Consider the following 143,797-nt stretch of genomic DNA (forward strand, 5'->3'; position numbering starts at 1 on the left):
CAGTGTGGAAGGCTCAGACATGGACTTAGGCCTGGGCTTGGATATTTTTATGGTCTAATTGATGATTAAATCGTGAGATTCTCAGGATACCACTGTCTTTGGAGCCCATAGGGATGTATGTTTTTCTGCAGGTTTGTGACACCATTTGATGATTTGTTCCCTCTTGGCTGCCTTTGACACTCAGCTCCTCTGTAAGGTTTCACTGGCCTAGAAAATGACAGGCAGCTTTTGAGCAAGAAAGTTCAGGAGCAGAAATAAATTCTATTTTTAATCCTTCCCCCGATTTTCCGTGGGTGACACAGTTTCTCATGGCATGGCAGTTCCAGGGTGTGGCAGTGTTGCCGAGTGTGCCTTGCAGCTTGTTTTACAGATTTAACCCATTTACATGCTTTCCCTTAATTAGAAATTTCAGGTTTGTGGGGTTATCCTACTATTAATATCTGAATGACACTGATTTATCACAGTGGGTTGGTAACAGAGCTGGAGGATGAGAACATACAAGCTAGGAATTTAAAGAAGTACTTTAAGCATTAACAAAGCTGAGCCTGTGTCAAGTGGTGATAAATTTTCCACTATACCCTCAATCACCTTATTATTAATGTCATCAATCTCTCTGTGAAAAGTGGCTCTGGGCATGCCCATATGACCAAGTGTTCTGCTAAATAATTAATCATTGGGGCACACTGCCAGAGTTTGCTGCTTTCCAATTTAATCTTAGCAACTTACTCATTTGTTTCTTTATTTGGAAACAAAAAGCTTCACAGATAAAAATGAGTCAAATGCACTGATATGTACATGAGGATTATTTAGCATTGAAGCCTCATGTTGCTTGGTCTAGAAATGTTTTTCCATCTTTTAAAGCAACACCCCAAAATTAACAGCTGTGAGAATGCTCACCTCAGGAACACAACCTGTTTTTGCTGCCAGAACCTGCATCCCAGCTGGCTCTACCTGCCCCTTCAGTAGTAGCTCAGCCTTCTCTATGAATGCTCTTAAAATGGCATTCAAAATGCCACACTAAAAGGATATCTTTGGATATAAATTATTACAACAGCAGTTTGAGTCTTTAATTAAACATGGTCATGAATATGAATCCCGTTGTTGAACAGGTAATTGTTTGTAACTAAACCAAAATAAGTTCTAAGCAAACTGTTTAAAAATGTTATCTTTAGTTACAATTAATTTAATTTAGACTAACACTGATACAAAGTTGTAGCATTCATTTAATGAGTCATGAAGACAATTTTGTAATTTTAGAGTAATTAATTTTCACAGTTTTGAAGGCATACACTGAAATTTATTCTGTTGAGAGCATGAGCTTTGTCCCACTCAAGCCCTTTAATGGTTCCTGTTATTTCACATAAGCAGTTTGATTTTACTTTAAACATATGTACTGTCCTGTACTCCTAAATTTTGTGTCCCTCCAAGGATTTTTAGTTAAAGGCTCCCACATCTGTTATATCTGTGGCACTGTGGGGTTTTCCCCCTCTAGCTTCTTCCCAAGAATAGGTGGGCAGCAGCCTGTTCATGAAAGATCAACGCCAACCTTCCACACATATTTACCCATTCATAGACTCTCCTCTTTCAGTGTGCCTCGTGGTTTTGTTTTTATTAATTCCCCCTGGATATTAGCTCGAATTGGCCAAATATAACATTGGCTTGCTGTTCTCTTTCCTGATGAGTCAGTTGACTGTACTTCCCAATCAGTATTTTCATAAGACCACTTGCAATCTTCCCTGCTATTTACCACTTGCTATTCATTCTCTGTTGTTGAACAAAACATATGGCAATGTTTTTTTCTCCTTGACTGCATGCCTGAAACTCTTTAAAAGGGAACGTGAGAATAATTAATGAGCTTCTCCTTCTGGAAATCAAAAAGAACCAAGCCAAACAAGAATTTGTGAATACATGAATGTGGTTAGGAACAGCCATGCATGTTTTCCCAGATACTCCTTCCCTGCCTGAATGCTCTTGGGTGATACAACTACCTCTTTCCTGCCTTTAATTGTGCTGTTGTGCCTTTTAATGAAAATATAAATAAGCTACTATTCAATTTCCTATCATTATGCACAACTTGTGTAGGAAAGGCCAGGGTTCCCCTCAGTCACTAGTGTAGTGTCTTCTGCAGGTTAAATTTCCAATTATAAACATGTTATTCCCTCATTTTATTGGTGACTCTTATGTGTACTATCTATCCCCACATTCTTTGGTTTCCCCATGGAATACTCAGCATGGGCTCATGCAAGAAAAGTGCTAAAGTAACACATGACACCAGTATCTTTCAAAGCCCTGCCCTGTAAAATCCACATTTAAGCAAAAGGTGTGGTAATATCTCTGATATCATAAAAAGCTTTACTTCTGCTGTATGTAAACATCAGAAATGTATGAAGAACTTTGTGAAAATACTGCATAAATGTAGGAATCGTTAAATCAGCATGCTGTTGTTTGTGTATATATGTATAATTTCTTAAACCTTAGGTGTTGTTAAAGTTGAAGGTGCTTTATCACTGTAGGCTGCAGTTATTGTTTCTCTTCTGATGCTGAGCTGAATCAGGAGCCATCAACTCCTCATTTACCCTGAGAACTGTTAGGGATACAGCCAATAGCTGTGTCTATTTGGAATAAATATAGCCAGTTACAAAGTTAGTGTTTGGATTGCAAATGACTGAAAAGTTCAGGCAAACTTAAATTGATGCACCCTGTAATAAAGGTGAGGCTGAAGTACAAAGTTTACAACAAATCTGTATTTGAAGTTAAAGTTTATTTGAAAACTCCTTCTGATAAAACTTGATAGTATTCAGATCCTGTAGTTTAATAAGGATAATATTTAATTTCAAGTCACAGATTCCAAGCATTTCTCAAAGTGAGGCTTTTGACAAGGTGTTTTATGGCTGAGTTGCTGGTGCTAACCCAGAAATAAATAAGAGCAGAGGGTTCAACATGAGATTTGATGCTGAGCAGATGAGCTCTGTGCCGTCCAGTGCTTTATCTCCCATCTTCCTTTACATCAAATAACTTTTGTAGTTTTATCCTGAGCCTTCCTTGCCTTGAAAGAAATGTGAAAGATGGTGTAACACAAATCTAAGACTTTTCCCCATGCTAACGTTCACAACGAATTTATTAACTTTACTCTGTCTGCACCAACATTAGTAAATCTTTTGGCAGAGAACGCCTGAATTCCCTTCTGTTGCACAAATGTCTGCGTTTTTATCTTTCAAAACTGAGTTTCTTCTCCTTCCATGTCAGCTTATCCTTTTTCACTTTTTTCCAGTGAGTGTGCAACTGTTTTCAGTATGTCTCCTACCCATAATTCAGGGAGCATCCCTTTTGCTCAAGCTCATGACCTTTATAGCTCAGGTAACTCCTGTGGATAATGTTCTCCTGCCTTTCAGAACAGTCAGCAGCCATCTCCTGTGTTCCAGTGCTAAACACTTGGAAGTGTTTTTTCCAGTAACTGAGGTGACTGACTTAGTTGGTCTTTGGATTACAAGTATATATCCTGTTAATCTGCTTTTAGCAAGAGCACATTCTCTGCCACTCGAGTAACTCTGCAGATGACTGAAGATGCAAACAGTGTTTCTGCTCTGAAAGGTGGTGTCTGTGAGGGGCAGGAGGAACAGGATCCAGCCACGGGCGGTGGCACCTGCACAGCTCATAACTGGCTCAAGGTAACTCACAGCTGCTGGGCTGTGGCTACGGCAGCGTCCCGGCTCATGCCCCCAGCTCTGCAATCCTGCTCTCCCCTTGCCACGTGCTGTGCCCTCACATCCCTGGGCTGCCGTGCCAGGGGCTTGACCTGCCCCCGCTGAGCCAAACAAACCTAGCCTTGTGACAATGGTGGCTGTCACCGCCGCAGAGCCACCCCGGCACCCGCAGGAACTAAAGCTTTCCCCTGGGCTTTGAAACCTTCTTCACATTGGTTGTTTTTGTTTCGCTGCTCTTTGGCAGGTGCTCGTTTGTTTTGTTTCAGTATTGTATTACACCGGTTAAATGAAAACCTCTAATTCTGCAGGAACATTTGCAGGGCCTGGATGAGGCAATATTGACAAAAGATCCTCAGGAACTGTTAAGGAGGAGCCCAGCCTTGGGCAGCACCGACCAAAACCGTTCCAGGTGAGGCCACCTCTGGTCGAGGGATGCGCCATGAGCGATCTCTGCCAGCAGAGATGCAGCCCAGGAGCCCCTGCAGCAGCTGCCGCGGGTGACTCGCTCCGGTAAACCCTCAGAGCCGGCAAAGCCCGAACAGCGCACTCAGGCCTTGCCGCGGCCCCGGCTCTTACAGCGACCCGCGCCGGGGGCTCCGGGGCACGCTCATGCCGCTGCTGCCGCGGTCGCTCGCTCTGACCGGGACACTTGGCAGAAAGCATTCTTTACCGCGCCGCGGTCAACGGCGGGCCCGGGGCCATGAGGAGGTTCCGTGAGGGGGACACCGGTACCGGCAGCGGCACGGGCCACTCACCGCCGAGCGCGGAACGACGCGCTGCTGACGCGGCCCCGCCCCTCGCCAGCCATTGGCCCCGGCCGCCGGCCCCGCCCCCGGGCGCGGTGACCTGTAGTAACCCCGTTCCGCGGGAGCCCGGCCCCGCGCGCCACCCGGCGCGGGCCAACCAGGAGGCGCCGTGGCGCATACGGAATGAGCGCGCGCGGCGGCAGCGGGCGGCCCGGCCGCGGGTGAGCGCGGGCGCGCACTCGGGCGGTGCGCGGAGCGGGCGGTGCCGCCGCGGCGTCCCCGGGCCGGGGCCGGTGAGTGCGGGGCCGCGGGCCGGGGCGGGCTGCGGGGCCCTGCGCCGCCACGAGCGCGCCCGCCCGGCCGTGCGGTGCCGCGGGGCTCCGCCGGGCGTCCCGCCGCCTCCGCGGGGGCGAGTGCGGCGGCCATCCGGGCCGCGGGGGTGCTGAAGCCGCCCGGCGGGGCCGCCATGGGCCCGGCTGCCGGCGGGGCCGGCGGCTGCGCACCGGCGCCGCCCCCGCGGGAGCGGCGCTCCGGATAATTAGCGAGATAATAGCCGGTAACAGGCGCGGGTTTGCTCTCTGCTCTGCTTTGTGTTCGGGCTCCGGTGTCCGAGGCGGTGGCGGGAGCGCGGCGTGAGGCAGGTGCCTGGTTCCCGGGGGTAGTGACACGCCGTGTGCCTGCCGTGTCCCCGCCGCGGGCTCCGGGACCCACGGCGGCCCCGCGGTCCCGGCGTGCGGCTGGCGGTCGGTGGGCGCGGGTGATGCGAACGCGGCAGGGCCGCGGGAGGAGCGGGCCGGGATTTGCGGTCTCGGCTCAGCTTTGCCTCTCTGTTTGCCGGGGTTGATGCGGGATTTAAGGCTGAGGTGCGTTCCCTTCCAGGACTCGCCTGGGAAGGATAGCACAGGAACACCTTTCACTCGTAGGGACACAGTACGCCTTAAAATACTTCTGCAGATAGTGCCATAAATAGCACGAAGTTCAGTGTTTGGGACTCATACAGAATCTCTGGGAAATGAGAAAACAGTAACCTCCGGAAAAATGAGGGCAGTAACAGAGTAAAAATATTTGTAAGATAGTTTATGACCACTACATTTTTTTACCTTACTGAAGAAACAAGCCCTCCCCCCCTAACATTTAATTATGTACAGTAGCTGGTATGTAATCTTTTATTTGTTGTAAAAGATTACTGCATTTTGTTTTGGAGTATCTATAGTTTATTCTATAGTTTAGCACTTTTTTTGGCCTATAAAATGGGTTTGATAACATGAGACATGAAATTCCTGTATTTGAGTAGCCTTAGTTTTCAAGTGTTGTTATCAGTACAGCATTAATGAAAAAGAGTAATACCAATGATAAAAGATTTTGGTTACTTTAAAAAGTCTGTTAAGGGTAAGGACAGTCATTTTTACTCAAAATAGAAACATTTGAGTTCACATGAAATTTGTTTGGGTTTTTTTTTTGTCTTGTTATTGTTTTAAGCATCGTGTAAAGAACAACATAGAATGAAACCTACAGCCTTAATGTGATTTTTGACTGGTTACATTTTGCTTTTGATAGTCTTTCTCCAGAGTGGATTGCTATCTCATTGTGCAAAAATTCACTGTGGCTTATGATTTTTACTTCCTGGGGCTAAAAAACCAGAAGCATGAAATAATAGATGTGTTATCAGGTCTGTATCCTAAGAGGAAGGTAATCATCTGAGTGCATTCATAAGACTTCGTATTCATTACTGTGTGCAGCACTTCTCATACCATTTCTTCTGTGTTCTTTGAAAAGTTAAGGAAAGACATTTTTAAGCTTGGTAATTCTTCCCTGACCTGTAGATTTATGCCTCAGGAATGGCTGAAACGAAGCATTGTGACTTACAGATCTGTTTTTGTTTGTAGTTGTTCAGTGTGTTTATTATTGTTGGTCCCTAGGAACGGGAGGTAGGTTCAGGTTTAACATTTGTTTGTTCAGTGTTGATGGCTGGCTGACAAACTTCAGTCAGTCTGAGGGAGCTGCTGCTCTGTGTGGTGAAAAATTTTGAAACTCATCATGAAGTCAGTCTGTGGTATGGATCTGGTCCCTTTTGGCTCACTGACTTAGTTCCACAGTAGTCTCTGACCTGCAATAAGCTGGCACTTGGTTCTGAATGTTTGTGCTATCTTCAAGTGTCCTATTCCACTCAAGTAAGGATGCAGGTAATAAGTTCCAGCCTCGGTTTTATTCTTTATATTTCACAGAGGTGGGATGTGTTGAGAGAGCTCTGGCTTACAGCTGTGGACGAGGGGTAGACTCTCCATAGCTGTGCACCTGAGTGCTGTGAGGCTTTGATAACAGCACTATTGATGGCCTAAAAAGAGGTGTGAGGACTGTGGTGTGTAGAATCTGAAGGTTCCCCTCTTCAGAAGTGTTTATGAGTGGTTCCCATCTTCCCTGCTCCATCTCTTTTGCTTGGAGAATCCTGAGTATGTAAGAACACTGAGTAGGGCTTGTTGAGCTGACTGTGCTGGTGTGAGTAATTTCTCACTTTTGACACTTCTCAAAACCCAAGAATGTGGTTTAGCCAGAAACCTCAGAAAATCAGAATGGTGTTAATTGTAAAACTGTGAATCTCTGAAGAACTAGCGGAGTTGTCTTCATGTTTGACTTAAAGCATGGTGTGCTTTTGCTGAACTGGTGAGCATTTAGGCTGCTGTTTTCCCCAGCCCCCATTCAGTGCTGATTGGAGGGCTTTTATTCTTCCTTTCTGTAGACCAGTGAATGGTTTGAGCCATTGAGTCATACTAAAGACCCAATTTTTTTGAATGGATTGTCAAGACTTCTGGAACAAACATAGCACATGGCTCAGGACAAAATTCAAAAGAACTATGCATAAAGTGTTCTTTAAAGGAGATCCAGCTATGGATTAAATTCCCAGAAAGTAGCAGGAAGAATTGAGTCCTGAATTGTTTAGCAGTCTAATTTTCTTTTAAAATACTTGTTCCAGTGGGAGAGTAACTAAACCTGTCCTGACAGCCAACTGCTACTTACTGCCATGGTGGCAAATCCAAAAAATCATGCAGTCTGATGCTGCAGTGTTACTTGGACCTTAAAAACTAGGCTCAGGTGGCCTGAATTCCACTGAAGGCCCTTTTCCCAGTCAATGGAGAATTCTAGGTGCTTCTGAAAAGCAATTCAGAGAATTTACATAAGACACTGAGTGGGGAGCTGCCTGAAAGCCAGCTAATAAGAAATAGGAGGCAGAAGGATTTATGTGGAATTTAGGCCATCTGAATATGGCCCTAAGAGGCGACTTAGTCCTACTAAGTAAGGTGCATTAGCACTAAGAGGACTTGGCTTCAATTTGGATCCGTTTCATCTGCTGCCGATTACTAAGCAAATTTACCATTTAAGCAGCTCCTTAGGGGTGGGTGGGGGCTTCCTGGCTCTGTCCCTGTCAGGAGTGACCCCTGCACCAGCACAGCCTGTTCTGGGGCCAGCCCAGCTGAGAAGGCTCTGGGGCCATGGTGGCCAGTGAGCTGAACACAGCCAGTAGGTCAGGTGGGACAATTATCCCATTCCATTTGGCACTTGTTAGACCCTGTCCAGAATACAGCATCCAGTTGTGCTCCCCTCCCTGGGACGAGGGAAATGTCGATAAACTGGAGTGAGTTCAGGGGACAGCTGCCAAGATTGGTTGGAGTTGTGAGCTTTTGCTTTGTGAGGAGAAGTAGAGGAACTGTGCCTGTTGTTGAGCCTGGAGAAGAAAAGGCTTGGGGGACCTTTCTAGCGCCTGTGTGAAGGGTTTCAAGAGAGTGAAGCCAAGTTCTTCACAGTGGTGCATGGTGGGAAGAGCAGGGACAGCAGTTGTGAATTGAAGTCACAGAGGTCTGTGTCCATAAGGCATTTTCACCCTGAGGTGTGTCAGGTGGTGGGACTTGGTAACCCAGAGAGCTTCTGCAGACTCCTTCTGTGGAAGCTTTCAAAATCCAGCTGGATAAAGCCCTGAGAAAGCAGGTATGATTTCACAGCTGACTCTGCTTTGAGCTTGAACCAGAGTCCCCTGATGTCCTTTTCCACCTGAATTATCCCATGGCTCTATCTAGTGCCTGCCAACAGAGCAGTTGCAGTAGAAGGTTGTGAGCCAGCTTATTTAGAGCTGCATGGTCTGGCAGTGCAGGTTTACATGTCAGGCTTGGAGCAGTATAGCAAGCACTCAAGCCAGTCCTAGGCAGCTCTCAAATGGCAGGACTTTATTTGTTTAATTATGCAGTTAGAGTTGGAAGAACCTGCTCTTCATCCTGAGGGACTGGTCTACATCAGGGATTGCCATGTAGTAAAGCCTGAGGGGCTCTCAGGATTCAGTACTCAGATACAGTTTGGGATCTAATGGTTTTGAGTCTGTTGAAGGAAATCATGTGGACAAGGCTATATCCTAAACACAACTCCTGAATGGCTATTCTAAAATGAGGGGAGAGTGCGACTCTGAAGGAAACTCAAATCTTATTCTGTATTACCTTCTGAATCAATTAGAGAAAAGTTGTCCACAATTTAAAATGGTTGGAATCAACTCAGTTCAAAACTTGCAAGAGTCTTTTACTGATCCCTGGGGAGGAATCCTCACCCACGTGTCCTCTGCTTCCTTAAGTGAGCCTGCAGCTCATGGGAAGTCAAGGTGCTGACTTCAGGTGTCTGTAATCCCCGAGGAGGAGGTAGCAATTTGTCACCACCTGTGCATTGGGACAGTGTCTTTCCCTCAGTGTTCAAGAGCCTTGTTAATTACAAAAATGTGCTAGTTAATTACCATATCTGAAACGGGACAAGCTGGCTTCTCAGTCGGATGAGTTTCCTGAAAAGCAGGGAAGATAAGATTATTGAAGTTACTGGCTTATGGATTTTCACTGTTGATAGTGAAAACAGCAAGAACAAACTGCAAATCTTCTACCATTGCACTATAAAACTGGAAATCTAGTGCTTTGTTTTCTAGAGCTGTGTAAATATCCTTACCTTGAATGCTTGTATCTGTTAGATGAAACCAGTATGAGCCCTGGAAGGGGAAAATGGATAGTGAAGATTAGAAGTGACTTGCTGAAGCAGCAGAGTGGCACTAGTACAGAACTGCCACGTTCAGTCCCCATCTATTTGCTGTGTGACATTCCTGTGTGTAGAACATTCTCTCCTGAGATAACTTCATAAGGATACTGCAAACTGAGTACTATGTAAAAACAATTTTTCTGCATCTTTGGAGGCAAGACTTCTGCCTTTGCCTTACTGCTCTCCAGGACAGGGTGTGGAACATCCCTCATTTTGTTCAGGGTGGCTGCTCAGACATGTGGGAAGCCTTGGCCATCCTCAAGAATGTTTTCCATGGGTGCTGTGCTGCTTGAGCAATTAGTGCAGTGCCATAGATCAATGTGCATGCTGATGTAAGGTCTGTTAATCAGACATACAGTAAAATTTCTACCAACCAAAGTTAAGATGGTATGAGAAGACAGTCTGTGAAGCTGAGTGTGGTCTGCAGTTGTTTCACCAAACCATTATTAAAATCAATGTTTATGAGCTCATTCTGTGAGAACCCATGAAAAACTGGAAAGTGGAGCATCTGTGGTTAACTTAGAATTTAGATGAGTTGGTAATTTGTGTTTGGTAAAGAAGTATCTGTAGTGGGTTTTGAGTGTATGGGTATGGAGAAAGGCAGAAGGGAACAGAAGAATCAGGAGGTGATGGCTTGCAGGAGGATTTAAGTGGGTATGTAGAGAAACATCTGCTTTTTTGTGTCTGCAGATTCTGTCAGGATTTTTGTTTGTGAGTGCTGAAGAGAGGTGGAGACAGCTGTCCCAGGAGTGCTCAGGCAGGGAGCTTGGTGATCTTTGTGGCAAACTGGGTTTGGTCTGTCCCATTATAAGTCCACAAATGACTTGTAAAGCTCTGGTAACAGAACTTTCCAAGCATTTACAGCTGCGGTTTAATTGTCCTGATGAAGTATTGCTGCTCTGTATTGTTCTAGAGAAACTGAATAGAGAAATGCTTTTCCTAATGGTTAACTTTGAGATGCATAGAAAACATTTTCCAATTCTGCAATGCTGACAACTGTGTAGATTTTATTTTTTCACCTTTCTTGAGGGTTCTTGTGGAGATTCTTACCTGCTTTTCTTACAATCTGCACAAAAGGCTTAAAGTGGTAACATCCAGTACTTTCAAGAACAAGGTACAAATCCACTTCCCAGCAGGGCTGTGTGCTCATGTGTGAATGTCCAGGTCACCAAGCCAAGGCTGTTAGTGGGTGTTGGAAGGGGGGGGTGAGGGTTTTTGATCAGGAAAGCTAGGTAAGACAGGCATTCAAAAAAAATTAAATCTTTAATTTACTAATAAAATCAGTTATAGTTAAGAAAAAAATTAGTCTTCTGCCCAAATCCTGTGTTACACAGTCACAAATGCAGTTGTGGCCAGGTCAGCTTGTGAAAGGGCTGACACAGCTGCTACCCTGACTTGTTTTTTTGTGCACCTGTAACATCTTAGATGTATACATCTAAGATAACAGACTCCAAGAGTATGGTGGTTGAAACTGCATATATTTTAATTACATCATTAGCTTAATATTTCATGATTCTTTGGGTTTTTTTTTTTAAAGCAAGATGTATTTCTCTTGTTTGAAATACTAGTGGCTCATGAAACATTGAAATATTTATATTCTTCTTCTAGAAATATTTAATAGTCTATTCTGGACTTCCAGCTTGTCAGATTGCATTAATGTAATGCTGACATCTGTATAAGACAGACAAAATAATTTTTCCTGAGAATATTCACAAAATTCCTACAAATGGTGTTGCTACTGTGGCACCTTTCTTTTGAAAAAGGTCAATGCTTTTGAAAGTTAGCAGTGAAGGCTCTACCCAGCCACGTAGCTCCATTTTGGTCATGTTTACATAATGAGAGTCTAAGGGTGTGTTTGATTTCCCTGAAGAGAAAAACAGGATTCTCTTCTACCCAAACCTCTCTCTACCTACACAGTGTTTGTGTACTGATTCTGAACCACTGACTTGAGTGGTCTCCTGGGAGGATGAGGAGTTCCTTCCTCACCTTCATCCCATTCTGAACATATCTGTGGGCACTGGATATTGTCCTCTGATTGTCACCACCTGTGTTTGTAAGTTTTGTTTTTAAGGGTGACGCATAAGGGCTTGGAGCTGAGAACCACACTTGTGTAATGCTTCTTCTCAGAGAATAAAATGGCTTCTAATTTAATGAGACCTTGTTCCCTGTTTGCTTTGAGTTATGCAATTGTTGAGCATGTTCATGACTGATCCTGCCTTGCTTTGCTTACAAGAGGAAGAGTGATAAAAAGAGAGAAAAGGATATTTGTTCCAGTGTGATGGAGAGAGGTTGTCCTGATACTCTGTTATTTCTAAAGCTAGAAAATAGAATGATGACTCAAATCAGCAGGGTAGACTTCTTTATGCCATGTTTAAATAAATTATAGTGCTGGATTTTGAACAAAAGAGTAATTTTTCTCCAAGCAGTATAGATAAAAAATCTAGATCAAGTAGAACTTTAGGAAAACACTGAATTTGAAGTATTTTCTTTTCCTTGGCTGTTTCTTTATTTTGTAGTACCATAGTCCCCACTGTCCCTGGAACTTTGGAGCAGCCAAGAGAAATAAAAACCATACAAAGCAGTTAGCAGAGAAACAGCCTACTTGTCTTTCTGTAGCTCAGCCTTTTGTGACTTCCCATCAGTCACCCCACAACTTGTTGAATGCAAAATGTGCTGTCTGTCCATAAATAGATGGAGGAGTGAGGCCAAAGCATTAGCAGCCAAAATCATCTTCTCTGGTAGTTTTCCCCAGATTTCATCAAGTACTTGGTTGGTCAATGGTTTGGCCATGGTTTCCAGGCTTTCCAGTTCTTTTGGCAATTTGGTGTTTATGGTGCTATGCTTGTATCCATAGGAATTATTTGTTGAAGTCCCATTTCTACCAATTGTGTGTGCAGCATTTCTGGTGTCTTATAAATTGGTTTGGTTTAGTTGGAGTTTTTTGAAATACGAAGTTAAATAAGTGAAGTAATTTTTTTAGCATTAGGTCCTAAATAATACTAGGAGGGAGGCAGTTTGTGGCCATTGCAGGACAATAGTTGCATTTGGACATATACCCCAAATCTTAAGCAAAGTATTTCTGTTAAACCAGTTTAAGAGTCAGGCTTAGTAATCTGTAAACCTGGGTGTTTAGGATGTGGGGTTTCACAGACACCACTGTAAGCAATCTAAGAAACAGATAACTCTGGTTTTGAGAATAGGTTTATAACCTGTGGCAGAGGTAAAGTTACCAGAAGTGAAAATTACATATTCCCAGAACTTAGTGCAAATTTAATTTCTCTCTTGTATTTGTGCTCAGGAAAAGCTCCATAGGTTGTTTTTTGCATTTATATTGCTGCTGGAGTGAAGCACTGCTTTTGAGATGTCTTGCTTAGTCCTTACAGAGAGATTCAGTCTACAAACTCTGAAACTCCCAATGAATCTTGTGTGAGTATTGGTTTGAGATAAGATTTGCTAGGGTTGTGATTTTTATAAATTGCATTCCTGTTGTTTTTCTGCTGTGTGGCTTGAGGGGGATCTCTTCATTGTACCAAGATGAATGTTGGATAACACAATCTGAACCATGCACATGGGTTAGGAGCAGCAGCCTTGCCTTAATAAGGTGGTGATCCTTTCTGAAGGACTTGTGACTTCCATTGCAGGCCAGAGGAGAGGGGTTGTTCCTGTTCTGGAGTTTGGGGCACTACAGTGGAAAGTGTGGGGTGTGAGAAAAGTAGATATTTTTGTGGGATCTACTTAATTCCATTTATTTTGGTAGTAAATCACTGTAGATGACTGGACACAATGACGATGTTTAAAAAAGATAACAAACGAAATCTAACAAAGCCCCAAGTAATTGGAACCTGAGGATGTATTTATCCTTCAAAAGAGGAAGTGTATTAAAAATGTCACCAGCGAATGTCATTTAGCCTTTCAAATTAAATGGTATAACATCCCACTTTATCACTTTGATAACTTAGATCATGCTGTGGATATCCTTCTTGCTTTGAAATGTATTGTAAAATTCTCTTATTGTATTGTTCATTGATATTTTTCTTGTGAGAAGTTTGCCTAAAGACTTGGGATTTTCACACTTTTTCCTGTGAAGTCTCTATCTTCTGTTTTGCTCTCTCAGATTTGTTTTTTTACCTGAGTATTCATCTACTATTTGTTTTTCAGGAGCTTCTGGTGTAAGGTTATCAAGTCCCTCAAGATTTGAACCAAACTGTGCAGTTCTTTTGATGTTAATTAGTAGCTATAGGTAAGGCAGTTCTGATGAAGCAATTGAATTGTGAAACCTGTAGGGACTTGTAGGCTTGGCTCATCTTCTGTTTGGAGGGAAGGGGAACACAGTCCAAGATGAGAGGGCTGTCTGGACAAGAGCCACCAGGAGTGGTCAGCAGGACTGAGCAGTAACTGGGCAAAGGGGATTCTGGAAGGGGGTTCATGGCCACCCACCCATGCCCACCTACTGAAGTCAGACCCTGACTCCAGTGCAGAGAAGGGCTGGGCATGTGCACTAATGAGCAAGGAGTAGTGAGAGAGATAAGTAGTGAAGAGGGGTTTGAGTACTAGTTAGTGAGAAGGCTGTGTGTTTGTAAAATTGATTCCCTTGGTTTAACTAGTGTCAAGTTTTGCTGACTCTGTGGGGTTTACACCTAGATCCCTACTTTGTGCAAACTAGAATAAAGAAATTAAATATCTCATCTTGGTGTGTGAATTGACACTGCACACCAGGGAATGAGCCAGCATCAGGGTCAAGAGTTATCCCTAACAAAATCCCATCAAATAGAGAAGAAATGTTAAAGAAAGAAGGCAAAGACAACATAAATATACAGGCTTACCAGATTTTGGACCTGGCCAAAGTTAATCGAAAATATAGGATAATGGGTTATAATTTTTACTGTGGCACTACATGAAATCAAATTCATCTAAAAGTAAATAAGAACAATTTTCTGCATGTATAGCTTCTGCTGGAGAAGAAAATCTCAAAGCACCTGTACAGTTAAAAATATGTGGGATTGTTTTGTTAAATTTTTTTTGGTTCTGATCTAATGAATACATGACTAGGATGCAGTACAAACCACATTGAATGTATGGCAGTAGACCATCTATTTTTGTTCTGTTTTCTAAGAAACAAACAAGCCAGAACTGTTCATGCCTTAGCATTTCAGATTTCCCGGAAATTGGAGAGCTGATCTTAGGCTGTGTTTTGTAGTAGAAAACAGCACATGAAGCCCTTCTGGTGAGTCCCTTGGATCGGGATGGAGAGCAGAGTCTGCCTCCCAGTGGAAGCACTTAAGGCAATTGACCTAAACGAGCTGGAAAACGACTGTAGGAATTTGGAGTGATAAGCTGGCGGTGATAACTCGGCTGTTACACCACTTCTTGAGTAGGCAAAGGTTACTGCTGAAGCTTCTGGCTTATTTTTATGCAGACTTTTTTCATACTGTATGTGCCGTGGTGTTGATGTTCTTGTTTATGTACTCTTCCACGTTTAATTTGTGTCTGTGGTTTGAAAATCCAGCAGTATGCTGGGGAAATTGGTGGTTTCATCTCTCTTTAACAGTGAATTGGCAGATACCAAGTTCCTCTGAGGCCGTCTCCACTAGCAAGGTACTTTATCCATTAGTTTGTTTTTTTCTCTGTCACAAACATGAAAACATTTAATTTAGTTAGACATTAAATGCATTTCTTAAATGCTCTAATAATTGCTTGTGAAGAGGAATGGAAGCAGTGTATTGACAGTGTCTGGTAAAGTGCCTGAAATGAGTTAAGACACTTGTTTGCCCTGAAGTGTCATGTATGTAGTGGGAGGGGAAGGAGATGAAAGATGGAGCAGCGCTGGATTGTGTTCTGGCATAGCTGTTACTTTGTTACATGATTTTAAGGATGTGTTTTCAGCAAAATTCTTTCTAGGAAGTGCTTTCAGGTTTGCTGATGAAGTTGTCACATTAGAGCTGTGTTTTATTGTTTTTGTTAATAAAGATGTGTTTGTCAATCCACTAAATATCTAAACTGTCTTGGATAAGTTATAAACCCCCCTTATTTAAGGAAAATAAGTTTTAAAATGTTATAAATAGATAAAATCTAAGATGTTGTTTTACAATGAGGTTTTGCATTTTTAGTTGATTTTATTGGAAGGGTGTTCATGTTGTGGGTCAAGGTAGCTTTAGGAGTGTTTCATTATTGTTCCTGGAGCTTGTTAGTGTTGAACTCCCTTTGATTTAGTTTTATTTTTCACCTGGAACAAGGGTTTAAACTTAAGTTTGTAGCCCATGCAGTCAGACTGTGCGTTGGAGTACCGTGGTTTTTTTGTGGGGGAAATAAATCTGTTTGTCTGTTTTGTTTGTCTGCTTTGTGATGTCACTTTAGCTTTCAGTTTATTGTAAGTGTCACCCTGTTTCGTTAGGAAGCAGAGGAGAAATGTACAAACGTGGGCCCTTGCTGTCCTGCAGTGTGCAGTGATATTGCAGACACTGAGGCTTGGGTGTACCTAAAAGAGGCTGATGTCAAATAGAAGTTTTTAATACCCACTTACCACTAACTTTTTAGAATAACTGGATATGCTAAGGCTCTGTTTCAGAGAAAGCACAGTTCTGTGCCCTCGAGAAGCATCAGTTCCTTCTATCTAGTTTAGTTCTGTGTTTCTGCATTTGTCTCCCTGGTGTCTGCCAACACTAGGTGTGATTTTTTTTTTTCCACTTGATGTAAATTAATCTACTAAGAGGAAAAGGGATCTTTTCTAGATAATAAAACTTCTTCCTTTGTATCAAAGTTTACTTAATACCATAGAGAGTGTCTCTCTAGGGTAGAAGGACTTCTTTGGTTTATGTGATTCCTACCTTTGTAGTATCTTGGTGTTTAACAAGGACATAATCATTTATTAATCCTAATAACATACCTTCTGGCTCTTCCTAAGGAAATAGGTGTATAGTTTTACAAACGTAGCATTGACATGTGAAGGACATAAATTAAACCCCTTTGTATTTATAGGATGTATATTAGCCCATACCCAAAGTTTAAAGGTATTTAAGCTTGTAGCACTTGAAGCCCCCAAGGCTGAGCTCCTGTAGAAGTAAGCAGTGAGATCAGGAGTAGGAGAGCAGCAGGTTAATCCCTGTGCTGTGACTCCCGTGTCACAGGGTGTCCTGCTGTCCCTGTGCTGAGCCTGCTTCATCCACAGCCCAGTGGGATTTCATGTGCAGCTCCCCTGCCAGGCTCCTTCCCTCTCTCTCCTCTCAGGTTTTGCCTTGTCAGTAACTCCTGTCAGTTCATGGTTACTCAGTTTGCCATAGCAGAAGAATAACATCTTTTGTAGTGCTAATTTTCTGTTGATTTAGGTGATTGCAGTGACTCATGGTAGGTTCAAACCGAAGTTGATATAAAGGAAAATCCACCATCCACCCTGAGAAGGAGAGGGTTTAAACTGGATCAACAAGCTAATCTGACTCACTCCTAGGCACACAGGCAGCTGTGTGTTGGTACAATGGAGGGCAAGAGTGGAATTACCTTTTGGAGATGAACAGTCTGTTTTTATTAGCAGCCCAGCGTTAAATCTGCCTGAGCCACGCTGAAATCACAGCCTCGGGCTGCACAGTTCACGCACACCCTTTGCTGCCCCAGCAGTCTGTTAAATCCTACCTGGGAGCTGGTTTGTTCCAGGTCATGGTGCCTGTTCCCTGCTGCTCTGTGTGCCCCCTGGGCTGTTCAGAGCCGCTCTCCTGCAGAGCAGTGCCTGAGGTTCCCTCGGGACTGGAGCTGAGTTGTGGATGTGCTTGTGCTGAAGCCTTGAGTGGGTTGAGTTGTGGAAGCAGGAGTAGGAGTGCTGTGCTGGCTCTGGCCATCTGCCAGCCTTGTGCTCCCTGGCAGAGTGAGGGGAGGCATTTAAAGAGCCTTAGGGTTCACCCAGGCTTGTGCTAGAGGTGGCTCACAGCTGGAGGCTACAGATGATCTCAATAAGGTAGCTCAGAGTTGCCCTACGTGTCCTTTCAGAGAGTGTTCTTCAGTCAATGTCCTGAAGATCTGCTTCCTTTTGAGAGCAGAGACATAATCAATAGCAATTCTGGTCTCCCACCATCCCTCTTTCTGTGTGAGACCACAGCAGTTCACAGAATGTGGAGCAGCAGGGAGGGCAAAGTCCATGAGAGACAGGTTGTCTCCTGTCCAGGACTGGGAGTGAGACATCAGGGACTGCAGCTGATGTGGGAATCAGTTTCATTCTTGTGTGCTTGAAAGAGTTTCAGGAGAACCTCTGGCTGAGTGCTTGCCTGTGTTACAGCCATGCAATCCTCTTCTAGATCTTTCTGTAGCAGAGGCTGTTCCATGCCTGTGACAAGCCCTGTGTGGTGATGTGGAGCTGTTGAGGAAGGTCCTGCTGGGTGTGTTCCCAGTGGATGGGGGCTCCTGGGGGTCAGTGCTGAGCAGTGCTGTTCCTCCCTGTTGAAAGCAGATGTCCTTTGGGACAGAGCCACGGGCCTGTTCCCAGCCTGACTGCAGAGAGGCACTCCTGTTTGTAACAGGGTCCAGATCTGCCTGGAGAAGGGTTTTGGGGATGTTTGGGAGGCTCATGGAAGGTCTCCCTTGTGCTAGAAGTGATGCTGGGACCCAGGTAGTAGCCTGGAAAAGGTAACTGGGAGGGGTCAGAGGCTGGAAAATCGGCAAGCAGGGGACAAGGACAGTGTGTGCACTTGTGTGGAAAGCACAGGGCCTGGGAGAGAGGGGTGTGCCAGGATGGCCTGGAGAGCAGCACAGCTCTCACAGGCAGTGCCAGGGCAGCAGAGCTCAGGGAATGCAGAAGGGTGGTGGGAGGAGAGGCTTGTGGGAAAGTGAAGGGTCAGCTGGGGAGGTGAGGTGTGTCCTTGTGCCCACATTGCTGTTGCTTCCAATTTGGGAGCATGTGCTGAGGACCAGCTCCTCTTCAGGGACCCAAAGCATCCATTTCCAGCATTCAGTAGGGCTTGCTGGGATTTCTATCCTCTCTGTTTCAAGAAATATGTGAAAACACCTGTGCTGTACCTGTGAAGAGCATCTGTTTTCAAACAGAACTGTCCCTTAAACCCATATTGCAAAAGACACCTTCCCCTTAGATAGGTGCATGTTTGGGATTCTCCTGTGCCCTGTTCATTGCCTCAGGCCCTCCTTGCTTCACAGTCCAGGGATTTGCCTTGTGAAGCATTGGCTGTTGTGCACATTTGGTTTGCCTTCTTATTTTTATATAGATGACTGCAAGAGTATTTTTAAATCAGTGATGGGGATTTCTTTCTTTCTGGTCTTTTTTTTTTTTTTTGTAAAAGAAAGGTTTACTTGCTGAGTGCTAGCAAATACTGACAGCTCTTGAGTGAATTCCAGATGTAGTAAAAGCTTGCCTCTTCAGGGTTAGTGTTACTTTTGAAGTCCAGATGTAAACTAATATAGGCTATTTTTTGGTGCAGTTAGAAGTATTAAGGGCTTTGTTACATTGTCGTGAGAACTCCTATTGTTATAGTCTGTAATGAAGAGATTGGGCAGTACATGAAGCTACTCTGTTATTTTGTCTGTTAAAGCCTAACCCAGTGAATAACTTTTTTATCCTTTCAGTGAATGTTAACAAATCAGTTTGGTTTTTTTTTTTGCAAGATTCACTGATAAGAGAAATTTAATATGTATTTCTACTACTATAAATTGTTGACAAAAATGGGGTTTTTTGAAAGAGTGTCTTGGAGCCTCTGGGTTGGAGTGTGTGAAGCCATGGAAGTCAAAAACCAGGGCAGTGAGCACCCTGGGTGATCACCTCAAGCAGCAAATAGTTAATCCACTGAAACTGGAAAAGATTATCTTTAAGAACTGTATAAATAGTAATGTTTGCAGAAAAGCAATAGGTACAAAATGTTTACATTTGCCTATTTTAAATGTGATTTGCTGGCACAGGTTTTCAAGACTTCTTTCTGCAAAGGACAATAAATAATACTTTAATGTATAATAGAGCAAAATCAATAAATACAATGATTACTATTTTATTAAGTCTTTTTATAAAGTGTTCAAGAATATTTTATTACTCAGGCTGAAGTGCATTCTCTGTGTGGGTGGATACACAAAGATAGGTCTGGTTTTTTCCTGCCCCAGATGGTAGAATGGTTCAGTGTACACTGAAAGGCACTGGGGAGTTAGAATTTCTCAGGGAGACAAGTCCCGTGAGCTCCTGAGTTCACCCAAAGCTGCTGCAGCCACCTTGATTGTACAGGACTCAGGTCTGAGCAGTGGCTGTGCTGGGTGTCACATCTGGCTTTGTGTTAACTTGCAGTGGGCCTGGGCTCTCTGAGGTGATACAGTGCAGTATCAGATGAGAAAAAGGTTTTTATTTATTATAAAATACGAGTGAAAAAAATGGAGGATGTGTTTTATAATTGCCATATTTAATGGGAATTTTCCATTTTTAGATTTCATGCAGTTGCCTGTGACAGCTCCTGTTGAGTAAACTGAGACTGGAACATCTTGTATCAGCTCTTGTACCTGTACCTGCCACGATGAGAAGTTGCATAAGGTTCCTTTTTTTCTTGTTAATTCATGCTTTTATTGTCGAGTAATTGTTATAAGCAGGTCAATTAGTAAACACATTCCTTGAAGGATTTTTTTCTTTGTCATCTAACAAAAGTTTTCTTCTGAAACTAAAGGGTATAACAGTATTAGTATAAGTAGTATATCAGGCCAAATCACTGATTATGTATTAAGAAGGATCAGTCCTGAAAAGTACTGGTTTATTTCTCCAGACTCATGAATGAGTGTGCTGGTTGCTGCTTCTTTCTGCTATTGAAAAAGTGTGTCAAACTTAATTTATGGTCTTGCTCTTTCCCATTTGCTGACTACCAGACTAAACATGAATTACATGTAAGTGAACATCTCTTATGCATGTCCAGAGCCCTTTGCTTGAGTGGATTTTTTCTAAGTTATATTCTTGTATGAATTAGCAGCCCTTTCATCCAGGATTTCACCTCCCAGCCTTTCCTGCATCACTAGTCAGAGTCTGAGCACTGAATCCTCAAAAACCCCAGCAGGATTATGTGAAACCAGGATGGACTCATGTTCTGTAAGAACCTGAGTGTTTACAGCTAATCTGCAGACCAAACCACTGAGTTAGAATATTACCACGTCATGTGTTTTTATTTGTCAGTGATTAAGCAGGAGCTACCAAAGAACAAAATTCCAGTGCTGAAAATGCAGTGAACTTTCTCACTGTGCCATAGTCTCATACTTGCAAAAACTGCTTAGGATCATGTCCTCTGCTTTCTGTTCCCTGCCCCAAATGATGGGTTTGCTTACAGTCTTTTTATGGTCAGAGGCAGTCATCTACTTCCAAAATTAAAAAGTACAACATATTGTACTTCAATTACATGCTAAAACCACGTATAGTATTTCACTAAACCTTTCAAAGTTTTGTTTTTGTTGGGTACTATTTTTTTTTAAGGCAGAATATTAAACAGCAAATATTGCTTCCCTTTTACATCTTCCAGATTTGATATAACCTTGAAAATTTCACTAAAACTTCTAATTTTTAGATTAGTTCTGCAGGTCGATTTTTAATGCTGTATTTTCATTTTGAGTTTTAAAAATAGCATACATTTTGAAATAATAATTGTTACAGAGAAGAATGCATGAGCAACCATTGTATCTTAATGTAAACAGTGTTGTTCTTTTACATTGTCATTAAAGTAGTTTTCTTAATGGAGGTTAAATGACCTTTTGTATAAGGAAGAAAAACCAAGACAAAATGTACTGTCATGTTCAGCTGCATTGGTTTTGCTTGCTGTAAAACATAATTGCCTTACATCTAGCACTCCAGCCTGAAGTCAGGGTAGAGTTTTGCTTCTACACTATCATCAAAATGGTTTTTTAATTGAATGTTTAGTCATCCACTTAGCTGACTTTGATGTTCTCCTGGGAATGGCAGTTATAAATCTGTGGGGCACAAAGGCATTTTAAACTGCATCTCCTTTTCTTACCTGGTGTTTTCCTCTTCAACAACATAGCAAACAAATAAACAAAATGATGAGTTAAAATGAAGCTTCTGTTCTTCAGTTACACAGGAAAGAGGGGGAGCCTTTATAGTGCCACCCAGGAACTTGGTGTCATGGCTCAGCTCTCCTTAGAACCATCACCCTACAAAGATCCTGGAGGTCATTCTTCTTATGAAAGGACTGGAATATATTTTTCTTTCTTGTTCCAAAAGGCATTGCACTTTTCCAATGTCCAATTACAATGGTAATTACAATTAGTTACAAGCATGGATTCTCTGTAAATTTCACAGTCTTCAATCCATTGCCAAATTCTTAAGACATTGGCACCTGAGCTCTCTCTCTTGCTAAAGTTTGCTATCTCATAATTATAAGATTTTTTGAAGGAAAAAAATGGACTCTTACTTGGTCTGTAAGACAAAAAACTTCACTTGAAAAAGATAATTCTGAATTGTAAAAACATTACATTTTGAGTGAAAAAAAATTCTTAATTTTTAAAATAAACTGTTTTCAATAGATGACTGGTAATGGCCTCACTTTTGTGAAGGAGTAACTGAAATAGTTAGCAATTTAGGAGATGTACATCAGAGCAGAGTTCTAGAACAGGGTGCTTGCTTTTCTGAGCCAAGGGGCAGTCCAGGACATTTCCCTTTAGTCTGTGCTGTTGGAGTGTTCCTTAGACCCTTCCTTGCAATGCAGCTTTTTATGATATGATGAGCAAAGCACAATTTATGTTTGCAATTCAAAGCAAAGATTTCCAGGTTTGGGGGTTATTATGCAAGGATGAGCCAGAAGAGGAACTTGACATGGCACCTTGGCATGGTTGGCATAGAAATAGTGAAAAAGGTTCCTCTCTCCTTTTGAGGAAAGAATAAAGCTGTTAGGATAACTCACTGCAAACTGAAATAGGAGGCTGCTGTTCTGGAAGGGTTCAGTGCCTCTCTAACCAAGGAAAGTTATGAAACCTAGAGAAAATATTATTTGAACAGCTTTGACTGTGTGTCAGATAGGGAGTTTCTTTGAAGAACAGTTTGCCTAAAGGTATTAAATGAGTTGCTTTAATTTTCATATGTAGCAGTGTTTGGTTAAATTCTGTTTCTACTTTTTAGGCAGAGAGAAGTTCTCCAGCTTTATAAGGAGAAAAAAGATGTTCATCTCCTGAACTGTGCCAGGCGAAATAATAGTACAACATAAAAATTTTGTAAAAATGGCCAAACTCTTGCTGTGTGTACTCTGGATTCAGCTTTTAAACATCTTGTTCTGTGCTGCTATCAACAACAGTATAATTTTTCTGGCCTGCAGTAGCTGATTGGCTGGCTCATGATTATTTTCATTAAGTATCCTTCAGTGGCACCCTAAGAACATAAATCTCTTCAAGAGATTACTGAATTTGCCCTTTAGCCTATTTAAGTTTGTTTTCTATTTGTCATTGCTTTTTGCCTTTGATCTGAAAATTAAAATATATGCACTTCCATTTAATTTTTTAAATATTTTAAATCTTTCCTCCACTGCTGCTTGTTGCAGTGATTTCCTACTGTGAAGAGCTCCTGTGGTTTATTTGAGTTTGTGTCTCAGGGTGCTCTGCAGAACAGACTTTGATGTTGTTTGGTTCCTTCACTGTATCATTGCAGGCAGTTTGTTAACAGTGAGATTACAGCAGCTTGTTAGGGAAAAATATGATCATGAAATGTTTTTGCTTGGAGTTTTAAGAAGTTTTGTGTTTCAGGGAAAGATGGAATGAATCTCATCCTAGAAGTGAAGGATGCTGGGTTGATCCATTCCCAAAAGGACTGCAGATCTAGGATTAATGAAGCAAGGCTTCTTTCCATTGCTACTGAAAGATCTTATATGATTTAAAAATTACTTTTTTCAACTCAAATTTCTGTTTATTAGGGATTTCACAGAGTTAATGGAGGAAAAGTCTAAGAGTGTAAGACATCAGCACAGAGTAATGCATCTCATGAATAAAAATTAATTTAGAATTGTCAAAAGCTGTGCAGCTTATGTATACATTATTATTAGTTGCTTGATTTATGATACTGCTTTTAATAAGTTGTATCAATATGTTTGAAAGGTTAAGTGAATGAAGTGCATTTGTAGTTTATTATGTACAAAACACTGTTTTTCAGCTAGTGGCTCGTGGACTGTTGCAGAAATTCATCTTTAGCCATTATGGCAACCATCCCTGATTTCCATAAGGATTTCAGTTATTTTCTTGATTTACCTTTTTAATCTTTTAGACAAATTGCATAATTTCATGACTCAACAGTAGAATACATTAGAAAGTTGCATCACCATTGCAGTCATTAGATATAGTAAATTATGCTTTTAAAAAAGACAAAGTGAATATCCTGGCATCATTAAGGACTCTGGAAAAAGTTACACATCTCTGCATTGTGCTGTTGCCAGGAATTTGGGGATATTTATAAGCTCTTTTCTGGTATTTAACCAATATTACTTAGCTCATGTTTATTGGTACAAGTGGGCTCATTGGATACTGGTTCTGAGACTGAAATCATAGGACTGATGGGAAGTGCCTAGGAATAAAGCAGCAAAGTTCTGTCACATACACAGCTTTCCTTCTCTCAGGTGGCTGTCCCAGTGTGTCCAGCACTTGGGAAACATTTCAACATCCTTAATAGCTGGGGTTCCCATGTGCAGAGTGACATTGCCTGTGCTCCTAGGGCTTGTTTGTTCACAGTCAGAGGTCATGGGGGTTCCTAGTGAAGGTGCACATGGAGGTGCTCTGATGTTGAAGAGGATCTTTTAAATTGTATAATCACAAAACACTTTCAGATAAATACCTGAGATGCATATGTCATTGTACTGCAGTCTGCTAAAGGGGAGTGGAACAGTTCCACCTCCTGTGTCTGCTTTCATTTTTGTGTGGGGTTTAGACTTCTAACTCCTGCATAAAGACCTACTGGGATATGGATTGTAATATCATGTGTAGAAATACCTTCTGCCAACAGTGATAGTTTACTACTAACACTTTCTTTTTTCTTTTCTCTTTTCAGATCTTTTTGGACCTCTGTCTAGCTGATCCATGTTTCCAAACTGTCTCTTGTAACATTCTCAAGCGGCCAAAATGAAGTTGAAGCATAACATCAACCCTATTCTTTTACAGTTTATAAACTTCATAGTCCTGGTGTACTCCCTTGTAACATACATTCCATGGTACATCCTTTCAGGATCAAAGCAGGCTATAGCAAAAGCCAAGCAGGTTAAAGCCAGGCCTGTGAATAACAAGCCTGGGGGTGCATACAGATCTGTGAACAGTCTGCATTGCTTAGCTTCAGTTTTATATCCTGGGTGTGATACACTCGACAAAGTTTTTAAATATGCTAAAACGAAGTATAAGGACAAAAAACTCTTGGGAACACGCGAAATTCTGAAAGAGGAAGATGAAATCCAGCCATCAGGAAAAGTTTTTAAAAAGGTAAGTCTTTTTGCAGTCTGCCTTCAAGAGTTTTTTTCCAAAGTATGTTTACTTTTTTACACAGCACTTCAAGCCCAGTAAAGCAAAGCTGGGGAAAAAATAAATTTCTCTGCTTAGATTCAGTAGCTGTGAAAAGAAATTAAATTATCTAATTCCCAATCTTTCAATACTTGGCATTTAAGCCAAATCTAAACCTTTTTGCACTCTTGAATAGATATCCTGTTTATGGTTTCAGTCAAAGAAAAAACACAAGTATGTTTTAGGTATTTGTTTTTAATATTCAGCTGGTGATGTAAGTAGTTTTAAAGGTTTCTTTTTTAAGTGAATTTCAAAAAGTCTCCCTTTGTGTTATTCTGAACTGTCATCAGATAAATATACAGAAGTACTAGATGCCAGTACTCAGATGTGCCTTTCCAGCAGCCTTAGTTGTGATTTAAGGATTTGCTGTTCTGTCCAGGGAATTCAGGACTTAAATGAATTTTTTGTTTGTAAAAAGATTGCTTGGATTTGATTGAAGAGTCTTTTTTTCTTTGAGTCTGCTTTAAGGTGAACTACTCTGCTAATCTGTAATCCTGATGTGTGTGGGAGATGTGATTTCAGTGTCTGACAGCAGCTCTGTTGTTTCAAGGGACTGACTTTTTATAGTGTATTATGTTCAAGACTATTGTCATATGCTGCTTTGTATTTGTTCAGACACATTGAAAATTGCACTTCTGCCTGAAGAAGGGCAGAATACTTCAACAGAATGTTCATATTTGTGCATCTCTGTTTGTTAAAGTTCTGCATTTCTGTATTAGAAGTTATTAAATCCACAATAGATAATTTTTAGTTAAGATTAGTTTCTCTGCAGATGGACAAAATTTCTCTTCATGCTGCTAGTTTTGTCTGATAGAGGAGTATATTTAAAATCAAATTTGGTTAATACCACAATATATGGCAAAGTTCAGTTCTGTTAAAATCTTTATACAAACTTTGTTAATGAAACTTGCCCTTAGCTGTGGAGGTAGTTTTGCAGTATGAAGGATGTGTGCTTGATGCACATTTTGCTGCCTCATTATCCTATAAAGAAACAGAAAGTTCATGTTGAACAAAGAATGGTTTCTGAGCACAGATCAGAATTTTGACTGCCCTGTTTTTTACATAAAAAACATGTGCCCTGTTTTTTAATCATAATTTTGAATGTAAGACTTAAGGACTTAGGAGTTTTAGCCTTTTCCTTTATGCAAGCAAAGTGTTGTGAATATTGGAAATCTGAAGGATGTTTGTGTTGATCCACTTAAATTACTTGTTTGTGAGTATTTAGGCTTAGAAATTACCCAAGTTAGGTAATTTTGTCTGAGCTTGACACAAGGGTTCATTGTGGTCAATTGCCATACTTAATCTCCTGTTACTTTGTTCCAAGTTGTGGCATTATCACACTAGACCTTTTAGTTTTCTTTTTTTTTTCCTGATAGGGAGTACATTGTTTTTTAAGGTCTCATGGCATGTGTTAGCAAGTGAGGAAAATCAGAACATTTCACAAGATACCTTGTTGATTCTAAATGTCAGGGTTCTCTTCTTTTGATTTCTTTCATTCCAGGCACCTTTTATTGCCTGGTTCCCTTTAGCACAAAGCCAGCTTGCTGAGGTTTGGTGCAGTCCTTCAAAAAGGTGCACAACAAGTTTAATTCTTATGTATAATGCATGTTATTTCTATACCTTACAGGAGTTGCAATATATTTTTATATTTTATATCTATCTCAAAAAAAAGGTAAAATATTCGGCTTTTGATTATTGGGAAAAGTAAGTCTCCTTGCACTTGCAGCTAAAATTATTTAGAGCTTCTTAACATCTTTAAGATCAGATACTCCATTAATTTCTTGCAAAACAGTGCTATCTCAGATAATCTGTAATTTTAAAAATTTTTATGATAGCGTATTGTTGCAAAAATGTTTGTTTCTGTGCAGATTCCAAAGTAGCAGAAATTCATGGATGTGACTAAAATACAAATACTTGCTAATGCACTTGTTACATTTCATAGTAATTCATAAATGGTTAGTTATTCTATTTCCTTCTATATTGTACTCTGCCATTTCCTTCTCCAATAACATGCATATTAATTTCATAAACCATGCATTTAAGTCAGGATAAAATAATGTTGAAAATACCTCTGAGATTAAGATGTAATTAATTGGAAAAGGGACTTAATTTAACCACAGCAGAAATTTTATAATGCCCAAAAGATGAGCCTCATTATTTTGTGTCATCTTAGTTGTAGGTTATGTCATCAGGTGCTTGCTTTGATCTATGTTGGTATGTGGATTTGGCTTTGTGCGTGTGTTTTTTCATTGGTTTATTTTATGAGGAAATGTCTGTTTGTTTGGGGGGTAGTTTGTTTGTTTGTCTTGCTCAGCTTTATAAAGGGTTGGTATTACTGGGAGCATAATAAATTACTGGGAGCATAATAAATAAGACATAGTGGGGAGAAGAAAACACAGCTTTGTTGGGGAAGGTGATGCATCTAAAGCCTGAGAGACTTGGGTGCAACAGCAAGCACATGGGCAGTTCTGGGAATTCAGAATTTTACTCATTATTGCTGATACTGAAGCTTAAAGTAAAGGTTCTTGCCATGCCAAATCATTGAGCACTGAGAGAGTCACTTAAGATGTTGAAAACCATAGATTGCTATGTATGTGGTATGTTAGGGTGGGGGTTTCAGATATATTTATCTGCATTCCATGTGTTCATGTGAAAAAGGCCAAAAGTGGGCATTTCAAATAACCTCCTTTGTATTATTTTTAATATACTTGTACAGGAAGATGTATTTAATTCATGATCACTGGTTTCCAAATCATGGTCAATATTCTTTAAGTCTTATAAAGTACTTTTAGGAAGACCTTCAAAAGTAACCAAGATCAGGTAGTTTAATGACTCTACATGAGCCTGCAGCTTTATCAAGAAGGTTTTATTTCACTAAAAATTTTAATATGTTTCTAAAATCCAGGCAAAAGAAATGCTAGCTGTGTGTTTAGTCTCTGCTTCTCTGGATTTCCAAATACTAACAGAGTCTGGATAGTTCTGGTGTTTTGTGTGCCACTGTGACTCAGGCTGCAGTGGAATGCTGGAGCACGAGAGGGCAGCGTTCTCCCATGGAATGCTGTGGTTCCAGGGAAAACCCCAGCACTGCAGGTCCTGCTGCCTGCTCTCTGTGGGGCTCTTCCATCTCTGCTCAAACTCACTTCTTGGGCCCTTCTGCCCAAGCTCTTGGACAGTTATTTTCTTTCCATTATTTACCAAGCAGAAATAAGCTCTGAAAGTTAAGTTAAACGTGTGTGAATGTTTAAAGGATTTTGGTGCCTCATGCTAGTCTTATCTGTTGGCAGCAGAAGCAGAATCACAGAATTGTTAGGGTTGGAAGGGACCTCTGCAGATCATCCAGTCCTGCCCAGGCAGGGTCACCCCAAGCAGGTGGCACAGGAACCTGTCCAGGTGGGTTTGGGATGTCTCCAGAGGGAGACTCCACCCCTTCCCTGGGCAGCTGCTCTAGGGCTCTCCACCCTCAATGTCAAGAAGTTGTTCTTTGTGTTAAAGTGGAATTTCTTATGTTTTAGTTCATGGCCATTGCTCCTTGTCCCATCACTAGGAACTTTTGAAAGAGCCTGGCACCATGCTCTTGGCACTCCTTTGAGATTTTTGTATGCATTGATGAGATCTCCTCAGTCTTCTCTTCTCCAGACTAACCAGGCCCAGCTCCTGCAGTCTCTCCTTGCAAGGGAGATGCTCCAGACCCCTCATCATCTTTGTGGCATCCACTGCACTTTCTCCAGTAGCTCCTTGTCTTTCTTGCCTGTACATTGGAAAATGTCAGCAAAAGCTACTGAGGGCAAAGCCAAGAAGGGAAATGGGTTTGGAGACACCCTCCAACATGAGGAGTGTGAGATAAACTGTAACATGCTCTGTGTCCTGCAGAGGAAGCTTGTAGAGAAATGCTGGAGGAAGGAACTTGGAGCCAATTTAGTAATATGTATATATGAGTAGCTGTTATTCACTCATGTGTGTATAATGTAAATGTCATAGGGAGAGAATAGAGAAAAAACACTGGGCATGGGGAAGGAACACTGGAATTGGATGGCAGTAGGAAAGTAAAACTCAAAATTGCTGCATTGAAAAAGGTCTTACCTGTTCTCACATCAGTGTTCTTCAGAAATGTATTTTTATAAAAATAGCTACAGCCAATGGTGCTACACATCCTTAAAAAGGATTTTTCCTTTTTAAGAAAAGAAAGCACCAATGAGTGATCTTTCACTACATATCAACAAGTTTAAGATTAATTATTTAAGAGAATAAAAAAGGGGAAAAAAGCAGAATCACAAGTATTATTTGGAGAGATTAATTTTTGGCCAATTACTGATTTATGTTCCCCAGTTCAGTGAGAGTGGTGGAAATTACTAAAACCTCTTATGGATTGGCAGGCTTACCAGAAACAGTAAAAGAATCTGCTTGTATTTCTTGGCCTAATTATTTGTGAGCAGTTTTCCTGAGGCTGCACTGTAGGCAGACTATAATGAGGGAAAGGGTATTGCCCAAGTCACTGCTATAAATTGTTTTCAGCTGATGAGCTTGTCAAGAAATTCCCCGTCTGCCAAAAATACTGCCTTTGGGAAAAAAAAAAATCCCAAATTGGAATTTAAATTCCAAATTACCAAAATTTGGATGGACAGGAAGAGGTGCAATATTTTTTTTGGAAGCAGTGAGAGTTTTCCACACCAGATATATCCTCGTGTGTTGAAACAAAAAGGGACTCCCAGGTTTTGGGTTTTGAAACAGCCTGTTTGCCACTGAAACAGAGCTTCTGGAAACAAACCAGGAAAAACTGAGCAGATATTTGTGTGAGAAATCTGTATTTTCTGGTAGAATTGCTATATATTGCTGTTGTTGACAAATGTTGTTTGTTGGGCATGTTAAATGATATTTTCCCATAAAGACATTTGTGAAATTCCAAGCAGCTGCACATGTACCTGTTTGCCCTACTAAACAAGTAGCTTAATGAGCAGTATGCAGTGAAGCTGTAGTAGGTACAATGCATTGTTACAACTAATTTTAACTATAAAACAGTTTGGAAAAGTGTCTTGACAAAGGAAATCTACTAAATTTTATTCTTCTATTAGAGTTTGAGAGAGATTTTTAAATATGTTTTATTAAAGAAGCAGATGTGGAAATACAGACTCATTAGAAATGTAGTTACATGTCAAAAATTGTTAGATTTGACAGCCCAAAGTTTGAAATTTAGTTCCTATTGATGAATGAAATCTAGAAAAAAGAATGAAGGAGCTTTTCTAGTTTTTTGTAGTGTTTGCTTGCATTTATTACTAATGCTTTGTAAAGAACCTGTCTGAAATACTTGATTAATAAATTGTTTTCAGAATTGTCAGTGTGCTTATATAAATAGATGGGGAGGATATAATAATTCAAAGCATAGATTTTCAGTATAAAACATCTTCATCTTCACTATATCTACATATGAAAATTTCTAGGTTGGTCTCAAAGAAATACCCTATCAATCAGTAAGGGAATAGTACTGCAAGGTGCAAGTGCACACAGAAACCTGTAAATTCAAATCCAGTTTTACTGTGCACCAGCTTTCCCATATGGAAAAGTGAGATTGCATAATATATTCTACATGACTTCTCAGAACTGAGGTTTGTCAGTCATTTCCTATCCTGTCTTCTGTCCCGCTTTTGTTTAACAGTAAAAAAAAGGCAAAAATATTACTGCTCATCCCCTTGACATTTGTTTCAGAACAAAGGGAAAGGGATTTCACAATTTCTGACTGAGGGCCCGTGGATATACTGCTTTTTGGATTCCAGTTTCCCTTTTCAAGTTTGTTTTTTTTTTTTAATGAATATCTGAGTGTTGTATTTGTGTAGAATTGCTTTCCCTTCTGTGAAAAGAGAAACTGAGGTAGTAACATGCATGGAGATATTGCACTGTGATATGGTATTTATGTTGGAACTTCCACAGGCCCTGTAGCTTTTGGCAAGAAAAAGTGTCATCTTTATCTTGAATAAACTGCAGTTACAATTCAAGCATGTGTTACTCAAACATCTGTGGATTCTTCACATGGGTGAAGGTGTTGTAGGACATGTCTTAAGGATTTTCATTTTCTAAATTGATTTTATTGTTCTTATTAGGTGATCCTTGGCAAGTATACCTGGCTTTCTTATGAAGATGTGTACATTAAAGCTGTTAATTTTGGAAATGGCTTAGCAGTCTTGGGTCAGCAGCCAAAGACTAACATTGCTATCTTCTGTGAGACCAGAGCTGAGTGGATGATTGCAGCCCAGGCCTGCTTTATGTGCAACTACCAGCGTGAGTACCTGTCTTCCCTGAAGGTTTTATGGCTTTCAGCCTCACAATCTGAAAATGAAACTCTTTCTTGCTTTGCTTTATGTACTAAGAAAACTTTATTTAGATTTTATATAGAGCATTAAAGTTTTCAAATTAAAAAATGCTGCGTAATGTGGGAACTGTGCACTTTGTAGCCTTCTGCTTTGGTGACTAGGGAAACCTGTATCTGTTGGCAGATGGGAAGAATGGTTTTGGTAAGTATAGTTTGCTCAATGAATTTGTGAGAGGTTTATTTTCTTTTCATCTCAAATCAGTACAGATTCCCAAGTTTCTGAAAACAAGCAAACAAAAATCACCCATGAATTCATTGACTCAGTTTCAGGAGTTGACGTCAAACCTTCATCTGTGCCTGCAAGTTTTGTTTTATCTGGATATTTTGTCAGTTCTTCAATTTTGATTTTGGTTGGGCCTTTTTTTCTTGGTCAGGAATGTACTGAATGCTGGTTTCAGTGTGCTATAGCTGTTCAAATGTCTGGTTCATCATCACTCCTTAATGTCCTTTACCTAACTAAGCCCAGCCTGGCTGTGTTCTGTGATGCTCTCAGGGGGACACATCTTGTCCCTCAGAGCATGCCAGAAACTGCTGTTCCTCACAGGCTTTGGCCTTTCCCTCCTGTGCTACATTTACGCCTTCAATAAGATGTGGTTGTGAAATCTTCATCCTTGGAGTGCCCTAAAGCCCAGACTGGCCGTGGCTCTGAGCACTCTGCTGCAGTGGATGGTGTGTGATCTTTGCAGGTGCCTTCCCACCCACCTAAATTGGTGATGGTTTTGGTTGGTTCCTCAGTAAGTAAATGCTACTGGCCTTCCAACCAGAGCAGAGAACAGCACAGACTCTTCTCACATAAGATACCTGTGCTGCTTTTAAACTACATGTCTCTGTTCCAGTTCCCTTTTAACACTTTTGGGATCTGTCAGATTCCTAGTGGCTATCCTGGGAATAAAATGCAAGGGCTTGAATAATTTTTTTCCCTCGGAGCTGAAGCACATTTACAAATCCTAGGGGGATTTGTAATTTGAGGGGGGAAATCTGAGCTAGGAGCTGGATGTTGTGAGCAGAATGGTGTGTGTTTTTGGGTTTGCTGGATTAGAGGTTGAAATCCCCTTGCTGCGACGTGCCTCGGCACACACTCTGACGTGGTGTTCAGCAGCTAAGCTGTGTCATCTTCTGTGAACTTGGCTGACTTGTGCTGGCAGATGAGGAGAGAGCTGTGCAGTGTTCACAGGCAGCTTGCAGGACAAATTGGGAGATTCAGATGATGTTGAAACAGTAATAGTGGCAAGACATTGCTAAATGGCTTATGTTAGCGTTTTTCAGTGTGTAGGGTTGGTACCAGCCAGCTGCTGTGGGGGTGTTGGGACATGGTTTCCAAATGTGAGATGTGTTCAGTCTGATGGAGTGGGCCCAGAGCTGGTGTCAACAGAACAGGTTCATCGGCTTTGTACGTAGTGTTGGAGAGAATGCATTTTGCACTACAGAATTAAAATGAGGAAAATGATGTTTGTTATGGATTACTTGCACTAACAAGTTATTTTATAGTTAGAAATACTTGCTTGATTTTAAATGTGTCTTTTTCTGAAGTTCTCTAAGTCTTATATTTGCAGGAGGTGGAGTGGGATTGCTATATCAGAGATAGAAGAAGTAGTACTAGCATGAAAACAGATTTTCTTCCTGAGTACCTTGTCATGTGTGTGAACAGCTCTTCACTAGAGTAGGCAGATAAAACACAAAAGTGCATAGCCAAATGGTGGAATAGGAGAGGTTAGGTTTCATTTTTCAATCATGCTTGAGCAGAAGTGGTTTTGTCAGAAGTAAATTTGGCTGAAGTTTTTAAAGGTGCATTTTGCTTTTTATTCTTGATGTATGATGGGTGCTGAAGTACTTGGTTTAACATTCCAGTTACCTTGAAATAAATTGTAAAAAGTCTGTTTGTTTCTTTAGGGTAAAATTTTGTCTTTTTCCACAAGCTGGCAAATTTAGTGTTGTTAGGGATTTTCTTTTTTCAAGCCTTTGGTCAGATAACAAAGATACACTTGCACTGTTGCATGTATAAAGGTGAATACAAAATAATCCCTTCTCAGTACATTTTCAAGAGAATGAGGAGAGAGAAAACTATCAAAACTTTCAGATTTGCCTGAAAAAGTTTTAGGTGCCAGTGTGCAGAAGGGACAATTTCAGAGATGAATCATTGCTCAGTTTGCTCTCTCCATGACATCAGTGCACCATCATATAAGTGGTCTCTCTTTCCCGTTGGCTCTGTCATATGGCTCTGAGTGTCTTAATGTGCTTATTTGCAGATGAGTAACTAAATACCCCGTGGTTGTTCCTGAGATGCTGCTCTGCCTTCTGGGCGCTTGTTGTCAGCTCAGTTCTGCTCCTTGGCTCGGGGCAGCTGAATTTCTGCTACATGTTTACATAACAGGGGTCACTGCAGTAAGGAGAGAGAGCTCGTGGGAACGAGGAGAGGCACTCTTCTGGACTTTGCTCCCACCAAATTAAAGAAAACACAGTGCATGTGCATTTGCCCTGCAACAGTTCTGAACTATGATGGGCTGTTTTAACAAGAAAAAAATAAGTAGAGGTCAACTATTTACTTTTCTGTGTAAGACTGCTTTTGAGTTGTTTTGGGTTAGTAACTTCTTGGATTTGAAATATTAAAACAAAAACCTTAGAATACAACAGAACTTTATTTCATTTTTAATCTTTGCTGCAGTGATTACAGTCCTAATGTACAGTGGGTTGTCTTATTTTCATAGTTACGTTCTTTAAATATTTAGCTATATACAGACCAAAAAGCAGAAGATATTCAGATACCTGATGTGACAAAACTCCCATCAAGAATACTATAATTATGGATTGTGTTGATTGACCTCAGAGCTTTTATGAGATGTCCTTGTTTAGTGTTGGTTGTGCTTGGAAAATAGATTTTTTTTTCTGCAATACTTCTCTTCAGTTTTTAGCTGCTTTTTTCTTCCTTGGTCTCTTTTGGTCTCTTGTCATTCAATTCCATTGAAAATTCCAGGAAATTTCATATTATCACCTTTAAAATAACATTTAATCATTTTGTAACCTGCTCACTAATGAGCTGACCTTACAAACAGGAAACAATTTTTCTTATAGTCAATTTTCTAAATATTTTCTTTCTTGCTATTCGGTATGATTATCATGATGTCAGTTCAAGGTCTAATGACTGTGATGATTAAACCTTTATTACATTATTTTAAATAGATGGCAGAACAAGCTAGTCACAGATGTGTTTCTGTGTGAGAATTCTCTGCTGATGACACATATTGCCATGCTGTAATAATTTGTTATTAGCAGTCAATTGTAAAAGGTTAGTAACAGAGGATGTGAATTCTGGAAAGAGAAGTCACTTGGATGAAAGCTGTTTCTTTCCTGTGTGCAAGAGGAATATAACACAGTGATTATTAAACTGAGAAGGTTTGCCTATTTTTCAAATGGTAAAAGCAGTGACAGTATGAGAGTAGATCCAGGAGAATTTCATAAGGTGATGTGGTTTTGGGACCTCTAATTAGACCTTGGAAAAGAGTAAACAGTCACATAGAGAATGGTTGTTCATTATTCCTTCTGGGAGTAACTGAAGATCACACTGTATTTAAATTCAGATGTTAAGAGGCTTTTTAAATGCAAAACTGTCCTATCTTTGAGTTGACAAATATTTTTACTGTGTTGCCTAAGTTGGAGTAGATTAATCTCAGTTCTTTTTTGTAAACTACACTTGAAAATGTAACCCAGGGACTGACCATTTGCCCTGTTTTGTGTTTCAGTTGTTACTCTGTACGCCACGCTGGGAGGCCCAGCCATAGTTCACGGGCTCAATGAAACAGAGGTGACCACCATCATTACTAGTAAAGAGCTGATGCAAACAAAATTGAAGGTCAGAAAGCTGTTCTTTGGCTATCTCTTTGCAGTATGTCTGTTCACTATTGTTAAATGGTCTGGTTCCATTGTACAGAGCAATGATTTATTGCCTTTCCATAAGGCAGACACTTTTGGAAGAAGATTTATGTATCTCTGTTCATGTACAGAAAGTGGTAGTTTGCTTTTAGTGGGTTTTAGGCAGCTCACTGACTGGAGAATGAGCAATTTGCAGTATTTCAGAGCTGGAGTGGTGCCTGGAAAAACACCTTTACAAGAAACTGCCGTGGTTTCTGGGTGGATTTAGTGCCTATAAATGTAACAATGGGAAGAGCAGAAAAATGTATAAAGAGCTAACTGTGATCATGCTCCTGGCTTATTATCAGATGTTTTCCCAGCAGAGAATGGTTTTTACATCTAAAGATGGGTGTTTAAAGAGTTAGAGCTGTTTTTCCATGCAGGGGGAGAAAAAGCTCACTAAACATTAGCATAGTCAAAGAACTTTTTTGACTTACTGACCCTGGTGGAATACCCAAGTGGAACAACTAATCTGCATGAGTTTCATCACTGTGTGTTTTGGGGAAACTGGACCTTTCAGTTAAGGAAATTTTTTTAATGAGAAACTGTGCTGCTGTGGAAATTTGAATGAGAATTTCCTAAACTTTAAAAAGAAGTTACTACAATGACAGTATCTATGCCATGCACATTTATTTCAGCTTGCAGTGAGAGAATGTATTTGCTCTGCTATAGGTGATGATCTCTTCTTCCATGAGAACACTGATTAATGTCTTTGAACTCATGTTTTTCTTGAAATGCTTAGCTAGTAATTTTTGATATTTTTGCTAGCTGTTGCTTATTTTAAATAGCGTAATAACCAAGGAGCAGCCTAACAATTATTGTGAGCTCAGTATCAACAATTTTTCTGTGTTCTATGGGAAGGGAAAGTCAATAATGTCTACAAATCACTGCAGTCTTATTTGTGGGGTTCTCATGAAATAAAATACAAATCAGCAAATGTTTGGAGAAGTTTTTGGACTTAAAATTGGAAAGCTTTGAGCTTTGCAGCTACTTGAGCTTGGCAGGTTTATCCTTTAAAATTCTGAGATGTTTTATATTAATGCTTTTTAAAAAGTATACAGCAGATAGCAGGAGGTTTTTGGTTTTTTTAGTTTTTTTTTTTACTTTCTGACATAAAATAATTTTTAATTTCTGAACCTATTTTTCATTTTCACAGGAAATTGTTTCTCAAGTTCCACTACTGCGACACATAATTACAGTGGATGGCAAACCCACAACGTGGTCAGAGTTCCCCAAGGGGGTCATTGTTCACACCATGGCATCTGTGCAAGCCATGGGGGCCAAGGCAGACACTGGTGGGTTCTTCCTCTGCAGACCATCTCTTTTGGTGCCCTAGTTTGACCCTGTTGAGTAAACTTGAAGAAACTGCAGATTTCAAAATTCTGCAGATTTAACCTTTTCTTATGTCCTTTTCCTTTAAATCAAATCCGTGTGGGTTTTTGTTTTGGTTTTTTTCTTTTTGTTTTTTGTTTTATTTTCATTGTGGGTGGTTGGATTTTGGAGTGTAAGTTTGTTTTTTGTTTTTCAACAGAGTAAAAACTTGACTCCACAATCAAGTGTCACAGGTTGAAGGGCAGTTTTTAGGATAAGCAATTAATTCAGGATAGAAACTTAAAAAGCATTCTTATGATCAGACACATTAAAACCAGGTTATTCAGGGCACAGAAGGAAAATCATTGTGTATTTTATAAAAAAAGAAATCAGTAATTTATTGCCATTAAGTTTTGTAAAATTCACAGATAGCAAAATGTAAAATAGTCATTTGAATCTGATAGAACTTGGTCACTTATTACATTTCTGAAAGGATCATTCTGTGTAAATTCATTGAAATCTATTTCTGGTCTATGTAATATTTTTAGAACTCTAATTCAGAATTTTAGTACTTATTTTAATTGTAATATTAAGAAATTTTTATTCTTGGCTCTGAAGGGCTGCCCATCTTGATATTTTAAGGAATTTCAATATATTCAGTAATTGCTTTATTTTATGTTGGATTGTATTTTAAGAGTGGGGGGGTGGTCAGTCCATCTGATTTTGACGTTCAGGGAAATGGCAGATTTGCTCCAAACATCGTGACCTCTCAATTTCTTTGGAAGATGCATTTCCCTATTTGATATACCAGTTTCATGTACTACCAAAGCAGTTTAATACAACGCCAGCAGAAAAATCTTGGCTGTAATTCATTAGCTCCCTGAAATTTTTTAATCTATGTGCTATGTAAAATGGTATTTAATTTTTAAATATCACATACTCTGCACTACAATAAAGAAACATTATCTTTGTCAAGTTAACCATTCATAAACTGTGAAATACTATAATGAATTGTTTATGGTCAAGCATGTCCAATTAATATTAAGTAGATGAGCTATTGCTTATATTTCTTTTCCTCTGTGTTGTTCATTGTGCAGGATAGGCAGGATTCAGTGAGTGGAAAATTATTAAATGTTGCTTTCTTGCTTCTCATTCAGTGTGTGCACTGTGCCTCATGCACTGTGTGGGATGCAGTTTCCTCTGAGTAAGCACAGTAGTTTTTGTATTTTTTTGCTCTCAGCACAAGTATTTAAAAAGCACTTTAATCCAGTTAAAGCTGTTGAACTTCTTTTAAATATTTATGGAGATGGGACCTCAGCAGTGCTTTGCTGCAGGTGTTGCAAATGAGGCAGTGTGTTGTTCCCTGCCAGGGAGCACGTGAGGCACAGGGGGTGGAAGCAGGGCAGTGAACCTTCCCAGGCAGGGATGCTCAGTGGTGCTTTGGACAAGACAAAGCTCTGCCTGTTTTTCTCTCCACTGCAGGAGCAGGGGAAAAATAATAGGAAAACTCTTGTGGTGGATAAGGTCAATCAGTCAAAGTATTGCTCAGCTAGTGCAGAGTTCCAGCTCTTTGTGGAGGCACTTCAGCTTGACCACAATCTTTTTTAAGCAAAAGCAAAATGTAATAGCATGAGACCTGTGGTGCTGTATTGCAGCACTGCTGAAATGTGTCAGTGTGTCAGATCTCCCAGCCTGAGAGGCTCTCCACACATCCTATTTTTTAACAACTTGCAGGAAACAAGCAGCCGTCCAGGCCTGTGCCCTCGGATATCGCAGTGATCATGTACACAAGTGGATCCACAGGAATTCCCAAAGGAGTTATGATCTCCCATTGCAACATAATTGCTGGGATAACTGGAATGGCTGAGAGGATCCCAAATCTGGGGTGGGTACCAACTGTTACTGACCAGCAAGTAAAGAAGTCATGTAGTTGCATTTAATTTTAGATTAATTACTGTGTAAAATATGAACTGTTTTATATTGCTGTGGCTGTACTGTGCACTGACATCTGAGCATCTTCCAGCACTGCACTAAATGACATGATACTACTTCATGTGCTCTTTGTTCTCTCCTCTTTGGTATGTGGGCAAGACCAGGACACAAAAACCTGTGAGGCCACTTGCACTAGAGTGGTTGAAAGCCTCCCTAAGCAGTGCTTGCCTTGGTTAATGTTTAAATCCTGTGGCTTTTTTCTGTGTGGAGCAGTTTTTAATCTCATCCACTCATCCATGAGTTGCCTTTGCAACCATAACACATGGTTAATTGTCTTGGGATGAGTAACCAGAGTAACCATCACCCTTTTTTCATGCCTAAACCTACAGTGTGTAGTATGCAACTTTTGAAACAAAACCCGCGTGATTTGAAATATGCTCTCAAGATCAAAGGCATTTTCTACTTTCTCATTTCTTCAGTAAACTTTGCATGAATTTGGCTTAATGATGCATCTGAGGACTCTGGAGCTGCAGCATAAAGCTATATTTTAAAATAAATTCTTTGCAGGGAAAAGGATATTTATATTGGGTACCTGCCCCTTGCCCATGTTCTGGAGCTGAGTGCTGAGCTTGTGTGTCTGTCTCACGGGTGCCGCATCGGTTACTCTTCCCCTCAGACACTGGCTGACCAGGTATGTTGTAAGTCCTTACAGTAAAGTAAAAAAGAAATTTAAGAAAATCACTTATATCTTTGTAATATTTCTTTAAAAACAGTAAAAAATTTGTTTCTGATGTTAAAGATATTGAATGTGTCTGCTAGTAAACTTGTTCTTCACTTTAGTCTTCTAAAATAAAGAAAGGAAGCAAAGGGGATGTTACTACACTTAAGCCAACTCTAATGGCAGCAGTTCCGGTAAGTAACTGAAGGATGAATGATTTTTTCAAACCTTTTTTAAAATATAATTTATAATTCAATTTTTAGCAACAAAATCAATACCATTACCATTTAAATAGAAAAGGTAGCATCTTTGATGTTAAGCTGCCTTAAAATAATTTTGGTACTTATTTGTATGTTGAAGATAAACAATCATGATACAAGTATCAAACTCTTTCCAAGTTAAGATAGCTAGAGAGATCCAATTCCCATTTTAATTAGTAATTTCTAGTTTGTTATAGTGAAAGAGTGGAATAGAGTTGACAGCTGGGGGTTAACTGCTGCTCCTGCCCAGATTTTGCTTTCCTCCTTTCCATGAACATCTTGCTGTCTCTTAGCAAGGGAAGAGGAGGGAACCTGGGAGTGGAGTTGTCACCTGAAGCTCAATTGAATTTCTAGATTGTGTTTTCTTTTTGCTGGATTTCTGTTTCTTTGAGATAAAGTTCATCTTTTTATGTAACTAGGAAATTATGGATCGAATTTACAAAAATGTCATGAATAAAGTGAATGAAATGACCAGTTTCCAGAGGAATCTATTTATATTGGCCTACAACTACAAAATGGAACAGATTTCCAAAGGTTACACTACCCCACTCTGTGACAGGTAATGTTAACTTCCTTTGTAATGGCACTAAAAAAGTCAAAGTCTTACCACGGGAGCAATATTTGGTTTTCTTGTGTTTTTCTTCATTTTATGAACAAATCTGTACTTGAGTGTAAATTGAAACAATAAATCAGGAGTTTGTGTGATGGATTTAAATACTTACTGATAGAATTTGAGTGTTCTTTAACTTGAAACTGATAGAAAATTTACATTTATTTATTGATTTATACCATTTTGGGGTAAGATGAGAAGTTTATTCCTACAGAAAACCGTAGACTACACATTTTTTCAGAAGGGAGCAATGGTATATATATTCAAATTGGAAAGAACCCACAGGACCATTGAGTCTAACTCTGGGTTTCCATGAGAGTAAAAGATAATGTATTTGCAAAATTTATACAACTTAAAGTATTTTTAGGAGAAAATCGTGCAGCTATACTGCCTCATTAAATCTGTGTTCTCAAACATTTAACCCATCTTCAAACTAGAACCTGGAAACCATCTTAGAAATCTGTGCCTGTATTTCTGAAAACTTCAGTGTGCTCCTTCAAGGCTTTCCTTGGAAGTCATAAAAGTGTATTTGAAGACAGTGGAAACTCAGTTCGGATCCAAGACTAGGTTCTCTATTGCTTTGTTTTGAAGCTCCAAGATGCCCTTTTCCCTTTCAGCCTTATCTTCCGCAAGGTGCGGATGCTGCTGGGCGGGAAGATCCGCGTGCTGCTGTGCGGCGGCGCCCCACTCTCGGCGGCCACGCAGCGCTTCATGAACATCTGCTTCTGCTGCCCTGTGGGGCAGGGCTACGGCCTCACTGAGTCTGCTGGGGCTGGCACCATCACTGAAGGTGGGTGGCAGTGTTGTCCTCAGGGCTGGCACCGTCACTGAAGGTGGGTGGCACCACAGGCCCTTGGGCACCGGCACCCGCGCTCAGCCCTGCACGGCTCAGCCCTGCCTGCCTGTTCCTTTGCTGGCACCACCAACGTCATCAGGGTATCCTGCAGTCAGGTGTTCCCAAAAATGCATCAAACAGTGGCAGTGCTGATTTGGATGCATTGTGCTCAAGCAGGTGACCCACGTGTAAAGTGAGTGGTAGAGCCGCCCATTCTAGCGTGAACGGGATCTCGGCGTTGTTGTACTTACCACATCAACTTAATAATAATTGTCAGATTTTGTTGAGTATATTGAGATGTCAGGAATTAAAATCTTCCTGCACCAGATTTTAATTTCATATAACAGAACCTAATTGCCTTTTAGATTTAGATAAACCTAGTTGCCTTTTAGATACTGAGGGTATCTGTCAATACGGCCATCTACTCTCCTACTGGGATAAGAATTTTGTCTTTGTTCTCTTGATAAATCCGTTGGGTTTTCTTGGAGGTTTGGTTCTGTGAATTAAAGTTTAGAAATAAATAGCAGTTAATTTTCACTGAGGATGCATGGCAATAAAAGTTTGGTTTTTTCTAGCCATCTTTGGTTTTTTGTTTTTCTGAACATGCACTCATTTAAATTCTAGTTTGGGACTACACTACTGGAAGAGTGGGAGCACCTTTGGTCTGTTGTGAAATCAAGTTAATGAACTGGGAAGAAGGTGAGAATTCCTGCTTATGATTTAATTGTAATGTGTTTGTAAGAACTGTGTTTTTCTATTGGGCTTTGCTCTGTAGCAGTAATTACTATTTCTTGGCTGTTTGCATTTTAAATGCTACTTTTGCCTATAAAAGTTTGCTCTTGAGGAGAAGAAGCGTAAAATAAATTCCTCAGTATTTTCAAAACAGGGAAATATCCAGACAGAAGCTATCAATGCAAGTGGCATTTTGACTAGGTAGTATGCATGAAACCTTCAATGTCCATTAAGAAATTATTTTAAAATAATCTTCATAATATTCTTAAAGTCATTAAAATTGGCATGTAGAATAGAGGCTTAATGGATACATTATAAAATACATATAATAAATTTTGAAATGCATTTGGGTGTTTCCTTTCACTGCAGGCTTTTATGTACTGTAGAGTAGAAATACATAATACTTAAGTGTGTTGTGGACTAATGCAAAACCTTATGGATTTTTTATTCTCTAAACTATGAGGCAAAATTATTTGGTTTTATTTGAGCCTGTATGAGGCTGATAAAGCACATTACTTAGTACTGCCAGAAGGATGGCACAAATTTTTGCTTTGGAATATGTTTTCATTCTCATAAACTTAATAAAACTCCCCATCCTTCTAGGTGGATATTACAACACTGATAAACCATATCCTAGAGGTGAGATCCTTATTGGAGGGCAGAATGTGACTGTGGGCTACTACAAAAATGAAGCACGAACCAAACAAGATTTCAGTGTTGATGAAAATGGGCAGAGGTGGCTCCATACTGGAGACATTGGGGAGTTTCATCATGATGGATGTCTAAAAATTATTGGTGAGTTAATAAATTTAAGTGACATGTGTATGTATAGATATTCATATACACACATCTTTCAGGACTGTGAAATACAGTAATGGAAAAAACCTCCATATCTTGTCATGCAATCTCAAGTCTTCCTGTGTATCCCAGGGAAGTTCTGATATGTTAATGTAAACTTGTTTGTGTGCTTTAAAAGCTGAATCTTGGTTCACTTTGAAACAGCCTTAACATTGAGTCCCTAAGTTAGTGAGACTGGGTAGCAATTAGGGAGTTAAATACAAGCTAACTGAGTAAGTAAGCTGCCTTATATTGTATAATTTTGTACTGTTGTGTTCAATAACCTCAAGTAATTTGGGTGTAATTTTTGTTCCTAGTGTTGTTTTTAAAGTAAAAGGTGAACAATTCTCTTTAAATATGGATTTAGCCTGAAATAAATAACATAATGCCACCAAGTGGTGCATATCCTGCCTTATGGTTCTGGGCCAGAGAGCACAAAATGTGTGCTCCTGGCTAACAGTGGCTTTTGCATAGTCCTATTTGTCTTCCATGCACATGATGGTGCTGTCATATAGGAAATGCTGTTCTGAAGGCAGAAAATGCATGGAATTGTAATATCCCTAATTTTGTTGGGACAGACAGACTGATAAATTGCGTTCTAGAAACCTAACATGAAAGGTTTCTGGTACATTCACCAAACATGAATCAGTTTGGATATTTAAATAAGCATTTCAGCAACTGTAAAATCAATGTTTCAGAGTTTTCTATTCTGTAATTAACACTTAATTCCTTTCTTCCTCGATAGATCGCAAAAAGGATCTTGTAAAACTGCAGGCAGGAGAGTATGTTTCTCTTGGCAAAGTGGAAGCAGCTCTGAAGAATCTCCCACTGGTGGATAATATTTGTGCATATGCAAGCAGGTAAGAGCAGCTTATACTTTGTCACTGCTCTGTTCTTTGTCCTCTTGAAACAAATTTTATTGCTGCTCAATGCGTAGAATTTTTTTAATCAGCTAAAAAAAAGGCTTTTACTTATAATACAATGGAATAACTCTCCATCAAAACTAAAAGATCTGAAATCCATTTTTATTTTTCTTTTCTCATTTGTTGTCATCATTTATTAGGAAATACCAATGCTGAGTCTTACATTCCCCCTTCCCCAATCTGAAAAGCAGCTGAGCTCTATTGCATTAATTACAGGCATCACTCAAGCGCTTTGAGATTGTTACCTTTAGAAGCCCTAGGACACCTTGTTCCTTGCTGTGTTTAGTTGTCATTTGTCCTTCAGAGGAAGTACTGTGGTACTTCAGAGGAAGGTGGGAGAAAAAAACACTAATGGCCCAGTAGTTGGCTTGTGAATTAAAGTTACTTTTCTTTATCCCTGCAGTACACCACCTTGAAGCTTGAGAGAAACCACAATCTAAACACTGTGCAAACACACAATAAATGACAATCAAATGTCATTTCTATTTGCTTTATATGTGTACTAATAAATGAGGTGATAAGGGCTCAAACATGTCTTAAGTTTCTATTTCTAGAGTTTCTTAGCTCTTACACATATAAATATACTTCAGGTGGTCTTTGTTTCCTGTTGACATTTGACAATGATGTTTGGAAAGTTATTTTGGAGCTTCTGAATGATCAGAAATATTCTGACTCCCACTGTGTCCCAAAAAGCCCCACTTTACTTTGAAAGAAGCCAGGATAAGCATACCAGAGAATTGCTCAGTGGTAATAAATAAAACAATTAACTTCTGGTTTGTTCACCTGGTTCTCTGTAATTTTGGGGGGTTTGTATAGTCATCTGTATCTGCAGTTTTGACAGTTTTGGATCAGTAGGCTGGCATGCATTGGGCCAGCCAATGCTGAGGAAATTTCCATTCTTTTAAGCTTTATTTGTGGTTTGGACTCACTGCGTGAGTCTCACATTTGCTGGCTTTGACAGCCTGAAGCTGCAGCTGTTCCAAACACCCTCTGTAATCTGTGGAGAAAGAGCTTCCTAAGTGTGATTTCTTCTCTTCCAGGATTGCAGTTCACTATTGGACTTGTGCTACCAAATTTTTGTGTTAATTTTGCCAGGCCAACATAACATTGGAAGCTAAAATACACTTGCCAACCAGACACTTGACTTTGATAGACAATGTCTTGTCTATTACTTAAAAACAGGAAAACCTTTGAGCAATTTTTAAAGGTAATTTACAAGCAAGAGTCCAGACCAAGGACAAACAAGACAAGACATTCCAGATTGGTTTTTCTGTTGCTGCTGTACTTTGTTAATACTGTTACGTGTGTGATGTGGCCTGAGTAGCCACGTGATAGAGTCCCTGAATGATTGTCCATATGCACATTTCATTGTGGCCATGGGCTCACCTCAGCAGTGTGAGCTCAGAGAGGTTTTGTAACAGTGCCTGTGACCTTTCTTGGATCCTGTCTCTCCTTATACTTTGTCTGGGTGATCTTGTATGCAGGAGGAGTCCTTTACTTGTAGCTGTTCTGTCTCCCACATGCAAAAGGACAAGGAGAGCACACTTGTACAAATGGGTTTAATATCTGATTTGACCTTCGATTTTAGGGTGCAAAGCTCCTCTGAACATGGTAGTAGGGAATCAGAATTGTTTGTGTGATATTGCTACTTCAAAAGGTGTATTGACTTCAGACAAAATAAGTGAGATAAGCAATAAAAATATTTGCTGAAAGGAATGGTGATTAGAGCTCTGTCAGGGGAGACTCCTACTGCTTTATCAACACTTCACCCATCCAAGACACACAAAGTGGGTTTCAAGCATCACGTCAGGAAAAGAAGTAGCTCAGTTACCTGAGGAATGAGCAAACATGGCAAAGAACCTGAGGAAGTCCTCAGTAATCTGAAGGAGATAAGGACCAGGCTTTACAGAATAGAAACAGTGGTATCTATGTGTAGTGCCATGAAATATGTTTCTGACCACAGGTCTGAGAGCCATATGTGCATAGAACCATAAGCACAGCAAGGGAATGAGGCTGCCCTAGTGTAGGACTGACATTTTGGCAAAATCTTTCATTGTGAAAGAGATGACTAAGGAGGTCTTGAGGACCAAAGTCTGAAAATTTCCACTGAAAATCACTTCCGAGACAAAGGTACCAAATACAAAGGACCAGCATAAGGAGCAGCAACAGGGCAGTGACTGCTTGAGAGGGAAGATGTGCCTTCAGGATACCTCTCAAGACAAAACAGTGTTTTAGCATTTGAACTGCAACAAGTGAAGATTGAACTTCGTGGCACAGAATGAAAACTACATGTACCAGGACCTGAGAGCTGCAAGGTGTTCTCTCCAAGAAAAAAACAATTGGATGAACCTCTTTGTCCAAAACAAGTACACTTCTACTGAAGGGGCTGAATTTTAGATGAACTGGAAGTTTGATGCTTACCCAGCCAGCTGATTACTTCTGTGTGCTGTTTATCCCTGGAGACACTGGTGATACTGCAGGACATGATCTTGAGCATGTTAAAAGACTAGAGGAGCCAGGAATGGAAGTTACAGAGTCCTTTGTGTCCCAGGTGCCTTCACACACAGTGCATACACAGCATGGAGGCAAAGTTACACGGGTTCAGTGCAGAGTACAGCATGAGTGTGCAGAGGGAAAATGGGGCAGGGGCAAAGGCAGAAGGTGAGATGCAAGCAGTAGTGATTGTGAGGCTAATCTGAAATCATCCTTTAATACATTTTCAGGAAGAGAAAAATGAGAATGGTTTTGAGCTGGCAGGCAAAGCTTGTGATGATGCTGCCAGGGAAGTCTGTGTTTATAAAGGACTCTGGTGCAGTCTTCTCAACTCCTGTCAGATGCCCATTATGATTTCTGCTAGTAAGAAGGGAGAAAATTGCAATGTTCAGTAACCAAAAGCATATTTAGAGGTGGTATTTTAAAATTATCTTGAAAACCTTAAAGGATATAGCACAGTAATCTGCATGCTAGGACTGAGTTTCCATATTTTGTGTTAATGATCTGTCCGATGAGAGCTGAAAAGATTTAATAATTCTGTAGATAGTTAAGATGGGAGGGAACCAAAGCCACAGTGGAGGATAGGATGAGAATTCAGAGCAAGCTTGGCTAGATGGAGATTTGCTTGAAAAGAGCAGTAATTTGAAGGAGAGGAGTTGTAGATTATACTTACAGCTAAACAAACTGCAGAAGTTAAGGGTGAGAACTACCAGCTGGTAGCAATTCTGTAGGAGCTGACATGAGTCCACAAGTGCCATGCTGTTATAAGAAGGTAAAAGGCATAATCAGGTGTATTGCCTACAAAATGCACGATGATCTCTTTGCTCTAACCAGTATTAAGGGGTCTGAGTTCCACACGTAGCCCATCTGAAGAGATGGACTTCATGAAAAGAGTCCAGGAAAAAAATGACAATGTCTGGGCAGAGGCCTGTGATGGTGTGAATTGGGAGGAAAGGGCACTGCTGATGTGTCTAAATAAACCTAAGAAAGGAAGCAAGACTAAAAAGGTGACAAGGAAAATCTGTGAATGAATAAATAGCTTCTGTGGAAAAGAGAGGGACAAGTGACAATTGTGAGGTCAATTTCAAAGAGGAAGAGACAGGAGTTGCCATCAGCAGCAGCTTATCTATGCTATGAGTGAAGAAGTGTTGGCATTAGGGCTTGCTGATGTTTAAGCAAGATGTAGACAAACATCTGTTAGATGTATCTGACCCTGCTTCAGGGCAGGTGAATTGATTAGGAGCTCTTCTGCGATCACTTTCAACTCTGGCTCTGTGATCTGCTTTGTTACAGTGTGTCAAGTTGCTGTCTGAGGTTCTGTGCACGTTTTACCTAAACTTTACACCATCAGAAAAGCTTTGAATACCTATTTCAGAGTGAATTGTGCTTCAGGGCCCAAAGACTTTGAGATCACATCTTTCTATGTTCTGGCTTGTCAGGAGCAGACAAAGAGTGCCAACAGTAGAGTGAGTGTATGGACAATCACTGGAAAGAGAAAGAGAAGTCACTTCCCTTACAGAAGCAGGCATCCTTTGAGATGTGTTGTGCATATGCTCATTCCACAACCTGCTGTCCAACCCCTCTTCACTGCAGTCCTCTACCCCTCTACAGTAACTGGACTCTGCAGTTGAGAGGAATCTGAGGTAGGGAGGCCTCACACCAGGCTCCGTTCCGGGCTGCCAAACATGAGCAGAGGCATCGTGTGGGTGCTGCTTCCCAAAGCTTTGGGCATGAGACACAGTGGAATATGCATATGGACAGCACACCTTGAAGCAATCCAGTTACTGTAAGGTAAGTAGCTTCTCTTTCTACTTACTTTTAAGCAGGCAGAGGTAATTTGTGTGCTATTTCAGGAGGATTATCAGGTGAACAAAAGCCAGCTGTTAAGAGCAATATCTCTGTATGAAGTGTAAAGCCCCCAACTTGAAATGTTATTTTTTGAAGAGTTGTTTACTTTGCCAAATTCATACTAAAGTACATTGTGCTTCTCAGTTTCCATTCTTATGTCATTGGATTTGTTGTGCCAAATCAAAAGGAGCTCGCAGAACTAGCCCGAAAGAAAGGATTTAAAGGAACCTGGGAAGAGATCTGCAACAGTCCTGAGATGGAAAAAGAGGTTCTGAAGGTGCTAGCTGAGGCTGCTGTGGCAGGTGAGTGCCTGGGTAGATGCTATCAATCTTGTGGACTGCAATGTCTGTGAAATAGGTATGCATAGGCTCTAAAATATTTCCTTGGTTGTGTATATTCATTTCTTATGAAGTAAGATTTTCATACAAAAACCCCCAACAACAAAACATTAATTGGGCCAGTCCTTTTGTCACATGCAGCTTCTTTTACTGTCACCCATAGCTGAGGAAAGAATATAAAACCAGTGAAGCTTTACAAGTACAGTTCTCTGTATATATGTGTGTATGTGTGTTCTTTAAGATGTTCTGTAGTATCTTGTTGGCCTTGCTGCTGGTCCAAAACCAGTGTGGGCCAGCTATAGATCCATAATCATTACATATGCATTAGGTATGAGACAGTCTTGCATGCTACATACCAGTGCAGAATTGAAATAAAGCCATGGTGACAGGGGCTCTCCTGGCTTGACCTTGCATCTGAAGGATTTCCAAAACCAAAGCAGCATCTTTGTAGTTAGTAATATTCAGAAGACTTTCCTTGCATTAACTTCTCTAGCCACATTTGAAAACTACTCGGATGCTCTGTACCAGTGTCCACAGTATCACATGGGAGTTTGTAGCTTCTTGGCCTGTTTGTGTGAAGAAATGCCTTGTTTGTCCCAGCCTTCCATCTGCCAGCTCAGGCTGACTCTGCTGAGCTCTGCTCTGGGAGGGGCAGTGAACAGTGCCAGTGCTGCTTGTGATTCTGGCAGTGTGGATTATTCTTCCCCCTCAGTATCTTTTTCATGCTAATTGGCCATACTCTGTCAGGCTGTTCTGGTGCAGAATGAAGCAGTGGCACAGGGATATTTTGTTTGTTCCTTATAATAATTTCTGCCTTGCTTTTGGCCATTTCTGAGCATTTCTGGGCTTTTTTCATAACACTGTCAGTTATGGCCACAGAATGATTTTTTTGAATGATCATCAGGGGTATAGAATTTTCCATACTCATCTCTGGGCACTTTCCTGCAATGGATGTTGCCTACTGTTTTGCAGCATCGTAATGTCCTTCTGTCCCTCTTTGCCCTTTGTCCTCATCCTTTTTACCCTGGATAACTACATGCTTCCAACAATCTCTGCTTGTTAATATTTTCTCCATATTGCTTGTGAATATGTTAAACACCCTCCTGCCATGAGTGGAGTCTCAACACTGCAGCTGCTCTTTCCTTGCCCCACCTCTCTAGTCTGCTTTTCTTCAATGTAAGGAGCACATGGCCAAAGTCATTCTCAGAAGCTGCTGTGATGGGGAACATGTGAAAGTTGTTTTCATTTTTTTGTGTAACATTATTCTAAGCAGAATTAAGTACTTTTAAAATTTGATGAAAGGTAGTATTTGATTCACTGATTTTGATGTTATTTTATATTTGGTTTTGGTTTTCATGTTGGTATCACAGGCTTTACTTCTAAATACTATGGATTTTAGTGATAAACTGCAAAAAAACCCTGAAAACCCAGAACTAGTAATCTAATGTCAAAGGGAGAAAAGGGGGCAGGAAAATCTAAAAATGGCAGGTTGCATGTGATAAATATACATTTGTGTATATTTTTGAAATTCAACTTGAAAGGAGAGTATTTTTTTATCATTGCTATCTGTTGGCTACTTTTCTTAGTTATTTTCTTTTCTTATATCTGAAACCACAGCAGAAATTGTTGCAAATGATAGTGTTTTGTGCTGAAGGTGTAGCATGGAGAGCACTGCTCTCTTTCAGTACAGGGAAGAGCTCCCACATGAACTGAATTCCCTTGATCAATTTAGAGCTATGAGGAAAAAACAAACTCCCCCATTTTTTCTAACCTAAGCAGTATGGATTTTAAGGTTTTCTCTCCAGATGATGAGTACCATGATGCTGATAGAGTTTTCTCAGGCCTTCTGCTGGTCAGAGTGACCCTGAGATGTGTTAGAAAATCTCTTTTCCCAGCCCAGCAGTCCAAGAAGGAGTCAGAACTCTTCTGTTCTCGTTCTCAAGGTTGTTTATTGTTTCTTATCTGTAAAATTCTTTCTCTGGCCTGCTGAGGTCTGTTCAGCAGGTCAGACAGAGGAACACTGGCCGCCCTCAGGGCAGTGTTATCTTTTTATACTAAAAACTATGTATACATTATTTACAGTAACTTCCCAATACCTATCATCTATGTTAGACAGTGAGTTTCTACTTAAACCAATCCAAAAGTGCCACCATCATGGCAGAAGGTGGAGGCCAGGAAGAAGGAGAAAGACTGGACACACCCAGATTCCTTTATCTTGCCTCCTGAACCTCCATTCTAAAAACCCCAAAAATCTATTTTTTGCCCCGTGACAAACTATTATTCTATTTAGACTTTTGTGGCTTGCAGATCCTCATATAAAGTTGGTAATTTTTTCCATGGGTCATAATCAAAGTCACAGGTGCCTTGGGTTCTGTGCCAAGGTCTCTGAGCCCCCTGGCAGGGGTTTGAGCCATCCAGGGCAGCCAGAGGGATGTCCTGAATTCTGACTGCGTTTGTCTTGAGGATATCATTTCCATGCACTGAGGAAGTGCATGGAAGTTAGGGAGCTGCAGAGACACCTGAACAGCTGGGCTTTATTCCAGTATTTCTGTGGAAATGGGACAAACAAGTACTAGCAGATTCTGTCCTTCTGCTTGTGACCCCAGAGGTGGTCAAACCAGCCATGGGGGGGTTGGAGGAGCACTTCTTCATTTGGGTCACGTTTTGTGCTTAACTTCAGGAAAACGGCTCCATTTATTTTAGGTTCTGCATTAAAAATATTTCTTTTGACAGCAAACCTGGAGAAGTTTGAAATCCCAGTGAAGATCCGTTTGAGCCCAGATCCCTGGACGCCAGAGACTGGTCTGGTGACGGACGCGTTCAAGCTGAAGCGCAAGGAGCTGACGGCGTTCTACCAGCCGGACATTGAGCGCATGTACGGCACCAACGTCAAATAAGCCCTGCCCACTGCTGCTCTGCTGAGCTGGGATCAAACAGCAAATACTTGAATTGCCTGTCTCAACCCAACACTTGAGATCAACACACAAAACCACCACTCCTCATTTCCAGCTTAAACTGCTCTTTCTAATGACATCACCACGATGACTGGCGAGTTTAGTAAAATGTTATGGCAGCAAATTTGTGTGTCTCCTTTTCTCCAGTTTTCTCTGCTACCTTGTCAGTCTGTGGATTTTCCCAGGTCTTTTTGGGAAACCACGATTCTGAAGCCTCAAGTTTTTAAACATTTATAAATCCTGTATAATGTTTTATTTGTATCTTTCAAATTTGGGTGTATATAGAGAGAACTTGGCTATATAAGAAATGGTTATACTGGGGGCCTTTTTTTACCTAATTATTTAAAGATAAGAAGGTATTGATGTTGTGACATTATGTACATTGAAAATGCCTGTAACAAGGTAATTGTTGAACAGAGGACCAGGTTATTTGCTGCTGTGCTATTTTTCTGTGTAAATCTGAGGGAGAAAATGTTTGACATTCCAGCTTGTGTAATGCACCTTCAATATGTGCCTAATGGTTACTTTTATTTTTATCTGAAAATGGAAGGATGCTTGTGGCACAGCTCTGCCTCAAGGCAGGTACTCTTGCAGGTGTTAGTTAAAGCTCCTTTAATACAGAAGATGCTATTAACACAGCAGAAGTTAAACCTAGGAATAATCTCTCAGATACAGAAACTCCTTTTTAAAATAGCTCGTGACCATTTCATCCAGAGCTGAATTGTGTAGTGCTAATATGAACTCTCATCATTAATTTCACCTTATACTTTACAAGCTTGACTGTGTCCTTTTAACAGAGGGACTGTAGCAACCTTTGTCTTTTCTCATTAGGTCTGGACATTACAGTGGATTTCCTCTTTTGTTGTTTATTAAGGTTTGGCAAGACCCCTGCCCTAGCTGCAACCCAAATCTTCCTGGGGGGATTTTTAAAGTCATAATGACAGTTATGTTCTCAGCTCACACAGTGCCTAGCTGCCCTTTGTGCCATTAAAAATCTCCCTTTGATTCTCTGTTCTTTTGTGTTGTACTTTTTGCTTTAAAAACAGATATTTGAAGCATTTGTCAGCCAGAGTTATTTATGTTGCTTGGTATGTTACATCTAATTCTTACTTTGGGAAAGAGTCTCAATTTCTGTTTCAATAGAGATTCATGGATATTGTTTGAAAAAATATGGGGGCTCTTTTCATGTTGAGTAAGAGCGTTCAGATTTGTTTCAGATGTGAATTTTATTTTCAAAATATTTCTGGAAAGAATATTCAGGGTTACATGAGAATGTGAAAAGGCATACATCAGTCAACTTGGTGATGAAGCAAATACTAAAATGGTTTTGATTTGGAGATCACTCTCTTGTGTATCATTTACTTGTAGTACTAAAACTCAAGGTCCTGATGCTTACTTAGTGCCCTGCTATGGTAGCACATAGCAATGCTGAAGCTTGGTTTGGGAGAGGGAGTTCCTGCTGATTGTCTTTGAGACATGAGGTTTTGGGAGGTATTTGATGTGCAAATTTCATTTTATAAACCTCTGAAATATTTTTTTTAACCAATGCTCTCCATTGATTATAGAAAGCAGATTCAGAGTTGAAGGTTATTAGGCAGGTTCCCTGATGAAATGATGAGGTGGTTTATGCTAATTATGGATTTCCCCTGCTGCTGCATGACAAAATGTTAACATTTGGTAAATTTTGGTGTAAGTAATCAAATGGAAATAGAAGGAACAAAAAGAAATCAGAACCATATTTTTGAGATTATTGCCTTTAGATATCCAGATCATGAATGAAAACCTTGTAACAAATAGAGATAAGACAAATGTTGAAAAATGACTGAAGAATCCAAATGTGGAAAAATTGCCAAGGCTGTAGGGAAGTGTCACACCATGTATTAGACATTACTAACACTTAAATTTCTATCTGTGCTCCATCAACATGTTCTTAAATAGAACTCAGCACAGACTGTACATTGTTCAAATATTTTTGTGATTTTTAGTGAAAAATAATAAATTGCTCAAGTACTATGTATTATATCACTCGGTGCATTGTGCAGCAGATTTAAGAAAACAAATCTGCTTTTGGTTAAACAAATCTGCAGTTAGTATTTTGTTCTGCTAAGGGTTTAAATCCCCTTTTGAGAAATCACATAAAGAAAACTTTTAAAATAGTTTGGAAATAGTTTTATTTTCTTTTTTCCAATCCAGTCACAAGATGGGGTTGCAGTCTAACTGTGCATTTGATTTTACAGTTCAGGTTTTTTTATGTTTAAAATGGATATGATATATATAGTTTCTCTTTCATTAGGCATTAAGATCCATTGTGGACATTTATTTCTTCTACAGAATGTGAAAACAAAGCAGTTCATTAAGTTTAGTCCCAGTGCTGGAGATGGAGAGACTTTTTAAAAATCTTTGTGATGAGTGTGGGATTTTTTCTTTTGATTTATAGCAGAAGAGAGATTCCACTCCTGCTGGATTGAGAGTACTTCCATGTCCCACTGAGGCCACCTGTGCTGGGGGCTGCGATGGGATGTTCAGTCAAGCTCCAGCTCAGGTGTGGGGCTCCCTCCCCTGCTCCTCTGGGCTGCCAGGTCCTTCTGGCTGCCACTCCTGCATTGCTGAGCACAAGAACAGCTTTGGAGGGATTTGTTCCAGCCCTGCAGAGATGCACTTGCTCGAATCTCCTCCATAATTTTTTTTTGTTTTGTTTTGTTTGTTTTTTGTTGGTCTGTGTCTTCCCATGCCCTGAGTTACAAGAACAAAAGTATAAAAGTACCTGCTGGATGCACTGCAGTGTCCCAGGGGCTGTGGGCAATTGCAGGAGCTGAGAGGTGTTTGGGAGGGGTGCTCTCTGTCACATGGGGGATCTGTAATGGGAAGAGCTGCAAACTTTAAACAATCTGAGTTCAAACTAAGAGAAAGGGGCATATACCTCACCTGAAGGGCCCCCAAAAGAGGGGGATTTTTAACAAAAGTTTTGTAAATAAAAACTTATCAGGTCTCTGAATTGTTGAAAATTGTAACTACTTACTCTCTTGTGAAAAATCCTATGTATTTCATTATTAAAATGGTTGACCAAGAAATTCCAGGGATGCTGTGAATATCCTTTAAATTTCACAATTCTTTAAAATATTTTCAGGACTTTAGGCTATCATTCAATCTAGATGTAAGTGTTCTTTACAGAGCATAGGGTTTCTTGGGTAGGTGAGACATTCAAAAGTTGCATGTCAGAAAAGACAGCGTGAGTTTGCTGCTGCTGCAGGTCTGCCAGAGGCAGGAGCACACCTCAGAGGGGAGCTGTAGCTGAGCGGGGACAGATTCTGCTGGACTGGCAGTGAACAGCAATGTGTGACTGGAGCTGAGAACACAGCAGGTCCCTACATCCCACTGCTTTACAGACAGGATGCAGAGAAGGGTGTGGAATCCAAACCCTGCATTAGGAACACCCTGTAAAGCTGGTAAGTTTATGCAGAAATTGCTATAGGACATAAAACTCCTTTGCAATAACCTTTGTCCTGCTAAAATTCACAACCTTTTTATTCTGTACTAAAACTACATTTAGGTGATGCAATGCAGCATTTTTAATTTTTATTACTGTGGTGTATTAACTACTTTGGACTTGGTATAAAATAGCGTACATCTGTTTCTTTACTGGTAAGAGGAACAATTTTCAACTTGCCTACACCTTGGACCAGGCTGAAACATGAATTGAATGACCAATTGTATATTGTTGTAATGGGTTATTTAATGTAAACTCATTTTCAATGTGATCTTGGTTGTTACTATGAACTGCCTGAACATTGTATACCCTGAGTTATATTGTATGAATTATTTATTTGTAATTGGATATCATGTTTCAAAAATAAAATTAATTTCACAAATTGGGTCCTGTACATCCAGTTTTTCAGTGGTACAGAGTTGATAATATAGAAATGTGTTCATTATTGTCAAGTGTTTCAAATACACGTGACCATTTTGGACTGAATGCAGGAGCAGGAATTACCCAGGTTAGCCTGGATTTTCACTGAAGGAAAAATAATAGTGTTTGGCCAATTTTTATTTGCATATGATCTGCCATTTACCTGCTTTTAAAAGCACTGGCTGTGGGTAATACCTGATGTAAAGCTATAGGCTTATGACTTTTTTTTTTCCTATCCAAGTGTGCTAGGACTTGTATTTAGTGTGTAATTTCCCTTGTGTTGAAGAGTCAGATACTAGATGCTTGCAGTTGGACTTCTTAAGAGATCTTGAGCACTTAAATTTCAGATTTTGGTTGCAAGCTCACAAACCATTGCTGGTGACAGTCCAGCCTGGAGGCATCTCAGCAGAAGCCTCTTTTTCCCTTTTTTGTGTCTCTGTTTACAGGTTCCCCAAATGCCCAGGGTCATTCGTAGTGCTGAAAAAATGTCAAACCCTCCTTGCTGTGTAGCTGATATTTTTGTTTATCCCTTTACCCAGCCATGAGGAGGCTTCAGCTTCCTCTAGATTCAGTTATATCCTTAGTTGTTTATTTTTTTCTTTCAAAAATACCTGGGGGGTTTTAGACTGAAAACTTATTTCACATTATTTTGGATAATGCGATCCACCTTAACTGATTTTTTGGTTTTCTTTTGTTAGACATTTTTAGCTAATAAAATGCTGTTAGGGCTCTTTTTAGTAAAGAGAAATAAACAAGTTCAGAACTATTATAATAGGTATTTATAATAGCAACTACTTTCAGGAAGGATAAGTGTAACCATATCAGAAAATATGTTAATGTAGCCATTAGAAGGGCTACAACATATATACAATAAAATAGAGAGAGAGTGAGAGATCCAAAATAGATACATTAGAAATACAAATAAAAACATTGTAAACCTGAGTTGCTCTTCCTGTCTACGAAGAAATCCAGGGGTGACAGCAGGAAAAGGGAGTACTCAGTTAAAAAGGTGAGTAATTTTTCAAAAAATAATTGTAATACTTTAAAATATTTTTTAAGCCCTGTTGTTATTTCTGTGTGTGTAGGATTTCTCTCTTGGCACTGGAGGTTAAAGGAGAGCCAGGTCTGAGCTCTGCTCAGCAGTGCCTGTCCTGCCTGCTGTGCCAGGGAGCTGCTGGGCAGTGCTGGCCGTGGCCCTGCTGCTCTCTGAGTCCCCTGCCCTCCTGCTCAGGGCTGTGGAAGGGAGCTCTGGCTTTCCCTGGAGTTGGTGTAAAGGGGATTTGTGTGCCCTCAGCAATCCAGGGAGCAGAGGACAGATGTGCCTTTTCTTTGTGCTGGGCAGCCAGTGGGAGAAGAGTTTCTGTTAGGGATGAAAGGTGCCAGTGATAAATGGGAAATGAGGGAATGCTCCCAGGGCAGCCTCTGAGCAGTGGGAGAGCTGGAGCTGAGGGCAGAGCTGGTGGCACTGGGACTGTGTCTGCCCAGGCTGTCCAGCATGGATCCAGCTGTGGGGCTGGACATTTCAGAGAGTGTTGGCAAGTGTTTTCTCTGCTCTAGCTACAATTAAAGTAGTACCTGTGGCTTTTAGCAAGTAGTGTCTCTATGGTTTGAATTCCAGATTTCATTACATGGACTGGCTTCAGCATTTAATTCCTGCTTTATGTGCAAACAAGGCTGGGCTTTAGCCAAGAGACCTCGCACAGGGCTGGCCATCAGGGCACTTCCATCTACAGGTACTCCTGGTGGGCATCCCCAAATGCTGCCTGGTCCCCAGGACAAGGTGGTTGGTAGAAATGCAAACACTGTTTCCCTCTTGGAGCTGGGTGGGTTCAGTTTCCTGGGAGCACATGTACCCAAAAGGATAGAGGAGCCTGTTGTGCATGAAATGTCAAAAAGATGTTTTATATCAGACTTCAGGGGTGCTGAGCCTTGCCAAGTGCAACAGCAGGAAAAGCCAAGTACCTTATTTGAATCCCAGCTCCTGAATTTCCATGTATTCCACTGTACCCTTTCCCACTGCATTACACACTGCATGTGTTTATTTCTTTCTCTGGAACTGCAATGCCTCTATTGGTAGCAAAGTTGGGTAGGTTGGTTGGTTTTTGTTTTGGTAGTTATTTGCAGATAACTGAGAGGCAACTTTATGAATGTAAGAGTTAAACTTCAGTGGAAAATTTATATGGCTTCCCATTGATGTGCAATCACAGCAGTGTTTGGCAATGAGCCAAACTTTACCTTTATTCTTCTGAAATGGTGAGATTTTGATGTAGACCCTTACACTGAGTGAGTTTCCTTATATAAAGTAAATTTACATCGAGTTTCTGCTGCTTTAGGCTCCTAGAGAAGTTAAGGGAGAGAAAGAAGCATCATTTTGAAATATGACATTATTAATAGAAATGAAACTATCACATTCCCATAAAATTATTGTATTTATCTTAATAATGCTGGTCAGATCAAAAAACAGTTCAGTTTTTTGAAATAAGATTTGTATCAGGAATTTTTTAGCAAACTCTATATTTGGTACATTTTCTAGTACCATATTTGCATAGCTGTTTTTAAATCTTAAGCATCTAGCTTAAAAGACTGAAGAATGATTTGGAAAGCATAGGTCCTGTTATGCAGTGTAGTTGGAAGATAGGCTTTGGATGTTTCACAAGCTGTAAGGAAGCTATTTACTGAAACTCATTAAGCATTTTATGTTTCATCAGTTCTCTGGATCTCACACAAATTCACTAGGTATTTCTGCCAGGTTTCTTGGAAATGAGGTGATTTTGCTCAATTTTGTTGCAATTCAGGACTTGGTGTGTTCCAGCTAAAGCAGTGGAACACAATTAGCAGAAGGGCTGGAATGCCAGTGAGCAATGTGGCCTGTTCAGCATCACATCCTCTTCCCTCCCCTGCTTGCCAAAGCTGCAGAAGAGCTGTAAAACAATAGGAGAATAAATAAAGGGAGACTTTTCCAGAGTAATTTCTGTATCAAAATGGGTTGATAAGTTGCTGATTAAGTGCAGCTCCAGTGGGACATGTGCCTGTGCCTCTGCACTCCTAGGCTGACAGGCACAGGCAAACACGGTGTGGGTGACCTGCAACAGGGCAGATTTAGGGCCAGAAGGTTTTGGGTTGTCCCTTCCTGGTGCAGAATGGAGCTTTGGGGGGAGGTGGTTCCTGCTGAACTGTTTGATGTCTCTCCAAGGATGTTATAAGTAAAACGTGCTAAAACTTCTGTCAAAATTTTCTTTCATTTTTATTTGAAGTCTTGATAAACTTCTGAAATATCTCTTTGAAAGTATCTCCCATATGGTTATTCCTCCATGTGTTTAGCAATGGAGGTTTTCTGAGCTTATCTGAGGTTTTCCAGGACTAGCAGGTGGCAGGTCTGGTTGAAGGCAGCATGTTGCTGATGGGAAGTGTGTGTTTTGCAGTAATTTTCCTCATGTTTTCATAAATAGATGAGATTTGGGACTTTCCCCAGAATTTTTCCCAGTGCTACTAAGGGATACTTGTTTTTATCCATTTTTCCATTTCCTTCTATCACTTTTATTTTCTGCCAGTAACTTTTCATTATACCATAGGCTGATCAGATCTTTCTGGTGTGCTTTTTTTCCATAACTGATGGTTTGTCTTTTAAAATTATTTTACAGAATTTACAAAAAGGTGTAGATAAAATGGATTGCTTCCACAGGAGGCATGATGCTCTCTGTAAGTCTTGACTGGCAGAGATTTCTAGATAGGATTTTTTCTGAAATGCTGGAGCAGTGAGGCTGTGCCTGCCAGGTGTCACCTGCAGCAGCCTGTGCTCAGGGTCTGTGCAGGTGAGTACCCACCCTGTCTTTGTGCTCCTGGTGGAAGGGGGAGCTAATTGGGTGGAGAGAAAGAACTCCATTTGAGAAATGCCTGCCATGAAAGCAAAGATTTGCTGTCCTCAGCCTCTGGCTTGAGGAGCTGTGAGCAGTCAGGGTTGCTGGTCTGTAGCAGCCCCAATTCAGTGGGAAATGAAAAACCTCATTTAAAAAAAGGAAGAGAAAAAAAATTACATTATCCTGACACCTTACTTTTTCCGTTAGTCTAAATATTCCACAGTTAAACAAGGTCCTGAATTGCCAGGTGATGTCTGGCTGTTTAACTGGCCACAGGATGCACTCCTGGTGCCAGGATGCTGCCCCTTCACCCCTTTCCATCCCGCTCTGTGCTGGGGGGCACTGGCTGCCCCTCTCCTTTGCTAGACCATGGTCCTGGCCCTTGTGTGCCACAGGAAACACCTGGTCAGTCACCTGAACTGCTGGGCCCTTCCCTGGCTGTGCCACTCCCAGGGCTTGTCCCTCCTGATGGTGGGGGGTGCCCAGGGTGCCAGGCTGTTCCTCAGGGCTCCCTGGACTGTGTGCTGGATGGGCCAGAGCCCAGGAACCTCCCACCTCTTTATGCCAGGAGGGATTCATTTATTTTATTTTATTTTCTCTTTTCTAGCTTTAGCTAGAAAAAGTTTGGATGGGTTTTTAGGGCCCAAACTAATTTGGGACAGTTGAAAGCAGCACTTCAACAATTCCAAGTATTTGAATTATAATTATTTCCATCTGTTTGTCTTTGTTTATTTACTTTTTCAAGAAAGCTCCAGTAGTACTCAGAACAGCTTTATTGTGATAGAAATTTCTAGCCCATTGTGGTTTGAAGAATCCTGTGCTGATTCAGTGCAGCAAAGCCTTGGAAAGTCTCTTTAGGAACACATGCTGACAGCATTTCACATCTTCTTCCCCTCTCAGGGCTGAGATTGCAGCCAACCTCTGGCTTCTTTCAGATTTTTGTTAAAGTGAGACATCTTTAAAGAACTGTGTGGTTCCTTCTCTTCCATGCTCTCTTCTGCCTGTACCTGTGGGAGTCTCTGGCTATTCCCTTGTCTGCCAGAGCTGGAGTGCAGGCAGTGCCATAGGAATGCCATGGAGTGCAGGCAGTGCCATGGAGTGCAGGCAGTGCCATGGGAGTGCTGGGAGTGCCATGGGAGTGCCATGGGAGTGCCATGGAGTGCAGGCAGTGCCATGGAGTGCAGGCAGTGCCATGGGAGTGCTGGGAGTGCCATGGGAGTGCCATGGAGTGCAGGCAGTGCCATGGGGATTGCTGGCAGTGCCATGGGAGTGCCATGGAGTGCAGGCAGTGCCATGGGGATTGCTGGCAGTGCCATGGGAGTGCTGGCAGTGCCATGGATAGTGCTGGCAGTGCCATAGGAGCACTGGGGTGCCATGGAGTGCTGGCAGTGCCATGGATAGCGCTGGCAGTGCCGTGGGTAACACTGGGGTGCCGTGGGTAACACTGGGGTGCCGTGGGTAGCACTGGGGTGCCATGGGTAGCACTGGCAGTGCCATGGTAGTGCTGGCAGTGCCGTGGGTAACACTGACAGTGCCATGGGTAGCACTGGCAGTGCCGTGGGTAACACTGGGGTGCCATGGGTAGCACTGGCAGTGCCATGGTAGTGCTGGCAGTGCCATGGTAGTGCTGGCAGTGCCGTGGGTAACACTGGGGTGCCATGGGTAGCACTGGCAGTGCCATGGGTAGCACTGGGGTGCCATGGGTAGCACTGGCAGTGCGTGCTCTCCTGCCCCGACGCTCTCCCGCAGTTCGGCCCTGGTACAGCGGGGTTGCGGCGGGGCCGGGCAGGGCAGGGCCGCCCGCCCCATGCGGGGCTTGCACAAACCCCGCCGGGCAAACGGAGCCTTGCCTCCCCACAGCAGCCCCTGAACTGAGCTCATTCCTCCTAAACACCGACTTTATACAGTGAAGAACACTGTGGCAACCTTCAGCAGAGGCTGCAGAAAATGATACCCAGCTTCCACTGTCCCCAGTCCTGCTTTGGTTTTCTTCCCAGCTCCCCTTAATAAACAATTAGTATCCTTTCACCCTTTTTAAAAACTTTTTGATTTTGCTGCCAAGACCTTTCTCATAGTTTTCAGAGAGAAATAGCTTTAAAGATTGATGCATCTCAAATGCTTGCATCATCTCCACATCTGGTATCTTACTCCTAATTTATAAATCATTTTTAAATTGGAAGCACGTGTTCACTGCAGTGAAAGACTTTCTGTGTATTAACTGAGTTGACAGAAGTCTTGTCAAAATTTTTTCTAAAGTATATTGAAACTTTAACCCTCTTGATTATCCCTCCACTTCACCTGTTTTATTCTAGAGTTTGTACCTCCAGCTCTCTGCAGGAGTTTCTTGGTGAGAGCAGGCATCACTTCAGGAGGTGTTTACACAGGTGGGGCTGGAGCAGCCTGGCTCCCCTGCAGTGCACCCACCTTAGCCAAGGGTCCCCAGCTGCTGGGGACATCAGCACACAAGTGTCACAGAGCCCCTTGTCACTGCAGCCACTCTGGGGGCAATGCTCCTGCAGCACTGAGGGAATCAGTAACTCAGACCATGTGAGGCTGGATCATTTACTTGAATTTATTTTATTTCCTTGGCTAATGAACTGAAATGTTGGTTTTGGTAGTTTCAAAGAAAAAAAATCTCTACTGTTGCTTCTCTGCTGGTCCATGTGATAGCCTTAAAAGGCAGCTGTGTGAGTATCTTGGGGCACAGTCTGAGTGTGTTCATCCCCCAAAACTGCAGTGTGAGAAAACTCAGCTGACAGAAGGTGTGAAGGATGGCAATAGACATTTATACTATTTAAATATAATTTAAGTAATATTTAAAATGTAATTTTAAATTTTTGTGCTGGTGCTGACTTGTTTTTTGTTTCTGCTTTTTTTTTCAGTCACTAGACCAAAAAACCCCCACAACTTTACAGGAAAATGGTGGGAAATGTTTGCAGCTCCTCAATGACTCAGTTACGACAGCAGTTGCGTGCATGCCTTGGTGATGCAGGATGACTTGGTGAGCAGCAGCGACATTTGTTTTCCTGTGAATTTGGGAATCTCCCACAAGAGCAAAGACCCATGGCTCTGACCTGATTCCCTCACATTTTGGATCAAGAAAAAAGCAATACCTTTCATTATTGTAAAGAATTATCTTCCCAGTCCTATTTTATTTATTTTTGAAAGGATTTTGACTGTCTATTTCACAATAGCAGAGCAGAATAAAAAAATCTTTATCTCTTCTGAATCTATCCTTTGTAGTTTTCCTGCTGTAGGGAGAGGCCTTGACCTCCCTGGAGGTCGTGTTCCTGCTGGGCAATGACCCAGTCGTGTTTTCCTCTCAGTCCTGGAGCCAGTGACGTGTCCAGCGACAGAATGAAGGGTGCGAGTCAGAAATCTCCACTTCTCACACCCAGGTATCATCACAACAACCTCAACAAAATGTGTTGGTTTGGGGTTCTTATCCCTCTTTTATTTGCCTGTATTTTTTTTTCATAGATGTAAGGATTTCTCTGTTTTACCTGTTCTGAAGGCTAATATCAAATTCAGCTGAAATAAGATCTGACACAAACCTACCTGAGGGTAAGAACAGTCTGGTTGCTACAATGGAGTTTGGACATTTATTGCTCTGTTGGCTTCCTGCAGCAGCCTTGGCATTCATCTCCCTGTGCCCCTGCTCCCTTTCTGCGAGGGTAAAGACATGGATTGAGTGTTAGCAGTGCAGAGCCTGGCACACACAGCCCTGCAAACGCGGCACCTGCTCAGGGTCTGCAGCTCTTGCTCAGACTCACATCTATGGAACTGATTTCCCCACTGAGGATTTAGTGTTGCAGAAGCAGCAGCATTTCACAAGTGCTGTGATTGCATCCTAGGAGGAGAGTAGGCTCAAAGATAACAGTTTGTTTCAGTCAGAGCGAAATAATGGGGTGAGATGAGGCTGGCTGGAATTTTTCTGTCTCCCTGCCCTTGTCCATGCTGAGGAGCAGCAGTGCTGGCCAGCCTGTGCAGCAGGGCTTTCCCCAGCCCCAGCCCTGGGATGCTGATCCCAGAAGCTTTGTTCAGGATGAACAGTTCTGCACCTCTGCTCAAATCCTCTGTGCTCTGAACAAAATGGGAAAGCAGCTGAGCAGGGCTGGGGCTGTGCTGTGGGCTTGCAGGGAAGGAGGAGGGACCCAGCTGTGGATGTAAGCAGGGAGAGAGAGCTTGTTAGCACTCGAGGGAGAAACGGGTGGAGGCAGGGCAACCTGTGGTCATGTCTGCTTTTTAAAGTTTAATTGCCCCTGCCAACTCCTAGCAAGTTGTAATTCAAAATTCACAACTCAGATCCCCAGATGATTAAAATAATGGATTTAGGATTTTATTTTTCTGGTTTCCTGGTTATCTGAGGCATGTAAAAGCCATGGGCTAAACTTAACTTGACTGCTTGCAAGAGCAAGAAGCTTTTCTGTTTTCTTACAGCAGCCTTGGATCCTTCTGGAGTGCTTTGAAAGCCCAGGGCAGAAGATTATTAGCTGATGTTAATGGGAGCCAGAAGTGTGAATGGTGTCTTGGCAACAGCTCAGCTGTGTGAGGTGAGTGTCTCAGTGCTGCAAGGTATCTGATTAAATGGGGGCAGGTGATAACACGGTCCTGCTCAGGAGTGCCTGTGAGTCACACAGAGTGAGTTTTGAGCACCCCCAGTTGTGCACAAATTTCCAGGATTAAAAATCCTGGTGCAGAGGAGATTGCTGCTTGCTCGGTTTTCCTTGCCCTGTATCTGCCTCCTGGGGTGGAAGCCTCCACCTTTCATCTTTAGAAAGTAATATGGAGTTCATGTAGATGTGAGGGATCCTCATTTGGTTTTTTTGTTATGTTTAGTCCATATTAATTGACCCCACTTTATTGTTGCAACAGTAGAAATCCAATATGTTTTGTCTGTGATTTATTTTGTGAACAAACTCGTGCAGTTTTGCCCCTTGTTTTTAAAGCTGGATGAGAACCTCTGCTAAGTTTAATCCAACAGAAATGGCCCCAGAAATCTGCACTACCTGTGCGCAGTTGGCTCCATTACAATCCCTTATTAATTAAAACGATGGCATCTGGAATCAGGAGTGTGTCCCCTGCCCCCGGTGGCCTCTCCTGCCGGTGCCATGGCAATCTCATCTCCCTGAGCATCGCTGGTAGCCATGGCAACCCGGGCTGGGGCCGTGCATCTCCCTCCTGCCGGAGCCACTGCCCTCAAGGTGCTGCTGCAGTCCGTGGCACTGGCCTGGCACATGGATTTTTCCATGTGATAATGAACCTCTGTGGCTGTAACTTGACCAGCTCTGAAATGAAGGGTTGAGTAAAATAAGAGAAATTAAATGAAAATGCTAATAAATTAGGGGGCAAAGCCTAGGATCACTTTACTCATAAGGCTTCTAATATCTGTAATTTAGCAAAAGGGCTGCCTTCCTGAGCTCAATTACAGCAAGGCACAGGGCAATTTATTTGAAGTGTCTGAGCACTGGGTACCCAAATTAATGTCTGTGTTTCATTTTCTTTTCTTTCCTTTTTGAGTTTCATCACACCCTGAAATGGGTAATGGGGGGCAGGATACAAAGACATGAGCCAAACACCAAAAAACTAAAAAGCCAACTTTGTGTTTTAGTGGTGATCTAAACTTCCCTACCCTGAGATTTGTGATGAGACAGGATCTATCACAGCTCCCACCTGCTGGAAACCTGTTGTGGTTTGTTGACTACCAAAGAGAGTCCACGTGAGTTGTGTTTGAGGGGGTTCTCATGGCAGAGATGTACCAGGACCAGCAAACACTGACCTGTGGGACCTGGAGGTGGCTGCAGAGGGGCAGATTTGTGGTGTTCTGGGGCACAGAGAAGAGGTGACCAACCCTTGTTGCTGTTGACATCAGTGGGATGTTATGAAGCAATTTGCAGAGTTGAGGTGGTAGGAATCTTTTCTAGAAAAGGATGTAGGTATTAAACCCAAAGGGCAGAGTATGATTCACCTTACAGAAAAACAAACCAACCCAGCAACTTCAGTGAGGAATGATCTCTGTGTGGGTTTGCTGTGTCCTCTGGAACTGAGCAGCTCCCAGGCTGTGCCTGTGCTGGTTGAGTGTCTGTAATAAAAGAGATATTTTCTTTCCTTAAAATGAAGTGTGCTGGGGGTTGTGAGCTTCCTTCTGGGAACATTTGGGATCCTGTGATGCCTCTCAGCTCAGCCCTGCCTCCTGAGAGAGCTGCAGAAGCCAGTGGGGCTGCAGCAGAGGCAGGTCCTGCCTGCTGCTCCTGCAGATAAGGGTTGGGGTACCCTCAGGGATTTCTGACTTGTGCCTCTCTGAGTGACTCTGCAGCTGCTTTTAGTCCTTCTTGTAACTGGAAGAGATTTATTCTGTTTTATTCACCCCCACATCATGCAGGAGTCCAGAACAAGTTGGTTCTGCCCTTGTCATCTCAAACTTGCACCCTGGCACAGCTCATCACTGGCAATCTTGTGCTGTTTGCATTTTAGTTATGGTCTGTAGTAATCTTCAGATCCTGATATTGAAAAAAAAAAAGCCTTTATAATAGACCAAAACATTGATTGGAGTTTATTTTTTTTTCCTTGTTAGTTCTTGGGTTTAGAAAAAAATAATGACATATTTTGATTTGTTGGTTGGTTCAGCAGCAAATCATAAAGCTTAATTGTCAAAACTCCTTAATCCCAAAGAACTGGCTTTTAAATTTTTTTGTGAGGTTTTTTCCCATGGTTCTTTTTTTGCTTATTCTGCTAGCTAATCCTAATGCTGTTAAATCTGCATTCACTCTTTCATTTAAATCTGTTATTTACAAATGGAAATGAATTCAGATTAGTATTTTCTTGGTCTGTGTTCCAATCCTAATAGGATATACTAAGCAACGAGGACCTGAGCAGGGAACCTTCCAGAATAGATGCACTCTGCTTTCAAATGAACAACTATTTAAAATGAGAAATTCTGACTAAACCATGGGTGAACTCTCAGGAAAAGAGGCAGAGTTAGGAGCTGGAAGCACAGACTATGGTTGGAAGCATTCCTGGAATGTCCCCAGTGCTGGTGGTGTGGGGAGCAAGGGGCTGAGCTGCACCCCAGGGAAATCTGGCAGAGAGAGTTCATTTTTGGGGAGAAGGAAGGAACTGCTTTGGGCAGCTCTTTCTTGAAGGGAGGTGTTGGGAAAGCACTTGGAAGCCTGCAGAGCTGTCCCAGCCCAGAGTGCTTCCCAAATGTATGGGGTGAGATTGATATCTCAGGGTCAGAAAAATCTGAGGTATTTAGCTCCAGAAAAACACAGTCCTGCCCCAGCACAAACACAGCCATTTGGTTTGATGTGACACATTGTGTTCACAGCCAGTAATGTCAGAGAAAAGGCACAGAAGGCATGGACAAGTGCAAGGATGTGTACTGAGTGCACATGAGTATTTTTTCAGAGTATTTTAGTGTTATTTAAAATCTTTTTTCTATCTCACTTCCTACCCTCGAAGATAATAGGTTGATTTTAGAGAGCTTTTAAGGAGAGGCTCTGGCAACCTGGTTTTTGAAGGACTGATTGTGAAAATGAGATAACTTGGGAGAAATCAAAGGCAACAAGAGCCACAGAGGGAGAAGGTGGTGGGATGTTTAACTCAGAAGGTGGCAAGCCCAGAAATGAAGGCAAGGACCACATGAGTGCCAGTGTTCAAAGCAATGGCTTCCAGTTTGCATTTCAGTTCACAGTGGAGGATTTTGTGTATGAGAGCAGGCTGTGTCCTCTTGTCCTTGTACTCCACAGAGCACAAAGCTGAGCCGGGGGACACATGGACCCAGCCAAATCCTGTGGGGTGCCTGGAGGGAACAAACCCCTCCTGGGCTTTGGTTGAGCTGGATTGGAGATCAAAACCACACAGAGAGAGTGCTGGGGATATGGATAGGTCCTGTGTGAGAGAGGTTTTGGGGCAGGGAAAGGGAGCAGGCAGCTGGAAAAGTCGGGGAGTTGATGCTTTGAGTGCATCCCATGCCGTGGCAGGAGGAGTTGGGCATGCTGGGGCTGGGTGAGCAAGCAGTGGTTCAGAAAACCAACACAAACCTTCCACAGCCCATGTGGCTGTGAAAATGGGCAGCAGGATGTTAAACACTCATCATTCTTTCAGGAGCCCTGCTGAAGAAAGCAGCTAATGGACTCCTTGCAAGGGGAGCACAGCCCCTGCTGGGCTGAGCCTTTCTGTCTGCCAGGGCACTGCTCCTCTTCCCCAGGTGGGTGATTTATGTCAGCACACCAAGAGCTATATTGCAAATAATGCAGCAGTTATGTTGCTTTCAGGAACTCCTTTAACAGTACAGTTTAAGAATTGACAGGCGCTCCGTGATTCTGGAGCATTGAAATGCTCATGAAGGAGTCAGAAAATGTTGTAAGTTAGGCTACACAAAATTCTTTAGTTATGTGACTCAAAGAAACATTAAAGAAACATTTATTCATTCTATGTGTTTAGATGTAATTTTTTTTGTATTTCCCATCTGCAACAGGAATGATTTTTTTTTTCTTCAAACACACTGCATTTCCAGAGCTTGTTGGGAAAGCACAAGGTCTCCTGTATCTGTGCAGAACTCCCCACTTCCTGTCACTTCCTAGTTTCAAGTGAAATACCAACCTCATATGAAAAGACCACACAAGACCACATGTTGTTTACTTTGGGCTGATCATTCACATGTTACAAGCAGCCAAGAGAGGAAGAGAGAGTTTTCCTCTAAGTTCTAAAAGCACAGTTCCATCAAAACAATGGTTATCTTTGCTTTAAGAAATTTTTTTCATGTCTGCCCACTGAGATATAAAAGATTGCATTTGAAAAATACATTCCCTCTGCATGTTTTTTTATCATTTGTGAGTAAACCACCCTGTCTAGAGTACTAGAGTAGGTATTTTTTTATTGCTAAATTTCTTTTCTTTGGTATAATTTTTTAATAATCCATTTGGGAATTTAGTTTGGATTCCTTTGATCAGCCTTGTTGCACTGTGGATGTGTGCTCTGTCCTGTTTCTGTCCCCCACATGGCACAGGGGCAGCTTGCCATGGCTGCTGTGGGCACAGACCCAGCAGGATAAGGAATGTGGCAGGGATTCCCAGGGGCTGCACACTTGGTTCATTTGATGCCAGTGCAACCCCCTGGGTGTGCCTGATCTGCAGGGGGGCACTCACAGCAATGCTGAGGGAGATGGCAGGAGGGCTTCTCCTTGGGCTTTCCCAGCTCTCTTGCAGCTCCTTCCAAGTGGTTTTCATGCAGGAGGTATGGGAGGGTTCGGGGGGCTCTTACATTAGCCACGGTCCTGGTAGTGGAGGATTAGATTATTCAGACTCCATCACTTGTCCACACAAGGCTGAATCCAGCTTGTGTTAACAGGACTGCTTGTGTTAACTGAAGGAAATGAAGTTTTCCTAACAGTTAAGAAGAAAGAAATGCTGTCCTGTTAGAGCTGGCATGATCCTGCATTGCTCACAGCCCATTCTCTACATTATGCATTCAGGGACCCTTTCCCTGCACTCTCACAGCTGTGGCTATGAGGACTAATACCAAAATACTGAAACACAGGAACAAATCTTAGCCTCAGGTTCAGAAAACACAGTTTAGTGCTTTCCCTCCTTGCCTGGCAGAACCCCTCCCTTTGGAGAGGATGCATGTGCTGTTGCTGCCTCTTTTGTACACCTTCTGTCCTCTCTGCTGTACACCTGGGGCTCATCCTATTGTTGCTCTTTACACCCCAGATTGCTATTTTGCTCCTTTTGTTGTGTTTCCAAAGCAGACTTTTGGAACAAGAATACAAATAGCTGTTCTGAGTATTTTAAAAAGTGAATGCTTTAAAAAGTGAATACAGGCAACAGATGCCAAGATGTAATAGATCAAACTATCTATTGAAGTGCTATCTTGGTTGCTTCAGCTGGAAAGGGACTGCTGTTGAGAACAGCAGTGATGTAATCTAAGCTGTATTTGAAATCCCATGAAGATTCAGGTCAACAGGGTTGAGAGCTGAAATTAATGGATGCTTGCTGTAACAGCTACAGTTAAACGGGGAGATTTCCCAACCAAAACTCAGAGGGAGTGCTACAAACACACATGGTGAGGAGTGCCTGGTGTTGTAGAAAAGTGAATATCAGAGGGAGAGGGCTCAACATCTGGTGCTCATGTGAAAATGAAAAGCTCACAAGCGCCGAAGGTCACAGTGACCTGGGATGTTATCCTGACATGGCTGTGAAACAAGGAAGGGCTGCTTCTTTCTTTGTGAACTCATTTAGTGGGATTGAAAGAAATAACAATGAAAAAAAATGTGGGTTGTTCCTCTAAGGTCTTGCAAGTGCTTTGGCTGTGGCTGGGCTGGATTTGTGCTACTGTGATAGCATTCTCTGTTCCTTTCATCTCTGCCCTGCACTGTTTCTGGGAGAGGAGAGTGAATCTCCCCCTGCATGTGTTTTCTGTCCTTGGGAGGGTGGAAGATCACTGTGACACTCAGGTTGTAGTCTTTACTTTATGGTGTGAGTTCCTAAAAGGGTAGAAGTGTTTTTGTAGTAAATGCCATGATGATCTCCTCTGTTTCCAATCTCTTTTGAATGCTGTGTTTTCAAGAGCAGTGTTAGAACTTGATATGAAGTACCCCTTAGAACTGGCAGGCATTTTAACCTTAGGGCAGGAAAATAGACACAGACCATGCTGGAAGCCAAATCCTGCTGGATTCAGGGAGGGCTCTGGGCATGTCTGAGGAAGAGCTTGCATTGTTAAATGTTGACGTCTTCACCGTTCCTTGATGTATGAAAATTAAACCCACAATGCTGTGGCTTAGTGGGACTAAGCAAGAGCTGTCTCCTTGATTTCAAAGTCTGTGGTTTCCCTCATGATTAAATTTTTGTCTCTTTTTCTTCTCAAATTCTCTGAAGTGTGATCAGCTTTATGAATGGTTACACCTCTGAACGTGGGCAAGTGAACTCACTGCATGTGTGAACCTCGCCCTGTTCATTTCATGGGAGAGGATCCTGCTCCCCTGCTCTCCTTGGCTTCCAAATATCATTGTTTCTAAACAGCTCAATGCAGAATTACCATGCCATGCTGGGCTTCTCCACAGCCCACAGAACTGAGGAGGAGGAAGAGATTACCTAGGGTGAGACACGAGCTTGTCTGAGTGGTGGCAGGTGATGTGTGGCTGCTCCTACTCACGAGGGCAGCAGGGTCCCATTCCCATGCTGGGAACCCATTCTAACAAAGTTTTTCCTGGCATGCTTTCCTATGTGATCTCTGCTTGTGTTTAACTGGACAGCTGGATGTTTATCAGTGCCTCCATAAGCTTTCTACTTATGCTGGGCAAGCAGCTCTTAACTTTTCCAATGGTCTTTACTTTATGACTTATAGTCAGGTGAGGGTTCAAGTTGAGCACTTGAATATTTTCAGTGGTTTTGTCCCCTTTATTTCTTATGCTTAGCAATTATTGGCATTGCTGAATTTCTCTTGTAGTAGAAAGTCTTAAAATTAACAAACAAAAAAAAAAGAAAAAAAGAAAAATCTTAGATCTTCATGCTGCATGCAGAGGAGTTTTTCAAAAGCTATATAAATACTGATACATACCTCCCTATCTAAAATTTTTTTGTTGAAAAGCCTTCACTAATGTGAATCAAAGTGCTGATTCTGAGCAGATTAGGGCTAGAAGCTGTTCAGGGAGAATGAATGGACCTAAATAAGGACCATAGCTGGGAGAGCAAGAACTCTCTTTGCTGAACAGAAAGAATTGTGTGTTTGGGTTTGCCAGTGAATTTCTCCTAAGAACTGCTAATCACATTGAAAGGCTCTTGATTTTTTTTTTTTTTTTTTTGTGGCATCCAGAATTTAGTATTTTGCTTGCTGTTTTGGATCCAAATAGAGCAAATAATGTTGAACACAGTTGAGCTGTACAGAGCAGCTGAATCTACTATTTGACTCCAAAAGCAAAGTAAGCTTTCAGTTCATTTTGTTTTTAAAGGTAGTGCCTCCAACAGATAATTATATTTGGCAGAAGAAAAAGTAAAGGAAAAAGAAAAAAAAAGTATTTTCAAATCAAGCATCACTACACTCACTGTGCCACATCAAAAGGAAAGGGTAGGATAATGTGAAGTATAGGTTTCATTTTATTGCATGGAAAGCTATGTTGATAAAATAACTTTGTAATCTGTCTTAGATACAGGAAACAGAATTGAGGCTGTGATGACTTTGAAATCAGATTCTCGTATTAACCACTGAAAAGTTTGTAATTTTTTAATGTAATTTCTGGTTATTGCTATCATGAGAGTTACCTGTTTGAACTCTTTTCCCAGTCACTCCTAGCTTTCTGAAATTCAGTTTAGAGGTTGAAAAGGAAGGCTTCTCCAAAATTCCAAGACTCTCACAAAGCGTGCCTTACAGTAACTGCTAAATTTAGTCTGAACTGTTATTACAGATATCATTGAAGTTTTCTGTTGCTTGTCATCTCTCAGAATCTGAAACCATTTGCCTTTACAGATCTTTGTGTGCTTGGAGAGCAATTGCACACTCCAGGCTTGGTTTCTGGGAAATCTCTTGCCACTGCTGGAGCTGAGACTGTGAGTGCAGATGGTCACCTGTGAGATGCTGCTAAATCCTGTATTTGCTTCTATTAATTAATTTTTTTTTTGCTACCCTGTGTGCAGAGAAGGCATGAGAAATTTCAGATTTCATGAATATGGATCTGCTATGAAGGTTAAACAAAATTCAAATTAAAGCAAACTAAAGTCTGAAGTTGGAAAGGAGGCTGATGCATGATTCTTCTGGAGTTATATTTGCATGTTTTCCCTAGTGAAGGGTGTAAGGTAACAAGGCAGAGCTCTAGCATTTTACTAAGTTTTTTATAGTTAATAACAGATCAGACCATTACTCCCATTTGCCATCCAGATGGCAACACAGTATATTATGGATGACAGTGAGGAAATTGCCATCTTCCTCTAGAAATTGCTCATGTCAAGTTTATGAAGAATGTCATCTATTTCTGCAGTATGAAAAATAAGGGAGAGTGATGGAAAATGACACTGAACCTGGAGCCATGTGCCAGTGGCTCAAATGCCAGCCCAGCCCTGGTGCCTGTGGCCACAGTGGTTGTTGCCTTTTTGGGTGGTGCTACCATGCTGTGTCTCCCAGCACAAGAAATTTGTAGGTATTATCAGATTAATTGTGCTTAAGTGGCTGAACTGATGAGGCATAGAGGCATTAAGAGCACATAGCAAAGGTCATAAATTTCATCCTGTTATTGCACTTAACAGTGAGGAGGCATGGGGCTTGTGCTGCTTCTGCCCCTCACTGCCTGCTCTGGAGGTGTGTGTACTGCTGCTTTGAACGAGCTTTTATTCCAACACGCTCACAGGCTTCACTGAGCTGCACAGGACTTGAAAGGAGCAGGTGCTGATGTTTGTTTTAGGAGAGGCAGTGCCAGTAACTTTAGGGGGCTTAGGCTCAGGTGCTCAGTGAGGTGTGTGTTTTGCAGCAGGACTCAAAGTCAGTGTGAACATCTCAGAGTGGCACATCCTTAAATGCAAGACCAGATCAGGACCACAAACATCTATCTTATCATTTCTTCCTTTATGGTGTCAAAAGCAGCTCCAACTTTAATTGAAGTAATATGTGTGAGTAAAATATATTGGTTATCTGTTTGATCACCATTGGTTGGTTGTCCTTTGCCAAATGTAGTGTCTGGAAGGTGTAAATCAAAAATAATACTTGCATGGCAAAACTCTCCTTTCCTTTTCCCTCTAGCAGTAAATTATCAAACATTTACTTCCATTAAATGTTCAGGAAGAAAAAAACCCAACTCCTCTGTGCTTCCTGTTTCTCTTTTCTTTTTTTTTCAGATGATAACTCTAAAAAAGCACATACTTGGGTATTCTTTAGAGTGGTCCTGTCAGCAAACACTCATCAAACAGGCTCAGCTTCCCACAGGAGCTGGCCCTTTAACAGTTGTTCGGTGTCTTTATTCTTATTAGCTCACTAACTGGGACAAGAAAGAGAAATGCAGCATCAGAGCACGGACTATGCCCGTAATGAAGGGTTAGGCATATATTTTCCATGGCAGCCTGCAGAGTCATCTGGGTCTCTAAGGAGGTTTCATGTTGTCTTCATAATAGATTCTGTCTTTGTTCAGTTTTCTGACTGTCCTCAAATTTTTATTTGGAGAAAGGGCTCACATTATATGATCCCTTAAGCCATGTTGTGAATTCCTGCCCCGTGGGATGCCTCGAGCCTCAACGTTTGCGTCCTTTGGTGACGGAGGTTGCTGCCACAAAAGGCTCTCTAGGAGACAGGGACCTTGAGAAAAAAAATCTGGCATCAACAACTATGTTGTGACCTTTTCATTGTTGGAGTGCCTGGCTGTTGCTCTGCTTTATTGGCCTGAATGTTTTCCAAAGGGGGAATATGGAAGGTGGTAGCAGCAGCACAAGGATTATTCTTAAATGTTATAGCCTTGTTTGGGACGGGTGCAAAGAAGGTGGAGAGGAACAGGTGAGTGGCAATTGCTGAAAGCATAAGAGATGTGTAGGTGAAATTTAAGGGAAAATTCTCTGGAGTTTGGGGAAAATAATTGGTCTGAAAGGAAGAAAGAAAGAGACATCAAAAACGAAGTAGCTAGCAAGCTTAACTTTAAAATAAATTATTTCAAATTAGGCAAAATTTTTGCTGTGATCAATGGCTTTACAATATAATTTTCAGCAAATATAATTTTGAAACACAAAACTAAAGTTCCAGTTTTTAATTTTGTAGGTCTTGTGTTTAGACAAAAATATAATTTCTACAGAGTACAGCTTGAGAAAGCTGACTGATGGCATCAGTAAGCAAGTGGCATATGTTTTTCAGGTGATAATTCCCCAATGTCTTTCTATCCCTCCTCTTCAAGTCTATAGAAGGCTCAGGAATTCCTTGCAGGCCTTTTTCAAATTAAACTGTTTTTAAGAACCAGGGGCTAACAGATGGAGAAGAGCTGTCATCAACTAGCCAAAGTAAACATAGTTGCAAAGAGTTTTCGTCAATAACTCTGCAGAATTATGCAACCCAGTCATCTTTCAGTTAAACTTTTGGGGAATTGCATAAATCTATGGATGTACCTGAGCAGTATTCCTGTATTCCAGTTGGGTGCTCCAGTTCTTCTTGGTAATTTTGTACAGAGTTTCCCCTACATGAAGAACCCAAGGGTTTGGAGCAAATAAAGGAGTCTGTTTGCACATGCAGGTGCCTACAGAAGAGCTGGTCTGCCCCTGCTCTGCTGGGAGCCCGGGACTGTCTGTGCCCCTGGCTGTGCCTTTGTGTCCAGGTGAGGGGTGACACTGATGACAGGCTTTAGTTGGTTTTGTTCCCAGGATCAAGCAACTTCCAAGAAGGTTTCATGGGCAGAGAGAAAGGATATTTCCTTGTACTGAACCAGTTTTCATTGACTCAACAATGCAAGGCACTTCCTCACAAGTCTGTGAAAGTCCTGCATGAGAAGGTGTTGCTAAAATCTGACATGTTGTCTTTAATTTTTCAACCCCCAAATTTCCAGAGCTGAATGGGGAGAGCAGATATCACATGGAGCTGAGAAAGTTGTGAAGTAAATATTCCCTAAAGTTAGCTAGAAAATCCAGAGACTTGCTCTGGGTTCTGCTTTAGCCTACAGTTGATGTGCTCTTGTTGCCTGCTCGGTAATTTGTCGGGAACAGGGAAGAAGAATTCAGACTTGGCAAGCTGGTGCTGCAGACAGATTTTGTCAGATGAAATCCCAGTAGACGTTAGCCCAACATCAACAGCTCCTGAGCTATCACATGGGAATGCACAGGGAGATAAAACCAACATCCTAAGGGGAGGATCCTCTATTTTAAGGTGCAGAGAGGGCAATCTGGCTAATGTAATTTTTTCCTTTCTTTCTGTAGTCCTTCAGAGAAATGATGGAAAATGCTGGTTCCAAACACAGATGCAATCCTGTCTTTTCTCGAATGCTCAACTGCATCTAAAGTTGTTTAACTTCTCTCTCTTGCCTTTTCTTACATGTGAAGAGAAGTTAATCCTCTCTGCCTTTACCTCAGAGGGATTGTAAGGGCAGAGTTTGGAAAAGAATTTGCTGTCTATGCAAAGAATCCAAAAGTGACTGCAGGGAAAAAAACCCCAGACCTACCGTTGGGAAACTCCAGCACCAGTCCACTGCTTTCTGGAAGTGGAGTGTTCTGTTACATAAACATCCTCGAAGCTTTGCAGAAGGGGTGACATTCACATGTGGGCCCTGACTAATTGGGCTTTGTGTGTGAGGAACGGGGATGGAGAGGATAAGGAAATGAAATCCCCAAGGTGCAAGCTGGGCCTCCTGCTTCCCATGGCCTGGGCTGTTGCTTACGTGTCGGAAGGGGGTCTCAGAGCCTCCTGTGCCACTGAGCTGATGACTGGGAACTCTGTGGGCCCTGCAACCCAGGCTGCACCCAAACTCCCCAGTGGGCTGCGAGGTGTCCTGCTCTGCCCAGCAGCCTGCAGCAGTGGCTCAGAGAGCTTCCCTCTGCCCAGGAACTGCTAAGGTCCCTTTGTGCTTAAATCATCACTAACTCAGTGGCCCTGGCCTTTATTTAGGCATAATATCCTGCACACAGCATTAACTCTTAGCTGCTTCTAGGGAGGCAAAATGCAGCTGCACACTTCAGGAGCTCCAAGTTGCTCCCTGGAGGAGTCTTCACCCTTCCAGTGATGATGTGGAGAATCAAGACCCCACAGTTGCTGCTTTGATGCCCAAAGTTAGGCAGCACCAGCACCCATCCACCCAAAACTCACTCCAGACTCAGGGCCCAGCTCTCCCCAGCCCCTCACCTGGTGGCAAAGTGGAGCTGCAGCGTGAGTTGAAAGTCACCACTTTGTTCTGCACACCCTCTCCAAAGCTTTGCCACTAGTACTGACCAAACAAAATAACTTGTTTCCTCCTCTGTCTCTTTAGAGAAATCTCTGTATAGCAGACATGTAAATAACTTGGTAGTGTCTGATATAAAATTCACATGTATATTTTTCTATATGTTATGACAAACACAGAATAACAATCTGCAGGTTTTCCATTCTGTGTATCAGCTCTCAGGGCAAGAGGTCAGATTTAGCAACTGGGATGTTAAAGGAGCAGATTCACAGGCTGAAAGAGCCAGTGTGGAACTGGTTAGTAAAGAGTAAATTCTGAATTCCCAAGTCTTTTTCTTTTCACAGCTGTTAAGAGTTCAGTGGGTTGAACTGCAATCCTTCAAGTTCATCTGTTGACTCCAACACAAAACTATTATAAACTGTGCCTCTAAAACACGTGATGAAACATTTCTTGAGAGCTATTTATTCCAACTGCAGCAGAGGAAAGTTTTCAGAACACCCAGCATTTGGTAGAGGAAAGGTCTCTTGAGCTTTGCAAAAGGAGGAATTATTTGCATACTGGCGTAAGTTGCTTTTTGATTATTTTTTTTTTCCTGCATCACTGAACAAAATAATACTTCTAACTTTCCCCCACCGTGGAAACATGATCAAGTAGTACAAAACTATATTTAAGTGCCTAGCAGAGAATTTCTATATAGTTTTCTTTTTTTAATCATATGGATTGGGGTTTTATAATTCAGCATTGAATTCAAGATAATTTAATATTATGTGTTTTCTTTCTTTTCATGTTTTCTGTATCTGAATAAGAGTTCATTCACTGACAGTACTAATGCAGAGGTAAAATAGACTGAGAGCTTGAATCAGGTGTGGGGTTTGCAAGCTTACAATTACGAGGAATAAGGAAGAGTTTGGGGTAAACTTTTTCAGGTGTTTCTTTTACACCTTTGCTCTGAAGTTTGATCTTATATATCCATTTACATTCTCCTCTAGGCTTAGCTCTGGTAAAACTCTTTCCATGCTGAAGATGGACCATGCAAATGTGACCCAAGCTATGCTTGATGCTGAATCCCCCAGCACAGAGAAGAACAACAGCAATGAGTATTTTTACATTCTGATTGTCATGTCCTTCTACGGGATCTTCCTGATAGGAATAATGCTTGGCTACATGAAATCCAAAAGAAAAGAGAAGTCATCCCATTTGCTTCTGCTCTACAAAGATGAGGAGAGGGAGTGGGGGGAAGCTGTGAAGCCTCTACCAGCCGTGGCAGGGCTGAGATCCGTGCAGATCCCCATGATGCTGAACATGCTGCAGGAGAGCATGGTGCCCTCCCTGTCCTGTGCCATCTGCTCCATGGAAGGCAGCAGCGTGAGCTCCGAGTCCTCCTCCCCAGATGTGCACTTCACCATCCAGGAGGAAGTGCTGGATTCTGAGCTGGGGGAAGTGTCAGAAACGCCCCTCAACGAGAGCAGCGAGGGCTCTGTGGAAAACCTCCAGAAGAACTCCTAGCACTTGCAGGGCTTCCCTGATCAGCTGCCAAAGTGTGAGTGGAGCTCCCACCAAGAACTCGTGGCACTACTTTTCTGCTCTCCAATGAACTCTGAACAGGTATCTGTGCTCCTGGGCCCAAGGTGTTCCTGAGAGCTGGCAGGACAAGGAAGCAGTGGTACCCAACTTTAAAGTGTGACTTGCACATTATTGGGTTGCTTAATTTTATTTTTTCCATTATTATTTCTTACTATGAAAGCTAAGAACATGGTGAATATATATGTATTTTCTAACGAGGTAATTATTACTGGCATGTCTCTGCATATTTCAGAATTCTGTAAATATCTGGGAAATGTTTGGGGAAGTTACCCTCATGCAATTGCCTGGTTCTTAAAGATGATGGGTAATGCTCATTCACACAAAGCTGTGATGGACTAGAAATATTCTTACTGTGTTTTTCTTATGACAAACCACAGCCAGCAGCACATTTGCTCAATGAGGCCTCAAAAGCTGAAAATTTGTTGATGCTGTACTTGAAGGGAGATTACAGCATGGCTGGAGACTGGCTTTAGGTACAGAAAGATTGAAAGACAAGGCAGAAATACAGAGGCACTGAGTTCCTGTGCAGTTTGTAGAGCCTGGCTCCAGACCCATGACACTTCTCTGTGTCTTTGCTGAAGTTATTCATGCACTGGCTGGGTCAGGTTCACCACCTTCTGCTGCAATCCAGCCTGTGACTGAGTTACTAACAGGAAAGGTAGTTTCATTTTTTGCTTTTGTATTTTTTAAAGATGTGTACCTTTGGTCACTAAAGGCAAAGATCTGTAAGTTAAAGGAGAGGTTAAAAGATCTTTGTTACAGGCTGTAAGATGCAGAAAGGCTCCAACAGATGCTGCTCTGTTACGCCCCCTTCAAAAAGAGGTGGAATTCTGAATGGAATTTAACCTAGCAAGGGTGAATTCCTGGCCCCACTGAAATCAGCAGCTGAGTCAGGGACCAGCACAAGATTTTGTGTTTCTCTGTTGGAGTTAAATTCTCTGTTTGAGGTCGGTAAAATTGTACCCATTTACATCATTAAAGAATCTAGACTTTCTGCTCTATTTAAGCCGGTGTAGGTAAGCATTGTGTTACATCTTTTTTTTAATCAGCTCTCATGTGACACATGCATTTCTATAAAGCTGTTAGTAACTAGTTTTTAAAACCACCACAGACTTCCCCCTCCCCCAGTTTAATGGTACTGTGACATTTTTCAAATGCTCATGAAATTTGTTGCTAAATTATTGCACTTTTACAAGAAGTAAAAATTAATACAAAGAAGAAAATTAATATTTCAATCATACCTTATATTTTATAATAACTTATTACAGTGTTTTGATTAGTTTCGAAGCATGAGGGCTGAAGAGCCTGAGTCTAAAGCATTGCATAGCAAAATATTTGCAAAATGTCTCCACATATTTCCTGCACTAAAATAGCTCTGTGATTTATCCACTGGCATTAGAGCTTGAGAGACAGCTCGAAAAACATGAACGCAGAAGGGCAGAGATGAACTGCAGCCGGAGTGTGCAGTGCTGCTGGCTCCGGGGAGGGCTCAGAGGGTTAATGGATGCAGGATCAGGGATCTCTGTCTGTCTGAGCACAGCAGAACAAAGGCTCCATTGTGCTCCTAAGGGCTGATTGGGGCAGACTGAAGGCAGCGGGAGTTTTTCCATCGGCTTCACTGAACTTTGGATCAGACCATATAAAGCTTTTTGGTAGATTTACTCTAAAAGGGGCTGTTTTAAGTTTGAAAGGAGCCAAATTAAGTTTGGCACTTTGCCTGGAATCACTTGAATCCTGAAACTTTCCAAATGAGACTGACATGTACAAGTTGTCACATTTTCCATTGCTTTCTCCTTCGTCCTTTAGTTTTGGTATAAATGTATTTGTATCTGTAAAAAACTGATGTATATAATTCCTAACATCGAGTTGTATATAATTGTCTCATGTATTTAAAGTTTATTGTTTCTACTGGCACTAATTTTATTTAAATAAAGAAACACATTTCCTGGAAAAGTCTCCATGTTTGTTCACTACGTCAAATAGATTTCCAGTAACGAGACTGGGCACAATTCCTGCAGGATCCTTTTCTTAGCCTCTTTTTGAAATGATTCCTTGAGCTTTGCGGTCCTGCAGCATCATGGGCTGGCTGCAGGGCTGAGCCCGGCGCTCCCCATCCACCTTTGGTCCCTGTTGGCAGCCAGCACGCTCAGGGTGTGAGTGTGTGCCAGCAGGGCCACAGGGATCCCCTTCTGCAAAGGCCTGGGGTGCTGGGGAGGCTGCAAAACTGCTATGGAAACTTGTGTTGCTTATTCAGCCCCTGGAGATGTCTTCATTTTGAGTTTCAGAGTTAGATTTGCAGTGTAGCAAATTGAGTGGGCTAGGGTTGAGGTCATGGACGAGTATCTGACACAGATCTCTGATCCCACTGGATTTCCACTGGCTTTGTCACAAGCTTTGACCCTGGGTCTCACTGCTGCTCTGTCATTCCCAGTATTACAGAGAGAGGAGGTTTTCAGAATCTGCCTCCCTAAGAAAGGTGTAAATGTTTAGAGGCAACTTTGAGCTTCCCTAAATCTGTTGAGCTGTAAGTACAGATTCACCAGCACTGGTTAAGACCTGCATGCATGGGGTAATTTGAGGTTGTTTCAAAAATCAGATTGCTAAAAAGTTACATCTGCTTGCTTTCCCACAAATCAGGCTCCCTATTAAATAATTCTGGGGCCTGGTTACAAGCTCCTGTGGACCTGAAGCTGCCCATGAGCAAGGCTGTGTTTGGCTGCAGCCCTGCCCTGTCCTGGGCCATGCTGGTGTCCTGGGGTCAGTCCCAAACATCTCCCATTTACCCACTGCTGCCTTGGGCTTCAGGGCTTCCATTGCCACCACAATGAATTAAGGAACTTCTGACAGCACTAGAGATAAGGAGGAAAAACAGAACCAAATGTAAATTACAGCTCTGCTGCATGGATTAAAAAGGTAACTTGTTCCAGCAGTTTCTTGTATTTCAGTATTTGCCTTTGTCCTAAGGGGTTTGTCCTTGTCCAAATCAGTATTTTGATGACATCAGGGGGAAAAAATCTATTTTGGCTATAAAAGTTGCCTGTGCAAGTGAATGCAATGATGCCTTGAAGACAGCCCAGTGACCCTAGACTGCCAGGTAACTATTATTCTGAAGTAAAAGAAGTGTTGTTAATCTTCAAAAGCTGCAGACAGAAGGAAAAAAATTGCTCCCATTAATCTTGTTTCAAAATCCTTTTGACTACTAAGGGGTAAAAGGTAATAATATTGTTTTTTTCCAAAATGAATGACATTTTCAGTGTGCCTCAGTAACTGATTAAAGTTAGATTCAGAGCTAATAGATCTTGGCTTGAAGGCCATGATAATTGACTGTAATTTGACTGAATGGAGGTGATTTTTTTTACTAATGCATTCTTCTTTAAAAGAACACAGCAATTAGGCTCCCATTTCTTGGCAGTGCTATACCTCATGCATTTGCTGCAGTAGTTAACACATATCCCCTTGGAGAGAAAAGGAGAAGATGGCCACATGTGGCCTGTGTCCATGGGCTGGCTCCAGGACCTACTGTGAATAAAAATGCTCAGGGGTGCTCAAAGTGGGTGCAGCCCAGAATAGTTGGATGTGCCAGGTGCAGTTGTGGCAAATCTGGACCATGCTCTCCTGTTTGTGTTGACTTACCATGGTCACGTTATAATCTTTTTTAGATCTTGTCCTAGTGGGAAGATGATTTCTTCCTGAGTTAACAGCTGGATCTAAGAGGTAAGAAAGTTGGTAACATTGTTTAGGCTATTGGTTTTCACACACTGATTATATTTACCTCTGTGTATTTGGTTGATTTACTTCTGTATTTTTTCAATTTTCACACATCTGTGCAGGTCCTACTGTGTACAGCCAAAAATAGCTGCACCTTCTTGGTGCATTGACACTTCTGTAACCAGCTCAACCAGGCAAGAAAATGGAAAATAATCAAAAAATCAATGAGCAGCACTTTTTCAAAGTTTAATTTGGTTTGGTTTGGGTAGGGTTTTAGTTTGTGTTAGGCCAGGTTAGACTGAGACTTTTGCCACACAAATAAGTGATTAAAAAAGGATAAAAAAGGCAATTGGATGATGTATTACAGACTGTTCCCAGCTCTATCCCTCAGTAATCTGTTCAACTGCCCGTGCTTCTCTTGATTATCATCTGAACCTTCTTATATTGCTGTCTGTGAAAATATGAGGTGTTTCTGATAGATATGAAAGGCTTGTGAATTTTAGATGAAAGATATGGTATAAAAACAAAACCCATGCCCACTTAGAAACAACAAATTTTTTTGCCCTCCTTAATAATGCTAGATGCAACAGTAGCCACTGGCAACAAATGTTAATTTCTAGTAGTTGGAATTTTCAGCTCATCCCTCCTCAGGAGCTGTGTAACAGGGTTTTGTGCTTGGTTGAGAGCTGGAGAGCAGGGCAGTAGTTCTGGGATATGGGAGAATAAATTCCGTTCCCCCTTCAGCTTGAGGTTCATTGTGGTACTCTGGAAAATTACCTGCTTTGGATAAGACTCCCTTTTATAAACTTTAAAGGAGAGCACACCTTCCCTGCCTAAGGCTGATGTGAAGATAACTACACTGAGAATTTCAGAGTGCTGAGCTCTGATGGAAAGTGAGAAAAGGCAGAAGAGTTGTTTGTCCTTAGAAAAGGAATCAATTAAAGAATTGAAGAATTTCCTCTGGTGTGAACTCCAGCTGTTTAGATGGCGCTATTGTGTGATGCCTCCAAGCCCTGCAGCTTTCCTATGAATGCTGGCCCTGGAGCAGCCTGCTGTGGGGCTGGTCCCCAGCCTAGCCCTCCCTGGGACAGCTGTGTCTCATCCCAGCAATGAAAACATCAGCTAAACACTGCAGGTGAGAGGATGTGACACAGACAAGGGTTTTGAATTCCACCCTAGCCAATGCACAAAAGCTCACTCTTTCCTTCTCCTCAGGAGGAAATATAAACTGTGTACCTCTAAAGATGTACATCCCCCTTCTCCTTCCTCAGGTCAGGACAAACTGATTGAACAAGGTTTCCTGTAAGGAGAAAAGAGGGGAAGAGAAAAACCAATTCTGCTCCCATTTTTCAACAATAGGTATGGAGTGACACAGCAGCACACAGGCTGCCTTGAACACAGCACAGGAGAGCCCCTGTGGTGCCTCTTTCCAGGCCTTAAGTCAAGACCCATCCCATTGTTTTCCCTACAAACACCTGATGCCACAAAAGGACCCATTGCAGCTGCCACTGTGTCAGCGATTGCTCCCCAGCCTGCAAGCCCCGTGCTGCCCCTGCACTGGCAAACAGGGACACACTCCTGGCAGGGCACAGAGCAGGGCTGGCTCTGCTCAAAGCCCAGGCACCACTCAGACATTTCTCCAGGCCTGACTTTCCTCACTCATCACTGCATGAGAGCACTGTGGAAATTCGAGGGGTGTGCATGGAGTGCATACGGGTTAATTTTCATCAGCTGCACAGGATTTCCACCAAAAGGATGCAGTTTACACCAAAAGGATGCTGTTTGCTTTGGTTACAGGGGTAAGCATAATCTAAGAAATTATACTGAGGCCAGTGGGTGATGTGATGGCAGCACCTACCCATGTTTACTGAGAAACAGCTCCTTGTGCCTCCACTGGAGGAAACAGCAGCAAAAGCCCTGTCACATTCTCTTTCTTGTTGTCTATCTGCTCAGTGTTAAGCATAATTAACTTCAGTCATATCTAATTAGCTGCTCTTTGGCCAGGATGTGTATCTCAGATGGATGCTCACTGTAAAGATTTTTTTCTCCTGTATTCATCAAGAATTCAAGAGCAGATTAAAATAATCATGCAGCTCACTTCTGCAGAGAGGTGCAAATGCCTGCTGAAAGGGCTGACCTTCACCATGCTGCAGTGGCAAGTAAAATGCTGCCTTAGAGGAGGCTCCTCAAGGCTTTTGTTGCTTCAAGTGATCTATAGGTACTTTACTTACTGTTTATGTAGGCATTTACACAGTGCATTATGCATTAGTTTCATTATAAAATTCATGAAGAGCATTCAATAGATCCCAGCATTTCTTCTGTCAGTAAAAAGAATTTTTTTCCACAATTTTTCTTCCATGACCTTTAGTTTGTCATGTGAAGTGCTATCATCAGGAACAACAAGAACATTATATTCATGTGGAAAGAAGAGTACAAAACATTCATATAGAATAGACAGTACTTTGGGACTAAAAGTGTCCTGTATAGGAATATTTGTGAGATACATGTGTGCCAGGGAAATATCAGAAACCCAGGAGTTAAGGGTAATAGTAGTAGACTTTTTGAGTCCTTTATTTATTTATGATGTCTAGACAGACAGTGATTTTCCCTCTTTTTCTGTTGAGAGCTGTGTCAGTTTGAACTGAGAGAGTCCAATAATTGTACTTATATCTGTATGTGTGTTCTTGATGTGCCTATTTTTTCTCCCTTTTCTACCATTTTTCTAAAGGACCATAGCACAGGGAAATTATTTTTTCAGGCCTATCCTTGCCTTCTTTTTCTTTACTGCATGAAAGACATAGCTTAAGGCACTTAAGTCAGGTTGAACCTGATTTTTTTCTATTCCTTGGCACTCTTTAATGTTGACTGCTACCATCTCTTTTGAGTAGTGTAGTACGTGCTTTCCTACCAGCTCCACACACTGACATATGGTTACCATCAATTTTATAGGGGCCTGGAAGCACAAGAGATTGTGCTCATTGCTCCTGTTATAAAGTGGGGCACAGAATTTGTAACTTCTGCTGTGGGTCACCAGTTCAAATGCAAATCCAGGACAGGACTGACCAGCCTTGGTGTGGGGACTTGGTGGCTTTTGTGCCACTGGCTCTGTGAGGCTGGTTCCCTCAGCACACTGAAGGAAGCAGTTTGAAGACAAAGAGGAGATATTTATGCTTCATTCTGCACAAGCAGCAGTAGGTCTGTAAACTGGGTGATGGGAGGAGGCTGCTGAAGTCCCTGGCTGGTGGGGAATGGTGGAGCCTTCTCCCCACAACTCCAAGGCATTCCCAGCAGGGGCAGTGATGGTCACTGACACTCCCCAGCTGGTATCTGCTCGCTAAAGCACAGTCCCAGCTGGCACTGCTCACAAAAGGCTCCTGGGCCACGAGGATGGGAGGCAGAGAGGTCAGCAGCCCCTTCCTTACACTGCTAGGGATGTTGGAGGGTGGACCTTCTCACAGATGTTACACTCAAAGCGGCATCAGGGTGTGGTGAGGGGAGGGACAGGTTCCAGGCAGGGTTTGGGGACATAACCCTACGTGCCCCCCAACCCCTGCAAGCCAGGAATTTGTCTCTCAGAAACAATGTCTCTCCCTTTCACGTTGGTTTTTTTTTTCCCTTTTTGTTCCCTCTGGGCTCTGGAAACATGCATTTTATTGCTACACAGCAACTTCCCTGAACTCTATCTGGAAGATTAATGGTTTATTGAAGAACAGGCAGGATTTAGATTGTCATCAAGAGACCCATAAAAGTAAGCATGTAAAAAGTGTTATGGAAACAGAGAGTGGCCCCTTGGAGTTTTCAAGGCTGGAAGCTGGGCTGTACACATGCCCTGCATCTAGCTCCCTCACCCCTTGCTGGGAGCACACGTGGAAGGGCAGTGGGAGTTCATTATTTGTGCTGGAAATGAATGAGTCCCTTGCCACGAAGTTTACTGTAAGTGCACCTTTTCTCATGAGCTGGGTTTTTTCCAGGCTAACCTCTGCTTTGTTGGTGTGCATGTGCATCTTGTACGTCACTGGGAACACATTAATGGCCATCAGGAACATTGCTTTTGGAATCCTCACAGATATCCCCAGTGATCCAATTTGAAGCACTGCCTGGAAAATGATTAACTCCTCTCTTTGGTCTGGAAGGGATTGCAGGATTCTGCTGGGCCACTTCGGGCCACAGCCAGCTCATTCCTGTAGACTCCTCATGCTCCTCCCCGGGGACCTGTGCTTTTAGGGAGTCCTGCACGTAAGCTATTGTTGCATCTGAAGGCCAAACTGTTCCATTCAGTATGGCTTTAGAAAAGGGACTGTGCTACCAAGCCCTAGGGAAAGGCTGGGCTCCAAGTTACCAGCTGAGCCCAGTGGAAACAGCACCCTGTTCTAATGGCAGCTGCAGCCCCCAGCCCTTTTACCCCTCATCTCTTTCACAGGATTCATCACTGGGGATAACTTCTGTGTGTGGAAATAGTGGCTTCATAAGTATGCCAAGCATTGGGAGGTTAACAGTACATGGACAATTACTGCAACCCTGATTACTGAAAGTTGGCTGAAGTTGCCTCTCTGCCTGTGCTGCCATGGGATCTGCATGTTAAAGCCCAGAGAGAGCCAAACAGGGAATGCTGGAGCAGTAAAAACACAGCTGGCTCAGACAATGGGTTCCTTTGGTGGAGGTTTAAAAAAGAAGCTCTGAAGATTTGTTAGGACAGCTCATCCTCACACATATCATCATTTGCTCCATTAGCTTTGATCCAGAAACTTCTCCCAGTACTTCAGTTTCCATGGGCTCCCCTGCCCTTCTCAGCACCATGGGTCACTTTCTGTATACCATAGTAGAAGTAGAATTAAAGTATTAAAATAAATCCTGTTTCTTTAGCTTTCCATATTTCTTCTCAACCCAGTAAAGGTGCAGGTTTGCTCTTGGCTCTTTGCAGCAGTGGGGTTCCCCTATAAATGGCCTCAAAAGAGGCCCCAGATCCTCCAGGTTTCCAGGCATGTCAGTGGGGTCTCCTCACCCTGAATCTGTTGGGGTTTTGGTCCAATTCACACCAGATTTCTCACCTTCAGTCACAGATGTCCCTGAGGACAGGTTAACACACAGCCTGTTTTTGTCCTGCTGTTCATGGATGCTTGTTTTGCATTTCTATGCCCACTGTGCCCTGGATCAGCTGCACAGGAAACAGGCTGCCTGACACAGAGCTCTGACCCTCATGGGGCAAGCTGGGACCTGGGGTGCCCCAACGCCCCCTTCCACCTTCCCTTCAGTCTGTCAGGGATGGATGAAGAAAAATCTTGCAGAGATGGGGCAGACATGAGCTATGGCCACGCAATTGCCTTAACTCAGTGTTTCTGTGCAGCCCTCTGGCTGTTTAGTTTATGTGCATGGAGCAACTGGAAGCTATTGGAAAAATCTCTTGATTGCACTTATTGACTCTCAGAAGAAGCTGTCAGGTGATAAAAGCCTTAAAATGAGGAGGATTCCTGCCTCCAGCAAGGGCAGCAAGTGGCATGCAGCCCAGTGAGGGGCTGCAGAGGGCTTGCAGCCCCACGGATGGGGCATCTCTGGGAGGTCTCTGTGGGGCACAGCCCAAGGCAGGGCCTCTGCAGGTCCATAGCAGCCCCACAGGGATCTCTGAAAGAATTCTGTGAGAATTCCCTGCCCTGGTCCATCAGCACCAGGCTGACCAGAGGAATAACAAACCCTGTGAGCTCCTCCTTAATCACACCTCTCAGGTGCTGCTGCTCACACCTTTATGCTCTTTCATCTCCCAAGGCCTGTGATTAGTCCCCAGCAGCCCTGTCAGGATGCACTTTATGGTTTAATTACACATCCCAGTCTGACTAATGTCCCTGGCTGCTCAGCCTGTCAGGCCCCATTAGCTGAGAGCATCCACGTCCAGCACTGAGCAGGCTGGGGAGAATGTGCCAAGCTTACCCCATGGCTGCCTTGTCTTTGCTGCAGCTTTAACACAAAGGCTCTAACATCTCCTCAGCCTTTGCAGAGCTGCCTTGTGAAGGTACAAAATGATTGGGAAGAGATTCAGGGAACACCTGTTCCTGGTGGCTGTGCCCATGGAGGGGCCAGTGGGACATGAGCAGTCCTTGGTGGTGGTGGTGACCACAGCTGTGGTCTTCATCACAGGAAAATCAGAAAGCATTTCCTCCCCCCAGGCTAAGCTCTGCTCTAGCTGTGCCTTGTTGATATTTGTGAAACCTCTAATTAGCTGCCCTTTCATTTTGCTTTGTATCTGAGGTTGATACTGTGTCATCCTCTTTTCTCAGGAGTTTTAATATTTCCAGTGACTTATGAAAAGGGTAACTCTGTCAGGCATTTTGTGACCTTTAACTTGGGAGAATGTCATTCTTCAGGATGACTGTGGCCATTTTGTCTGCTGTGTTCCTCACAGTGATAACTTTGTGGTGATGGTCACTCTAGAAAACCAGACTGCAGATTTTAAAGTGTGGACTAAAGAATCCCATAGGGAATTCCTTTCTATCCAAGCTGTATATAAAGAAAATCTTGTTTGTTGTCTAATGTCTATAGTGAGGGACCTCAAATGAGCCAACTGGCCTGCAAAGTCAGAAGGAAAAAAATCTGGTGAATAGTAAGTTTGTTGGGAAAATGGTATTTAGGTCATCCCAAAACTATTTATGAATTCAGGTCAAATTTTCTGAGTAGTTCCTCCTGGGATTTAATTTTTTTTTCTGGGAGTGGATTAATTTTTCCTTTTCACTAAACTCAGGGGTTAATGCATTTGCCAGAAACTGGGAATCCCTCATACAGTTTCAGTCCATGCTTGGGTGGAGCTGGGTAATCCATTCCCACTGAATTACCAGCACTTTTGAGTATGTTAGGAAGAAAGGGCCGTACACCCACAGTATGTCCCACTGAACCTGTGTCCCTACAGTATAAAATATGTATTCCCTGAGTCAGAGAGAAGGAAATGACAAATACTCCCTAGCATGGTGGTTAGTGAATATGGAGAGGCAAGAATATATTGAATTTCTGCTATATAATCTGCTCTGACTGTAACTGGTATAAAATTGTACAAGAACACAAAGATGAGATTTGTTTATCCTGTAGCTTGGCAGCCATAGTGCTCCCATAAGAGATGTGGATTCTCTCAGGGAATAGGTAGAAGTCAGTCTGGCTCCATTGCTCCTTAGATTTAATCAGGGAATTAAATATCCTATCATTTCCTTTGCTGTTTAAGAAGCAAATACTTTGTTGAAACAACTGTGTTTCAAGTAAAAGACATGTTGATTTAGTTTTTGGTTTGGAAACATCAGCTTACTTAAATTTGTAAATAATCTTTTTGACTAAAAGCAGTTATTCACATGATTCTGTCAAATGGGGGCTCATTTGCAGCTGCTAAATGAGGGGATACAAACCAAGCAACTCAACTGAGAGCTTGCAGGCTGGGAGAAGAGATGTGGTAAACAGAGAGCTGAGACAAAGTAATCTGGGCTGTGGTTTGGGGGTCATGAGTCAGGCAGGCAATGGATGATAGGAAGCTCTTTGCTAACTGTGTTCATACCTAAAAACAATCTGAAAGCAATAACTGGATCCCACTATCTGCTTCGGGGTGCTTGTTAAAGGGCTGCCAGCTACAACTGACTCTCATAGTGCAAGCATAAGGGAAATATGCAGCTCATGAGACAGAAAGGACCATCCGACCTCTTTTCTCCTCAGTCTGTCCTAAGCATGGAAGAAAAAGTGGAGCTCGGCTGACATTTATTTCTCTGAGAAGAAACCAGCCTGTCTTTAAATTGCTCTTTGGTTTTTTCCATCTGATTTTATAAATGACATGTTGTTTTACTGCACCCTTAACTGGAAACAGACCTTAGATTTTGATGAGAATATATATGTCCTGTCTTTTTCTTAGCACCTGATAGTACTGGGGAAGGTGCAGTGGGCAGAATGTCAGGGGTAAAATCCTACAGAAAACAAACCCATAAGCACAGGCTTTTGGATCAGTTCAGGATGAATCACAATATTCTCTGCTCATTTCCTTATACACCTGTTTTCAGTGGAAAAAATAAAATTCCATTCAGAGTCAGGAAGGATGAAAATACTTGGCATAACCTATAAGAAAGCTTGAATTTCAGCTGCATCTCTACAGTTGTTTCCAGTTAGCTGATGGGGCAGCTAACAGTGGTGCAGTAACATCTCTGTGTTGGTGCCTTTCTCCCCCAACCTCCCTGATCCATGCAGCCAACAGCTGAACACGTGGCAGGGGTTGCAGAGACTGAAGAGAGCCTTCACAAGCAGATTTGAGGAGGATTTGCATTCCTCCAGGGTGTGGCTGCACAATATCATAGTGGGGAAGGAGAGCAGCCCCGAGTGGGGTGTGAAGCAAACAGGACCATGGTGGGCCATGGAGCAGCTCACTGACACACTCAGGTGGGCCAGAGCTCATCAGTTGGGTATTTGGCACATGACTGTCCTTGGGGAAAGCACCAAGCAGTTTTAGCCTTGGTGGAAGTAGCAGGGGCCTAATCATTCCCTGTGTGCCTGAATTCTCTGCAGGAATTGGTATTTGGTGCTTGCTGCCTCAGATTTGCTGCAGGTTAATGCTCAGCCATTGAGCTCTAATTCCTGTGTTTATTAAGGATGTGCTGATATTTGAAGGGAAATGTGTAATATTCTGGGTTTGCATCTGTAATTGAATGCACAGCTTTCCTTGGTTGCTGGTTGACAGAGAATGCAGGAGCCAGCACAATCAGCAGTTCCAGGATTTATCTCTAAACAAATATCTACAAGAGAAAAGCAGCAGTGCAGCAGCTTGCACTGGATATAATTCTCATCAATTCAGTGAGTAAGCACTCAGGATTTGTCTTATGACCTGCCAGACCAAGCACAGTCTCCAGTCCCCCAGCACGCAGAGGTACCAAAGCTCACTAAATGCATTCACCTGCTAGCACTCTGAGGCAAATATTCCTGTCTCAATAAAAGTACAGACCCTGTTGGACAAGCCATGCACAGCTGCATCACAAAGACTGCACAAAATTTCTTTATTCTTTTTTAATTCAAGAGAAGCCTAGAATAACAAGATAGTCAAAGGAGAAATTTTATGAGCTTGATCTCAGCAGAAGAGTTTGGCTGAAGCACATGGCTCAGAGACCATATCAAAAGGTGACATCCTTTACTTTTTTCCTCTAGGGGCCACAGCTGCTTTTGTCCTTCCAGGATCCTGGGACTGCCCAGTGCAGCCCTGGCTGGGCCCACCAGTCCTTGCACAGCTCTGGGCAGGCTGTGGGTGCTGGGCTCAGGTCCTGGGGCAGCCCAGGCCAGCTGGGGGCTTGTCCTTGCAGTGTGCTCTAGGACTGCTGTGCCAAACCCAGGCTGCAAAGGAGATCTGGGCCATGGAGGCAGGGGTGGGTGAGGCCAATCAGGGTAATTAAGCTTATTAGTGCCCTCAGGTGTGGTGATTGGGATGGGGCTGTGGGAGCCTCATCCCCAGTGGGCACAGCTGTGAGCAGCAGGTGAGCAGCACTGACAGCAATGAGCCATGGAGTGCCCAGGGGCACTGCCCAACCACCAAAGGGAGCAGAGGGCACACAGGTGCAGGGCATCAACAGGAGGGGATAAAAGGCTGGGCTCAAGAACAAGGAGGGCAGTTGCTTGCAGCCTTCTGGAGTGACCTGATGTTTCTCTGTGTGGGCAGACACTTGAAGCCTTCTGATGAGGTATGCTGCTGCTCTAGGTGGGTTGAAGCTTTCTGAAGTTGTATGGTGGCTATCTCAACTGTGACATGTGCTGTGACACCCAGAACTTTGAGCTCCTTTCCTACAGCTCTCTTCTTTGCTCTCTGAAGGTGGAAAGTAGGAAGTTGTTACTTTAAGTACTGCCTCTGTGCCTGGCAAGTGTGTTTTTGATTCTTTCCTCTAGCTCACATTTGTGATTTTTCAAAAATAATTTTATTTTATGTGACCTGGAATATCTTTTGTAGTAAGAAAGCTGTCAGGCTTTTCTGGTGGAGGGATTTGTAAGTAGGGTGAGATCTGTTGTGGCACCTTAGCATGTAATGACTGATCTTTGTGGGACAAGAGCTTTTCCAATTCATAGTCCTATTCAGTCTTAGGGAAGTTTGTCTGTAGGTGCCTTTGACATAGCAGGAAAATGTGTTCTCCATCTTGTGAGCTGCTCAGAGGGAGTTAAAGGGCTCACCCTGGTAGCTTGTTAAAGGTGAGTCAGGTCTAGGAGACCATGGAGCTTCAATTCTGCTGGCTTGCCTGGGGTGGCTGGGAAGTTTCTGGTGCTTTGCATGGCAGTGAGCTCTTTGTGCTGCACAGCCAGGGTTGTAAAGCTGAGCTGAGAGAGCATGTTGGAGTGCTGTGCTCCTCCTTAGTCCCACAGTCTTGCTGGGTGACCCAGGAGCAGTGTGTGGGTGGGCTCTGTGCTGTGACTCCCCAGCTGTGCCCAGCTCACAGAGGATGTGTGCACATGGATCAGAGCCTGCTGTTTCTGCAGCAGGAGCTCACAGTTCTGAGCTCTGGAACTCACTTCTTCAGTCCTTGCTTTGGCTAAAACCTCCCATGCTCATGGTGGTGTGCTCACATTTCTGAGCTTTGCTCCAGCTGTAGTGCCACTGAACTGTGGAAGAGCAAGGAGATGGAGCTCCAGGAGAAGCAGTTTTCTTAATCAAGTCATTAACAGCCTTCTGCAAACCCCAAAAAGTTTGGTGATGTCACAGCTCCTGTCTGAAAACTTATGGGTTGACTCTGCTGTTCACAGTTCTCAAGCTTATCCCAAGGTCCCAAATGAATCCTTTGGATTTTCATTTCCTGTTAAACCAACCCTACTGACCATTTCTGTTCCATTGGCCTTGTCTCATTGCCACCCCAAACCAGTTTTATCACAGCACAGGCACCATCACCCTGCTCCACAGCTGCACTGGGCTAGGTCCAGCTTTCAGAAACTGAAGATGAACCTAAATGTGGAGGATTTTTTTGTGATTTGGTTCCCTTTTATGTTGTGGGTTTATTTTTCTTGCAAAGCCAGAAAGGTGTGCAAACTCAATGATAAGAGTTCCCTTTCACTGACAGGCCCTGCTATCATCACTAAACCTGGGCAGAAGATTTGTGGGTATACATTTCAAAACTCTCTTTAAAAGGCAATTAAATGCTCTAAGAAGAGGAGTCAGTGACAGATGCCCCAGGATTTCAGTTATATCATTTATATACCTATTTCTACACACATGTGCTCACCCCTCTGTGTGTGTATGGCCCTGTGGTGCAAGAACAGAACCTCTGACAGCAGGGAAGGTTACACCAAAGAGCAGACAGGGTGAGCTGAGCACCAGGGTGGCAATTCCAGAGTGCTGCTTTGTTCTTTCATGTGGAGCATCATCATCTGTGAGAGCATTGGCTCTGTCCCAGAACATGAGTTTCTTGAGTCCTATTCCCTGGCTTTGGGAGGGATTAGAGGCAAAAGTCTTCTGGAGCCCAATGAGCAGAGAACCCTGAGGCTGACAAACTGAAGGTGGAAAGAAATGCATGTTTTTGTTTTTATCTGTTCCTTGGAAGCTATAGAGTATAATAATGGGTCCTTCCTGTTGCATTTCTTCCCAGTCATGACTTTGTCTCATGGCAGCAGCTGCCACCTGGAATTTGAGGGAAAAGTTGCAAAGAACAGTTATCAGCAGTGGATTGGGCTTTGGGCAGTGCTTTTATAAGAGGTATGGGACAAGTTGCCTGGGAAAAAAAACCTGCCAAAGGTTTTTTATATTAAGAATAAAATAATAATAAAGTAATTATTACCTGGGGATCTGTCTGTGAAAAGTGATGTGAAGGCAAGCACTAATCTCAGAATCTAATAAATTACTGACAGAAGAGGCTCCAAAAAATGCAAAAAATTCTCAAAGCCATTTTTTAAATAATAAATTATGAAAATGGCAAATTCTGCTCAAAGTTCATATTATCTTGCTTTCCATTTGTTGCTCATGTTGCCCTGGAGCAGTCTGTGGAGGTGAAAGGAGTTCTCTGTGCTGCCCTCAGCTCTGAGAGAGCATGGTGCCACCCCACGAGTCCCTGCAGGCAGGGCTGCTGCTGTTCCATGCAGGTGTAAGCTGCCATCAAAGTGTGCTAGATGTGATTCTGTCAATTATCTGCTGCTGTTGTCACCTCCCTGTTCCCTGAACCTTTCTGTGTAATGGCAGCACAGCCCTGCTTGGCATGTTTTCCTCTCTGAAGTGGGAGCTGCCATCAGGACTTTGCAGTCTGGGAGCTACTCATCCTATGCAGGTCTTGGTTCTCCACCTGAATTCAGAGTTTTCTCTCATTTTTGGGCACAATCCCACTTTCCTAGAGGCACATTGCCTGTATTTATTCTTGTAATCACAGCTTTGTTAGGGTTTGAAATTATCAAACTGACCACTGTGTCTCTTGCTGCCAAAGGTGCTGAGCAACATGTCAGGATGCTGAGAGAATGTTGTGTGCAAGCCTTATCCTGTGCTCCCCTGATTTTATTCCTCTCTGTAAGCATCCATTCCAGGGTATTCTTGGAGATACTGTGCTAGATGGCTTTTCTGGTAACAGCCTGATATTATCATCTTCCTAAGCTTTACACACATACCTTACCTAGGGGGAAAATAGCTACTTACACAGAAAAAGCTTGTTAAAATATTTACAAAATTTTAACAAGATATTGCATTACTGATGTTGTAAGCTGCTCAAATGTCTTGGATGATCATAGTGTGATAATCACACTTAGACTTTAAAGGGATTATAATCTGCTAATGCAGTTTATATCCTTTTATTCTGCAAATAATATTTTTTATCCTTTTATTCTGCAAAAGTTGAAAGAGATATTTATTCTCCCTGTTGTACAGCTAAAGTAAGCAGAATTTGGTAGTTGAAAGCCTTGAGCTGATATGCATGGAAACACAGAATGATAGCATTTGGTGTCACTCTCAGAGAGGCTGCAGGTTCAGCAGATGGGAGGCAGTAAAATTGTATCTCCATGAGAAAAAGTAGTTTGTGCACACACTGCTCAGATCAGCCAGAGGCTTGCAAGCTGTTACTGGCTTTGTAAATGAATAATTCTGTCAGGAAACCATGACTTCCAAACAGTTTGGCCTTTCACAGTTTTACAGAAAGGCAGGTGCCACCAAACACAGGTGATGGGGAGAAAAGAATCTGGACCCACCTGCAGTGGAAGCAGCTTGTGACACTGCTGGAATTTAGCCCTCTGGCAGGTCTGTGGATAAGGGGTTTTTAGACAGAGACCTTAGAGGTGGGAAGAGTATTGTTCAAATTAAGAGCTGATTTTAGGTAACCTTCATAATATAAGCAAGCTGAAACTGTTAAGTTCCTTTCTATCCACTTGCTTGTGGTTCCCTGTGATGAGCCACTTTCAGAAAAGGGTCAGGTCTGAGAAATGCAAGGCATTAGGGGTAGCTGAAACTGACTGCCCTCAGTGTGAGTGAAATAATTGTTTAAAAATGAAGGAGGATTGCTTGGGTTTGTGTGTCACCTGCGTAGGCAAATAAAGGGCTTGGGTATCTGTCTTTGCTATAAAGGAAGTTTATATCACTGCAGTCAAAACCTTCAGGTCTACTTAAGGACAGAATTTAAAGAATTTTGACTACACAAAGGCTCTGAAATTGCTGTTCTGGTTATTTTTAGAAAGTTTTGGCTTTCTCATATCACCATAGCAATGAGTGCTGCTAAGGTCTGCCCTTGGGCACAACTTTCATGCGTCTGGATCTGTTTCCAAGTGCTTGCTGGGTCTGGCACCTCTGCAAACCACAGGATGCTGAGGCAGGCTCTGTGTGAGCCCCTGAGGAGGCTCTCAGGTGAGCATGGTCTGCATTTAGGTGTCCATGAGCTCTCCAAACTCCAGGTACCTCTAACAGTTCATTCTTCTGTGGGCATAAATGGTGCCAAGCAAGGAGAATGCACTGACTGTGTGCTGTGTAAGCACAAGGCAGGATTGGGGAAGGGCTCCTCAGAGTGGTGCATTTACTAACAGTGACCTAAGGCTTATGTGTAGGTCCCTGGTGGGCTGGTTTAACACTTCTAAACCTGCCCCAAAGCCAGTGTATGTGAAATTGCTGTGCTCACGTGCAGCAGTCCTGAAGAATTCCGTTTGCTGAGGTGGCTCCAATGGTTCCATGCTCTCCAAAGACCAAGACTGCCTGTTCTTTGTGGTGGGCTCACTGTGCATGAGGAGCAGAGCAGGCACTTCACACATCCAGGGCTCCCTGGGGCACGCTGCCCTTGCTGCACACACAGTGAAAGGACCTTGCTGGCTTGTCAGGGACTTTGCTGTGGGTGCCCCTCATGCTGTTAAGATGTCTCCAGAGTTCTCTATAAATAAGTGGTATTGAGAGACCAGACCTGTTAAATGTAAGGATAATGCTGAGAGAGCAACTCTCCTCCTGTTGCCTGGTGCTTTGCTTTCTCCAGTGCCAGGGAACACTGACGTGCATTTTCTTCAGTCCTATCAGATCTTCTAAATGGATTTCTAATCTTAAAACTCCAGTTTAATCCCAAAGCACTCTGAATTTGAATTCCAGTCTGTTAAACCGACAAGGCTTCTACCATTTCTTCTTCTTCTCTGACTGCAAAATCCTTCAGTTCATTTTATTCTTAATAATGACCCACGTGGCCTAATCAGGCAGTCCCAGAGTAGAGACTGTGTACATATAAACTCTATAACCTTCCAACCTCTGTGTCCTGAGACAAAGCTGCACCTGCTGTATTTTATGGCTAGAATTTCAAGGTTCTTGTGGCTCATACCTATATGACTTTCTTAGCTGAGCATACAGCCTGAGCAAAACCAACTCAAAAGCCCCAGTAGCTTTATCTTTCAGAGTGGATAAGAACAAAGTGCTAAATGTGTGCAGAGGCAATGCTATCTTATGTCATTGGATCTGTCATGTGGATGCTGCTTTTAGGATTGTTAATTCCTGCTGCCTTTTATTGTTGAAATGTCTCTGCAAATGTGTTTTCCTTTCTTTATTCCATTGTATTATGACTCAGAGACTTGTTTAAATATCTAAAGAAAACATATACATCACCTAATTCAATCAAGACTGGATTGTGGATATTTAATTGCCTTTTCTGTAAACAATTCAACAGGAATTGAGTACACTAACATATTTGAAGGTCTGAGTATTAGTGCAAATGAAAAGAGCTGTGATGTGATTTTTTTTTTTTTTTTTTTGGAAATGGAAAGATATTTGAAGTTTTCCCTCACTTGCTCAGTTCCTGACCTGACCCCCAGTTTCCCAAGGAAGGGACAGGGATGTGCATTGCACGTGTTATGGGAATGCACATCACTGAAGCAATGACCTGACCACCCCTTCAGAGCCAGCTGGTCCCTGCAGAGCTGTAAGGTGGCAGCTCTTCATGTTGTGATGCTCAGAGTCAAATTTGAGCCTCCAGGTCAGGGATGTGAGAAGGACCAAGCCCGGTTGGGTTGTTGCACTCTGTACTCCCATTGTTGTGTTTCTGTCCCTGCTGCTGGAGGAGAGGGATTTGGCTTGCAGGTGGGGTGTTGGCTGAGTTGCTTTAACTCTGGGTTTTTTGAAAATTCCTACAAAGCAATTTATTTGGGGCTCTAGGTGTTAGAAACCCACTGGGAAAAGACAGTGGGAGTGTATGAATTCAGGTAGCAATGGTGCTCCTTCAGCAGAAGCAATGTAGATAGAAACTGCATCAGGCTGAGGATGGTAAACACTTCTAGCACATGCACATGCCTGATAGCATGGGATATTCAGTGATATTCATGTTCAAAGGATCTTATTTCTTCTCATGAACTGTCTGGTTTCCTTTCCCTTGGAGCTCTTGGTGTTCTCTGTCTGAAAAGATGATGTGGGTAAGATCAAATTCAACCTGACAAAATAAGTCAGAGGATGTGAAATCCTCCTTTTTTCCAGTCTCTCCTTTGAGCAAACAAATGCCATTTCACTCAAGAGAAAAGTTGTTCTCAACAAGGGTTCAGACTTTTAGATTTAGTGAAATTATGTGATTTCCTACATATGGAGATAGTCTGGGGGTTTGTTTGTGTGGGGATTTACATTTTGCTTTTCTGCTTGTGATCCTTAAGGTGATATATTAAGAGGGAATTATTCAGTGTTGGAAATTCATTCTTTTCTGCCCTTCCTGTCACCTTCCTCTAAAGCACTGGGCATCACAGTCATGGGGGCAGGCAGAGGGGCAGGCCTTGAAAGGGTTTTGCTTTGTGCTGCAGGGATCCCATGATGTCAGGAGAACAAGGATGTCGATTAAGGGATGAGTCCCATTTGTCTTTTTGGCTTCTAGATAATGAAGTATGGTTTGTTAGCTAGGCTGTCCTTCTTGGTTTTGTCATAGTCTCATGCAAATACAGAGCTGAGGGCCATGCCTGTCTAGCAGAGGTGTGAGAGCTGCCAGAGTAACTCAGGCATCAGTTTTAGTGAAGGTCCAAAACATCAGCTAAATGGCAGCAACAGCTCCAAGCTGGAGTGTGAAACTGGAGCATCTTTTGGGAAAACAGGAGCTGTGACAGGAACACTTCATGAGACTCTGCAATAAGCACAGTTGTTCTGTTTGGGCTGGTTCTTTCTAACCAAAACTTACAACTAAGCTAAAGAAACAATCTTGGGATGTGGTTATAAGCAGGAGGAACTCGAATGTGAAGTAGTGGAAAGAATGAGGCCAAAGAAAAGAAGGGTGCATGTGCAAAGAGCTCAATTTATTATTTCTTTCCTTTTCTCAAATAACCTTCATTATATAACCTTAAGAAACTTTGCTTTCATATTGGAAGACTTACATACATAAGCTTAAACCTGAAAGCATGTGGTTTTTGGCTTTGCTAGCAATCTTTTACAAAACAACAAGGGCCCTGAGGACAAAGCACTTTGTTGTTTGCTTATCTTTGGAAGGTATTCATTCAGTCTTGGCATTCTGTACTTTCCCTAGCCTCAACTAATTTGATTCTAGGAGGTATTGCTTACAGCTTAATGTAATGTTTAGTCTTCAGGCTTTTATAGCACACTTTTATAGAACCAGCAAAAAGTTCTGCCAGTCAGCTTGGAAATTTCCTGTGGTGAGTTATAAATGACGTCAACATTAATGTTGGTGTGGGTGAAGGTGAGGGTCTCTGACTCTTTCCAAATTTGGCATTTACACTTCTAAGGTAAATACTGTGTTCTAATTGCAGAATACATCATTGTGGCACGGAGCCTTTTCTGTAGGGCAGTATCCACCCTTACATGTGTGTGTGCTGGTGGGACTTGGTCTAGCTGACTTGAACTATTTCTCAGAGAGGTATTGTGGTGTCAGAAGTTCTTGTAACAAATCCATAAAAATGGGTAGTAACAAATATTCAAAGCTGAGCAGTGTAGCCTGGGTGTTCTGAAGGTAGTCAAACAGAACTTACTGAGCTGCTAACTGTGGTGCATAATATATGAGTTAAATTAGCTTTGGTGCCAAAGGAATAGCAGATGGAAAATTGATGCTGATTCTTAAGGGAATCTGGCAAGATTAATTTGGGTAAGGATGACTTTCTACAGGAGAAAACTATGAAGCAATTATAATAAACAATAGAATTAGTAGTCATATAGACATGCTGAAGAGGAGAGATTTGCACAAAAAAGCCATGCCTCACATCTATGATATTTTTGTGAGGTCTCAATGATTAAGGAGCTAATTCTCCATCTGGCTTATGTTAGAGTACTAGGACTTCTTAAAAACCCTAACCAAACAAAAACATAAACCCAAAACAAGCAAAAAACCCAAACCACACACCCGAAGCTCTTCACAGAGATTGAGTTAGGACTAAAGCACTAGTTCTAGTTTCCCATGGTGGTTGGCAATAATATAAAAGGCAGAAAAATAAAATTAGGAGAAATAAGAGAGAGAGCATCTTCATAGTGTTGTGGGTTGTTTTTTGATTTTTTTTTTTGTCTCACTTAGTCTGTGCAGTTTAGAACTTCTCAGAGTGTTCAGAAGTTTCTGTGAAGATGTAGGAAATGGTGGCATTCCTTTAACTTGGAAGATATGCTGTGAGGTAGAGGGTGGGAAAGGCAGCCCATGGCAGTTTATAAACTCAGAGATAGGAAAAGGTGGCCAGTGAAGGCATATTCAATATTTCTCATGACACAGGGTCTATGAGGACATAATGAAATAACCAGCTGACAAGTTTAAGACAAACAAAACCCCCCTTACTTTTTTTTCCATAGAAACATAATTAAATGGTGGCATGCCTGGCCACAGGATGTTTTGAAAGCCAAATGTTTCAAACCATTATGACACAAATCAATGGAAGAAAAAAATTCCATCCAAGGCTCCTGAACAGCAGATACAGTCTCTGGCTGAGGAAGTTCAGAGCTGGGAGGATACACTTGGGAAATAATACTGTGTACTTGTGCTGCTTTCTCTAGGCATCCCAGCTGCTCTGGGGGAGAGCAGCAGATTAGAGGGATCTTTGACCTGACCCTGAATGTGTAGTGCTGCTGGGGATTCTCCCTGGTATATTCCAAGGAAGCCAGTGTCCTCCTGCAGCTCTCTGCCCTGTGAAAGTCTGGCTGCTGTAGGTGTACAGAAAGCCAAGCCAATAAAAGCCATTTCCAGTGTCCTCTGCCAGCCCTCCTCACAAAGAAGGCAGCTCATCTCACCTCCTGGTTTGCTAATACAGTGAATAAACTAAGCTTGGTGGGGTTTCTGCTAATCCTGCAGCATGCTTTATGCTGCCAGATGAATTTTCCATTCTTGTATCCCCAACCAGCAGATTCTCTGAGACATATATCCAATGTGTGAGGCCCAGCACAGCAAACTTGCTAAAATTTTACCATAAAATTAAAGTAATAACTGAATGGTATGTGAGATATTTCAGTTGTTGATGCTGCTGCTGTTTTATCCACTGTCATTTAAAAGGAGGATTTTTGAGGGTGGGTTTGATTTGTTTTGGTGGAGGGGGGCTGTTTGTTTGGTGGGTTATTGGTTTTTTTAAACAGGTTTTTAACACCCATGTTTCTGAAACAGCTGAAAGAAGTTTTCTCAGAATTTTCAGAAAAAAAATCCACTTTGATATCTAAAAATGGGAAATTCAGAAAAAAAAATGTTTGAACAGGCTTAAGCATGAGTGAACATAGGAATTTTGCAATCTCTATATGGTAGTGGTGTTTTTATGCATTTGACAGCAGCAGGCAACACAGAGGGGACTCCTGAGAGTCCAATACTTTTCCTGTTTTCATACACATTAGTGATGATCAACTGTGCAGATTCATTGAAGCAGGTGACTATTAGACTGCTTTTTATCCTCACTTTTGAGGAAATTAGGTTTTATTTCCTGTGTGCTATTCCTAAAAAGCCCTAAAAATATTCAAATATTCAGCTTCAAACTAAAAGAATCCAAGCCACTAATTGGGTCCCATATGGAAAATGTTTAAGTTGGTAGCTTAACATTCATCTGTGCTCTGGTTAGACACTTGGTGAGCAGCTGTGGAAGTAAAAACAGATGAGTAATTGGATCTGCCATCTTTAGAAAGAGAATTCAATACATGGCTTTAATTTTCTGTACATTTTGAATGCTCAGCATGGTGTTGCTGGGAGCACAGCAAAGGAGTGAGCAGGTTCAATGAGTGTGCTGGCTGTGCCACCCTCCCAGGCTGGGGCAGCCCTCCCAGGAGCCCTTGGATCCATTCCTTGGAATTGGGTTGAGGAAATCTGCAGTACTGCTGGCCTTTATGAAGTTCCCCTGGCCAAATACCCCTTGTTCCTGCTGAGTGATATTCTCTGGAAAAGGAATATCCCTTTGTCTGTGTGGACTGGCTCAGTTTGTGACTGTGCCTTCAGACTGCAGCTTTCAGCTGATCTTCCTGCAAAGGGAGCCTGGCTGCACCACCAGCACAGAAATTATCTGAGTTAGCACTGAAAGGCTCTGCTTGCTGAGCTCCAACTGAAATTACCAATCTCAGTTTTCTTTTGGAAGCAAAACAAACCCTAGAAGTTTCTACTTTGTATAGCTTTTGCTTATACAGCATCTCTGAGAGAGATTTCCTCTCCAATTATTTGACAAAGAATGATGCTTATTTAAAAGAATATCTAAATTACAGGTTGTTTTCCTTAGCAAGGTGAAACTTAGCAAACTTCTCCTGTACCTTGAGACATGGTTTACATACAAAGTGTGCTTTGAGAGGAAAATGGACATCTTCTCCTTTCTTCTGTCCATCTTCCCACTGCATGTTGAAGGTGAAGGGAAAAGATAGTTGTGTTGTTTGTTTGTCAGGCAGTTCTATTTTGTATTTGTCTCAAATTCAAGAGCTGCAGCTCCTGGTGTGTTGGTGCTGCTGTTTTGTGGGATTTTCCCCCCACTTTTGGCTGAGTAAAAGGCACAGCAAGTACCTTCTGCAAAGGGTGTGAGTGGTGACTGATGTGTAATCCCACTTTGCCAGTAGTGAGCATGGTGGTGAAGGAGAGCTGGCTGTAACCAGCTTTGGACAGAAGATAAACCTGTGCCAAAGAGCTGGCAAAAGGCCTCTGTTACTTTGGTGTTTGCAGACTAGGTTAAATGGAATCTAACAAAAGGATTCACTTGAGAGGCTCTGGTGCCTTTTGACTTCTCTATTTGTGGTGTGGAAAAGTGATGCTTTACAGAAAGCCATGAGAAGAGGAGCTGCCTGTCACCCAGGAGTTGCTGTACCTGCATGGATGAGGTGGGGTTTGCTGAGAGACTTGGGAGAAGAAAGGAGTTGGCTGCAAGCACCTGAGATTTTGCTCAAATTTCTGAGCACTGAGCTCCTGTATGAGAGAGGGTGGGAATGAAGCTGTGATAGTCTCTGAGGACCATAATAAACCTGATTTTCTCTGCTGAGTTTGGTGGTGATCCAATGGCTGTCTTGGGGCTGGGAGGAGTTGCATGGATTGGGGCTCCTCCAAGTGGGATTTGGTGAGGCTGGGCTGTGATGTGGCTCGGGGCAGTTGCCTGTGGACAGCTGGAAATCCTGCTGCCAAGTTATTTGAGGAAAGCTCTCTACTGTGTTTTTCCAAAATTAAGACTGCGTTCCCTTTCCCCTACTTAGTATTTTCTTGTTTGTTTCTTGTCCAAAGATGCTTATAAATTAGAAATACTGAGCTTTCAGGAAACCAGAGCTTTTGTGGGCTGTGCTCCTGTGAGTTCTAAGATTTTCTGGGGGAGTTCTGTTTTTATGTTTCTTTGTTTTGTTTTGGGTTTTTTTTAGTTTTGTTTTGCTTGGTATCATGCACTGCTTTGTTTATTTACACCAAAATGTTCCAGGAGTTGGTTTGTTTGGTGCAAACTGGTGCACAGTGCCTGCTTTTGGCACTGTGCTCTGTGAGGTGCAATTTGTGCATGAAAGATGGAGATCTCTGATGAAATGCACTGCTTTCTATATTGCAGAGAACCTCTCTGAAAGTCTTTTTCTATATGCATAAAGACATCTATTCCTTTACCTCCCTCATGAAAATAAATAAAATCTGAGTCCTGGTGAAGTCAACAGTACACCCACCAAAACAACACCAACAAAAAAAAACTTTAAAAACCAAAACAACACCCCCCCTGTCATTTTTTAGGTGATCCTTTCCTCAGCATGCTCTCCAATTCCTTTTCTAATTCTTCTGTTTTCTTTTTCAGATAGATAGCGACCAGTAAAAGAAAATATTTAATTAAACGTATTGTGTAACATCTGAACAATGGGTTTTGACTAGAACGCATTTTCTTACCTCTTCATGTCAAAATAATTTGTATCACTAGATTGGGTATTTTTAGCAACTTTCTGACAATTTATCTGCTATTTTAGGTGTAACCTGCAGCAATATTTGGGTAATAGATGTGAATACTAATGGCAAAATCAGATCATCACCACACAGGAGTAGTTAAGGCTGCTTTTCCCCATGTGCATTACTCTCTTTTTATTGACAATAAATTCTATTTTCATTTAATGAGCTAATTATCAAATACTGGGAAGCTTCATAATTCAGTTTAACTGTCCAGAATGGGGATTTAATTTTGGGGTTTTTTCCTGCCTGTTTTTATGATTGGAAAACTCTCTTGCTCTGTTTCTATCCCTGTTTGGCATTTTCAGATTAAGAGAATGTTGAGTAGCACATGTCCCAGCATAGGTTTTTGGAGTACCCCTCTTAAGATGTATTTCAATCTGAAAATTAAACCCTTGTTTCTGTCATTTGAACTCAGTAATTCTTTAAAGACAGTGCTTTATCCTAGAGCAAAATCAGAGAGTCCACAGAAGAGTAGTGGCTTCAAGAACATTCAGAAACCTGTGTCAATATCTTTGGGGGGAAATCATAGTACACTGAGTCACTTTATTGATCACACTGATCAATTCTCAAAGCATTCTGATAGCTTTCCTAGGCATCACTGTTCTTGGAAGGCTCATTGGCTCTTCCTCATTAAATCACGTTTATCCCAGTATCTACTGATTCTGACATACAGTAAATATTTTACTGACTTACATAAGCAGTTAAATTCTTTGGTCTGTTGTTTGCAAGAGCAGCCTTGATCCATTTTGCAGAGCTGGGAGGTGTATGCCCACTACACCCCTCTGCAAGTGAGGAAGACTTACATGACAGGCTGTGCACTGTAATATCCTGGTAAAATCTTACACTTGGGTCCCTTGGACCTCCTGGGCGAGCCCTCCCTGGTCCTGGCAATTGCTGCAGCTCCTGTTACAGAGCAGGGAAAAAGCTGCTCTTGGACACTTTGGCTGGAGGCAGCTCCTCAGCCTGACTCCTTGGCAGCCTGGCCCAGCAGGTGAACCTGCCTGACCTCCCTGTGCTGCACACACATGGAAAGAATTCAGTAGTGTTTCTGAAACGGGCTTATCTGCTCAAGTGTTTATGTCTGTGTGATCTGTTGGTTTCAGAAACTTTCTGGCAGGCTCCTGGCTTCCAGTACTTTTGTAAAAGCTTTTTTATTAGTAGTCTTTATACCTACAGCAAGTTGTACTTTATGCCAACAGTGAAAATATTTTTTTAATGTGCTTTTACCTTTAACTTGACAGAATTAATTCCTTTTCCTGCGTTCTCCATCTAGCCAGATCTTCCACATTTTCTAATTTTTAAAATATATCTTCAGATATCTGTCCTTCCTCAGAAGTTTAACCACTCTGTTGTTCTTATTGCTGCTTTTGGAGTTTTCTCCCCTCAGATGGCTGTGAATTGAGAGTCTTTATGTAATGTTTGAGTTGCATTGCACTTCCCTGCTGCATGCAATTGCCCTGCTCTTGTAGCTGCTGTTTTAAATTTTCTTTTAACTAAGATTAACCATTTTTCTGAAATTTCTTTCAGAAAATTTAATATTCTTGTGGTGGAATTCTGACCTGTTTTCTCTCTTGTAATGTTATTAGAATTGACAGTAATGTGGTCATCAAAGAGCAACTTTTCAGCGATCCAGCTTGAGCTCTGTCCTGTGCTTAAGAATCACATTTCATGTGTTTTCTGAGGTTATTTCTAAGCTTATTTAAAATTCCGTATTATGCCACCATGGGTTTCATCCAGTAAGCACAGAGGTAGCCAAAGTTTCTTTATCTTGTCAGTCTTTGTGGCCTCTCTAATCCTTGGCACCATTCTGTGGTCGCTTATCATCGTGGCTGGACTTAACCTCTACTTTGGGTGGGTGCTGTAGGCAGAGTCTATAAAGGAATAGTGCTTCAAACAAGAGAGACCATGTGGCATGGATGGGAGCATCTCTTCTCTGTGATTTCTGTAACAGTTTAAAATACACTGACCTCCAGCAGCAGAAAGATTTGTGTTCATCCCTAGAAAACATGTCACTTAACATTATAGTGTCTCAAAATGCTTCAGAAACATAATGCTCAGCCTGAAATGTGATAAATACTGCATATCAAGTTAGAAATTTTGAAGCTGACTTCAATGTCTGCAAAGGAAACAAACAAAATCTAAGATTGCAAAACACCTGAGCTTGTGAGAAAGCTCAGATCGCTGTCTTGAAGCTCAGTCCACCTCCACTCCAGGGAAAGTTCTGGTAGTGTTTGTCAGCTAAATAAAACAGAAAGACTACTTCCATAGTGGAGGGTGTGAAAAGCATTCCAGAAGCCACAATTAGCTGCTCATCTTATGATCTCTGGCAAATGGCTCCTGCTTGAGAAGCTATTGTGAGCAAGGCCAATTTGTTCACTCACTTTCTAGTGTAGAATAACTAATTTACATGGCTCAACAGAGCTGAAAGCAGCTGATGTTATTAGGAAGAAGAAATAAACAATTGTTTTGGGAAGTGAATGGAACAGTGTGTTTTGCCAGGGATAACTAGACAGAGCTTCCATGCTTATACAGAATTACAGTGATAGTAATGAAAATTGCATGATGAACTGAAGTACTGTGCAGAACAACAAGTCTAGCTGTTATGGTAGACAGTGTGCAGCTCAATTGTTCATTATCAGGTAGCTGAATTCTCTGCAGGCTTGGAAAGGCACATGAATAATTTTGTGTTTTACAAACTGTTGGAAGTAGAGATCAGGAATAGGCTCTGCTGGTACTGCTTTTTGTTATTTCATGGTTGGAGCTTGTGTAAAGGTCTGTAAAGCAGTTTGATCATGTGCTGTTGTCATTATACTCCCAATGGTGATCTCAGATCCAGCAGTTCAATGCAGAAGCCTCTGTGAGGAAAGGAGTTCCTGAGGCAGTGCACAAGAGCAGGGAGCAACAGCTGAAGAAAACAGCAAGTGAAGGAATCCCAATCTACAGGAAACAATACCATAAGAACCTTCATTTCATTCCAAAGACCTACCCAGCCCAGCATCTTCTCTGATGGTGACTGGAAATGGGTGCCTGGCTAGGGGAGAATGTGGGAGCAGAACTAATGAGCACAATTTCCCTGTGAATGCTCTCACAGGCTCCCATTTCCAGCTTGGAGATTTCCTGAGCCAACAGAGCTCCTTTGTATTTGGTAACACTCAATAGATCTCCCTCTCATGAACACATGCAGTTTTCCCTTAAACACTTGTAAACTTTTAGCATTCATGATATCCCACCGTGGAGTTCCTCAGCTTGACTCTTCTTCATGTGAGGAACTGCTTAATCTACTGAGGAAAACCCTGAGATGTATTTTCCAAAGCCATAACCAGCAGTATGGCCAAATTCATGTTTAGGATGACTGAAGTCACTCCCATAATCAAGGTGAAGCTGGAATTGGAAACAAACTGAGGGTTTTCTGTGTACTTCAGAAAGTGTCACAGGACCCTGGTTACTCCAAGACTCCCACTGTCCCTCAGGAGAATTGTGAGTCCTGCTCTTAATCAATACTTATATTTTCACTATTTTTAAATTGTTTAAGACAGAAGTGAGCAAAGGTTTTCACACAAGGCCTCCTGGTATCTGATTGTCAGCAAATTTCTTCAAATCTCTCTTTGCAATTACCCAAGAAATAAGTGTTTCTTCTTAGGAAGAAATTTAAAAAGAAGTAAGTGAAGAAACAACAGATCTAAGTAGCTGTCAGGAAAAAAAAGAATCAATAAAAATAATAAATGATGCAAGACTATCCTAGTAACTATTTATGTCTTATTTATCTTAGGCTACGCTGCTTATTTAGCATGCTAACATATTTTAAAGTACAATTTAATAAGTAGCTAGTGCCTTTGTTTCCAGTGAAAATATGTAAAATTGACAAGACTGTCAGCATGATTTAACACTTGTTTTCCTGGCTGCAGGTTTTTTATTTTGGTTAGCTCTTGCATAAAATATTTTCACTGAGTGAGAGAGTGACAAATGGTATTTACTATGCTGAAACTTTGAAACCTTTCACTCTGTTTAGGAGAACCTTTGGATTGTAATTTGTTGCACACAAATCTTTGATAAAAGGTAAAGAGTAGGTTGCTTTGTCATAAACTTGTCTATCTCAGCTAGGAAAAGGTTTCTGCTGCCACACAAGCTTTATTCCACCTGTGTGGGAGCCAAGGGAACCAGGCTGCTGCACTGCACTGCTGAAGGGTGTCATGCCAAAACTGGAGAGGTTCATGACATTTTAGAGGAAACAAGAATCTTGACCCTGCTCATCATTCAACACTGAATTTGAATGAATCTCCAATTTTATTTTTTTTTTCAGTAATGTACTGAGTTTCACATTGTATCAGGCTTTATGTCTGGATTTAAAAATCCTCAACCTGACTTGCAAGAGCCCAGACTGCTCCAGTGCTGGTCTTGGAAGACAGCAGTATTCCCCATGCAGGCCAGGCAAAGAGAGCAACAACAAACTTAGGTTTCTATTAAAGCTCCTTTCCTTGTGGTGAATAATTGCTGAGGGTTAAGAAAAGTTTGTCCTGCTACTGGTGCACATTAAACAATCTCAGACAAGTAAAGGGCATTCTGATTTGTGCTAACATGTTGTCTTTGAAGTTCAACAGCTAGAAAGATTACTTAGATTAGGTTTAAAAGGTATTGCTTTTTATTTGCCAAAATTAAAATGAAAATGTTTCTTTTCGAACCAGAGGTCTCAACTGAAAACACTTCTGAAATAAGGAATAAATTAAGACAATTGTTCTGCCTTGGTGGTTGTGGAGATGTTAAATGGAGCTGCTATTCCCTTTCATCCAACCCATTCAGCTTACAATTCTTCTGAATTGAGTTCAAACCATACATTGCACCTCCTTAACCCCTCAGCTCTTTGCTTTTCTGAGTAAGTTATATAAACTAACACAGCCCTTAGGGGAAGGGCTGAGGGAACTGTGGAATACTTTAAAATGTTTGGGAAAGCTTCTTTGGATTTCAGATCCCCTCTGTCTGCTGAAGAAGTTAAACATGGTCCCTTATAAGGTGGTGGAATGGTCTGGTTAATCCTTGGAGCTTCCAGCCACAACCAATATGGAAAAGGCAAGTTTAGCATCCCATCCTCTCCAAACATTTTTCTAGTCAAAACTGCTCTGCAAGTAAGTGACCTGCTTATAAAAGCAGCATTTTCTATCTGACAAAAGTGATTCTATAGCACAGTTGTACCTCGTTACTCCAATTGTACCTGGGAAAAAGGTCACTTTTGAGGGTTTAGTTTATCAGGAGTTGAGATACTCTTTGACTGTTTCCAGATGCCTATATCTATGCAATAAAGGTAAAAAGTTTATTTCCCAGATCAGTAGCCTGCACCTAAAAAAAAAAAAAAGGTTTAGCACCAAAGAAAGAACTATGCATGTCCAGAACTTTGAGTTTCACTCATAAAATGAGAGAAATTTTTATTCCCTGGGAATAGAAAAAAAAAAAAAAGCATATTAAAACTTTTAATGAGTCATTTAATCTCCTTCCTTACAGTCTGTTCTTCTCTAAGATCAAGTAGTATTGACTGTACAGTAAACATATCTCTTCCTTTGGTAAACAATTTGATTGAATTACTTCTAAATTCATGTTTAGTATTAGAAATGCTCCTCCCATCCACAAGTCCCTCATCCCTGACCAGAGAAGGTCAAATTGTCTGAAGCAACCATCTATGTGGAATTTAAAGCCACAGGTTAATTTTAAACTTGAGATGTTTTACAGTTGGTAAAATAGTGGGTAGAAATGACTATTGCCAATGAGTTAGTGAGTGAGCTGTAGCTTTGTGGTCTGTGTGCTGCAGGTGGTCAGTGATTAGAGCTGCTGCCATCAGGCACTCTGCACTGTCTGGAGCTCTGTAGGCTCAGACTGTGCTTGAATAGCTGGAAAAGATGCACACCGGGCCAACAACAGGCACGGGGAATTTGTCAATCCAGTGGGCAAGAAGTCTGAGCTGTCAGTCCGTTCAAGTCAGTTCTCCAGGACTGATGTGCTCTGGTTTTTTAGTTGGAAAGAGCACATGGGACTACACCAGATGCAGGGAAGGGAAAATGAGTGGTCTTGCAGGAAGTAATGGTGTCTGCCTCCTTCATTTCACAGGGCAGGAACGCTTCCCTTCAAAGCTTCTCCTGCCATATGTAGGAATATCTCAGGGTCTTCCAGTGGAATGTTAAATAATGTAACTACCATCTGGCACATGACAGGGTGCCTGTCATCCTCTCCCTGAAGGGAAACATCAATGATGTGAAGTGTCATGGCTGTGTTTGTGCTTGCTAAACACACATTGCTACGCAACCGTGTTAAAAAAGGAATAATGACAAAAGTGGTCAAAATAGGAGAGAAGGAGCCTTGTGATGCTCCTGCATTCCTGGGGGAGTTTTCTAGATGGTCTCTGGCTGTTTCTGACAGATGTCTGACTCCAGAGAAAACAAACTCTGGCCTTTATTGTAGATAGCTCCACCATGCCCAAGGAATGAATATGTTGAGCACAGTCCTCATTGCACAAGTAAAATAGCCTTTTACATTTTGGGTACACACTGTGGGCAGTCTGAAGGCAAGCTTGGAGCTTCTAAGAGCTTCAGTGCCCATTTCTGGGTTAAACACCCTGTGTTTACATAATGTGTATGTGCATGCACGTGCAGAAATGGCAGCATATTGTTGAGATACCTTGGGATTTTGAACAGTCATTGCTCACTAATTGCCATTGTATCTCAGTGGTTCACAATTTGTGCATGACCAACTACATTTTTCTGTTATTAAAAAATTATTTAGGTGTTTAAAAATTGATGGAATCAATGTTGAAGTTGAGAGGACCAAATTCATTAAAAAAACCCTCAGCAGCCATTGAGGGAGGGGGAAGAAAGTAGTAAAGTTTTTTATCATGTGCAAGTATTTGTATGGCCAGGTAGTATGTTATAGGTTCTTTTATTCAGCACCAAAAGCACTCATGTGATACAACATGGTAATTGAAACTAGGTTCCTAAAATTCTTCAGTCAAGCTGGAGTGGCCATGGTGTGAAGTAGTAACTTTAGAGCTGAGAGCTGCTTGTGGAAAAAATTTCTTAAATACAATATACCCTATTGGGATAATTTTCCCCAAACATATAAAAGTAGGTTTCTATGCCCAATTTTGTTCCTTATATAAAATGGGGAGTTTTTTGTAGTGAGAAAAGGTATTGATGTGAGGCAGCGGTTACAAGAGATAGCTGTAACCAGGTAGTCAAAATAAGAAATATCACTGAGCAAGTTCCTTTGTGCTGCAGGACATTTACAGAGTGCAGATGGTGCAGGAGCCATGCTTTTGTGTCCCCAGGGTGAACTCTGAGACACTTTACTATATGATGCAATAAGACAATTTTTCCTTATGCTATACAAGCAATGCAGCATTCTCCCTCTTTCAACATACTGTACTTCTCACCATTCATGTTTTTATCAAGTTGCTCAATCTCTTTTCTCTGTAAATAAAAATGAGGATTTTTTAAAATGAGAGTACCATGTGAGAATTTGTATGTGGTCCTTTGATGTGAACAAAAGCTGCTTTCCCATGCCTAGTCATCTGTCTCCTATGTAAATAGTTCTGATTGCCAAAATGTTACTGTTGAATTTTATAAGCCATTTGTGAGCAGAGGGAGAATGCAAGCTTATTGCAGAATGTTTTCCCATCGTTTTCATTTGACATGACTTTTAAAGGCAATATTAAAGAATATGCTTTAAAGCAATTAACATGGAAATAGTAACAATGCAATTAAAATATATCATACAGTTTTTGATATTAGTTGAGACTATGTTGCATATTAAGAGAGGGGAAATCTTGCTGTAACTAAGACTTTTTTTTTTGCTCAATATATGGCCATTAATTTGGTTGGATCCTGGTGCAGCTTTCAGAGAATATTGGGTTAGATGAACTGCATGATTTGGTATGTTTCAAGCTCTGTCCAGGATTCTTAATTTGAGTAAAATTTCCTTGGATGATGGCTGGGCTCCTGCAGGCTTTCCAAATGGAATATCTCTCTGTTAGTCACCACAGCTTTACTGTTATGCCCTCTATTCACAGGCAGGCCATGTTACTCTAATGTGGAGCCTGTATTCCTGAGAAATAAAATGCATATAGATAAAGAATAATTTCATATATGAAAATCCAGGGGTTAAAATCTCCATCTGATGATTAACTATGGCTATACTTTGATGGGTTCAGAATCCTTCCTGTATCAAAGAGGGATCTGCACAAAATTCCTCTGCTTGTCTTTTCTTCTTGAATTTGTATTTGGAATAGCGGCTCCACACCTCTCTTTCAGTAGTTTTCCATGCAAAACTCTTTAAACTTTCAGAATATTTTGAAATATGGATCCAGGCTTCAGTATGTACTTTGTGAGTAGGCAAGGTTGGTTGCTTTGTTTGTTTGCCTTAAAATCATACAGTTATCTAACTCTCCATCCTGAGGGGAGTTCACTTCTCTTTCATGATCATTTATGTTCAGAGCTGAAACAGATTAACAGATTTTAGACAGCCCTGAGTGTGATAAAGCCAGAACTCTAATACCCTGGTTCTGGCTACAGAAAGAAAATAATGGACTTTCAAACTGGCAGCAGAGTTTACAGAGATCCACTTGCTTGGCTGTGAATGCCTTTGGACACTGTGTGACCCTGTGGGACTATTCTGTCCTCTTCCACAGACCACCAGGACAGCAAGGCATCTACTTCCAGCTTTGATGCTCTCTGCTACTCTCTCACAAGTGGACACTGCAAACTCTTGATCAAATTACTCCAAATGAGCACCCTCTTCTCAGCACCAACAAAGCCACTCTGATTGCTCATGAATGGATGACAAAATGCCACTGAGGCCCCTCAGACTTTTTTCCTATCCAAAAGTCCCTCTCTGCAGGCACTGTGAGCAATATAGTGTTTGTTGTACTGTTTTTATACGTTTCTTCAATATTTGAAAATGCTCCTTCTCTTTGTGCATGGTTTTGCTTCTTGTTAACAAACCAGACTGTTTCTAGGTCACCTTTCTTCTGATATTCCTTTCCATGATGAATTATGTCAAAAGAACTCATTTTCTCTGCATAGATAAGGTCTAACTGAAGCAACAGGAAATTTTAGCTTTGTTCTGCTTTCTATCCAGTTTTATATCTAAATTGACTAAGGCATACAGAAATCAGATTAAGTGACTTCCTTCGAGTCACGCAGTGAGCAGCTCGTTTTGGATAGAGTCCCAAGAGGATACTTGTGGTTCCCAGCCCTCCTCTGTAACCTCCAGACCACATTGTCTCCCCAATGCACAGTGCAATGAATTCAGTCTGAACATTAAATTACAGCTTTGGCCATGAAGTAAGAGTTCCTGGGGCTCTCATATTTGCTGTAACTTGAAATTTCCAGAAGAGCTCCTCATTGTGGTTTCTCCAGCCTTTCTCTGTTGACCATGCCCATGGCTGTGGGGCTCAGTGTATCTGCAGAGGGCTTTCACTGCAACTCTGCTGCCAGTTCTCATGTCAGCTACACAGCAAAGTAAAATTTATGGTTCTTTGCTACTAAAAGAGGATGGCAAGCCATCACAGTGATTTATTCCAATTTTCCTGGCTTTTTCAGTCAGCAAAGTCACCCAGCATGGGCAAGTTGATGGTGGATTCCCATCCTCAGAACAAATGTTTACTACTGGGGAACTCTGTGATCTTGCTGTGGAGAAAGATAATGAGAGGGGAACTTAAGATCAGATAAATGTCTGTCTTTAGGAAGGGTTTACAAATAAATGCAAAATGCTTTTGATTGTTTCAGGAGCCACGCAATCCTTCCCATTTGTTATAACAAACGTTACATGGGAAGATGCCTCTCTAGATTACCTGAAGTCAATATCCCTTTATATCCCTACAGGCCTCTGGGAAAGGCTTTCTTTGATGCTTCACACTCTTGTGATCTGGTAAGGCTGAGAAAACCAGCCACTTGAATGTTCTCTTTACTGCCAAGTTTGAAAAACTCACATTCAAAATCAGAAAAGAAAGACTGCAATTCAGATTTTCAACTGTTCTTTGAGTTTTTGTAACTCAAAGACCATTGAAAGTGGTCTCCCAGCTTGTATGTGATAGGAATTCCATTTAAAATATATGTGAGAAATTGAGCTGTCTCCTTACAAAGCAGAATGATGTACCAATGACGCTTTGCCTATGTGAAAGTCTTAAAGGCTGTTAGTAACTTCTGAAACAGAATAGTATAAAGTTAATGAACCAGACAGCAACACCCATCAGGATGAGTTCAGCTATCCACTGTACTGGAGAAAAACTCTTGCAGTTTCTGATTCCTTACAGAAATCTGTGGAGTAGAATAGAAATGGTGCACTCTTTGCAAAAACCTCCCCTTTCCTCAGTAAAAATGTCAAGTTGGTTCAATTTTATCCCAGAAGAATAATAGACTTTGTATTATTTTACTTGGTGATTTATTCATCTTATACAGCAAATTGTAAATTTTTAGTGAGTTTCATTTTCTAACCTTTTTGTGCCTGAATTAAACATAATAGTCTTTCCCTCTTTTGTTGTGTCTAAAAAATGATGTTGATCTGCCCTGGAACAATCACCTAAGCTGTAGTTCAGATCTTTTATGCAGAACTGAGAGAAAATTAGCTAAATGTTATTCCACTAGATAAAGAAAAATAATTTCCCTGATATAGCACCATTTTGTACACATGGTCTAATAGATATCTAGTTCCCTCTTCTTATTCTGCTTCCCCTTCATATCATCAAATAGTAATTGTAAAGATACATCAGGTTTTTAAAAACAAAGAGACCAAGTCCCTTAAAGCTGCAGATAATAGTATACCCAAAGCACTCCTAGTGAGTAACCTGGGAGTCAGAGCTAATTCCTCATGTGAACTCAAATTCCCACCCTGAGTGCTAAGTGTCCTTTCAGCAGCTCTGATGTCACAGCACAAACATCTCTTCTTGTTGTGCCCTCTATATAGTTAACACATTCCTTTGCTCCCAGTCATCTTCCTCCTTCCCCCTGCTGCCTCATCCCTTGGCTGGGCTGGCAATGGGGCAGAACTGGGGAAGAATGGGCTCTGCCAGCTCAGCTGGCTCCCTATGTCAGCCTCTCACCTGTGCCCTTGTGCTCAGGGCACTTGGGATTTTAGGAGTCTCAAATATTATTAAACTCCTAAAATCAGGCAAGGTTTAGAGTCCTGTCCAGTGTGAATGAGCTCATTCCTAGCTTAACAAACACAAACTTATCTTTCCTAAACCATAATTTACAGTGCTATCACTGTACAGAATGCCATAAATCATAATTTAAGGAAATCAGAAAGCTTCTATGTAATGCTGAAGTTTATTGAAATAACTGGTTATTAAAACAAACATGCTTTACCAAGAGCAAGGCATTTTGATATAAACATAGTTTGTTGAAGCTCTTCTTGTGTTCCATTCAAGATTATTAGTGTAGATAGGAAGGAGACAGAAACCATACCATTTAGTCACAACAAGGACAGTGTGAGCTTGTTTGTTCACTAGCTGCCAGAATGGGAGGGAGTTGCTTCTACTTTTCTCCCTGTTTGTTTACTTTAAATAGTTTAACTTCTTTGAATGTTAGCAGGCAGGAGAAGAATCTCTATTTATTGGTTTATAAACTATTTGACAGTAAAATAGTGGATGAAAGACTCTCCTGCCTCCACATTTCCTACCCTTCCCTACAGCTAACCTGAAGGATAGATAAATATGCACTAATGAAAAAGTTATTGTTTTCAAGACTGAGCAGCCTAAAGCATGGCACAGAAATGGATTCTGTCAAGCTGGGAGCAGTTCTGGAGGTAGAAGGGAACCATTGTGGTTTTGTGTTATGTACATAAACAACCTGGCAGTGGTTTATGTACATACTAAGAGGCATGATCTTCAGAGAACACGTGCATCTGAGCACAGTTTTAGCTCAGGCCCATCTCTAGCTTGAATTGCCAAGTAGGGCATTGCCAGAGCTGGAGCCATGGTTTCCTGGAGGACGCAGGTTTCACACACCATGCTGCTATGGCCAGGAAGGCAGGAGGTTGGTGTCACCACAGAGATTGCACTGTTCTATAAGTGATATCCTAAGGAATGGCCATGTCAACAGCACATCCCTCCCAGGGAAGGTGGCTGACTGTCACCTTGAAAAAATGGTGAGAGGAGGAGTTGTTATAAACAAGTCTTTATTGAATTAGGAATCTGAATGCTGGTCAAGTTTTACAAGAGAACTAAGTCCAAAGGAATCCAGCAGAGGTGGATCCCTTGGCCAGCAGCAATGGTACAACAATTCTTAGATAAGCAAAACCACTCCAGCCCTTATGCCAAGGCAAAGGCTTGATCTGTGTGTTTGAGGGTTCACATGAAATCAAAAGAGACAGAGCTCTACCCGGGAGATCAATATAAGTTATTGTTATTCAGCAACTGGATAAAATATTGCAGCAGAGCACAACTGTAACAAAGCTAGTCTGAGAGGGGAAAAATATGTGCACAGCTTATCAAATACTTCTACTTAATTGATAAGTTTCTCACTAAATTTTGAAACTTGTAAAAAGTTCAGGCTATTCTAGTAAGCCTGAATCAAGACTTCAGTTTGGAATTTAATGGTCCTCCAGGCCCCTTTCACAGAAGAATTAATTGTTCCATAGGTTCAGAAACACTGGGGCATCAAGCTCACAGTAAACATGCAGTGACATGGTGCAGTACAGAGGGTTTTTTTTAAATGTGGATTTTCACTGGGGATTGGGTAATGCCAGGAATTGAGGATTTTGTGTACCTGTATTACTTTCCCTGACCCTCACAGTGCCCTGTTCATTAAGAGTTTTCCTTCCTTGTATGTTTTAACTGGAATAGAATTGGGAAAAATAGAACTAAGCTTATGTGAACAAGAACATTATCTACTTCTGTCCATTCAAAGGCCAACTGGAAGTTACCTTAGAGTGGCTCATAAGTTCTCCAGCTATGCCATCCTTTCCTTTTGGCTGGGGACATCACTGGCTCCTTGTGTTATTTCTCCATGAAGTTGTAGACATTAATTCTGTCATCCTTGAGTTTAGTAAACAATAATGAGTTGATTGCAACCCATTCTATGCCTGTAATTCAAAGAGACTTTTTGTCTTAACCTGCTTTGTATGTCCACTACTCCACCACTGCAGCTCATTTCATCATTCAACTTTTTCAAATCTCAGATGTATCTTGTCAGTGCCTTCTGATGATAATGTGACACGAGGCCCATGAAACAAGAAATTGTCATTCAAAACTCTTCTGAGTAAATGTTTCTGCAGGATTAGCAACTGCTAAGCATCTTAGATGTCACTCCTGTCCTGCACAGATAAATGTGAGTGTCCCTATATGCATAGATTTGAGACACAAAATGCAGATATATTCTCATGCAAGAGAAAAAAGTAGCTTTCTTGCTTTTTCTTTCTGTTGTTTGAAATGCCTTTTTGGCACACTTTATACATACTTCTTCTGGCCACACAGCAATGCCGCTGAAAAAATTGTCACAAAGTTCAGCAAAGGGAAAGTGAGAGCCAGGGCTGAGTCATTGCTTGTATGAGAGCTGGGAGGAGGAAGTGTTGGACTGTACTGACAGAGATTCAGAAAATGCTGAGGAATAATCTATCCCAGAGAATGCTGGCAAACTGTCAAGAAACAAAACAAGAAACAAAATAAACCATGGCTCCACAAAGGGATGGAAACCACCCCCCACAAAGTCAGCCAAAAAAACTTTCCATCACAACATGAACATCAGTCCAGCTCTCCCTAGTTTTCCCAAGATGAAGCAACTCTGCAGCATTGAGACTTTTAGCAGTGAATTTAAAATACTGATCTAACAGATGCTCAGTGCTGGGCTGTTCACATGAGCTGCACACAGGTACTGCTCAGGAGGTGCTGGGAATGCCTGTGGTGCAATGTCATGTGTGCCAGGGAGCTGGGGGTGACAGCTGGGGTGGCAGGCAGACAGCAGCCCCTCTGACAAGGCTCATCCTGAGAGAGGGAGCAGCACGTCCAGTGAGAATACCCCAGTCCAGAGGAGAGTCCAGTGATCACCAGACAAGTCTGGGGACTAGACAGGTCCAAGGTCAGGTGAAGTCAAAGCAAGGTGAAAGCACAAGCCCTGCTTCTCACACCTTCCCTGCTTTTATGGAAATTGGATTCAAGGTTGTACAGCTGTGTGGTATTAGAGCAGCCTTTGGATGTGGGCAAATGAACCTTTAAAGAAGGGAAGATGCTGTAGAAAAAGGTTATGGAGGAAGGTGATTATGAAGATATCTCAAGACATCAATGTACCTTGTACTCAGCAGAGACATTTGGAGCCTTGAGAAGCCTGGAGCCGTGTCCCATAACATCCTGCATGAATTTGCAAGCCAGTGTGGCTTTTTGCCTTCTGCTGTGCTGGTAGGTGCTGCTGCTGGGTGCATGTCTCTGCACAGGTAGTTGTAGTCACACCTAAGCTCCCTGTCTCAAAGGGTAGGACCATCTCAGTCTCCAAAGGAGGACACAAGGAACCCTCTAACAGATAGCAATAATACAGCTTTATTTACTGAGGAATTTCCTTTCTTGTCCTTTACTTTTTGCACAAAATTTCACTGTTTAGAAAACAAACTGTTTTCTTATACGCAACACCACATATTTTCAAACTGTACACTTATGGTTCATAAACTTATTGATAACCAATTCATTTAATGTTCTTTTTAAGTTCATTTATGCCTTAAAGTATCTGCTAGACCATTTTTTGTCTGTGCCACTCTTTAGCTGGTTAGACCAAGCTCTACTCTGCCACATCCTGGACAACCTAGCCGAACAAGCAGAGGAGATACCAGCACTTGTGACTTTATGGGAATAGAGGGAAATTAATTTAATTCTTTAATTTTATCATAGTCCCATCCTTCTGATCACTGACTGTGAGTCATGTGGAATACTTTGGCCTTCGTTTCAGTGCATTTGTTTCTTGCTCCTAGTTTACTTAAGGCTACTGAGGGGTGTGGGTTGGATTTCTCTTTTCTCAGGCTAGATTTTTTTTGATTCAAACAAAGCAAGAGCAACATCTTTGCTATATACCTCTATTTGCAGATTTTCATTTTAGGGTGCCTTTAACAAGGTCAAGTTTGAAAAAAATTCCTCTTTCTAGAGTTTGGTGTCACTCTACTAGATTGACCGTTCCTTTGGTACGTTGCCCCTGTCCCCAGCAATTTGTTCCTCAGGGCTATTGCATGGATTCTGTGCTGGTAATTGTCACTAGCTGCCCCCCTAGAGCTGCTTCTTGAGCTGTGCCAGACCAGGCTCGAGTGTTTTCAGGACAAGGGTCAGAACATCCTCTCCCCTGTGTGCTCCAGGACGAGTTGTTCCAAGAAGCAATTCCCCAAAGGTCAAACTTTCTGATATAAGACCAGTTTAGAAGAGAGCAGTGGAAATCCTACATAATGATTTTATTAGACTCTTGCCCCTTTTATATCCCAGAATTTTGTGCTCAGCAGTGTTCTTAGTAGAGATCAGTAGCAAGTAACTCTCATGAAAGGTCCTATGGTTTTCTGAAAGCAGAGGTCTGTTTTCACTGCACAGTTCTGGCTGCACAAAATTATGTTAAGATTTCCTGAATCTTTGAACTGTTCCTTTTCTCTATAATCCCCATCATCCTTTGGCTTCCACTGAGGAGTTTCACAGAGAATCACTACAGCTGAGCAAATATAAGGGTTACCTCCTTTTTAGACAGTATGGTGAAGATTGTAGAGGAGGAGGTTTTCCTGGAGGAATCCCTTGTGGCCATAGAGGGAGTGTGATTTCATTTGAAAGGATTCATGCCATTGCAGTGGTAGATTTTTTTTGTTACAGTCAGGCTGTGATTCTTCATAGAATGGCCACCCTGTGGGTCTGAACTTTCAGTGTCTTAAAATCTCCAAAGTACTCTGCTCTAGCCCTTGTGAGGTAGCTTTAAGACAATGTCTTTGAGGTCTGGGTGGAAAGACCAGGATCAGAACCCTGGAAAAGGGCAGGCACAAAAGCCTGCCATAAGACAGAGGTGCAAAGGAAAAGGAGGAACCATTGATTAAGGCCCTATATTTTGAATGCCACACTAGAAGTTGTAGATCCTGGAGTAAGTTTGACACTGCACGTAGTAACTCTGATATATAATGAGCCTGCTCGTGTTTTCTAGCCAACATCTCAGCTGTATGCTCAGTTGTGCATTTGGGGGGTACTTTCCCAAGTAAAGGCTAGTGAATTATTAACCACGTGCAACTCCAATACAGTAATTCCCATTGTTACATCTTTTAGTGCACATAAATGATAAAACACTATCCAATCACAAAACAAAGGTAGAAACAGCAATTTTTGTAGTAAATCTCTGTTATTCAAGTCAATAATGTGCCTTCCTTCATTGGTATTGGATTTAAGTTTCATTTTGAAAGTTTAAACTTATCCTGTGGCCCCCAGGGCTGGTGGGCAGCTGGTTTGAATTTTGGGACACCAGAGTCACATGCTCCCTGCAAGATGATTTATGCAGCAAGCAGTCAACTCCACTTCCAAAAATCTGCACTGAACACCTGTCTTACAGATACCTAAAGTTGTCACTGATTTAAGAACTCCCATAACAGCAATGCTGCTCCTGAAGGAGTTTGCATTCTCTGGCTTGTTTATGTTGAGCATCTTGGCACTCCTGTAGTCAAGCCCTTGTTGCTGCTCGCTCTGGCTCTGAATAGAATTGTCCAAATTAAATAAAGTGGGAAGACAGAACTGGATTTCTTGGTGTCCTGAGAAATGTTCATTCCTTCCCTGTGGAGCAGGAAGCCATGCCCACAGCCCAGCCTGTGATGCCCTGAGAGGTGCTTATGCTTGGGAAGAGCTGATGAGATACAGGGGAGGCTGCTGGTGGCAATGTGCTGACCAGGTGTGCTCTCACCTGGGCTCTGCCTGGCACATCTCAGCCCCAGCTTTGGCCATCATGCTTCTGTGCTCATCAGCAAGGTGAGATCATCCTTCAGTGCAACCCTTGGCCATGGGCTTGTATCCACAGTAGCAGAGTCAGCTAGAATTTGGGAGCTGGCTTGTCATGAGCTTCCCTGGAGATTCATCCCACAAGTTACCCAGGCTGTGAGCTCCAAGCTGGAATGTGGAATGGAGTCTTGCTCTTTCTTTTGTGGTTGAGAGTGAGTGCACCAACATTCCCAGGAGCAGTGAGGTGCAGAAGTGTTCCTCTGTGCACGTGGGGGAATTGTGGGTGGCAAGTTTGTGGTCCATTTCCGGGTCTTAGCACCTGCAGTTCCCAGATATATTTTGGGAATGTTTGGGGTAAACTGGCCTATATTTGCAATTCAATGTATTTTAATGACTCTTTAATATTTAATAAAATTTCCTCAGTTGACAAAAATACCAAATATTCTTCAGCTTGGGGAGAAGATGCCTCTCTGGCCCTTTTAAGCATTAAATGATGAAGGGAATGGCTCTGAATGCCTTAATAGGAGTATTGTAGAAGACATTATAATTCCATGTAAGGATTTACTGAGCTAGAAGTGGTTTTCGGGACAAAAGAAAGTTTAGATAATTTTTTTTTTTTTTTGCCAGAAGAAGTGGTAATTATATGTTTTGTGCTTCACGTGACCTTTGTGGGTTTTAAAGTGTTCTCATAAAACAAAGCTCTGTCATCTTGGCTGACAAATGAGGGAAGAGCAGTGGGCATCCTGGCCCTGGGGATGAGAGGCATCTGCCTTTTCACGACTCTGAATCCTCCTCTGCCAGCCCAGCAATCCTCCAGGTGAACTGAATTAGTATGAGAAACCTTGGAAATGTAGGACACTGGCAACAGGAGCTAATGACTCTTCCATGGTCTTATCTCTATGTCAGACCTCTTATTTTTAGTTTTGGGATGCTTTGGTTTCCCATCTGTGCAGCACAGTGCCTCAGGCAAGCTGGCAGGAGACTGGGCAGATTTCCACTGGAAGATAGATTTCCACTGCAGTTGGCCTTTTCTACTGCTAAATGCTTGGGTTTTGATGAATCAGCATTTTCCTATGGAAAAACATTCCTTTGGAGAATTTCCAGTCAGAACAAAACCTGGATCCAGCACATTGCAAAATCCCTCCACAACAGGATTTATTCTCTGTAGATGTACTTACAAGCAAATTTACTCTTCCTTAGTTTCTCTCTATTATAATAAAATAATAATACAGATGCAAATATCACAGGTAAAGTTATTTATAGTGAGGATAACTATTTTTGCCACTGGAAAGATTGTGAAGTGTATAAACATTTAAATATAGGAACTCAGAAAGGAGGTAAAAATCTTTCAGATTCCTGTGTGGTGAAATCATTAATTTTGAGAGCCTATTTTGCAGTGCAGCAATATTAGAGGTCATGGAAAATAAAAATAGTTTAAACAATTCAGTATTTACTTTGCATTCTCCTAGTAAAACAGACTTGAATCTAGGCACATATTATTGAAAATCATAAATTTGATCAGACACTTGTGAACACATGTTTATATTCAGCTCTGGTTGATTTTGACTTCATGTTTCTTCTGGCTATCTATCCTGGACCAAAACATAGCTGATGCTGTTGGAAAAGAACTGTGGCCATAAATTGGTGTGGGTGTGAGCAGCAATAAATATAGCCCTTCTCTCCTGTCCTCTACAACTCAGTAGGTGTGAAACAACCCATTAGTTCAGACTTATATTTGTGGGAGGGCAACTGTACATTTGACATACAAATTCATATCCTTCATTTCACAAATCAGCCATTCCTTTAAAATAAGCTTAATTATATTGTTTAATTGCATGTGTAATGAATATAGACCCTTCCTTTTCATTGGATTAACAGGTTAATGCTTCTGAACCCACCTGTCCCTACAGGATTTGCACAGGATCTTTTGCAATCCATTTCAGCTCCCCGCCTAGAGTTCAGCTAAGCCATAGATAATCCTTCTGCCTAAAGGTGACAGAGCAAGTTAAGGGTCATTCAGTGACCTCTGGCATCTCTTTTCAAGTAGCTGAAGTTGAAGGATGAGCTGAAGATCCTCTCTCTGAATAAAGCTATAAATTAAAAAAATAAAGGAGGGAAAACTTCATCATTTAAGTTGCATTTCAGAGACCAATTTTTGCTTCTGCCATTCTTATTGTAGGCAAAGAGGGCAATGCAACTTGATAGTTGTGTCATCCTGTGAAAAGAGATCCTCCTGTGGAAAAAAATCCTCATCTTGCCCCTACAATGGAGATGTCCCTGCAGGGGGCATGGTTTGTGACTGAGGAGTGTGGAATTGCAGGTGGGCTGGAACTGGGGTGAGCTGATCTGTGTCCACTCACAAATCTTGTGTTCCAATGGCAGTGCAGTTAATGGCTGGCTGAGTCTGCTGAGAGGACTTCTGGAGGGGCAGGATTTCACCCCCCTTCTAACCAGCAGTCCCTTGAGAGGAGACTTCTGTAGCAGGTAAGACCTTATCTCTTTGTACATTTAAAAGAGCTTGTTGCTAATGCTGTTTGATTCCTCTGGATCCCTCCTGCTGGGTCTGCCCTGTTGTTTGTGCTGTGTGGAGGCAGAGGAACACTCTAGCTAATTGTGGTGAGATCAGAGATACAGCTGAAAAATGAGGAAAAGCAACAAAAAGATAAAATCCCTTTATTTGATATCTGCCAAAAAGAGAAGAAAACAAAGAGAACTAGAAAGAGGAAAAAATTGTGTATTGTACCTTTTATGGTTCTGAGCTGCAGAAGGCAATCGCAAATACAGCAGAGCTACTTGGAAATGTTTAAGTAGCTGTTTGCTGACTGTATGTAGATCTGGAAAGAATAAACATCATGAATTGTGGAATTTAGTTAGCCTAATTTAACTGGAAATAAATCTGAGGCACTAATTTCCAATCAGTGTGATCCAAAGCCCAAGCATGTTTAGATTCAGAACAAATGATTTCTATCCTTCTCTAATTGGAGACTCATCTACTTAGAAGACTTTATGCTGAGAGAGCTAAACCTGACTTTTTCCCTATGTAGCAGCCACACAGAATATAATTTAAAGACCTTACTTTCAGTGCCAAAACCAGTACTCCATTTCCTCAGAGACTTGGCATTTGTAGCATGGACTTCATCAAAGAAGCTGATTCAGCTTTAGCTGAGCTCAAAAGATCACTGGGTTGAATATGTGACTGTTGGGTGACTTGAGATCCTGGTTGGAAAGACAGCTCCCTGTGAGTTATGGTGCCAATCAACCCTAAAAGTGAGCACCCTGCTAAAGGAGCAGGGTTTAGCTGTCCCAAGCCACAGCAGTGACAGAAGAACACAGGGCCACAAGAGGATGGGGTTCCTCTTTGGCTGGTTCACTACAGATTTATTGTGAAAGTGCACCTGCCTCAAGAGGCTGCTCAAAAATTCTGTACTCTGCGTTCTTTAAACACAGATTAAGTTCTTTTGCCTTTTAGGGAGCAGAAGGAACCCAGTATTAGTGGAAACATTTCCAGAGTTAAGACTGAGTTTACTTTTCTCCTATTTAGACTGAAAAGGAGCCTGTCTTCTGGCTGAAAGCACAATTTGAGCTGATCTATGGGGTGCAAAGTTCTTTCCAAATCTTTGATGTGGGTGAGATCAGCTTGTTAGGCTGATCTTGTGAAGATTTTGATGGTTTGGAAAGCACTGATTCAGCATATGCACAGTGGGCTGGGTAATTTGCAGGACATGCTCTGTTAGCCTATAGCACCTTGATGCCTAAGTTGAAGCTTGAGCTGAAAGTTTACTGCTGATTTTTCCCAAAGAGCTAAAAACATTTCAGAGTTCTTAAGCAATCAACATACTAAATAAGCAAAATTAAATATATAATTACTTTTGTAACAAATTGATGTTGTAATAATTTTGTACGAATATAGGTGTTCTTAAAATTAATCCAAGGTAATTGTAATCCACCAGGTTATTTTTATTTATTCTAAGCTGCAAATACTGCAGGTATTCCTAGCTCAGGGTGTTACCTGGGGTCTGAAAGGACCCACATTCACTGCTCCTAAGCAATCATTCAAATTGCTTTTCTGCAGTAACTTTCATCAAACTCACATTTTGGGTTTTTTCCAGTGTAATGGAACCTTTGGCTCGGGGTTTTAATGCAGATGGCTTTATATAAATCTTTAATGAATATGTTGAACCTGGGTCACTTGAACTGCTTTCAGATGATTTAATGCTGACTTCTGGTGTTATCAAGATCCCAACTTGTGATCAGGCACCAGTATTCTCCTTTCTTGCAGAAAAATTACACTACTCAGGAAGGGAACTTGGGGAGGGAAATTTAGCTTATGCTTGGATAATAAGTATCTAAGGGGGAACAAATATTTTTCTCTCATATATACATATAGTTGTTAAATACCTTGGAAAGTATGTTGTTTTCTGAAACTAATGAAAGTTTGTTAATAATAGAAATGGTTTAGAGCAATTCAGCTATTCTAGCAATGCATGCAGAAGTTTTGGAAAATTTTCTACAATTTATTCTTGAAAAAAAAATTGCTTTGTTAGCAAGCCAGCTCCTACTTCCAGCTCCATTTTAGGCCAAACTATCTTGAATTGGTCCCAGAACCAGCTGTCTTTTTTGATTCAGTTCAGAATGGACACAGACTGAGCTTTGAATAGTGGCTTGAGCTTTTCAGTGGTTTGCTACTGCTTCAATTTTGTATTTAAATCACTAATAATCAGTTGATGATTATTATTCCAAGAGTGTTTAAAGTCTCAGTGTCCCTTTGGTGAAATGAGCTGGTATAGAGACCAGAAGAAAAGTAATCATAGCCTTAATCCCCTGTTCTGTCCCTGGCACAATGCAAAAACTAAGGAGAAGGTGAATGTCCTCATTCCATATTTTGGCTGGGTGTATTAATAGATTTGCATTTATTAAATTAGTTTTTATTAGGCTTTCATTGTGTCATAGGTCAATATTCTATGTGGGTACTCAAAGGGTGGTTCTGGAAGTGGAAAGCAAATTCTTTTTACAGCCATGATTTATCCTCATCTTGAGTACTGTATCATATTAACAAAACATTTATAGTGTGAGAGATGGATGAGTCAAAGTATTACATTAGTAGTTTAAACTGAAGAAGGGCCAGAATTTCTCTGTGGTGTCCTCTGATGTGTATATGTAATGGAGTGAACAACCAAAAAGAAATCTGAATATAGTAAATCAAATTGTTGCTCAACCCACCAGCAGGAATCAGGAGAAAGTTTACACAGCTGCCTCTCAGCAACTGCTAATAATAAAGTATATTTCTACCATCCTGTAGACACAAGTAATACTTTTACCTGGGTGAACAGCAGCCCTTGGCTGGCAACAAGTGGAGGAAAATGTCACTTCTTTTTTCTTTTCTTTTTAACTTTCTTCTCCTTTAATTGGGTATTATTTGCAATATTTGCTTACTTGGGGTGTGTTGTGTTGGAGGTGGCCACGTGGTTGCCCTGCAGCTCCTGAGGAGCTGCTTTCATCCTTCTCTGGTGGCAGTGGAGCCCTGTGGTGTGGCTGCTGTGGGCAGTGGGTCTGGCAGTGCACAGAGCCAGGGCTCTCTGGCCAAGCACCAGGGACCCAGAGCATTGCTGGGGTACCTGTCTACATTTGTCCAAAGGGCCAGGTTCTGGGTCTTTTGGATTATTATGGACAAATCTTTTTCTTGCTTTGTTTCTCCGTTTCCCCACAATAAAATGATGTTATTTACCTTCTCTGAAGAGTGGCAAGTTTGCAAGTAGGAAAGAAGATGAAAGTTAGGCAAGAGTTCATGATTCAGAATTCAATGATTGCTGAATACTTTAATTTCTTATAACCATGTCTATACAACCTCAGTTCACCTCCTTCTGCTGACATCTTTAGATGCTTTGCTCCACAGCTGCCACAGAGATTGTCTAGGGCTCTGGTATCATTCTGGGCAGAAGACAGTCAGGCTTTGAGATAAGCAGGCTCTCTGTGGATGCCTCTGGTTTTTTGCATGCATTGGGAAGATCATCAGAAGGAAGGGAGAAGGGGGGAAGGAAAGCACAGGCATTTCAGAGAAACAGGACCAAGTCTTTGCTGTAGAGCTTTGATGTTATGCTGGTCTGATCCCTACAACAAAATATTGGCATGTTCTAATCCATGTGGTTTTTTTCTCAGTGTGAAGCAGTGATTTACAATGACTTGATCACAAGCTGCAGCTTTCTCTTCCCCTCCTCTGTTCCATCTCCATCATCCTCACGTGTTCATGCACAGAACACTGCTTGGTACATCAGCTGTCCTGCAGGAGGACACCTGCCAGGTGACAATGCTCCTTTCCACACTGCTCTTTGGGACTCTGCATTTTGATTGCCTTTTACTGCTGAGTCTCCCCAGACAGAAAAGTGCTGAGCTGAGACTCAGCTCTGCAAATGTATATGTGGCTCTACTCCCTGGAGTATATACAGCAGCTGGCTTAGAAATTCAGAGCTGCTTTCTCTAAGAACAGGAGATCATTTAATATATTTAGAGAGGGGTCTTGTCAAGGTAATACAATTCTCTGTACTCTCTGCACCCCTATCTGTGATTTCCTTTAGTCAGGAAGCAGATGAGGGTCTCAGTGCTGCTCCCCTGTGCTGTGGGTGCTTTGTTGTCAGAGCTCTGCACCCCAGCTTGTGCTCAGGGCAGGGGATCTGTGCTCGTGGCCAGCTGATAATGGTTGTTTGTCTGCACTGCTCCCTGCAGACTTGGGTGTTTCTGTGTACAGGGTTCTGGGGAAGAAAAGTTGAAAGGGTTAAAAATCTCATCTTTTGGTTTCTCAGCTATCTTTGAGATCTGTATAATGCTGAGTGAGTCAGATGGGACAGAGCTCAGCACCAAGAGAGCTGCAGTGAAGCAGCTCTGGGCTGGCTCTGAGCAGGATAATTTCAGTGTCTGCCTGTGGGCAAGGAGAACTGCCTGGGCTGCCTTGAGGGAGGTGCTGAGCCTTGAGGCAGGAATTCCTGGTCCCACACACAGTCAGTGGAGGCAGCAAGAGGCCCCAGGGTGACCCAGCCTGCACCACCCTGCCCAGCTGATCTCTGCCCCTGACTCAGGAGAGCCACAGGAGAGCCTGTCAGGATCCTGGCAGGGGCACTCCTGGGGATCTGTCATCCTGCAGCAGAGCCAGAGGGCAGGGCTTTTCTGCACAGAATATTTACATTTCTTACAGCTGCTTAAGAGCATAATGCTCTTTGTGCTTCTTTTGGCTAGGCCAGGTATGGGCTTTTCTTTAGCTTTTTTTTTTTTTAAATTGTTTGTTAGCACAAGGCAATTGAAGGGTATTGCATCTCCTCAGTGCCATGTGAGGTTCAAGCAACAGCAAGCAGTGTCTTTAAGCTCTGCACATCCTCATTGTGTGATATTGTGGTTAATGTTGCAATCAGAGACCAGTCCCTTGCTATGCAATATTAAGCAGAAAATGATAGAATTCAGTACTACTACCCTGGTAGTTAATTCCATACTGTAGCACTGATGTGAAGGGAAAAATAACCCAGACCAAGACTGTCAGGTCCTAAAGTGGTTTGGCTTCATGGAATTCACATGAATGAGCTGCAGGTCTGACACACAGTGATACAGCCTAAATCAGCTGAAGTGGAGCATGAAATCAAGGGCTTGTCATTGTTTGGACACCCCAAGCCCTGTCCCTGAATCATGGAGATGTTAGGGTGGATAAAGAACTTACTGTGTGCACAGAAAAGACATTTTTATTCCTTTAGCAGACATAGGATACTAATTTATAGTATAAGCAGCAACAATAGAAAAGGTTTAATAATTTTAGTTCATATGCACTGTTTGGTTTAAAGACTTTTGAATGTAATTCCAACCAGACAATGTGAAGAACAGGATTGTGTTAAAAGACTGCCAGGGAAAAACCCATATACACACACAAGATGGAGTAAGTCTGTAAAGAAAATTGTTTTCTATTTAATTTTTTGATTTTTTTCCTCTCCTGCCTTCATCTGAACTCAAATCACACCCAATAGTATTATTAAAGAACCTCCAACCAGTCTGCATTGCGCTGGGGGTGGTTTTGGCAGGAACCTTATTTTTTTCCCTCAGCTCAGACACAAGTGGGTGATATTTCTCCTGTGCTTCTGCTGTTATTCATAATTAATCCAGAGTGCTTGTCTGTATGTTGGGGAGCTTAGCAATCAGGAAATATATAAAAAGTAATGACTCACCTGAACCTTCAAATTAAAGATCAGCTATGATTCACCTGGACTCTCCTAATTGCCTCATTTAAGTTTAAGATTTTAATCTGTTTTAAATCTAGATACCATGGAAAAAACAATGAAGAAGTCTTGAATATATATGTATTTTGTTGAGTGATACCTGACTTTCTCCTCTAGGGGAACAGGTTTGCAATTCTGACACATTTTTATCAAAATAGGCAACCTAAAATTTTTTTGAAATATGTAGCCTTGCAAGAGATGTATTATATTTGCCTTATGTTTTATTGTCTTGTATTATATTTGACTTATTATTTTCAACTGTGAAGAAGTCTTTTTGTGAGCAGGGAAAAAAAATCCTGAGATGGAAAACTACATATCCAGCCAAAGAGAGTGCAGTTATAGAACTGCCATCTTAATCTTCCACACCATTGTAAAAAAGTACCATTTAATGTTTTCTAGTTTAAAAAAGAAAAAAAAATCACAAAGAGAAGTTCTTAGGATATAGCAAGTCTAAATAAGGACACTTTTACAAACTAATTAAGATTTTCACATGAGAATCACTGTTTCCAACTCAGCCCAAATCCTTTTTAAGCTTTTTAAGAAATCATTTTCATAACCATGCATTCTCTTCTGTTTATTGTTTAATCTTGTAGCTTGTTTAATCTTGGTCTTGTAGCTTGCAAGTCAATTACTTCACTGCAAGTTTGTGTTTATGCACCTAAATTTAGGCTGCTTTATTTGTTGAGGGTGATTATAATTCACTTATCTACTGGCAAGGAGGCAGATTCCTGTGTACTATTCACTGTGCACTGGTGCATTGGAAAATAGAAAGAAATAGGAAGAAAACTGAATGATCAGGGTGGAAACTGCTTGGGTGTTAACATTTCCACAGGGAAGAGTACTTAGGGTCTACTGCAGAGTTCTTTATTGTTGCAAGGATAGCATTCTTGTCCAAACAAAGTTTATTGCTGCATCATAAAGCCTATGTAAAACAAGTCTGAAGGCAGCCTTGAAATCAAAATTAGACTGGGGGTTGTTATTTCTTTTTACTGCTTTTTTTTAATTCTTTTGACAGAAGAGCAAAATCTCTAATGAAGCAAAAGCCAAACCCACATTCACCCCACATTAAGATGCAAAACTGGAAAAACTGCTCTGAAAATAAGTAGCTGTAAAGTCAGAAATATCACTATGGCAGCCCGTGGTAGGTGAATGTCCTCATGTCCCATTTTTGTTCCAAGGCCAGTTACAGTTAGAGTCTGTATGCACAGAAAGTCTAAAATGCTCAGCATCCAGGACTCCAACACAGGTTCTCCCTGAAGTCTTCCTTTAATAGGGGTCTTCTTGTTTTATTTTCTTTCCACACTTGAAGCTCAAGCTTCAGTAGGGATTTGAAATTGGGGGCAAGTTGTCTGTCAGTGAGGGAAAGGCAGTGAGCTTGTTTTGATGCTCATTCCTCAGACAAAGGGGTAAGTTTCTCCTGTTCTCAAGAGTTACTATGTAGCTCTAGTACCCATTAGTTGAAAGAGAATAATAAATGACATTGGAAGTGCTTTGGATGGAGCTTTAACAGTGCCTAGACTACATGTTTTTCTGTGGGCAAAATATTCAGTAGAAGTTAATTCATATAAGCTGAAGTGTTCATGAAACTTGAACAAATTCTCTAGGGGTCAGTCCTTTTAAGTGCTGTCTTAACTTTGTCAAGTTTAAAAGTCAAGCCCCCAAGACTGTGAAGCCTTAAGTCCACGTTCCATTGGATTCCTGGCTTTCTGGCATTCCTGTGTGTCCATGGAACAAGGGTTTGACCTGGTCTGTGGGACCAGCAAGAGCTTTGTTGTCTGACAGAGATCCCTCTGCTTTTGTGGACAAGGACAGTGCCACAGGAGTTGCAGGAAGAACAGAAGAGAGACCTTTCCCCAGATGTGAAAAGACAAGCTACAGTGCTTTGGAAGACAAAGCAACAGAAATTGTTATCAGTGTTAAGTCCAGCTCCATCACCTTGCTAGCCCAGCTGTCTTCAGCTCCCTAGTGGCACAATGCCATTTTTTGCTAGCCAGTCTTTGCTGAGATATCTGGAAAGGGTTTGGTATAGTCTGCAGGGTGTACCATGAACAGAACTTCACTGCAGTCAAAGATGCCTCATTGTCCACCACAGAAATACCCATTCAGAATTCAATTTTTCTGTGTGCCCAAACCCAGCCTTATTCATTTTCCCTTGGGGATTTCATAGCAAGGACTTCTTAAGAACCTAATGAGGAACATTAGGCAGGCTCCACAACTGATGTTGGATCTTCCCAACTTCATATGAGAGAGACCACAGAGAGAGAGAGAGCATCATTTCATGAGCAGAGGCATGCTTGTGCTCCTTTCTCTGAGAGGCCTTTCACTGAAAAAAGAAACATTTTAAATTTTGTTCAGGTCCTTCTTTCAATTTCTCCTTTCCTTTGAGTTGCATCAAGAAATTTGAAATCCCTTTGCCATACTCTGTGCTCCCTTTTTGCCTAGGAACCCTTCTCCAGAACCTGCTTGGGTTCACAGATTACCAGTTCTGTCAGGACTCAGCTTTGGTTAAGCTGTTTCATTTTCACTCCATTTCAGGTGTGTGATGATTTTGAGTGAGTCCAAGCACACTTGGATCACACCAATCTTTGCTGGTTATGTTTAGCAAAGTAGGCTATGAGGAAACCATGGCAAACTGGCTTCCTTTGGATCCAGACTGCATGGCAAGGGGCACAGAGAACAGCCCTCCAGGAGGGGCTCAGGCCTGCCAAGAGATACCTTGAAGACTCAGGGAGCAAAAGGGGCTTCTTGTCTCTGTAATGACCCCACTGTTTGATAAGCTTTTAAATATCTCAAAAATTCCACTTTGGTTGAGGACATGAGGAGATGGTCAAATCAAACTGATTTGTCCCATTTATTCTGGTCTAGCAAAAAAGATATGTATAACAAAAAAAGGCTAAAATGTTGACATAATTAGTCTTTTTAGTAGCTTTTATTTATTAGTTTACGTATGACTTCATAATTGCAATTAAACCTGATGTGAGAAGATTCGATCAATCATTCTTCAAAAAGAAAAAATAGTTTTATTTCTGATTGAATCTGTTTGAATTTGAAGAGCAGCCTCTCATTCAACAATCCTACAATATTTACACTACTTTTTTTGGTCTCTTTTGCCTTTGGTGCACAAGCATTCACTGCAGTGATAATGACATCCCACAGCCGTGATAATGGCAAAGTTTCTGTCAGTGTTCTCTGCAGCTCTTTGCACTTTGGTGAGTATTTCTCCAGTGCAGAACTGCACAAGTTTTTTGTCTTTGCTTTTAACAGAGGTAGCTGGTTTTCCCTCAGCAGAAACTCTCCTTCAGCAGCCATGTGTTCTGCTGAGCTTGTCTCAGGAAACTCCTGGAAATTTCTTCCCTGTCAGAGCTTTCTGCTTTGCTCTTTGACACAATCACCTTTAAAGCATATCACAGGAATATTTTATGAATTTAAGCCCCAAGCAGTTTGAGATTGGCATGTGGAGCTTCTAAAATTGTGTGAATGAGCAATCCCTTTTTGGCCTATTTGGAATCATGTCAACTGTCTTCATCTTCTCTTCTTAACTTTATAGATGTGATAAGTATGCCTCAAATTTTGTGCATGTAACTGCACAGATTGGAATAATTTTTTTTTAATCCAGTAGTATGTAAATGATTTCCCATGACATTCCACTTCTGGTTTGGTGGTCTTGGAGAAGCTGTTTGCAGTGATGTAGTAGTTTCTCTAGACACTGGTAAACTTTGTTCACAAACATGTCTGACTCTGGTTTTGCTGCATCAGGTGAAAGCAGGCTCATGGTACTTAGCTTAGGGACTAAAACTGGGCTTTCAGGGGCAACCACAGGTGGGAGGAGCCTTTATTGAGACAAAAAATTATGCACATTTTGCAAACCCTCTCAGTAAAACCTGCTTGCTTGCTTTCATCTTATAGCTAAATTCGGTTATAATAATTTTAGGTTGCTTACTTAAATCCCTCTTGCTGTTCAATTAGTTGCTGTATTTACCTCACACTTATTCTAAAACCATAACTCTGCAGTTTCTTCAACAGCTGTCATACTTCAGTGCAGACTAACCTCTTTAACTTAGTGGGGAGTATGAGTGTGCCTGTTTCATACATGCTTTTTATGATTACAGTCACTTGCAAACTGCTTTAAGTTCTATAGGGATGAAAGACTACATAAATCTCTGATTATGGTTATTATGACTATGCTAACAAGAGCTGGCTGAGGAACAAGAAATTCTGTCTTGCAACAGCCTCTAAGGTTTTGAAATTCCCCACTGGAACCAGATCAAACCTTTTACTGTCTGTGAAGTAGAGCTGTTGAAACATCCATTTTCAGATTCTCAAGTCAGACTTTTTTAAAATTTGGGATCTTTGTGACTTCAGTTGAGATCCTAGATACCTACCTGAACTGAACTCCAGATGTCATTAAATAACATTTTACTTAATGAAAAATGTCATGTCAAAAACATTTTGAAGGGCTGTAACATTCATTCCTAGTGTTTCCATTTCAAGGAGAAAACAATGCAAGTTCTTATCCTCTGCTTGGGAAATGGGAACTTACTGCATTTCTTTATGTTTAGAGCTTTGTAAACAGATCCTAGTGGAGATGAGATTAGTAAATAACTGACAGGGGTGTGTATTTAGGATGAATACCTTAAAAGAGTGTACACAACCAGTCTGAATGTCACTCTTGGCTTTGTGCACTGCTTGCTTTCTTCAGTCACTTACCCAATTTCAGTAACCACAGAAAACAGGTCTTTAAAACACACAGGGAGAACTTTTAGATAAGGCCAGCATGCAAACACATTGTGTTGAAGTGGAATTATTGGGTGACCCCTGGGAGAATGGCCAGGGGGAAGGTGGATAGCTATGTGTCTTGAAAATAAATTGTCCTTCCATGTCCTCAAAAAAGGAATGTGTGAAAGCTGTCAAAGGTCTGTTAGCAAGTGGAGCTTTCAGACATGTTGAGAAAGCAGAGCAGCTGCACAAGGCTGCCCACACAGAACTGCAGGTCAGAGCATGGGTGAGCAGCCCAGGCAATGCTCAGGTGAGGAATGGACATTTCCTAGTGAATAATTTTGCCACTGTAAAACAGGCTTGCATCCAGATTTCATTCTGTGTGCCCTTAAACATTGCCAAGACAATGTCTTCAAATATTAGTGTGTTTCAAATGGACATTTTTTGTTCTTTTACACAAAAGAGAGAACTAGGCACAGCTCAGATATGGCAGGGGAAATGAAATAATGAAATCTTCCTGTGTGCTTGGAGCCTCCTCATACTTCAGAATGGGAAGTTCCAATCACTATCATGTGGGCCTTGCCCATTATGGTTTTTCTTCATACTCCTAAGCACAATTTTGAAGAATAGATGTGTTCCTTCTGTTAGAGACCAGGCAATAGTGCAGCAAATAATCTGTTCACAGAAGTACAGGAGAGACTTCTACCTGCATCCAGGTCATTATTCTCTTGGCTCTGCTTATATAGCATCTATTTCTCCCCATTCTTCAACCTTCTCATGTGAGGAATTCATTGTATTGATTAATTTCCAAATATCTCTTGGGTTTTTGCCATCTAAAATTTCAGATACTTGCAAGCTCATAGCAAGCAAAAATATCAAGTGGGGATTGTCTGAGTTCAAGCTCTCTTCTGTATTTTCTGGATGAGGAATATTTTTGGCACTGCTAATCTTTTCCACCAACCCTTTTTTGGAAACATGGAGGGCAGAGATAATGGTCTAAGTGAGGAGGGGCAATAAACTTTTTTGACTTTTTGTGTAATATAGCGATGTGGTAATATCTGGGACGTGTCCATGTGGTCTGGTTGTTTGATGTTGAGCACTCCTGTGTGTTTCAAAGCTGCAGCTGATCATTCCCAGGAGCAAGAGCACAAAGAAAGTGACTGGAAGGGACAGCTTGAATAATCAGAAATACCCTTTTGAATGGTTTCTCCCAAGTCCTTCTTGTGTTTCCATCTTTCAAGTGTTTCTTTTCTGCTGTTGGGACACCGAGCCCCACAGAACAGGTGGAGTGGCAGCAACAGTCACATACTTAAAATTAACAAGGAAGGCACAGATGAATGTTAGGGTTTGGGTTGGGTTTTTTGTTGTTGTTGTTGTTGCTGTTTGTTTTTTTAATTGGGCTTGGGGTTTGAGGTTTTTTTATTGTTTCTATTAGATTGTTTTTCTTTTTGTAACAACTAGTTAAAGCATTTCTTGTAACTAGGCTTATCTACTGCTTCTCCAGTAGACAGGAGTGTTTTGTTTATTTTAGCTAGATGGCTAAATCCTTTAAGCCTCCCAGAAACTTACTCCTGCATTTCAAAGAGCTCTGTGAATACGAAGTGAAGAGAAATATAAATATGCAGAGTGAACTGTCACCTTAGCATTACTTATTGCTTACTTACTGTGCATTTACCTCTGATGATTTGAGTGCTTTTGTCTCAGTTAATTTCTGTAGTTTTGGTCTTGCTCTCCTTGGAATGCTGCTCTTACTGGCATTCCCATGGTCCCCATAGTAGTTTTTTTAGGAGTTCTTCTCTTCCAAACCTTGCAAACCTTGCTGCAAGCAGTAGTGTCACACAGTCCCCCCATGTCCCACTGCTCCTTTACTTCTCTCCCTTGGCTGCCTTCTCTCCAGCTCTGATCCAGGACCCTGCTCCACTCAAATTCTCTTGAGTTTTTTCTATCACTGACTGATAGAGGGAAACACTAGGAAGACATCAGACACTTGGATTCTGTAGATGGCAAAATGTAATGGTTTTTTTTGTAGAATGTAAACAATTGCATGGCTAAGCCATGAATCCAATAAATGAATAGAGTCCTGTTAGTTAAAGACTTCAGAGATTGCCTCTGCTGCCACTAAAAGCTATTAACATGTCACTGCAGGAAGTGACAATTGCCCATGCAAAAGGGATGTTATTTAAAGTACTCCACTGCATAGGAAGATAATTCCAGAGCTGCTGTTTTAATGACTTTAATATTCACAAATTAACCCCTTAGCACTTCCCTCATGTAAGTGCAGCATGCACAATGGATGCATGTTGACAGTGTGGTACTTTCAGGGTCCCCTGGATGAAGGGAGGAAATGATTGAATCTGACTCCATGTTCTTAGAAGGCTAATACATTATATTATATTAAAGATTGCTATACTAAACTATACTAAAGAATAGAGAAAGGATAGAGACAGAATGCTAAAAGAATGATAATGAGAAACTCGTGACTCCTTCTAGAGTCCAGACACAGCCTGACTGTGATTGGTCTTTAAGTTAAAACAATTCACAATTACAATGAAACAAGCACCTTTTGGATAAACAATCTCCAACCACATTCCAAAGCAGCAAGCACAGGAGAAGCAAATGGAATAATATTGTTTTCCTTTTTCTCTGAGGCTTCTCAGCTTCCCAGAAGAGAAATCCTGGGCAAAGAGGATTTTTCAGAAAATATGACAGTGACAACACTGCTTTAAGACTTTTTCTTTAATTTTCCTAAAGGCTTTTTTTCCTTAGTCCCTTTGCATTTAGTCCCCTGGAATCAATGAAGATAGCTTGGTAAACCAGAAAAGCAGGTGGTTTGTTGCAGCATCCTTGAGGCATTTCCACCAAGCAGCTGCTGAGGTGGATTTTAGCCTGCATGCCGTGTCCCATGGACAGCCTCCTCACCCTTCCCACACTCCAGATCTTGGTATCTTCTGGAAAGCTGACTATTCTGTCCTTCACTGGCTGCATGAAGCTGGCCCAGAGGCAGATTCAGGGAGGGTGTGGGGCCTGACCCATGTCCAGAGCAGCTGTGACCTGTGCTCGGTGTTCTGCCAGCACAGAGCCACATGAACCTGAGCCCATCTTCCTCACCACCAGAGCTCTGGGGTGAGCAGCTGGAACCCAGCCTGGCAGCATGGTGCAAATACAGCCAGTGGAGCTGGAAGCATAAGGGAATGTAACCCAGCGGGCTCCTAGGGTTTGCAGATGGGCTCCCCCTGGGTTAATCACTCAGCAGCTAGAAATCAAGTGGAGCTGATCCCTGAAATGCACTGTGAAAACAGGAATAAAAAAAGGAAAATACATTAAGCCAATCGTTATAACAAGGAAAATAAACATGCAAATAAATCATAACAGATCGAAAAGCAGTAAGTTACAAGGACATGTTTCTGTTGGTTTTTTTTTAATAGTTCCCACTGAGCTAAGAGGAGAAATTAAAAAGGAAAAATTTAACTGATGTTGAAATCAAATTGCAGCATTCAGAAGAATGTGATTAGAATATTTGTTTATCCACCCACCTCAAACACTCTTCTTCTCTTGGGGACACAAATATTGCAATCATAGGAACAATTTTAATTTACGTGGGAAATGCATCTTCATTTTGCCCTACTTATAACTTGCTGAAGGGAGATGAGACCCAGTGCTAGAAAGTACTTTTATGGGAAGCTTCACTTGATAGATTTGAGGGAGAAAACATTGTGTGATCAGCAGGAAATTGCACTTCTACTGCCAGCAGTGGTGTTGTGGGTGTGTGGTAAAGCCTTATGGCAGTTTTCATGTGTATGATGGAAGAGTTTGGAGTTGCTTGTGCAAATGAAATGAGTGGGATTCTGCCAGTGCTCAACAGCTGTGATGAAGTGCTCCATTTAGGAAAAGTATCACTGCTAGTCACATCCATTGTCTTAATTTTTCATGTGCTTCCATGAAAGAACTCTAAGTTAATACTTTTAAGTCAGATGGAGTAAATAAACTCAGATGAAGTGCCATCCTTCTGTTTTATTCAATAGTCTTTAGAACTATTATGTGTAAAAATACTGCTGTGTTCTTTTTTGCAACTGTTTTCACTACAAAATGTGCATTTGTCAAAATCATTTTTAATGAAAAATGAACCAAACAATGGGGTGACAGCTAGAACAAGTGAGGGAATGCAAGTACTGAAATGAGGACTCAGAATGATTCTTTCTCAAGGTTACTTAAGTTTTAGTTTGTGACATTTTCTCTGTAAAGGCATGGAAATTAGTATAAAACTCCCTGTTTTAAAATGCCAATATGGGAAAAAATAATCTTGGTTGGAACTAAATCAGCACAGGACAAGTACTTCAGATCTGTTGGGAAGTTGCCTGAGCTCTTTTGAGAGCATGGTATGTAAATTCAGGACTTTACCTTTCTCTGTATCAGTTTACCACAGTGTTATCTAGAATTCTGTTCTGAAAGATGTCTGCTGACATGGACACAGCCTTCATTGTTCCCAGTTTCTCAGAGGAAAGGTGTTGATCAGCCCAGATATTTCCAGAAGTTAGTTTCACTTGTTCTCCAAAGTCTACCTTATTTCTGGATAGCAAAAGCCAGTGTCTAAATTTCTCCAGTAGAAGGTCAGGTTCATGAAAAGCTGACATTCATTAATGTGCTTCACTTCAATGAACACAGACTTATTCCCTTGTCCTACTTTAGGTTCAGACAAAAACCAGTTTTTACATTGGGTCTTGGATGTATATGTGGGACAGTACAATCACATTTGCAAAGGAGTCCTTGTTGTGTATCCCACCATTTCACTCATACCCAACCTACCTTTTGCTATTTACAGCTGAAGATTTTTTCCTTGAAATATGGTTGCAGAAGAATGTATGCACATCTTGATCCAGCTAATAAAGAAATTGAGGTAGAATTTCCTCTTTATCTTTCTGCTTTAACTGCTAATGAGTACAAGGAAAAACTTTGAAGACTAAAGTGCAATGACAGTTCCCTGAATGGTAACTTATACAATGTTGGCTTGCTTCCATTAGGTCCAAATATGTATTTCCCATTTCTGCCTGAGAGCAATGCAGACATATGAGCCAATACTGTATCCTAGTGCTCTTGCAAGGGTCTGTGAGCCCTAGGCTGGAAACCAGACACATCTAAATTGAGATTTTGGAGGTATTGGAAATAGCATGTCTCATCTTGAGGTTTAGGCTCACAGAATATAGAGGTGTAAGCTTTGGTGGAGTGTCTGCTTAGTGTAGGAGTCTGCATTTTGATTGTAAAGACAAGGAATATTGGCTTGAGCAGGATCTGGTCTTTGTCACTTGGTTTAAAGAAATACATGGTTCTCTAGCAATGATGCCCAATTCTCCTCTCATACGTTGCTCCAATTAATTACTTTGAGACTTCTGGATTTACCAAGCTCTAACAAAATTTTACCAGGTGTCTGAGACCATATGCTTAAGAAAGCAAATTGTCTTTTTCCTTCATCTAGCTTTCTTGTGTCAGCAGTGTCTTATTTAACATCATTTTGCTGGTAAAAAAGTGTCAGATGTTTTAATGTTTACTTTTTTTTAATCTTTAAAGGAATTTTTTTCATTGGTTGGGGGCATTCTCTTGTTAAATCTCCTTGCTCCTTAGTGACCTTCTGTGCCACAAGCTCTTTCTGTGGAACGTTCTGGCTAAGGTTCTCACATGCAAAAGCCCTTTGTGTGTGGAGAGAGATGGATTTCCTGGTGTTACTGAGTGACATCTGAGAGTCCTCTCCCTTGGTTGAGAGCTAGCAACGACGTCATGGGAACAGGCAGTAGCAGGAGGATGGAAATTTTCCAGATGTCTTAGACTTCCTTTCAGCAACTGGGGTCTGGTGAGTTTAGCAGCCAAATCTGCAAGTTTTCAAGCTGAAATCTGGATTCCTGGGTAGGAAACCTTCTCCCCTGCTCAGAGCACATGGTGGGACATGTGTTTAGCTGTGTGTGCCCCCAGGTCCCCCAGCAGTTACAGGCTCAGTGCCAAAGTCATTGAATGTTACTGACGGTGCTGCTGGAGGTAAATCACAGGTGCTTGGTTTGTCCTGCTTTAGAGGTGGCAGCAGGCAGATAAAGGAAGAGTTTTCCAGACTGAAGAATGAGGTGAATAAATAGTGGGCAGGCAGAGTGAGAGACGTGGGTTTCAATTGCAGCAGGAAGGTGACAGTTTAGCTTTGGTGCTAGGAAAGGTTGTGGGTGCCAAAGCACTGGATTCTTATCCTGCATCCTCTCCACACCTGGCCTTGTGCCATTTGTGACAAACAGGGCATTTGCACTCTGTGATATGACCTCTGCAGGTCACTTCAGAGCCTGTTTTGAATTATTCAAGTTTCTCAACCTGCATATCTGTGGACAGGCAGTAGCTGTTTCTCTGTACATTAAAGCATTATGCCATTTGCTGCTCAAGAACAAGTTTGTGTTTTCTCTCTTAAGTTCATGAAATTAATTCTGTTCTTTCCTGTTGATATTGGCAAGTATCTATCAGAGAGAGTACCCTGTGTGTTTTCATTGTGGCCATCTGTCCTGGTATTAACAAAATGATTGCATAATCCAAACAACTGAATCCTTTGAGAGAGGAAGAAAAAGAAAGATACACAGGAGTCATGTGGCTGACATGAACCACAGTGATCCAAATAATTGTGGAATCAGAAATAATAATAATGTATTAGATTTCTCAGTGGAAAGATGCTTGATCTTCTAAGGAACAATTAAAAATACAATATGCAATAAAAGCACTCAACTGTAATACAAATGTGTGCCTCAGGCTCCATAGCGTTTATAAAACAAAGTCATCATGGTGCATTTTAAAACTGAGAAACATAATTAAAATGCCTTCTTGACAAGGAGAAAAGACATTCTCTTCCCATTTGACTGACTTTCCTATCTGCTCCCTCCCTGTGGAGTGCACAGGGAGTGAAGGGACCAGTCCTACTCTGCACCACGAGATCAGGGTGGCTGTGGCTCCTCATTCCTCCAGCATCTGCAGCGTGTCCAAAGCAGCATCTGCAGGCACTGATGTTAAGTGGGCTCTACCTAGAGTGAGACAGATGGGAAATTTGGTTTGTTTGTTGTAATTATTGAGCTGATGATGAGTCATGTAGGTTGCTTGAAAGAAGGCAAGGTTTTAATATGATGGAGAATCTCGGCTATCACTGGCTCTAATTAATCTGTTGGGAAGATTGAGACCTGCAAGTGAAAGTACAGCTGCTCAGGAAACCTGCAAGCATCCTCTGTTCTGTTACAGAAAATCCATACAAGTTAATTCATGAAGTAACTTCAGGTTGCTTTGTTTTCTTACCTGAGTCCAAGTGGTACAAGTCAGGAGCATCATTTCTGAGACCACCCTAGAGCTATAGGTGGGGTACAGCTGTGGACAGCTTTGTATTACCCCTGGAATTAAAATAGATTTGTGAGTTTGAATGGGACAAATGCATGTGGTGGTGATGCTTGTGATATTTTTCTTATTAAAAAGAGACAAATTCTTAAGTTATTTGTGGTAAAGAATGCAAAAAAAGTGCAATTTTGTTCTAGAATGCCTAGATAAAAGCTCTGTGTCTTGCTGTGTCCTTTTTCAGAGTAAGAGCCAAGCTCACCTTGACTCTGAAAACAGACTGGCAAAAAAATTAGGCTAGGATGATTATGGCACATTGGCTAAAGTTGTCACATGCAAAAGGATGATCTTCTACTGTTTAAAAATGAAATTTTGGTGATAGCAATGATTCCTTTCAACAGCTGTAGAGATGGTAGCATTTTAAAAAACTTGAATGTTGAAAAAAATTATAAGGAATATATCTTTTTTTCACCTCTTTTTTTTGATAGTCTATGCTTTTATGCTATAATTAATTGTTTGAATGCTGACTATTTGGTTATGGTGATATTTATACCACAGATAATTTGTTATTTTTGGTAACAATTGTTTTTTCTAATGCTTTGTCTAATTCTGTTTCTTTTAACTTGGTAATGGCTAGAAGAAGCTCAGCCCATTGTCAAAAGCAGAGGCAGAGAAAGAGCAGTTTCTGATAACTGCTGCCTTTGCCTTTGATGTTCATATTCCATATTCCAAGAAGAGCACACAAAGACTATACCTTTGTGCTTTCAGTAATTTACAATAACCAACATAAGGTTCAGTATGCTGGCAAGGAAAATGTAATTTATTTTACTCTCTCAGAGAAAGACTTTCAATGTATGATGTGTTATGGTTACTGGATAAGAGGATCAGGGGTTGGTGTGATTTATATATACTCTCACTAACATTTTGCCATTTTTTTCCCCTATATGGGAACTGTGAGGATAAAGAGGGAAGATTTGAAAACTAAAGAATATACTTTTGATCTCCTGGGAAATGTGCTTTCAGATAAAAGGCTCTTTGCTGCCCCTTTTTACCAACACAAGTAAGACTGGCAAAAATGACTGCACCCAGGGAAGATGGATGGATCTGCTGGTTGCAAACATTTCATCTAGAGATGATATATTGTGCTAGCCTTGGTTCTCTGTGAAACAGCAGGGTAATGTGCTCTTTACTTTCCTTTTTAGTTAGAGCTGGTGCTTGAGGCAGAATCCAGCTCTTGCTGTGAGCACAGCTTTGGTGTCTGGGGTCTGAGAGGAAGCCAACAGCTCCCATTGCTGTGGAGAGGGTGGGCAGGAGGGCTCTGCCAGGATGGTGACCAGCCTGGCCTATGGCTCCCTTCTCTTCAAGGATTGTGCAAAGGTTTGGCAGAAGGAATGCACAGTGCCAGTAAGGACAGGGACAGGAGGGCAGTGGTGGCAGCTTTTCTGCAGCAGTCTTCTCCACTCCTGGTTAGTTTAAAATGAACTTCTGTGAGCCTCAAAGGCCTTTACTGCACTGCTGTTGTTTTAATGATGAGCACAGTCCCAATGGTAAGAAGCCTTTGTGGAAAAATAGAAGAGCTTGGTTCCTTCATCTTTTTGGCCATAAAATCAAGGGGAAATTGCAACAGGCTGTTGAATCCCAGCTAAAATTTTTCCACTGGGATCTGTTCCAATGGAGAACACATGACAATTTGCAACCAGATAGGAAGTGTCTCAAGTCTGTCCAACTTGAACTTGGATAACTCAGGAAAGGGAAAAGAGACCCACAATGTTACAAATGCTACAACAAGTTTTGGGTTGGAAGTTGCAGGCGTCCTTGTGCAAAGAAAATATAAGTACAATGGAACTGAATTCAATAAAGATGATCTGTAGTAGGGATTGTGCCTGGAGCAGGACTCTGCAGCTCCACACAGCTTTATTAACAAGGAAGAGAGAACAGCCAAGACTTTTTTAATGAATGTCTGATGCTACAGAAGGATAGTAAGGAACATTGCTCAGAGCATTGCTTGTAAGGAGTCTTGCACTTCTGCCTCTCCCTTTCCTAAACTCCTAGTAACTAGGGACAGACATATATTGTTTTATTGTGAAGGAAATTAAAACAGGCTCTGACTTGGAGGAAATCTTGCAGAGGAACCAAAAAGACTGCCTTGCCCTTGCTTGTGTTTGTGGATTCAAGGATCTCTCTAAGGCAAAAGGCACTTTGGGGGAGAATTGGGGGAAACCTGTACAATTCTCTTCCTTCTCCTGAGCAATGCAGTGGGTTGTGCTGGACACAAATCTGGAGCTTGCTTAGAGCAAAGGAAGCTTGCACCATGTGGTGCTTCAGAAATGGGAGCCCACCCCGTCCTCCTCTCCCCACACCACCACAGGATCAAAGCTTGTCTTTAAAAGCAGCCTGTAATATGCCTGTGGTTGCTGGCACTTCTGCTTTTGCTATTTATTTCTGGCATTCATTCCCTTGGGCTGAAAGGCTGAGAGGTGCAATCTGTGTTTTGACAGGCTTGGTTTTTATTTCTCATTGAAGTGATCTTGGAAATGGGCTTCTTCATTGCATTGTCTCATGGACTAGTTGGGTGGTTCTCTTTTGTGTTGAGGTGATTATATTTCTTCCTACACTGTTATCAGGACTGCATTTTAGATTTATTCACACAGCACACATTTGTCATTGGTTTTCAGCAACATAAATATATGGTGACAAGAATGAGGTCCTTTGGTGTGAAGGAGGAGGTGATGACTTACAGTAATGATTTCATCTTTAACAGACTGGGCTAAAGGGGTGAGTCTTTACCAGAGTAAGTGAATAAATGTGATGTATAAATGGAGCCATGAAAACATGCTCACCTTTCTTCAGAAGGCTTTAACCTTTCAGGACCAGTTTATCATATGCTGATGTAAGGCTGATCCATCAGAATCTGCTGTCTTCAGCACCAGAAAAGAGAGACTGGTCACATGTGGCTGCTGACCTTGTCAGCTCTCTCATGGGTTAACTGTGAGCTTAAGAATGATGCATTTCTCTCTGCCCTTAAAAGCCAAATGGCTACATTATGACTTTAATTTTTTTTCTTACATTTATGAATGTGGATAAAAGCCTGAAACTTTGGCCTCAGTGTACACAAGAGATATGAAATTATAAAGGCATAAAACAATACCCACAAGAATTTAATTTAAATTCTTTTACTTGGTCCTTTGTCTTTTTGGGGAAGGGGAATTGATGTGGGAGTTTTCAGTATTTGAGGTTGACAACACTGTATTTTACAGATCCCTGGAGTAATGACCATGTTCCTTTTACCTGTCTTGGCTGAGCAGTGAAATAGCTGGTGTGGATAATTATTCTAGAAGCAGAACTGGACAGTTAATGTGTTGTTGCTTTGAGCTCTTTGCAACTCAAGTAGGCGTTACTGCACAGGTTATATTTGACTCACATTTTGAAGGTTACCTTCACGTCCTATGAGCACTAGAGACCTTTCCTCCCCAGCTTTCGTTTTATAAAAGACTTAAAAAAAACCCAAAACACTCAGACACTTCAAATTAGAAGTGAGGGTTTTGGGTTTGTTTTTTTTTTTTTTTTTTTTGTCCTTTATGAAGGAATCCTTCTCTTATAAAGGAAAATGATTCCAATGTATATCAAACCTGGTATTGTACTGAACAGAAGCAGGTAGCATTCCATTCCAATAGAGCCTGGTTTCTTCAGTCAAGCTGTCAGTAGCTAAAATGTAATGGACTAATGGCCTTGCATCCTCTCCTTTGACATGCCATGGAATAACAGAAAGACATTGAACAGCAGCCTTTCAGCCTGCTGGATCTACACTTCAAATCCTGCATGCTGGCTCTCTGTTCAAGGTGATAAGGGCTTTTTTAACATCAGTAGAAGGCAGGATGAAGGGAGGGGTGGGTGTTTTGGCAGCAGGGTGTACTGCTGCCTTGAGTTCCATAACCTTTG

The 143,797-nt window shown here is 41.6% G+C and overlaps 2 protein-coding genes across 5 annotated transcripts; both read left to right on the top strand.

Moving 5' to 3' along the window:
* The first annotated feature begins 4,640 nt into the window (after positions 1-4,640).
* ACSL3 (acyl-CoA synthetase long chain family member 3) lies at positions 4,641-54,921 on the top strand. Of its 4 annotated transcripts, none has more exons than XM_066556359.1 (16): positions 4,641-4,671; positions 19,906-20,009; positions 24,495-24,916; positions 31,087-31,264; positions 35,093-35,202; positions 36,418-36,556; positions 38,307-38,457; positions 39,072-39,195; positions 39,345-39,416; positions 39,902-40,041; positions 40,710-40,882; positions 41,552-41,626; positions 42,263-42,454; positions 43,242-43,356; positions 47,905-48,062; positions 50,832-54,921. In XM_066556359.1, the coding sequence occupies exons 3-16, from the start codon at positions 24,566-24,568 to the stop codon at positions 50,993-50,995; spliced, it is 2,142 nt and encodes a 713-aa protein (XP_066412456.1). In that variant the 5' UTR covers positions 4,641-4,671; positions 19,906-20,009; positions 24,495-24,565; the 3' UTR covers positions 50,996-54,921. The 4 variants fall into 4 exon arrangements, with proteins under 4 accessions (XP_066412456.1, XP_066412455.1, XP_066412458.1 ...); XM_066556358.1 differs by lacking the exon at positions 4,641-4,671 and adding an exon at positions 4,672-4,743; XM_066556360.1 differs by lacking the exon at positions 4,641-4,671 and adding an exon at positions 4,988-5,006.
* Positions 54,922-76,103: 21,182 nt separating this feature from the next.
* KCNE4 (potassium voltage-gated channel subfamily E regulatory subunit 4) lies at positions 76,104-79,181 on the top strand. Its single transcript, XM_066556625.1, has 2 exons — positions 76,104-76,206; positions 76,634-79,181. The coding sequence occupies exon 2, from the start codon at positions 76,659-76,661 to the stop codon at positions 77,148-77,150; it is 492 nt and encodes a 163-aa protein (XP_066412722.1). The 5' UTR covers positions 76,104-76,206; positions 76,634-76,658; the 3' UTR covers positions 77,151-79,181.
* Positions 79,182-143,797: the final 64,616 nt, after the last annotated feature.

This window comes from Molothrus aeneus, chromosome 10 (assembly GCF_037042795.1).
Source record: "Molothrus aeneus isolate 106 chromosome 10, BPBGC_Maene_1.0, whole genome shotgun sequence".
Classification (NCBI taxonomy): Eukaryota; Metazoa; Chordata; class Aves; order Passeriformes; family Icteridae; genus Molothrus; species Molothrus aeneus.

What these genes read in the sequence shown, in the direction of transcription:
- ACSL3 (XM_066556359.1), top strand. Translation starts at nt 24,566, where the DNA reads ATGAAGTTGAAGCATAACATCAACCCTATTCTTTTACAGTTTATAAAC. An exon ending in CTTTATGTGCAACTACCAGC is followed by an intron (nt 31,265 to 35,092) that starts GTGAGTACCTGT and finishes TTTGTGTTTCAG; the next exon opens with TTGTTACTCTGTACGCCACG. An exon ending in CTCTAATGGCAGCAGTTCCG is followed by an intron (nt 39,417 to 39,901) that starts GTAAGTAACTGA and finishes TTATGTAACTAG; the next exon opens with GAAATTATGGATCGAATTTA.
- KCNE4 (XM_066556625.1), top strand. Translation starts at nt 76,659, where the DNA reads ATGCTGAAGATGGACCATGCAAATGTGACCCAAGCTATGCTTGATGCT.